The following is a 110,298-nucleotide window of genomic DNA, read 5'->3' as shown; positions in this document are numbered from 1 at the left end:
CCTTTCTTATGTTCAATTTAAATGTAAATATAACATGAAAAAGGAGAGTATGAGCAGCATAGAATATGAAGAAAATTGAAATGGAAGGGAATATAAGAGGAAAAAGGGTCTGGATGTGATAAATCATTGTACAATTTTATTTCCTTCTTTTTTCTTTTTATTATATCCATTGGATTGGTGATGTGGAGAATGAAAGAACAAGTAATTTTTATAGAAAGGCATCTTGTAGAGATGAAGAAGAAAGCATGATTAATTATATTTTATGAGAATCCTGGATTTCTACTCTGTAATGACAGAGCAATGAATAGTAACGAGAAATTATACCTAAAAAAAAGGGAGGAAATCTGATAGTTGTTTGCTATAATCCATTTAGTGATGAAAATTGGACTGCAAGCATGACAAAATAAAAATGAAGAGAAAGTTTCCTTCCTTCCTGTCCTTTCAATCTACCCATTTTCGCTCCATTAAGTTCTAAGAATAGGATGTTGTGCTTGTTGAACTTGAACTATTTTCTTTAAAATTTTGGGTGGCTGTGGCGCATTTAATGCTGTAAGTTAGGCTCAGAGACTTTACAAATTTGATTGAATTGAGCTTTTTTTTTTTCAAAGCTTAACTTTTTCAAATAGTTCCAAATTTTTGAAAAAGCTTAAATTTTTTGAAAAAAAAAAAAATGCATTGCATTTAACAATATTAAAGATGAATTCAAAAAGCTCAGAACTATTCAAAAAGCTCAAATTTTATTCAAATGTCATCAATTATTCAAAAAGCTCATATATGTCAGAAATTCTGAATTCATTCCAAAAACCTCAGAATTTTTCAAAAAGTTAAGAATCATTCAAAATGCTCGCATATGTTTAAAAACTTCAGCAATCTTTGAAAAGCTTGGATTTGTCAAAAATAATGTCTATGTTCAAAAAGCTCGAATTTTTCAAAAAACATAAATTTTTTTCAAATAGCTCAAATACGTTTGAAAATCTTAGCAATATTAAAAAGTTCAAAATTGCCAAAAAACAGGACTTTGTTCGAAAACCTCGGATTTTTTAGAATGCTCGAAAAATTTCAAAAAGCTCAAAATTTTTCAAAAAGTTAAAAATTATTTAAAAAGCTCAGATTTGATCAAAAAGCTCAAATTTATCAAAAATCTAGATCTTGTTAAAAAAAGCTCAAAATTCCAAATAAAGCTCTTGATCTTTTCAGACTCTAAATTTGAGTTCAAAAGCTAAGACAATTTTCACCTTTACATCCGCCCACTCAACCAAACTGTATACGAAAAATAAAAATTAATTTCCAAGAGACAAGTTAAATATAAAAGGTTCAAGTTTAATATAAGAAAACTTCCTCCCACACACCCATTTATCTCCTTAAGTCCTTTACTCTACGTAATGAGCAGAAATAAGATTGTTCCGCATTTTCCCGCTATTTGAAGAATATGTAAGGATCTCCATTACATTAAAAAGCTTTTTCCAAACACCTCAAAGAAGCATTTTTGATGCTGTGCTGTATAATTAATGAAAAGGGATTCCTTTACAGGCACAAGACATGAAATGATTCAAAAATATTTATGAATCCAGACATGATAATCATAAAAAGGAACATTTTCATCTAAATGTGATAATCAAAGGAAGCAGATTTTCTTTCCTATGAAATCTATACATTGTACAGCATCTGGAATGACTTTATCACATTCTGCTTTTTTTTTGTTTTCTAAGCTGTCACAGGAGAAGTCTTTTGAAAATGAGCTTTGACATTGAAGCCATTTGAATGGAAATATTTGCCAAAGGAACTTTGTTGTGAGATAAACAAATGAAAAGGATTGTTGGAATGATAAAGTCCTGGAAGTCCAATTAGGCAAATTGTTTTTATTGACATTGTGCCAGATGGGTTGAATGCCTTCAAATGGATTGTAAAAACAAGTCTTGGTGGCCTTACGCATGGCATCAATAGGCAAAACTCTATTTTGATAGCGACTAGGCATAGAAGAGCTGAATAATCCAGTCGGAGACTCACAAAGTGGTGGACAAGCAGTATACTATGGGACACTAAGGTGTACCATGGCCCAATAAAGGTTCTGTATCACTAGACTAACGTGACTCTGGACAAAGGACAGAACCATTGAAATTGGACTGGAATCAATGAACGCCAAGTTCAATAACGATGGACGGATCAACCTCTAGATTGAAATTGTGGGAATCGAACTCACTTCCACACAAAAGCTAGCATTTGACTTGCTACCTACCCACTCGGCCACAAAGGCCTTATCCTCGCAATGACAGATTCGTCTACAAATTGCTCAGTTCCTTAGATTCCACTCCACTTAGGAATGTGGTAGACCCTCAATGACTATATCATACCTCTCAATTTTGGAATTTCCCCAACAATAAAATTTCCTTCAGCACTTTGGGGCTTCCCATACAAATAAATTACTTACAATCTTTTATGCATGCAATTCAAAGATTTATATCCAAATAAGTAAGTAAATTCTTGTGAATGAATGAAATCAATTTATCAAAATCCAGTCTTACTGAGAAACAATTTATATCTAGCTATATCCAAGACTGAACGATTTCGTCTTCAGCATACTCAGATCTCCAATTCATCTTACAATGTAGACAACACGTTTCTTTAAAAAAATAATATATTTCTTTAGAATTTTTTGTACTTTCTTTTTTATTAATGAAGGTAGATGTAAGAGTATTGCAGAAGAAGTGATTACTATTGGATGTATTCAGGATGTTTATGAAGAAATTTCAGAAATTTTGAGTACGTTCATGATGAACAATTGAAGATTTTGATGAAATAGGCATGATTTGTGCCTTTATCAAAAGGATAATAGGTTGTAATGGTGGATGAATCTATGTCCGAGCAGTACTCTGAAGGAAATGACCATGAATAGCTGATATAGTGTTCCTAGGGGACTGTCAAGTTACTTTGATGTTTTGTCGTCAGTACAGCGAGGTAGCAGTGTATTAATGGCCATTTTGAGTGGTCATACTAAGTTATTGGACCAGAATCCCTCAATGCCCCTCCAATATCCCATCAAAGCAACTTCTTCCATAACCTTCTTCCCGCATCATCCCTGAACCTTAATAATACATAAATGTATGAGAAAGTAGCATCCAGAAGCGACACATGCAAGTATTACTTTCTATCTTATTATCCATCTGTCAGTACTCAAATGCAATCTGACTTATTGGCATAAAGGAAAATTATGTTTGTGAATTGCAACATTCTCTCGGTGTAGATGCACATAAAGTTTTATGTGAAATGTAAATTGTGTAAATTTATTTTTTTTTGCAAGAAATATACGTCTGTGAACTTGGCAATTCTCTAAGATTTCTAATTTTCTGCATGATATTACTTTCCTTTATATCTGTATTGCGTGCATGAATGGGAATCACGAAATAGTATAATCAGTAGGTATTAACGATTATTTCTTGAATCTAATTTTACTGACAACAAGGAAGGCTATTTTTTCTTAGAAATTAATTTTTGAAGCTATGTGGGATGTTTTTGATGAAAAGAGTAAAGATTATTGTAGACTTGAGTATTTGTTACTGACTAAAGAGAATTTCTAATGCAGAATTGAAGGAGAAGATAACGGTTTAATGTATTTTGAATTGTAACGGTCAAAAATTATTTGAAATTTTTTCGATTTGAGATGAGCTGATAGATTGAAGAATGGATGGAAGATAAGATGGATTAACTGATGGACTGACGGATTGTCGGAATAACGAGCTATCGGATTGGTGAAATAACAAATTGTCGGACTGATGAGTTGTCCGACTAACGATTGTCGGACTGACGAATTGCCGGACTGACGAATTGTCGGACTAACAAGTTGTCGGACTAACAAATTGTCGTACTGAAGAACTGTCGGACTAACGGGCTATCAAGCTGTCAAACTGACAAAATGTCGGACTAAGGAACTGTAAGATTGATGTATGAACGAAATGTCGGACAAATGGACGGTCATGCGAACAATATAGATGTTAAAAATACGAATTCCCTGGAAAAATGAGTAAAAAGAAATCCAATACACAACATCTTTAGAGAAATAATCAAGCATGAGTCCTGAAAGACCTAATAAGCGTCAAAATAGAATTGAATGAAATTCTCATCACATCTTCCATTGATGTTATTTTCTTCTCGCTTTTGAGTACATCCACTATACATTTCCTTTCTCTCTCTCTCGCTTTCTCTTAATACAATGGAAACTTGTAGAGCTTTCACACATGTGCATTAATACATTTCAATCTTTCTCTTTATTTTCGTTCCCTTCCATCAACCCTCATCTCGTTTCATATTTTTTTTCATTTCCTTTACACTTTCTTTCTCGTATCGCTCATGTGAATGACAGTACATTGGTGTATATTTTTTGAACAATATCAAGGAAGAGTTTTTTTTTTGCTTCCTTTGAACGAGAATGAAAATACGCTGTGAAAAGGGGAGCATTTGCTAATTTATAAAATGGGTTTTGAAGTATATAATCCCACAAGTTATAACACGAACGTACCGATATAAATGGATAATATTATTTTTTTGAGCTGCGAACATTTTCCCTACTTAATGCTTCTTTTGTATGTTAAAATGATTTTTCAATTTTTTTACTCCATCTCAATTTTTTTTTTGCGCTCCTTTACTTTTCATTATCTGCCCATGATTTTTCTTTCATCCTTTTCAAGTTTCCATTTCGATTTTTTTTTTCTTCTCTCGTGCTGGGTTAAGAAGTGTAATAAGTAATGATTGTTAGGAGTTGGTGGATATGGGGTGTCGAAACGCATTTTTTGGATGGAAACCTTGACTGACTGCTGATGGGTTAGTAGCTTACTAACTGCAACCTCCGCTGTTACCATGTTCCTATATTGAGTTTAGGTTACAACAAAATGCTTTCCATCTGACTCTGTTGTTGGTACTGTCACCTAGATTGTACAAATTCTCTATCTGCTAGTTAAGCTGTCATTCTATCATCATTGTTCTGAGTCAAGTAGCTTTTCGAGCTCCTGGATTTCTCATGAATATGCACACAGAATTGAGCATGCTCATAAAAACTAAGTGTTCTTATGAGTGTGCTCATTTAATAGAGCATACTCAAGCGCAGTGGTGTGCAACCTTTTATTTTTCACAGCACAACTTATCACCCAGCTTAGCACCAACTGTGTTGAAATCGTACTGGGCATACGGTTCCTAACATTGCCAAGAATTATTCGTCGCAGCACACAGGTTGGACAACACTCCTTTAGAGTCATATTCAGGGGTTTTAGACCAACTAACCTCGCGCTCTTTTAAATAACAAGCAACAGCCCTCGAAAGTACAATATCAAAGATAACTTCAGACAATATCAAAGTTAAGTTATAAATCAAAATTCATTTGAACGCTCTTAAATGTTTGCAATCAAGCTTATAAAACTCAGAGTGCATACGAGGAGCAGGTCCCATTGTTGCTAGTCATTACGTCATCGCCTTGTCAACAAAAAGCCATAATGACGTTGAGATGCTGTTATCTATGATGACTATAGTGGCTGTCATTGCAAATTTTGAATGACAAACATACCAATTGATACTGCCACTTGAAGACAATTACTGTAAATTTCAATAGAAGCTGCCTGCATGCCAAACTCACCATTGATCAAGCGAAATAAGTTACCATTTAGACAGCCCAACCCAACAAACTTTATTAAAAAAGGATTTTTTTTGTGGAGAATGTTCTGCAGATTCTCCACAAAAAAAATCCTTTTTTAATAAGCTAACAAAATTTGAATGCCAAAGCCTTCAGCAATTTACGTTATGCTGTTCTCAAACAGCAAAACCAAAAAGGTGGAGGAGCAAAAAACATTGGAAAATTTGAAGAGTACATAATGGAAAATCTCAATATGAGTTTGATGCTTGTGGCTGTGTATGTCAATACAAAGGGAACCATATTTTTGTTAAGCATCATTATTCAACATTGTTGGATGTTCTTCAACCAAAAAAAAAAAAAAAGTGAACGTGAAAAAGCATATGGTAAGGAACATATAAATAGAAATAGAAAAATAGCGAACAAAATAAGGTGGTGCGTTGGCTTCCATCCTACGAAATACCGTGAAAAGAAAATATCAATGTCAATTTCATGAAGCTTAATAGGATATTTAATCTAAAAAAAACGACATTCATGTCAATCTAAAGAGTCGGGATATAATTCAATTTAAAATTAATCAGTGTAATGTCTAAATTAAATCACTGTAAAAAGTTCAAGTTTAAGGATGGAAAATTTATTGCACCATTGCCTGACTATCTGTGAAGATTTTGAAATGCGTTAAGGCATTAAAATATTTTTATGAGTCATTAAATGTCGCTTTATTTTGCTGCCTTCATTGTCATGGAATGTGATAAAAATAGATTGTTAAATTTTTTATATTTTTTTCACTTCAATAAAGTTCCAAAAACAAGATGCACGAGATGAGGAATTCTGACAATTAAATTGGTAACCGGATGTCGGGATAAAGCTTCAGCATCTGATGGTATCTAAGGGTAGCTAAAGGTCAATGACTTATCATCGACAATCTTAGGTTATTTGAATTCAGTCTCAAAAAGAGTTTGGAAGGATAGCCAATCCCGAATGATCAAAAGACAGTTTAACTATGGTTCGTCCAAAACTATAGGCCTGCAGATTATGACAAACTAAAAGATACAGCTGAAAACTGCAGACCTGAGCTTCAAAAATGAGGTTCTTGGTCAAACTCTAGTTATTAGAGGTGAACTACTAGTTTATGCCATGCCACACAGCTTAACCCCAAAATTTCGCAGTTTATTTAAGATTATTCGAGACAAACTCAAGTGTTGAGTCACACAGATTGGTCCACTACCATCCTCTCTCCAGATTGGTGAGTCTTAAAGGCAAGCCAATGACAACAGTATTGCTTTCTACTTAGGAATGTATCAAATTTGACTAATTCACGAGAACCAGTCATTCATACTCTAAACATGTCAATCTCAATCACGCCTCGAAAAGCTTCATTACAAGATATTCTAATCTTGTTCGAATTCTATGCCAAACTAATGACTCTATTTATGCTTAATTCCAGGAACAGTCAAAAACCAAAATGAAATTGTTGATCTGACTGTAAAATCCGATAATCGGTATAGATTCCGATTTTCGTAAACCGAATGGGACTCGAACCCACGTCTTAAGATTCATGTTCGATTTCATTCTCTGATCGCATGCTTCTACGACTGAGCAATCGGGGGTACTCAACAATATGACAAAATGTGATATAAATACATAGAATAACGATGGAAAACACCGATCGGTAGCAACTTAACATCATGAAACACAAAACTCTCAAGCCGCACGACTTTTTAAAAATAAAATTCCATATTAAGATCATCTTGACTAGAAATAGAATTCCCAGGACCTAAATAGAATTCCCAGGATGAATTTTCATTTTAATCTCAGAAAAACCAGCAAAAATCAAGAATAATCTTCAGCATTTATTTAAATGTCATTTCCCAAGAAATCTCCATCGGCCTGTTTCACTAAAGTGGATTATCCTCGAATTCGGATTATCCACTTCAGTTTTTTGGAAATATCTTTAACATTTTTAGAGTTTTCAAAGATATCCTGTGCGATACTTGTAGAGTACAATTAAACCTATATTTTCGTATATTTGGAATTTTGGATTCTCAATTATTGACAAATTTATAGCAATTATTGCGGTAAATCTAGTAGATTTGACTGAAAAATTGAATAATTAATACATCTTAAGGACCAACAAAATTCAAAATATATAGAATTGTCACGGCTGGGTCGCATTATTATAAACTAAAATCAAAAATATTGCAACTCTTAAAATTCTTGAGATATTTACAAAAAACTTAAATGGATAATCCGAATTCGAGGATAATCCACTTTAGTGAAACAGGCCGCATAAATTTTCAATGAACTTCTTGTTAACATCTTTACGGTGATTCGCACAATAAAAGCTTAAATTTTCTAGAAAATTTCCTTTAATTCTTTACTTATTCCACCCACTGATGCTGCTTATTTGCTACAAAATTAATTCAATATCGATGTACACAGAACTGAATTGTCTTTCAAAGAATTGGAAATCACTCGTGAATTATTGCTTTCACAAAATTGATTTCATTATTTTGTTATCGAAGTTTAATGTTAATAAAGTCAGCACCTACATTAAGGAGAAAATGATGCAACCAGAGAGTACATCCTCTGAAAGACAATAAATAGAAGTTCTATTCTTTTATAAAAAATCTGACAATAAGGACATATTAAGAAAATTCGAGTAATTGAATCAAATTATGAATGACTCCCACGCATGTACGATGTAAAGATGTTTTTGTGTGTCAGAATTGAGGAGATGGGAAAAAAAAATGAATTCATCGGTGGGGATGGATCAGGTGTGATGTTTTTTGGTCTACATATGCAGTCATATGCAGTAATGTCTCGACTTTGATTGATTCTTGAGATCAAAACTGTATCGAGATCAAGATAAACTAGGTCCGAGTGGAACAACCTGAATTTAGTCAGCCGACCCTGGCGATACACCTTGCCGTATGCATGGGGAAGCCATGATGCACCCATGAAGGAGACTTAAGTATCTATGGCGGAGCCATTTTCATTTGTGTCGCTTTAGTATGTAATGGTTTATAACTTGACATACACCTTGGTGGTAAGTCTGGGTTGAAACCACACACGACCTACGGTTCATATCAATTCCAAACAATTTTGACGGCGCATATGTTGCCCATCACTGACCAAGAAGGAAAGTATCTTGCTGGACACCTAAACCCCCTCTCACTTCTGAATACGACTCTGTATGACATCATATGATGCATACTTTCTGCCTACGACCAACAATCAATCCGAAAATCCACATTCTCCCTCACGCAACTTACGCACAACCCCTTAATCCACAATAACAATGAAGGTTTATTCATTCTTTTTTTTTTCGGAGGCGTCCTTGTGAAAGGAAGTGATGAAAAGTACACAGGTGAATTTATTGATTCAACTTCGTCTTTTTCTCATCCTTTCATCACATAAATATTGAGGCAATAACTCTATCTCTCTTATATGACTTTCCCCTTTTTTTCATCGCCCACAGTGTGTCGTCTTTGAGACTGAAATGTAAACATATTTTGATAAGATATTTCCAGCAATTTCAATAGGCTGACGAAAAAGCGTGAAGTTGGGATATAAAAAAATAATATTAAATGCACCTTAGTGGAAGGAATGGAAGTTGCCAAGAATAAAAAATCAATTTTTTCGTCGAATTTGATAAAGAAAATATTTTTGTAAATATTTGTTATTCATTAGCTGGTTTTTTGAGGGAAATATAGAGTCGCGTGTTGTGGTTGACAATGAAGGAACTTCAGGGTGTTAGGTTAGCTAAATTGAATCGCTTAGACAATGGTTTTCTTGGAAATCGGCGATATTTGGACATGAATTGGGGTTTTCCATAAAAAATTCAAGTCCATGCTTATTAAGTAATGTGAAAAATCGACTTTTTGATCCCTTTAGTCGCGAGCTTTAAAGCTTTACGTAATAAGAGATCGACCCTTTTGGACAACATCAGTTTCATCAAGAAACATGAGATTTTGTTGAGGTTTTGGGATAATACAGCAGATCAATAGAGTAATATGGGTGTAGGTAGTGAAGGATAACCCTGGGGCTCCCTAATTTGGTGTTTTACCATATCTATAGCATAGCAAGAGTTAAAGTAGTAAAGCATTACCCCGGGGCACTCTGATTTGGCGTTTGAACAGACCTAGATCCAACTCTGCAACAGTTCATCGACCAAAGTGTCAATTTTGCTATATTACAATGATGGACAACCTTTTTTTGTGCCACCAGGGTACCGCGACACACAGGTTGCCCACCAGTGTATCGCGACATACAGGTTGTTCACCAGAGTACCGCAGCACACAGGTTTTGAACCACTGCTTTAATACAACTCTATAACCCATAATCAATTCTATCAATTTTCTTAGATTAATCTCGGATATTATAAAATTAGGCCAAATACAACCTTTACGTCCCATCATTTTCTTTATTAATCATCCACCCATGTCTAATTCCATCAAAGATGATAATTACAATTTTAAAAGAAATAATTGGCAATTTGTGTGGGCTTTGACCGTCCCCAATTCATAAACATTGCTAAATAGCTTCAATAAATAATTAAAATGTAAATCCTCAACACTTTATGAAGGCTTTTTAACCTACCTACGACAGGGCGTTTAGAATCAAAAGCGTGATTCAACCCGTTGGGTAAATGTTAACATTTCATATAAAGGTAGCATTTTTACGATAAAAGGATTAGATTGCGTAGGATGATTTACTCTAAATTTTCCAGCTCTGCAAGATCTCTTTTGAACTTTGATTTTTTTACATTTGCAATAATTCTAGGTATATCCATAATCAGGCTTTGGAGATTTTCAATGATAAATGTCTATCGCTGACCTTTCAACTACCTACATTCATTCATCATAACTTTCAGTAACAACCAGTCTTAGTAATGAAAAGAAAACAATTGTAAGATGATAAATAAATATGAAATAAGTCACTGGTGGATGTGTCGTTGGCAGTGATATTAATAATAAGAACAATTCTTCACAATTCTTCATCGTAAGGAATAATAAGAAGTTTTGTAAATAATTGTGCAGTTTATCATTTGTCGCACGCACGTGCTGTACATTGGGGATGTTCGTATGTTACGTGAATCGGGATGTAAATGAGTCTGAGGCTACTTTTAAGAGCTCGGAAAGAATTTGGACCAAATTTGGGGAATTATGATGGAGTGATGAGAGGATGGAGAGATGACAAGACCGAAGGATGAGAGCATGAGATCATGGAGGGATGAGATCATGGAGGGATGAGAGCATGGTGGGATGAGAGGATGGAGGGATGAGAGCATGGAGAGATGAGAGCATGGAGAGATGAGAGCATGGAGGCATGAGAGCATGGAGGCATGAGAGCATGGATGTATGTGAGCATGGAGGGATGAGAGCATGGAGGAGTGAGAGCATGGAGGAGTGAGAGCATGGAGAAATGAGAGCATCGAGGGATGAGAGCATGGAGGGATGAGAGGATCTAATGATGAGAGCATGGATCTTCGGATAAGTGCCATCATATCCAAACAACCCCCTAAAAACCATAAAGAAAATCTCTAAAGCTACACATGATGTGTTTTATTTAGAAATTCTAAAAATGAAGCACATCTGCATGATTTTTGGATACGCGTGTAAGATCTAAGCGAATGAGCAATTTTTATCAACCGACACTCATTAAATATTTAATTCCCAATTCACATAGTCGCATTAGTAACATCTTGAGAGAGAAATAAACATCAAGAGAATAATCATGCACGAGAATACAAGACATTCGAGCAGCTGCCTCGTGCATTGCCGACAATCTTTAAATGAATTTTTCATGATATTTGAAATTGATTCAATTGTGAATGGAAAAGTATTTCCCTGATTGATTTCATTAAGCTGAACATAAAGTCAATCTAATGAAGTTGAAATATTTAGAATTGGTTTTGTAATGGAAATGGGGCAATTAGATGTCATTAGCCGTTAAAAGCTATGGATCAATATTTCATATTTTAGTATTTCAATTAGTGATAATCAAACATTATGATATGGTTGGTGTAGGTCAATAAACTGATTATAGAGGACATAAATGAGATTGAAGATTAGAGGAAGTAATAGTAAGTATTGACTTTTTAGTGGAATTGATAGTTATTGACGTTTTGGTTTGATTTTTGTGGTATTGAATTTTTTGTTTACTACTAGCTTTCTATTAGCTTTACTGTCGTTTGAAAATGAAGGAGTTATGTGTCTCAGTGGAATAATGGGAAAGGTTCATGGTACAAAGTTGGTGTCATAACTCAAAAGTCGTGAGTTCAAATCCTGATATTTCCAAATTTGCTTGCTTTCAGAAATTTTGACACTAAACTGCTTAGAAATTGGCAAGTGATAGCCAGTGGTAGAGTCAGGGTAGGGCAGGGTTTTAGGGTACTTCTGAGGGCGGTCAGCAAAGATTAGTAAGTGATGTCTGAGCAGATGAGAATCTGAGGTACTTAGTTACTTACTTCGCTAACCGTACAGATCAAGTATAATCCATGGCATCCCTCAGATGGCGAATGAAGCTTGTTATGTGTGAGAATTTAAGATCCTAAGGAACATTGAGCCTTTATAGACGATTCTGTCAATCTGAGATTAAGGCCTCAGTGGTCGATTGATTAGACAACAGACCTGAGTCCAGATGGATGTATCACTCTTTTGTCAGTTTACTGGTTCGATTCCCACCGGCGACCGATTTTTAATTTCAATTCAAACCCCTAGCTTCGCTCCCTCAACCCAGAACAATCTAGCACCAAAATTCACATAATTCCAAAAATTGCCCATTAAAGATTCAACACACCCTCACCAAATTCCTTAAAAACTCACTTTAAAATAACAAAATTCCTTATAAAACTTTTAATTCCGCGTGAGAATTCCAATGAATTTTACATTCCACGATTTTAAAGTCACAAAAAAAAGTTTTCACAGAAATGGCTCTCATTACCATAAATATTTTACACAGTTTAATGTCACAAAAGTCGCATAACTTTTCCACTTTACTGCTTTTTAGTTATTGACGTGACAATGTCAAGTGTCAGAAAAAAAGTTTCGTACTTGTATCAATAAAAAGCGTGAAATGCTTTTCCAGCATTAGTTATCAAATTTATCAAATTTTATTTGAAAATTTTCGTTCCTTTATTTGTATGCTTTTATATTCGGTGCCATTAAAATGACAATAAACATTTTTGTGATCGATCTGAATTTATTGCGTTTTGTATTATTGAAATTCAAATGAAAATTGACGAGCCACAAGGGTGTTATTTGAATACGTGAAGGAAGGAGTGCTGGTTGTTTGTCGAAGTGCACTTTACTTCCAATATTGAGTTTCCCTCTTTTTTTCACATCATCATATTTATGTATTAAATATATATTCTTTTTGCATCCCCTTTGAGTAACTTTTCAAGCATCAAATGATTCTATGGAAATCATGTTGGAAATATTTTGTGGATGGATTGCTTAAGGATAAATATTATTTTTTATTCCTACTTTTTCTGTATGAATTGCTTTATGGGAAGCCTGCCTTATATATAGACTTTACTGATTTATTTATTGACGCTCCAAAGGAAATCTGTCGGAATGGAAAAAAACTTTGTTCCTTTATGCTTTAAATTTTATGATGATGATTTATGAAAAATAGGGACGGTTGGATTGATGCTGAATTTAGATTCTTGGAAAAATAAATTTGGGCAGACAATTGGAATAAATCGGGGACATTTTGGGACTGCTTGAGTATTAGGAAGCTGTTGATAGAGACAGTGTTGCATTTGGTATTGGAAATTGGGAAGAGATGACCCAATGATAGAGGCAGATTAAGGCACTATCTGAGCGGAGGTTTAGATCTTAATTGATATGCACAGTCAGCGAAGCTCAGATCTGAACAACACGCTGAAGGCAACATGGTGGCAGATTTCAGCCTATTTTTACGGCAAGAAATGAGATTCACCTCATTTTGATGCTCGGAATATAGCTCTGTTGTCAATTTTTCAATCAATTACAACGTATCCAGATCGGTTTCAGTAAAAGCCCTTATTTGATGTGTCTTTCAGCTCTCGTGTCTTTCTCATCTATCAACTACTTCATTCATGGTCTATTTCAACATGTTACACTGTTCAGTTCTTAGTTTTACAGCTTTAACTGCTGTATCAAAGAAGCTGAAGTGTCTAAACTTCTGTAAACACAACAGGCTGGTAGTGAAATTCAAACCCAGGAGTTCAAATTTGACATCAACTTTCCCAATCCACTCCTTGCACAACCAACCTTTTATGGCACTTTAGCTTCTATTTTAAACTTTGTCGGAACCAAGCTGTTCCGAAAAAAGGAACAGCTATGTCCTTGCAATTTCACGTTACGGAATAAGTAAACATCCTCTCAGTAATATTCACAAAAGCATTTCTTCGAATCAATTCCACTCAAGTAGCTATCCATTAATCACAATAAAGTTTATTAAAGCAGCCAAAATTGATTGAGCGTCCTAAGAGGTAAATAAACAAACAATATGTTAAACAACATCAAGACGAGGCTCATATTTATCTATTCCTTTATATTGTGCATTAAATAAATTAGATTGGATTTAATTATCGATAATTATTGCTGTCATGTTCAGTGGTAATACTCGCAAAAAAAACCAGCATAAAGATAAATGAGTATTTCCTTTTATTTATTACATTATTTATGTGAATTGATTGTCACATTTGGATTTTTTTTTGTGTATATGTCGCATATCCGAATACAGCCAGACACTCTTTTCCGTGTTATTTTATATGTCACACGCGCTCACATATAGATACACTCGTGGAAATAAACTCATGAATTTTTTAATACTTTTTTTTTTCGTATGCTGCTTATTTATTTTTATGAAAAGCAGTCTGACATGTACAAAAGAAAGGCAGCGAAACACAAAAATTAAGCATTACGGGGAAAGTTTTTCATTTTGCTCATATAATTTTAATGTTAAATTTCTCCCTTTTGTGTGCTTTACATTTTTTTCATTTTTTACCTTTGGGGGATGTTTGGGAATTACGGAGCGGTAGACAGGGTGGAAGTGATTTAGTCAAACAATATGTTAGGTTGGAAAGGTTTTTGATTTTATGATGAATTCTTGATTTTAAAGGATTTTTGGAGTTATAACCTCAAAAAAATGTAGAAAATTGACCATCAGGCTCTTTTACAAATCTTCCGTATGAGCCATAAAGTGGAAAGAATTCGATAACTGGTTTCAATTAAAGTATGGCTTGATTTAGATTAGAACTGGCGACTAAGTTAATCAAACAATGACCCCATGACCTATTTTTCACCTTCAAGATGCCTCGTCTACACTTGGGTCTACTGCAAATATCACAGAGAAACATGAATGAGGAACATCGTGACAGCACTTGGATGACAAAAACTAAAGGTACTGCAGTTTGCAGCTTCACGAAAATGACAAGCCGTTAAAATGACGAAAATTTGGTTGCCAGGCAGGCTTGACTCTGACTTAAGGTAGTCTTTGATGGCTTGACTAACTTCAAGCCAGACTCTTGTTGAGATATTATTGGATTTTTCTCGAATTCTATGCCAACTGTCTCCAGGATTCGATGAGCATCATAATTAGCAGTAAAGTCATTAAACCTCATCATTTCCGTGACGTCATACCCAACCAACCCCTATACTACATTCACCTTTCAAACCTTTATATAAATATATCACAAATTTACATTCTGATAAGATTAATGTGAACTTTTTTTTTGTGTCAAAAATAAAAGATTTCGTTCTTAACATTTGTTAATTTTAGAAATGGATAAAAATCACGGCATTTAGCATGAGAGTTCATCACAATTTGTCTTTTTTTAATGCATTTAGAATGACTCTTTGTGTGGGATGTTGTAAGCATAGTGAAGGTATTGCGGGACAGTTTCATGAATGTCACTTCATTAATAATCTGTCTAGACTCTCTGATTATGTCTTTGAAGTTGATGTATAATCTGTTGAGGAGTTGGATTTACTTCAGCCTAGAAATTACATCAGAATTTGGTTTTGGTGGGGATTTTTGGAGGAATTAGAATGTTGAACTGATCATTTTAGGCAAGGAATTATTATTGCAGTATTGACCAAACTGTTTTGAAGCACGGAACACCTTGGTGGTCCGCCATGACCAAAATCACACATGTCATGCGGTTCTTGGCATTCCCAGATAAACTAGCTGCCACATCAGTGTGTCACGGCACTCAGTTTGGACAGCAATGAGCAATTAAGCTATCCCGAGCAGCAGAACGTAGTCGTTAGGCCACTAATCTGTTGGGTGTAATCGGTAAAGTGTGAAGGTGTCCTGAATGTACCGCAACGGTGGTTTTGTGCTTAATTTCACATTAAAAAATGAATTTTTCCGACTCATACTTTTCAATGCTTGCTTAGACTTTAAAATTCATCTTAAAACATTTTGATCAACCAAGTCACGTTACTAAAATTATTTTATTTCCATCCACAACTCTAGCTTTATTCTACTAAACAGCATACACAAGGCTGTAATCATAAGGAGAAACCATTTTTCTCGATAATCCCAAAGTAGGAATGTCTCATTACTCATAAAACTTTCGTAATAATCATTAAAAAAATTTGTCATCACCCAAAACAAGTTCCATTAAGATTCAGTCCCATGGGAGAGTCGTTAATTACTCAAAAAAAAGGAAATTCCTCATCCATAATTACTTTCCATCCTCAATAAAACTTGCAAATTAATTTCACCGCAATTCATCCTTAATACATGCTTCCCATAATAATTTAATGCTAATATTACGTGAAAAATTTAATCAATTTTCCTTGTTGAGGCAAAGGAATCACTCAATGAAAAAAAATTCCCCAAACGATAAAATCCTCACCAAAAAATAAAAAGAAATGAGAATCTTCCATTTTTATCTACACAGCAACTTTTTTTATTTTATTTAAATTCATTCATTATTCAAGTGATGCCAAAAGGGGAAGAAACAATCTTCATGTGTGGTGGTCGGTTTGGAAATGATGTCCAATATTTCAAGGAGTAGATGATTGTGATGAAATGTAGTGGAGTATGTAGTTGGATGAGACTTGGACCATTAGGTATCTTTTAGTGCATTTGGCTGAGATTAGTCAGCTGGGCGTCAAGTTATAAAATTGAAATTTGTGTAACTTGGCATAGAAAACATGCCCACCGTTCTCAAACTGGTTAGGAATGGAGAAGAATCCAACGCCAGGCCGGTGTAACTCTGGTCTAAACCCAGATTCAGCAAAATCATGCCTAAGGTCTGATTCATGTCACAGATTGTTGAACAAAAGTACAATTTTAAGTTTGGTACAAAGTCCTTAATTCATGGGGACGTAAGATGATGTATGTAGGCTTTACTACTGAAATGAGTGTTTGTGGATGATTAAGGATCATAATTGATCTTGGCAGTCAGTAAAGTAAATGAATAAGTAAATTAATTGAATGTTATGACTTAATTGTGCATTTATGAATACTAAATGGTCTGTGGTGAAGAATACTTCATTTATGTCGGTCAGATAAGGAGTAAATGGCAAGGTACATGTCTTAAATTCGATGTGATAACTCGACAGTTGGTTCGAATCTTATCATTCCAAATTTGTGTATATTTTTAGAAATTTTGATATTCTGACTGATTAATGAACAATTTTAAGGCAGAAATGGAACTCTGGACAACATAATATTAAAGAACAAGTCGGGAACTAGAAGTACAGCATAATAGCAGCATCAGAAAAAATAGCAACGAGAGCTACAAGACAGCACATTTTAAAATCTCCGAAAATTTAAATACGTCATAGGCTCTAAATAAATCATTCATTAATTGACATCATTTCCTCACCAGCCTTCCCTCAAATTTGTAAGAATTATGTTCATGCATTTACTTGCAAGCATGAGGGATGGATGTGCTGTACATATTGTATGGAAATTATTTCTGTTACTGTTTTTTCCACAAGAATTATTAATTTTTAAATAAAAATCTATACAGCATAAAATAAAAAAAAAAGTTGCAGAATGTGAATAGACTTTTGCACACAAAAAATGTAAATGGAAGTACGTACACACACACACACACACAAAGCAGATACGATGAACGTGATATGAACGAAATGAATGTGAATTTTTTTCTCCCTTGACTTTTACATTCTCCATGGTAACGATTTTCATTAATTATTAAAGTAAGCAGCATAAGAGAGGAAAAAAAAAGCTGAATGTCGTGTAGTTTGTATTTTTAGAATGAACCTTTTTTTCTCGTTTCATGCTTACTATAAAAATCACGGTATTATGGTAATGGAGCTTCCAACGTCTCGTTTGTTCGCAATCAAGTAAACTTTAAAGTTTGTACTGTAATGAGTATTTATAGCAAAAATTGTATGAGTAACTGGCAGGATGTGGAAATTGCTTGCGAATGTAAAAGTTTTTTAATCGAAGTAAGTAAAAGCCCATGTGAATTTGGAGTTGGTGGTTTTGATATGGGTTTGGAAAATGTCAAAATTATCCAGAAGCTACATGTTCCTTTGTAAATGTTTTAGTGCTCGAGAAGTTATTGAAGTTATTTACCAAATGTTTATTTATCACTTGATGTATTAATTTACAATTTTCAAAGCTGGACAGAAGTGACAAACGATTCAGGCTGTACATTTACTTTATACTTTGTAAAATAGAATTCTGGAATGTGTTTTTGTGATGTTACAGCAGTGATGGACAACCTTTTGTTTGTCGTGGCCCACCTGGTGGTAAGTCTTGTTCGAAACCGGACACAGCATACAGTTTAATGCATTTCCAAAAGATTTTAGTGACACTTTACAATAGTTGCCCATCACTGTATGACAACATAAAGAAATATGAGGTATCAAGACATTTATAGGTGAATCTGCCAATGTAAGAGCAAGCCTTCTGTGGTCAAGTGGGCTTAAGTAACAGACCGAAAATTTGTAATCCGATCTTTTGTAGAGTATGTGGGTTCAATTCCCACAACAGACTGATCTGTGTCAATCTTTACATATTAAGTTGTGCCAATATTACAAGGATTCATAGACGTCTTAAAAGGTTAAGACATGGGTGATTTACGTCCAATACCAAAGTGAGCTGGATCTACAGATGATGCATTGTGGGATGTACGAGCCCACTTCATAGAATTTTCTGCTACCTATTGTCAAAAATTGGAAATTGTCAAGTAAAAGAGTGGTCAAATGTAATCAGATGCTGTGATTGGAAACTCAGAATGTTTAAGCATCTACATCTAGAAAGTGTTCTGATGTCGACACAATATGTTCGATACCAATCAAGTTTTTTGACTCAAAATTGTTCCATTTTTGCAGAACTTTCACACAAAAAATTGGAGATTGTAATGATTTTTTCAGAGTTGGCAAGACATTGGGATTCTTGTCATGACACTTCAAAGAAGAGTGAGCTGCGACACAGTTGTATGCCATGAATCACATGTTGTTGAGTGGTTTCAGTCGTATCTTCCCACCAAGATTCGCCATGGCATGAATATTTTTGACAACACTGATCTTAAGCCTCTCCAAAAAAGGGTCCATAGGAGCCCGGACTCCACATTTTTTGGAGACTAAGACAACTGCATTCCGAACTACACTGGAACGTCTAATTGCCGAAATTTTCCCAACTCTGGATGATTTCATTAACAATTTATTCCGGTCATAATTTTTAACTTTTTCAATTTTTATCACGTTTCGAACATTCTTTGGTTTACAGCACATGTTACATTTACAGCTGAACAAAAATAAAATTCCAACTTTTCATCCAGAATTTTAAATCCTCAATCCACAAAAAAAAATAAAAATCTGGTTCCAAAAATAACTTTACAGATTTTTATTCTTCGGTTCCAGTATGAAAAGTTTGTCGCACATCAATCATATTTCAATCAAGGTGGTATTAAAATCCTTCAGCATTTAAAAAAGGGAATTTAAAGTTCCAAAGCATGTCATAAAGTAGGAAGAAAAGGAAATGAAATCAAGGAGGAAAATCCCTCAGGAGAAAATGTTGAGATGCTCAAAATACTTAAAGATGGGATTTGAAATTGCATTTCTATGTTGTTTAAGGGGTTGTTGATGAATGATGTCGAATTGATGCAATTCTATCAATTTGCTTGTTATTTGAAAATTTATGCGATTTAATTGATTCAAATCTATCAAGGCTATCAAGATTTTCGATTAGTCATCAAATTTCAATAAAGTTGCAATTTTTGTATGAAAAAGTTGTTCAAATTTTCTAAATTTTTTATTCCAAAAGTTGAGAGTTGAACAATTTTGTGCTTGTTATCCATAATTTTAGAGTAGTATAATATTTCTAAGAAAACAAAAAAATAAATAACAAGATAAAGTTAACTCTATATCTCAATGTTATGAGTTTCTTAGTAAAGATGCAGCTGAAAGTAAAATTTTCAAAATTCAAATTTTGAAAACTCAATACAAAAAAAATTTTAAAATTTTAGTTCCAAACGAATGTAGAATTCAAATTTTGAATTGATTTTGAAAGCTGGAAATTTTCCTTTTTTGAGTGAATTCTAAATTTTGGCATTTTACAAATTAAATTAACTTTTTTAAAAATAAAAATTTCAACAAATTTCAAAAATTGGAATTCAAAACGAATTTAGACATTCAAATTTTAAAAACTGATTTTTTTTGAGGAATCAGGCTCCAGCGGGTAGGCCAAGCTTCCTTTTTTTGAAATTAATTTTAAAAATTTAACATTTCTAATAAATTTTCAATGAATAATGCACAGTATCCAAATTTGAAATTTAGAATTTTTTAAATTTGACGACCTTTCAAGAATTGCTGAAACCTTGAATTTTTCAGATGGAATTTTTCAAAAGTTGAGATATTCACACATGTTAAAATTTTAATTTTGACAAATTTTAAACATTTGAGATTTTCACAAATTTTAAATTTTTAAATTTTCACAAATTTTAAATTTTTAAATCTTCACAAATTTTAAATTTTTTAAATTATGACAAATTTTAAACATTTGAAATTTTGAAAAATTTAAAAACGAATTGAAATTTTGAAGAATTATTAAAAGCTAAATTTTGATGAATTTTGCAAATTCAAATTTTGACAAATTGAAACTATGTTTGAAATTACAAATTCCAATCAGAACTTAGTAAAATTCAAATAAAATCAATTTTTGTCCAACTTTGTCAGTACCAATATCATAAATTATTATTAAGAATTGCACTTGATTCAATAATGAGAATTTCACAATTTTTAAAAAATCAGTTCTTCCTTGGAATGGCACGGATCGATCTAGCTACTCCTATATGTGTTCATGGATATCATTTTTGAATTGTTTCAACCACATGACCTCTCATAATTGCCCGAAAATTCATAAATACTTAAAAAATTGTAAAAAACTCAAATTTTATACAAAAATTGCAATTCTTATCATATATAACCTCATTAATGAACGACCCCCACAAAAGTTGTATGAATTTCAAGATGTGACTGGGAATTCAAGCTTACCGTCTGTATGAATAATAATATTTGTGTGAGTGTAAAATTTTAAACACGAATTGGAATTTATTTTTATCACTTTCTCCCCTTTTTTTTTATAACTTCTGCTTGGAGGAGCTTATCAATATTTTATTATATTTATATATATTTTTTAAATGCTACAAACTTCTAAAGATAAACTTTTTTCTAAATGGCAAAAAAAGTCTACACCTGTTGAGAGAAACTGACTAAACACAAATGTATCTACAACTAGATTTTTTTTTATATTTAATTGATTTTTTTCTCTTCCTTTTTTCAGGTTCTTTTTTTTATTTCATGAAAAATAAATTACACATGCAACTTGTTGATTTTTTTTATTTTTTTTTATTTCACATTTTTATTAATCCACAAAAGTTGATTTTAAATCCACAAAAAATCACTCAAAAAAAATTAAAAAATTTAAAAAAATTTACCGATTTTTTTAAATTTAAAAATAATTAAAATAAATTAAATGTACTTTAATATGTGTCTTTAAGTCGCGATACGCGGTATGGCCTTTAATATTTTTTTTGTGCTTTGTGACTATACGAAAGCTACTCGAGAACAACCTGTGTTGGAAGAATTCCACACGATTTTATACATTATAACTAGTTGCTTTCTGGTCGTGTCTGATAAGGAAAATTTTATTCTCACAAAAATATCTCTCAATTCTCTCACACGATGACTGCGTTACTGATTAAAATCATGTGACTGTATTGGTGTGTGATGAAAAAAACTGGGGAAATTTTTGTGGAAAAATTTTCTCTCATTTTGTGGTGAAAATAACTAAATTTTTTTTTTATGTTTTGTGGTTGATCTGGAAGTATGTTGATGTCAAGGACTGCCATTGATGGATGGGAAGGTCAACATTCATCTCTAAGGTAAAAATCAATCATTAACATCAACAAGTGTCCATCATTAGTCATTTTGTTTTCATTTTTCATCATTGAGTTGCAGTCAAGCTGTCTCGAGGCATTTTCGAGAATCATCAGCAACAGTAAATTGCTGTGCAGTACTACAATCAAAACATACATAACCTATTTATTCTCTCTCTCTTACTCTCTCTCTCTCACTCACTCACTCAATCGTATTTCCCTTTACGCCCACTCATCCGGCACTCTGTATCTATTTTTAGCATCAAAACATATAACATTGACGGGCAGTTTTCTCCAATATTTTAATGTGCTGTACAGTTTTTGCATACATGAACAGCATGGCTGCTGTTGTTGCTGATGTACGTGAAATGAAGATTGTAAGGATGAAAAGATAAGGAAGAAGAAGAAAAAGTAAAACAAAAAGTTTTTCTCTTTATTTTTCGATTATATTTGTTCACGTTATTCAGATGATGAAATAGGAAGAAAAGGCAGGCAAGCAGGCAGGCACAGAGAAAAGAAAAATGAATTTTTTTTTGTTTTCTTTCTGCCATTTCGTGTTTGTTTTCAATTTTGTTGGTGAAATTATTAAGATAAATAAAAAAACAAGTGCATTTGAGTTTTGCTGGATGTAGAGATGTTGCGTCTAAAGTGATTTGGTTGGATTTTGATGAATTCAGTTTGGATTTGTGAATTTAAATTGAGATTTTTTTTTGAAATTTTGATTTTTTGAATTTTGAAAACTTTTCAAATTTGGTGAAATACAAGTTTGAATTTTTAAAATTTGTTACAAATTTAAATTTAAATTCAAATTTTCAGCAAAAATTCAAAATTGAATTTTCAAAATTCATCAGCAACTCAAATTTAAATTTTCAAAGATTGTTGAAATTTTGAACACTTTTGAAAATTCAAATTAAATTTTTTCAAATTGAAATCCAAGTTGAAAATTTTAAAAATTAATAAAATTGAAAATTTTAATTTTTTAAATTCCAAAAAAGACTTTAATTTAAGTTTTGAAAAGAAATTGAAAGTTTTAATTCAAATTATTGAAAGTACTCATAATTTAAACTTGAAATTTCTGAAATCCAATTTAAGCTCAAATTCATAATTTTAAAATTCGTTAGAAGTTAAATTTGAAATTTTTGAAATCTGTTAAAATTTAAAATTTAAATTTTTAAATTCATCAAATTCATTCAAATTTGAAATTTTCCATCAAAAACTCAAATTTGAAATTTAAAATTCAATTGAAAATTCAATCTTAATTTTCCATAAATTTAAAAATGCTCATTAATCACTTCCTCACTTAATCAAATCCCCTACCATTTCCTCTCTTTATTTATTATATTCCAGCATGAACAAAAAGATTGAAAAGAATAACAAAGACAATAAACAATAAAAAGAGAGAAAATTAAAAAGAAAAAGATGATAATAATGAAAACGATAATAATGAATATTTAAGGAAAATTTCTACATCCAAAATCAGAAACTTTTTCCGTTCTTTTTCTTACTGCTACATGGACACATTAATATGAAAATTCTGTACTTTAAACATTGCCTGTCTATGTATGCATAAGAAAAGATTATTCCTTTGAGTGTACATTTAGTCCTGTTTTCTATGCCATTAATTTGCTGTGGTTGGAGAGATTATTTTGATTATTGGATTTGGACGAATAACTGAAATAACTACAAGATTTTATAGGTTTATAGGATGTAGATGAGATATAGATTTTATAGGAGAATTGAGAATAATTACAAGATATGGTAATGAGATTGTAGGGATCAATTTCATCGATGAGACATAAATTCGATTGCGTAACATCTAGAGTGATTATTTTAGATCCATTTGAAGCAGAATTATAAGAGAAGTAGCAAAACAAACGGTAAAACTCTTGAACCTTGAGTAAAGGTCTTGGTGTTGACATCGAGAACCCAGAATGTGTGTCATCAACAAAATGGGAAATCTTTAGAAAGCAACTCTGTATTTTAAGAGTGAATCCTTGATTTTCTCTCGACGCTTGGAGATAACGCTACAATTTCCACTCACTAGCTATACCAGGTGTTGGTTTCTAGGTATACACTTACTCCTTCCCATACTCACTCAAACCTATCATAGGTGCATAAATTTGAATATATCTTAATGAAGGTATAGGCATATACCTTTTGGATAGGAATAAACCGGTTTTACCCTGGGGCGGATGCAGAGTAAGGGTGAATTAAGGCAAAGTAGCCATTTTGTGGTAAAAAAAGCCAGCATCAGAAGCTTATCCAGAATTTTTTTGAAGAGTTTTTTTGGGATTTTCCCTTAAATTTCTTAACAAATCTAAGAAGATCTCAATCGAATCCCCTTTGGCTACATGATCCGATGAGTTTATAATGGAAAAAATCTCAAAAAATGTAAAGCCGTAAAGATCAAGTGTGATTCATGGCCTTCCTCAGTTGACACCTGAAGCTGGATCAATTGCTGTCCACCACTTGCCAATTACCAATTTTTAGTGAGATACTATCTCTATCTGCAGCTTATTTCCATGAAAAATTGCGCATAATGCACAGTTTAGGATCATCTAACTTGTATCAACTACACACTATAGCCTTCTAAAGATATAAATTTCAAAAAATATACTCAAAATTCCTTTCATAAAAGTTAAAGTGAACCATTATTCGTGATACATTCCATAATGATACTACACAGCATAAAAACTCATCATAAAAAAATCCTGTCTTTTTATTTCCATATTTTTTATTATTATTGAAAGTTGGACAATATTGTTCATAGTGAATGCATTAAAAAATTTTATCAGTAAAACTTTTTCATTATTTTATTATGTTTTTCCACCCTTTTTGCTATTCAGCTATCGAACTGTGCATGATACAACAATAATTGAGCTATTTTAAAGTGCAAAAAAAAAGTTTATGAAATGAACAAACATTGGAAATTGTTAATTACCTTACCAGGATCCATGTAGAACAAATATTTACAGTTTGCGGGACGAGCTGCAATGATTGTGTTTGTAGATAATATTAACTGTTGATGAATAAATCATGATTTTGTTGGTGCTTCTTTTTTTTTTTTTGTTACTTCCTGTAAAAACAGTTGTTTGATTATTTATTAAATTATGTAAAGCATAACAAAAGGTATTAAGGTTGCATAAATTTTGTGAAGCTTTTTGATATTGGGAAAATGTTCTGATAGATGTGCTTGATTGGAAAATGTGCATAGGTATGTGATGGAGGATTTACATAACTTAATGAAATCAGTTTGTTGGAGATTATAGGTACAATGTGAATTTGTGAATTTGAAGTTTTAACGTATTTTTCAAATTCAAATCTTTTAAATTTTAACGGATTTTTCATATTCAAATTTTTTAAATTCAAACGGATTTTTTTCAAGTTTTTTAAATTTTAAAATATTTCAATCAACAAATTTTTTAAATTCAAAATTTTAACAAATATTTTAGATTTGGAATTTTAAGGAATTTTTAACTTTAAACTTTTTATAGAATTTCAAATAAATTTTAAAAATTGTTCAAAAATCAAAATTTTTAAAAGTTTGATTTAAATTTAAATTTAGAAAAATTTTTAAATTCAAGTTTTTAAACATATTTTTCAAATTTTAATGAATTTTTTCAAATTCTAAAAATATAACAAATTTTCCAGATTTGAAATTTCGACAAATTTTTCAAATTTAAATTTTAGTGATTTTTTGAATTTAAACGACTTTTTGGTTTTCTCAAATTTTTAAATTTTTTAATTTGTTTCAAATTTTGAATTTTTAACAAATTTTTCAAAGATTTTAAATTTTAAAAATTAAAATTCTAACGAACTTTTTGAATTTAAAGTTATTTAAAAAATTTCAAATTCAAAATTTTTTAAAGGATAAATTGTGATTATTTTCAATTCAAATCTTTTAAAGAATATTAAAATTTTAAATTTTTTTTCTAAAATTTTAAATTTTGTAACGAAATTTCAATCAATTTTTCAAATTCAAATTTAATTCCAATTCAAATTCCAATCGTATTCTTAAAGTGAGTCAAGGAACGAATTCTTAACTTTACACAACAAACTAAGTAGATCAAAGAAAATCACATTTCCTATCACAATTTCCCTCTTCACAAGGTATTATGAATGTTATGCAAAACTATTTTTAAGTTTCATATCACATCAGTTCCAACAATACGCCCGCATACTTGTCGAAGAAGCAGTTTCTGAAAAAATTTTCATAAAGATTACAAATTGCAATAGAGTTAGTGAAGAAAGCAATATGCTGCAACAAGAAAACTTTAACAATATTATAACATTTATTAGTTTAAAACCTTGTTTGATAATTTTATGGAAATTTCCTTTATTTTCTGTTCAATAAGTTCCAACTTGAATATTGAAGAATTTTTGAAGTTTTGTTTCAAGAACTTGCATATCTGTAGTTGTGTATTTGAATATTTAAGAGGTAACAGAAGTTATGCACTTTCCGGTATATTCAGATAATCCTTAAAAGCTCCATAGCGGATATAAACCAAATGACCTTGGTCTTGATTTTGATACTGTATAGACCCCACGTTGCTCGGGGTTTGCTTGAGTTAATAAATGACATCTTAATGATATTGAAAGATTTTGTGAAATTAAGTCTAAGTTTAAGATTTTGACGTCCATTACATTCTTAAACAAGTTCTCTTACGTTTCATCTGGCTGAATATGTTTGGAAGGAGGCTGTTGACTGAGATAGTGGAGCACTTTTTATTGGTAATTGGCAAAATGCAGTCATCAACAAAGTCAGTTTTAAGACGCCAACTGAGAGAGGCCATGAGCCAAATCTGATCTGTATGGCCAATGAAGTAAGGAAGTGAATGTTGCTAGAGTCCATAGAAGTAGTCCTAAACCAAATTGTTGAGGATTCTAGATTTATTGTAGCATATTGAAGAATTTCGTTCTGCCTATATAAAGGAAGAGGTTTGACACAAACTTTAAATCCTCCTAGACCCTCCTGGACCTCAAACCATCTCTGCATTCGCTCATGCTATCGCCAAACAATCAAATACTTTCGTTCTTTTAGCGATCTATTTAAAACTATTTATTCATAGCTCTTCACATTCTAAATTCAAAATAGATTATGACACGGAAGCTATTATCACATTGTATATACCACATTAATAATGACTGACTAAATGCCAAGACTATTTTTAAATTTTGTTTATTTACTTTTATTCTTAATTTTATTATAATCTAAAAATTGAATTTCACTTTCACACAGCAAATTTCTTGTTTTTCCTCTCATAAATCGCCAGCAAGTCACGATTATCACCAAAATCACTAAGATGTACAAGCTTAAACTCATCATTATCTTGAAAATCTAACGGTAATGGATCTGTATAACGTCCTGTATTTGCAGCCGGTCCAATTATAATGACATAGTTACCTTTGTAATATTTGATGTATTCATTAAATGCACGACGGAGATTGAAGTAACAGAATAGTAAGGCAAAGTCCCAATTCTTACTAAGGCATGTGTCAAGTAGTAAATCTGATGACAGTTCCTGACCATGCTCAACAAATTTAAGATTTATAAATGGCTTTTTACGACTCCAATATTTTGAATCTATTTCCAGTCCGCTCATTTTAACGCCAACACTTTCACGTACTATAAATTCCAACAATCCATGTCCACATCCAATACTTAAAATACTTGAGATATTTAAACTTTTTAGTGTGGCTTTCATCTGCTGTAGACAAAATTCCGATGGAAACACCCACAAAGCTATCGTACTTATAGCGAATCCATATTTCTTACTTATCTTTAGGATATTTTTCCAATCCTTTTTGGATGCACTCTCTTGAAGCTCATTAAGGAAATTTTCATTAGTCAGTGAAGCAACTTCGAGTACCATTTTGACTGTTGGACGTTATAGAGCAGACTAAACAGATGAGCGGAGGCGTGTGCCAAAAATTCTTTTTTTGAAGATTTTTTTTTCTCATGACCTTCGCAAAAACATTTTTTGTTTCTTCTGTAACGCGTGTTTCTCGGTTTAAAGGTAGATAGGAATGTGGATAGGATTCAGACTTGTTGTCGGATTCATTTTAAATCCTTAATCATCCTGCAACACCCATTTGCCGGTTTTAAGTATCGACAGCCGGCTTGAGTTGAAGTGGCTACGTGGTGGAATGATTTAGTATTTCGGTACATAATTATTGGCAACACCGATCCAGCGATCGTGAGTTCGAGACTCGGCATGGGAAATTTTTCAAATGTCCTTTTTCGAATCATATGAAGTGGAAACGCTGCTCCCAGCCCCTTGTCGACTAGAGACAATATACTGAGTCATAAAGAATGGTTCTGATCCTACTATAAACTAAAGGTCTATTGAGTATGAGGCTGGCGCATACCAAGCTAAGCTAATACACAATCATTAGCTGCGAATCAATAGAGCAGCTCTAGATCTATAAGGTCTGAATAGCTAAAGGGTTTTTTTAAACTTGAGCTATTGAGTGGCAGAGGCACACACAAAAGGAACGAGGATTTGCATTTTAGGTTATGCTTCTTGGGGTGTATTTACATGAGGAAGTTGTTTGGGAGTTCATCCTTATAAAATTAATGACTACGCAGCCCTTGGACGCTCTCCAATTCTTACCTACCCGCGAAAAAATTAAGGTCAATTCAATCAAATGCCATAAAAATCACATTAATTAACCCCATCATAATAAAACTTTTCATACTTTTCTCGCTAATCAAATGAAAATGTCTAGAGATCACTGGGGTCGTTCATAAATGACGTCAGTAACAAACTAGAATTTTCAGATTTCCCCTATAAGTTTCATGGATCGTCACACAGCTCTAGATCATCTGCTTCTCTTTAATCACTTGACATCATACCCAAATGACTCCCACTGTCCTCAGAACAATCTTCTCTCTTGTGCTGCTCAACCGAAAGAAGAAAATAATGTGAGCATCTCATTTGTACGGGGAAAAGCGTCTGTTTTAGTCTATAAATATCAATAGGCACGATCAGTGAGAAACAATGAACTTAAACTTGATTTTTCATATTTTATTTTTCGGTGCTGCATACTCTTCTTCCGCACGTGATGCCTAAAATATTTTTGATACTCACGACTGCACACAAACTGGGTCAACAAATATAATAATAAACATTAAGGATCATCACCTGTGACTTGCAGCAACTGAAAATAATTAAAATGTCAGGTCAATGATCGATCTTCAAATTATACAACTAGGCACAGCAGTAACACTTTACGTGCTATCCGAAAATAAAATCGAAAAATTAATGTCTTGACCAATTTGAATAATCAGTTACGTAATAGGATTTGAGTGAGGAATCTAAACTTTTTTTTGCATAAAAATGTCTTCTCACTTTCTTTACATTTCCCATCTTCTTCTGTGCTTCCCATTCGCATTTTGAATTTAAATCTTTGTTTATGTTTCTTTTCTTTGTCTCTTTTATCAAATGTACGCATTCAAATTGAGCATTCAAACCAGTTTTGAGTGGAGCTACTTATAAAATGGAGTGAATGCTTTGGTGCTTAGTTTGACTGACTGTCTTGGAGATTGTTAGGTGTTGTGATTTTCAGAATTGCTACTGACTTGCTGGTGGTACAGATCAATTGTAACTAATGATTATGACTCACTCAGATGACGCCAAAGGCTGGCTCTATTGCTGACTCCCGTCTGCATGTATGTATTGCAACTGAAAAGAGGAACAATGCGCTCAATGTGAGTATTAAGCTAATGGTAATACTCAATTTATAAGCATTAGACTTAGACCAGCTTAGAATCGAGTAGCAATAAAAAAAACCAGCTCTAATACCAAGAAATTATGATTCACAAGGCTTGGTAAAACTAGATACATTTGAATATTGATTGACAAGAACAGCAGGGAACCCTTATGCCTTGCTTCAACACAGCAACCTAGCATTATAGGCTGCAATGTGGGTCAATTAGACACCAGCTTGTTGGATTGGCCCTTACTTACTTGTATTGCTGATGTTACAATTCAAATGTGATCCACGATAGCTCATATATGTCATATAAAACTGTCTCTTACTTCTCCAATATCAAGTACAACACCATCTCCTTTGAAATCTTCTATCAGTATGTTCTACGTCCAACCACGAGATCGTCTGCAATTTATAATGACTCATTTCAAAACCTCATTTAGCGGAGCTTGTCTAGTCCATCGACGCATCTTCATCAGCTTCTAAATGCGCCTTATCTATCAATATTAATCTACCTTTCTATCTTTCCTTTATGCAGCTATTAAAATAGTCAATTTAGAGTCTATCAATGAGAGACTTTATTAATTAATAAATCTGTACATGCATACTCAGCTGTGTGTGAATCGTCTTATATTGCTTTTAAATCACCAATAATCCATTGTAAGCTCATCAATTTCTTAATTTTCATAACTAAACGGCCATTATAAGTTCTCTTTTGAATCACTTTGTGTGTTAAATCCTCACTAAAAGGTGTAAATAGATATTGTTCGAATGTTTATTGAATGATTGAGCCTGTCAGAGTTGCAATGCATACTTTGATGTGGTTTAGACATGACTTTGCATAATCATAGAAGATATATTGGAATCATAAGTGGTTACGTGAAGCATCTGGACTTTAAGCATAAGCATAAGTATCATGTTAAATGGACAACCCAAAATGTGGAGAGGAATGACTTCAAATACCACAAATACGTCAATCAATTATGGGTTTTGGTGATGATTGGTGATGTAACGAACTACTTGAGATGAATTTGGATGTTGATGTAATTAATATGGTGAGTATTGTTGATGATTCCTTCTGATTAAAGTGGATATGCTGATTTAAATATACTTAATTGAACATAGTGATACGATATGTTCAAGAAATTTCTGATATTAAGGAAGCATTCAGAGCTTTTTGACAAACTTTGAGCTTTTTTGAAACTAATTGAAGCTTTTTTTGAAATTGATACAAACTTTGAGCTTTTTTGAAAAATTGATAGATTTTTGACAAAATTCGAGCTTTTTTTGAACTGAAAGCTTTTTGTCAAAATTTAAGGAGCTTTTTGAACATTTCTCTAGAGTTTTGAATCAAAATTATAGCTTTTTTTGAAGAAATTCGCGCTTTTGAACAAAAAAGGAAGCTTTTGTGAAATTTATTCGGAATAAGCAATTGGCATCGCTTTGTTTGCACATTTTTTGATAAAGTTACAAAGCATAAATGTCAATAAAAACTAATTTTTCCATTTACCTAAGTTAAATCCACATGAATCTTTTTAAAAAACAATAAACCCATAAAAAAATGATAAACAAAAGAAATTCAAATTTATCGAATAATGACAAATGTTAATAACTGCTTAATACTAGCTAAATTATGTGGGCGCTTAGATATCTATGCACAATCGATGCTCATTCATCTCAAAACTGATGTAATTTAGGGAATAATATCCAAAAACAAATGTTATGAACTTTCCAGCATCGAATTTTTGGGGTTTTTTCTGTTAATCAAAACAACAACTTACCATACATATGATTATGTATTAAATGCTTTCTTGTTCGTCTGTCTATACCGCATTTAGCAACATTGTATGAGACACACTCGATATATAAAATAATTACGTTGTTGCTCGTCTGCAATCGACTTTGGTGTTTGAATTTTATCGAAGTCTGTAATACTCTGTATAGACGAGGTTACTGAACGACAAATACGCATTTAATTTTGAATGTTTACATCTGAGTACTTAAAGATATGCCGAGATATTTTGAAAAAATACCGGTTAATTTGAATTTTTGAACAAATAACGGTCAGATTGTTTTTGAATAAATAACGGTCAAATTATATTTAAATGAATAACGATCAAATTGGGTATTTTTGAAAATTCAACGGACAAACAGACAAATAACGACAAACAAAACCTTTTCCCCAAAAATAGACTTAAAAAGTCAAAAGAGAGTAAAATGTCATCTCCAAAAATTGTTTCTTCTTCCACCACTTCACACGATGCTCTCCAAAAATTTAGACCTCCTTAACATGCTGACTATAAAATGATATTAAGCTGTTGGTGGCGCTTTGATATTCGTTAGTTTAAATTTGCATTTTGTGGTAAACACATTGAATCTTAAAGAAATTAAACAAAATGTTGATTAGAAGTGCAGCAGTGATTTTAGCAATTTTTATTGCCAGTGCTAGTTCAACATGTGAAAGTGACAGAAATGTGCAGTTTCAGAATCCACTTTATTTACTCTTTGATAATGGATTCTTTTACATGTGAGAATTAAATTCGATAACTTTTTGATCAAACTAGCAACTTTGTGGATTTCGATTATGTGTTGGATGTCTATTTGAGATATGAACTTGATATATCTATTTGATTGAGTCTGGCATAGGCAGTAACATTGACTAAATTAGATTACAAAGTGTTGTGCTACATAATTGAACTACATAGCTGTCTTTGATCAAAGAGATCAATTTTCATAGATTCAAAACTAAAATTCAAAATTTCTATTTAAAGTCAAGGATTATCAAATGGAGAAGCAGTTGTAATGTACAAACATCCTGACGATGCTCGAGTATTTGGTCAATATACGTTTAAGGATGAAAGATGTTTCTACGAAACTGTGTATTATTATGTTCAAAATGGAAAATATGAATTTACAAGTAAGTAACCATCGAAGTAATCTGAGAATTCGTAAGTTTGATTTGAGTAGACTTACTGGAAGGAATGCTTCATATAGATTGGTTTACAACTAGATTTGAACGGTTATAGTTACTAGTGCAGTTGTCGGCAGGTACAGTATTGATTATATTCAATATGACTGTCTTATTGGCTTGCACTAGTTACTTCAAATCCACAACATCCATAAATATCGTCTACCTTTAACTAATAATCACAAATTGAGTTTAAAAACGACTATTTCGTCCCCAGTAGTAGCAATCCAATGATTATCACTGTAGGAGCATCAAATTCACCTGCAGAGTATCTTTAATATCCAACAGCAAGACAACATCTTCATAATGATAAAGAAAGCTTAATCGCAATTTAGTTCCGCTCCCTTTGTTACTGTTTATAATAAAATTTACATAATTAACTTCCAATTTCTTCTCATCTCATTTCAGACCCTTACATAAGCGATGAGACAAGCTTCAATGTAACTAATAAACTTAATTTTGTGACCAATGGAAATGGATATGAAATTGAATATAGCATAAGTTCAAATGGAGTTGGAATCTTCCATAATTTGGGACAAAATGCTGAGCGAAAGATTTTGCCGGAAGCTGTTTTTAAGAAATCTCCAGCACCATTCCGTCCAGTTCGTGAGATCTTCCCAAGCTTCGCAAATATTGGCAAGCAGAACTTGAAAGTGTAAGTTAGAGTTAGATTTTAACGGTTTTTGAGAATTTAAATTGAAGATCAAAATTTTAACGGTTTTTGAGAAGTCAAATTGAAGTTCAAAATTTTAACGGTTTTTAATAATTCAAACTCTTTTAATTCAATTAGGAGCTACTTAAAGAATGGAGAGAACTTCGTCCAATTCATCATTAACCGTAATCAATTTGCATCAATTGAAGGCTCATACACATTGAGAACATCAGACAGACGATACCACACAGTTGTGTATGAAATTCCCCTTAATGACTTTGATTACGTCGGCATGTCTGTAAGAGGTGCGAAAGATTATAATTACAGTATTAGTAGAGCTTAAATTAATTAACAAATTCGTTATTATCCACAGAGTATGAAGTCGCAACAGAGGAGAATTTCTTCCGTGCAGGTGTTGTCACTCTAAATGTCAATAATGCTCCCATGGACGTAAAATTCTTCGTAGATAAGAACGGATTCCATGTAAATGATCTCAGAAAGCCTGGAACTCCAGTACCAAACCAAAAACCACAACAAGGAGTTCAACGACCATTCGGTCAATTGCCATTAGATCCAAGAGTGATCAACAGACCACCAGTAAGTCAACAACCAGCTCAGCAGCTTCAAGCACCAATTCAAAATAATAAACAACAAGTTCCAAGTCCTACAGCTAAGAGAGTATAGGATAGAAATCATCTTCACATTTTTAACATTCCATTATTTTCATAATTTGGCATTTAATAAAGATAACATCTATATATGTAAATTAAGGAATTTTGTTTTAATTTTAAGATTTAAAAGTAAGCAATAAAAAGTTTTGTGTCTTATCCAAATCGATTGGTATATTTTTCTGATATTGCATAATTTAAGCCTTTCTCTACATTTCTATTCAATTTGACTTTCTTTCTTGTGATAAAAACACAAATAAGTTTCTCGAGCATCGATTCACTTGGCTAATTTGTCGCTCATCTACGGATGCTTGGCATGTTATGAAATAGGATTGATTAAATACAAAAAATTTAAATGCACATGTTCGTCATTAATATCATTAACTATTGTGTAAATGAAGAGGTCTGTTGAGGTTGATGACTGTAAGCTGATTCGATCAGTATGATATTTGGAATTAATGGCTGATTTAAGTAATTATCTACATTTACCGGTTTTTTGAAATTTAAATTGAAGCTCAAATTTTTGCCGGTTTTTTGAAATTCAAGTTAAAGTTCAAAATTTGAGCGACTTTTTGAAATTTGAATTAGACCGGTTCAAACCAATTTCTAATTTCAAATCAAAAATGTCCGTTGCAGATTTTTTAAAACCTTGACATCAAAGTGAATAAAACAGCTCAAGCCCTAATTTCTATCCTCAACCTTTTCAGCGCCTGAATAGAAAGTTCTGTGATGTCCTCTTTCTCCAATGATCTGGAAATACAGGCTCAGATGACTCTTCACTCTCTTTTGATGTACTTGAGGTATTTGTTTCCGAGAGACCCAAAATTTTTCTGTAGTGCTCAATAGGATTATATTTAGCAATTGCTTTCTTTTTTGGTGGCAGTGGTATTTCTGTATCGATTTTATCTGATTGATTGTGATTGCTTATGTCGTTTATTACATGGCTAGTAGTTGAAGTAGTCTTTTCAGTCTCATTGTTGTCTATTGATTTTTCAACATTACTCTTAGTAATGCTTTGAGGTGCTTGTTGATGTATTTGATTTTTATTTGGATTCCCAATGGATTGAATTACATTCACGCGGTTATTTATAACTGATTGTGGCTGAATATCAAGTATAACTTCTTGTTCCGGTTCCTCCTGTACAGATTCATCAATTATTAAGTCATTTGATACATCATCGTCTGTTATTTCGATCTCATCAATCTCTTGATTATCATTTACAGTCTCTTGAACTTTGTTACTGTCTTCTACAGTCACAACGTGATTGGATACTTCATTTCGTGGAATGTTAGTATGAAGATGACGAATGTGTCTCATTATATTGTCTTTTCGATTACTAACGACAGAGTTACAGATCTTACAGTTATACTTTATATTCTTGTGGATATTCATGTGTCTTTCGAGTGTCCTTTGATTGAAGAATCGCTTAAAGCAGTCTTTACATTGAACCATTGTCTTATTCTGTGTATGAATCATGTTGTGCGCTTGAAGTGATGTCAACCACTTGAACTTCTGATTGCATACTGTACATGGATATGGATATTCGTCTGCGAAAAAAAGATCCAGTCAGTAAATGAAAGATACAGATTAGAAATTAAGTATTTACCTTTATGTGTTATTTGATGTTTTCTTAGGTAATCAGCTGAAGTGAAAGTTTTTTCACATTCCTTACATTCGTACATTTTATCAATTTTCTTGTGCTTTGAGGCAATATGGATCTGGTATTTACATTTGTCAATAAATGTTTCCTTACAATCCTCACATAAATACTTGAATTTGCCTTTATGGATGTACATGTGCTTTCTTAAACTAGACTTTCTTTTAAATTTTTTATCGCAGTCTTGTTCCGTGCATTCAAAAAGGCTGTGCGACTTGACATGCTCCTCAAAATGAGATACCGGAAAACTTTTTTCACAAATTTGACATTTTCGGGACTTTGAATCTTCTGTTTTCTTACTCGTTGTCTTTTTGCTAATCACCTCTACCTTTATATCATTATTGTTGCTTGATTTCAGCGGTTCTTCATGGCTAGGCCTCAAAACAATTTGTTCAAGAATTTTTATTTTTCCACTTTTTGTGTTTTTCTCAATTTTTTCACTTTTTACATATTTTATCGTCGATTCTCCTTGTGTCTCACTTGTACATGATCTCGTCCATTCAGCCTTTATCTTGTGATGTATCATATGTGTATCCATTATCCATTTAATTTAAGTTTTTCTTAAAATTACTGTAAAAATAAAAATATTGATAAAAATTTGCGAAAATCGCGTTCAAAACAAACTGAGATGACTTAATTGTTCTTAATTCAAATATTTTATTTCCGTTAAAATAAAGTTCAATTTTTGTAGCTTAAAATTTAAGATGTATAAAACTTTCTAGCCATTCGCCTGCCTCCTTTCTGTTGTCCACCGCCACCTCCTTTCTTGCCTTTACCTCCACTTCTCTTCTTGCCCATGGCCTTCTCCTTTTTCTTTTCACCTCGCAAATCTTTCTTCAAACGTGGATCAACAACTTTGAAGCGACCTTTAACGCCAGCAGGTCTTTTTACTTTACGTCCACCAGCACTTGCCTTTTTGGCAACAACGTATGATATCTCTTCCTTCTTTTTCTCGGTCTTCTTGTACAATTTCTTAATTAATTTTATCTTTTCTTGACCTGTATGATCAGCATTCTCCAAAATGTTCTCGGACTTCTTCTTAATCTTTTCCATTTGCTTCTTAGCTTGTCGCTTCTTACGTGCCTTTGCTTCCATCACCTTCTTAAGTGATCTTGTGTTGAATTCTGTCAAATTCTTACGATAATTCATAACTAATTCCTCTGAAACTGGCATTGTCTTTCTCATTGCCTTCTTTTCATCCTCAACAAACCAATCGGGTAAATTATCATCATTAAACATGTATCGATTCCAAGCGCCATCAATAACATCACGTTTCGTTTTCTTGCTTGTTACCATCAATTGTCCCAAAGCCAATTCCTCTTCATTCAATTTGATTTTCTTTTGTTTGGGTTCCTTTTCTTTATCTTCGTCATCTGATTGTGGCACATGTATATCTTCTTCAATTTCAGAGTCTGAATCGTCTGATGATTCGTCCTTCTTTTTTGTTGCACCATCTTGCTCGTGTCGTGCACGTCGACGTGCCTTTTTACCCAATAATGTTAAATCTGGTTTTCTATTTTCATCCTCGCCAATGACTTTAACGCCCTTTTTCTTTAAATCCTTTACCAATTTATCGAAATCCATATCTTCATCTTGTTCTTCTGATGCCTTCATGTTTTTAAAGATATCCTTTTCAAACCAGAGATTTGCTTTTGCTACTTTCTTTGCATCCTTATCACGATAGTCCAAATCCGTCAAGAGGGGATTTTTCTTACCTCCTTTTTCGGAAGCGGTACCTGTTGATAAATAAATGATTTAATTAAGATTGAAAATTTAACGACTTTCAAAATTTTGAATATTGAAGTTCAAAAATTCCACAATTTTCAAAATTTTGAATTTAACGGTTTTTTGATCAGATTAATTTAAATCTTGAGATTAAAATAAATCCGTTGGATTAAAAGATACATACCCCGACCTTCGCTTCCTTGGGCTCCGTTTTTTGCTTTTGGATGATAATCCCAGTTGTTCTCGTCCTCTTCATCATCACTTCCTTCTTCCTCTAATCCCAATTCCTCCTCAATTTCATCCGAATCATCCTCATTATCGCTGGTTATTGTTGGAATATGGGCCTCATCATCAAGCAATTCATTCTCATCATATGCGACCATTTTTGATTTCTCTTTCTTCTTGCGGTCACGTTTTTTGGTCATGTCTGTACCATCCATAAATGATTCAAGAACTTTCTTATTCTTAATTTCATTTAAATCGAAAACTTCACCATCTCCTTCTTCTTGTGGACCGGAATCACCTTTGATGATCATTTTGAGGGCGAGTTTTTGATCTAATTTTGCTCGTTCCTTATTTGCCTTTTTCTTTTTACGTTTCTCGTCACGTAATTCCTCAAGCTTGAGCTCCTCAATATGTTTATCCATTTCAGCAAGTTCCATGTCTTCTTGATCCTCTTCTGTGATTTCTTTTGGTTCCTCATTTTCCGTTTTTGATTCGGCTGTTTCAACTGGATAGAATTCAGCCTTTAACAACTTCCACCATTTGATGATGTCCTTAAGATCCTTTCGATTTAGTACTTTGATGTCCTTAAAGCATTCCTTAATTTCTGTTGTTGTTGCTTTATGATTTTCTATTTTTGGATCATCAATATTAATTTCTGTTGCTATTTGCAGTACATCCAATGCACTGTCAGCTTGAAGGAAGTCTGATGCTTTAACAATCTTTCTTAAATCAATTGATTCATATCCAACAGCTTTTGCCTTCTTGTCGCCTTTTGGTTCCTTTAATAAATCAACTGGTTTTGCTGGTGTGATGTCTAATTCCTCAAAAACATACTTTGGATCCATAAAACGTGGATCAATTTTTGTTGGTGCTTTATATCCTTGACATACGATGAAAATTTCAGCAGATTCTTTACGTGATGCTGATGGTTTTGTGGCATAGACTTTCTTGAACAATTGCTTCAATACCCAAATGAAGGCATTGTAATCTTTACTTCTGAATACTTTCGTAACAAACCAACCATTTGGTCTAAGAAATTCTGTTGCTAGCTTAACGGCACTAAGTGACAAGCAGATCTGTTGATATGCATCAAAAAGCCAATTTCTACCAACATTTGGTGCACCATCATTAAGGAATACATCAACTTTCCATGTTTTGAGCTCTTTTGTAAGTGACTGCTTACACTTTTCTGTTGTAATGTCCTCTGTAAGACTTATACATCCAGGAACTGGTTTGATTGGAAACAAATCCACACCAATAACAATGCTTGATACTGGCATATTTTGTTTAGCTACTTGCATCCAACCACCAGGGGCTGCACATAAATCTACGCATACTTGTGATTGTTGTAAAAATCCAAATCGTCGATTAAGTTGAATTAACTTAAAAGCAGCACGAGATCTGTATCCTATAAAATTAACATTTTTTCATGAAATCTGTTGATATTTTGACATGATCTTATGGCTTACCTGTTTCTTTAGCTAATTTGTAGAACTTATCACGACGATCTTTTCCAATTTTGGTCTTTTTACCCATTTTTAAGCACTAATTAAATTTTTTGTGTTCACAATGTTTATGGATTATATTTTTGAAAGCATGTGTGTTTTATCATCTCGGTAAAAACCCGAGCAACGCATGAAAACTGACGTTTTGTCATCTCGGTAAATTTGTAAACAAACCAAAATTTGTCATCTCAGTAATTTCAGCGGTAAAATGAACAAAAAATAAAATTAATTAAAATTAAAAATGTTCGTTGTTATAGGCAGTAAATCAATAAAGTTTTTCATTAAAGTGCTGAAATTTCTCGCAAAGTATTCACCGGAATACTGTTTAGAGGCAAAGGACAATCAATTGAGCATAAAAAGTTGTAGTACAAGTCAGATTGCTGTAAGTTGAAATTTCATAATTTTGCCTTAATTAAACTAACTTGAATTATTTTGCAGCTGGCAATAGCAACATTTGATGAGTTATTTTTTGTAAAATATGAGGCATCGGATAATCAAGAAGAGAATACATGTAGAATATCAGCAAAAGTGCTACTTACTGTGTTACGGGCACCAAAGTCTATAGCAAGCTGTACGATCAAGTTCGATATTCCAAAGGACTGTATTTATGTCAATATCCACAAATATAATGATGTCGTTGTAAAGAACAAGGTTGCATTGCTGGAATACGATGAACTGGAAGATTTTACAATTCCGAATGAGCTAAGCGAGTAAGTAACAAGGTGCCGATGTAAAGGAACTGAATTAAATTCTATTATTCAATTTTAGGGTAGTCTGCCAGCCATCAGTATTTCGTAAAATCCTGCTATCATCTCGAGGAATCGATGAACTAGAATTTGACTTTAAGAATGATGCAGTGACCATTCAAAGCTACATAGACTTTCCAGATGAAGATTGTGAAGCTATTAGGCTTAGTTATACTATTGGAACATCCTCATTTACATCATATAATCTCAAAGCTGAGAAGTCACTGATTGCATCCTGTGACGATTTTATTCGGTTCCTTAATTTAGCACAGTCATTAAACGTGGAAGTTCAGATACAATTTTCATCTCCTGGGAGACCAATCATATCTAAAATAAGAAGCGACGGAACTTATTCATTGTCATTAATTCAAGCTACATTGCCGCCAAAGTCATTTGCAAAACGAAACATCAAAAATCAGTCATACAGTAAAGTTGTCATGAATTATGTTGGGAGACGTAAAACAAACGAGTTTGAGGACTCAAATGATGATTCTCTTACTGACAGTGATGCTGTTCGTGCTGGAAATCCAGAAATTGCATTTACAACATCAAATGTCGAAAATAATCCAAAAATCTTAAACGAAACACCGAAAAATAAGACATCAGATAGATCAGATCCAACATATATGTCAACTCCATCGGTTGTAGCTAGAGGAAACCAGAAACGAAAAAGTGGGGACGAGAGATTGATGGAAGATAATGATATGGATCTAACACAGGATAATTTACAGGAAAAACGACGAAAACTTACAGCAATCAGCACAGTTCTTGGAACTAATACATCAATAATGTTGTCACAGAAAGAAATCAATGAAGTCAATGACATTATGCTAGATATAGCAAGTATATGCGAAACACCAAATGAAGATGATGTAGATATGGAACTTCCAGTAAATCCAGCACCAAACCAAAATTCGGAAGAACAAGCAATAAATGAGGTGGAAATGATGGAAGCACTGGAATTTGAGAGAACGAATACAGAAAACTTATTTTCACACAATCGATGGTCAATGCACAATAGCTATTTTAAGGAAACTGAAAAACAGAAGTATTCTGAAGATCCAGTAGAAAGTGATCCAAAGCCAGAAGGTCCTTTAGAGAAACTTTTTGGACATATTTTTAAACCACGAAGTAAGGTTCAGTTCGGAAGAGTTCTTGTGCCTGGAAGTGATTCAGAATCAGATGATTGATTCTATGCCTTATTTGTTATTTAACAGAAACTTTTTTTAACGAAAATAAAAAATTCAAATAATTAAAATATGTCATCTTGGTATTTATTTACAAACTTTTGTCATTTAGGTATTGTTTACAGATTTCCGCTCACACAAAAATAATCAAAATGCCAAAGAAAAAGGAAGAATCACACGACAGTAAGTTAGTCAATTTAAACTAGAGTATTTTGATAATCACATTTAGTACAGCTTCACTTACAGATCAGGACACAAGTCCGAAAAAACAGAAAGTCAAGAAAAATAAAAAGAAGAAACAAAAACAACCGATTGAAGAACAGGAACTGCCTGAAGAACAACTAGAAATGGAAGAATCATTTGAATCGTCTATAGCAACAACACCGACTAAAGGATCGAAGGGCAAAAAGAACAAAAAAACAGCACAGCAACAAGACGACACAAGTTCAGAAGAAGAACGATGGCTGGAAGCGATCGAAAGTGGCAAACTAGAGGAAGTAGATGATGAGTTAAAGAAAATCAAACCTAAAGATCCAAAATTAATGACAGCTAGACAAAGGGCGATGTATGAGAAGAACATAAATGAAACAAATCCAACAAGTCCAACGAGTAAATCCAGAAAGTCATTACCTAGCACAACAATTGTGGATGGCGTTCAGGCAAACGTTAGTAGCAGTGGTCAATTATTGTTGGCACTGCCTAATTTTAAAATTAAGAAGGAGAAGGAGAAACAGCCATTAACAGCTGAGGATATTGAGAAGTCAAAGGAAAAGGCACAAAAACGGAAGCAACTTGCTGACGAGAAACGTGAAAAGGATAAGAAAAAGACTATGGAACGGCTGTTAAAGAAACAAGACTCAAAAACTGTAAAATCAACAAAGATAAGACCTAACAAGCATACAATTCCTGTTATATCCTACAAAAATTCACTGGACGGCATTTATTTAAGCTATCCGCCTAACTTCACCTTCCCATTAACACCTAAAACTGCTATTGAACCACCCAAAAAGGTTCTATGTGGAATAGCTGGATGTAAGAATCCCAAACGTTATAGCTGTAGTAAGACTAACATCCCATTGTGCTCACTGGAATGTTACAAGAAGAATGTCGAGTCTGTCAAGCAAATGATCTTTTAAACTTTATTTAATTCAATAAACTTTTACAATTTAGATATCATGAATAAGCTGGTTTAAGTAATATTCATAGGATATACGATTTGTGGACGAATCGACAGCACATCCGAACATTTCCTCTAATTCCTCAAGACTGAATGGTTCCCCCTCTTCCATCATAATTTTAGCCATAAAATCTTTAGTGACATATCCCTTACCTTCATAATCAAGGACCTGAAAAGCTTCTAACAACTTCTCAATCGGCGACGGTTCCATTCGACGTTCAAGAAGTAAATTTTTGACATATGGAAGGAATTTTGACAAATGAACAGTTCCACTTGCATCGCCTGCAAATTCAGTCTCTGCTATTGTTTCAGACACTTCTTGTTCTGTTGGAACCATTCCTAAATATCTTAAGATTGAACCAATTTCACGGACGTCGACTGTCTTTTGTCCATGATGATCAAAAATGAGGAACGCATCAGCTATTTTTCTCTCTAAGTCGTCATTTATTGTTACTGTGTTTTTGGAAGGATGTAGAGTATAAGATGGGTTTGATTAGTTACATTAAATAGCAAGCCATACCTGGAATATCAAAATATTCTTCCATAATTTCTGAATTTAGAGTTTCACTTAAAATTTTTATTGACCAAACAAAATTGTGTATCCATAGCAACTAGCGATGTATGGTCTTCCTTCCAGGTAGCTCAGCAAGTAAAAAGATCGATTCCCCTCCTTCTGATTTCATGACTATTTTGTCAACATAATCTTCATAATGGACACAGTAATCATTAATATCTACAGCAGCAACCAGCATCTCTTTCAATTCATTTTCGCTTAAAGGATCTCCAAAATCTGTCATTAATTTCACAAATTCAGCTTTAGGTATGAAGCCTCTATCTTTTGGATCAAGTATTTTGAAGGCATTAAGCAAGTCATCTTTTGATAGTGGTCTCATTTTGCCTTTTTGGAGATATGATCTTAAAAATGGAATCAATCGCCCGAGATGAATTTTCTTCCTCTGTTCTACAGCTGTAGTTATTTCCTGAAGATCTTGCTTATTTGGTGCACAACCCAAAAGTCCCAAAATTGCTTCGAGATTTTTGCTGCTTGTTAAATTGATTTTATGACGATCGTACAAGCTGAAAACTTCAGCAACCTTCTTGTCAAAGTTGTTCTCTAGTTCAACTGGAATGTTTGAGAATCTCTCGTTCATGATTTTGATGTTGATTGATAAGTTTTGGTGAAAATTAAAGATTGAATTTTGAATAATTTCAGGTTAATCTGATTTTAATCAATTTGAATCTGAGTTTGAGAAATTTCAATCGCAGTAGTCTTGATCAAAAATGTTATCGCAGTAAACAAGTTATCAAAAGTGAGGAAAGCCAGTTAACTATGAAGAGTCTCTTTTGAGAGTTGAGAGGTAAGATAGTGCTGGGCTCAATCCTGGATACAAACCTGATCAGATACTTTAGATTCGAAAAGCTCCTAAAGATTATTAAGATTAAGAATGTATGAGAATTGAAAGCAGATTTGGTTTTCTTAGTAGAAACTTAATGACATAGAGGCTATAAGACACATGAGTAACAAAACACATGAACAACCGGACACATGAGCAACCGGACACAAGAACCATAATAATTTAGTCACTTCAGTCGTACCCTGTAAGTTAAATTCAAAACATATAATTCAAATTTTATAGCAAATAAAACACAGCAAGCAATTACTTTTGATAACAAAACATTCTGCAGTATCTGCAAAATTTTATTATACTTTATTTAACACGAATTGACTTTCTTTTAAGTACATATGTTTCATGTTAAATCCTAATGACGTTGGAATATATAAAGGCATTTAAAAAATGGTACATCTTTTTTAACTAGCAAGCGAGACTTAATTGCCTTATATAAACCTAAATTAAGATGAAAATGATATAAGTTAAGAAGAAATCAAATTTAATTACAAATTACTCAGTCACATGCTGAGGCACATAATTTCAAATAAAATTTTTTTTTATATAAAGCAAAAGAGTAAGCATAAAACAGTATCGTAAAAAAAATGCTCATAATATGGAAATAATTTGACTCTAATAAAGCTGTATCTATCATAATATTCAGCCTAACATAAAGCTGATAATAAATCATATTTCATTTTTTTGATCATTAAAGCCCCTCGTGGCAGCCGTAATTATTTTCAAAAAAATACATAAAATATTTGTGCAAAAAAAATTAAATCTTTGTTTCTTTTAATGTATGGACGACCATAAAAAAATGACTATGAACAGGAAGATGAAAAAAAGTTATTTTTTAATAATCTACAATTGGCTAACTAAATATAATATATGACTAATGATATTTTATTGGCGGTAGATGATGTCCACACGTTGGGAAATTTGGCGGAACTGGAGGTAAATCGGATTGCGTACCAACATGTATGAGTAGATTCATTCCTATTGTTATATGGAATAAGAAATGGCAATGCATCATCCATACTCTGTAAATATACAAAAGAAGTCATTAGATTTCCGCCAAAAATATCAATCTTAGTCATCCAGAGTTGGCCGGACTCTTAACTTTGAGAGTCCAGATTCCAAAAGTTCACTATGGACTCTACTTTTGGACTATGAACTCTATTTCAGTCCTGCCAATTCTGAATCTCATCCTTACCCTGGATTATCAGCCTTGAATCTCAAAATAACATATCCATTATTTGGCACAGCAATTGTATCCTTCAATGGTGGTCCCTTAAATTGTCTATTCAATAATCCTTTTCTATCCAATTCAAGTGCATGCTTAAGGGTGATCTTCTTAATTGTTGTATCGGGTGAACGTCCCATACCAATAACATTATATGCATAACCGTGCAAATGGAATGGATGACTTAAATTGTCTTGTTGGACTTCGTCAATGAGAACAATTTCAACAATGGCATTAAGGGGAATATCGATTTTATGTGTGCACATGCAATTTGGTCCGCAATCTATGTTGAATGAAAATGAACAATAGGGAAAAATTATGTGATTAAAATGTTTGGCTGTCGATTGAGGTTAGGTTTGTGCTGATGGAGTGAATAGGTGGAGACATAATTGGTGGTGCATTGGAATTTAATGCAGGATTCAACTAATGGTGACTAGTTTCCACTTAAACACACACAGATCGATGTGCTAGGTAGTCTCAACTTTGGAAATATCAAGCATACAGGCGCTCTGTTTGACAGCCATCTTGTAAAGTGGCAGGTAACCTGTATGCTGTGGCATTCCTAAGTAAGATTAAGGATACTCAGATCAGTCACAAAATGGTTTGATCGTCACTTATTCAGCCTATTGGCACACCTCATCATACCACTGGGTCCATTGGCACACCTTATAGAACAACTAAGTCCATTGGCACACCCTCCCATAATATCTGTTTTAACTTACTTGGTGGACGATTGTCACCATTACAAAATTGTTGTGGATCAACATCATCATACTGTGATAGAAGTGGCGCTGGGGGTCCAACATATGAGATTTCATCAACAAGTGAAATGAGATGATCACCGCCAGGTGGTACAAGGAAAACATTGTATGTATTTGGTCTAAATAATTCCTCAAGTTGATAGAAATAGAAACGGAATGGTAAGAAAATTTTAATGTCTGGTCGCTCTTGTAGCACTTCCTCTTTAATTTTTCTAGCATTTTTTAAGTTGCTCACACAAATAGCATCGGAACGTTTCGTGTTACATACAGCATCGAGTGGATTGAGAACCTATTTGAAAATATTGCGAATAAGAAGAAGTAATGAAAGGTGATTATTATACATTATATATGCTTAATATAGTGTTGGCTATAATGATATGTATTACACATCAGGTAGGCAGGGATTGAAAGGTATCAGACTTACCAAAAGTGAGATATACACATATAATTATACTTTACATTATAATAGTTACAATTTAGGTGCATAAGAAGCTTTTTGGCTCTTAAATTACATCAATTTACATTGAATATAATAACAAGCATAAGATATAAAAGAAGGGCAGGAGGGTACAAGCAACAGGGAGATAAAGATATTAAAATAAAAGCATAATTATGTTTTTAACTTTAATAATTTAATTTAAAGAATTTTTTGGTATATGCCATGACAAGACATAAATTTTATGTACAAAACATATTTTTTTTTTATACAGCATAAACATATCTTGATTGTAAGCAAAGTTAAATGTCTTAATTTACAATAAAAATAATAAGTATATGTAGAAATAAGGTGAAAAGAGCTGAAAAGTAAAGCAATAAGTTTTTAAAAGACTAAGATTATAATTAAATCTATAAAGTAGCATGTTGCGTTCACAAGCACACACGTGATTGCGTATATTGCACAATTTTGTGGCTAGAATAAGAGTTTATGGATTTTTTAGCATCTATTGATTTATGTCTGATGATGTTAAGTAGCTTGGATATGTCTATAGCAGTGTTGCTCAACCTTTGTGCCTCGACACACTGGTGTGCCACATACCATGTCACATACTAGCATGCTGGGTGTGGTTTCGATCTTAGTTAACCACCAAGGCCTATCGCGTCACACTAGTGTTGGAACAATACTAATCCATAGACTACCTAAACATCATCAAACTTGAAAAAGCTTCACTTTAAATTACAGGATGTATTAATTGTGAAGCGGCGGTAAAAAGCTTCCACATTTTGGAAAACCTTCCGGCACTGGTGGAAAGTCAGCTGGTGTACCGACTTGGAAGAGTAAATTCATTCCAATTGGTATGTGGAAGAGTAAATGACAGTGGAACATCCATGGCCTAAATGAGGAAGAGAAGAAAAAGCGAAATTAGCAATGCTGCAATTAATATTCCATCCCAACAGACAAGGAACATGCTCTATGCATAATCAATTATCCTATCCGAAAATAATAATGAATGTACTCAATATAATGAGCATGCAATTTGTATGTTAGGGTAGAATGACATTCTAGGGATATTCTATCTACAGGAAGTAATTTTCTAACTGATACATCCCGATTACTATAAATCACCCCTTAGTGTCCAATAATTATCAAAACACATTCAATTTACCCAGGATTATCAGCCTTGAATCTAATAATAGAATATCCATTATTTGGCACCGCAACTGTGTCTCTCAATGAATGTACATCCAAATTTCTATGCAATAAACCACGACGATTAAGGTCGAGTGCATGTTTCAAGCTAATTTTCTGAATAGTTTTGTCGGGTGATCGTCCCATTCCGATAACATGAAATGAATAGCCATGTAAATGGAACGGATGACTAATATTTGGCTGCTGGACTTCATCAATCAAAACGACCTCGACAACAGCATTCAATGGAATGTCAACCTTATGAACACATTGACAGTACATATCACAATCAGCTGGACGCTTATCACCATTACAGAATGAATCCGGATCATTATCATAGTACTGCGATAAGAGTGGAAATGCTGGTGCTGCATATGAAATTTCATCAATCAATGACGTTAGATGATCACCATCGAATGCAACGAGATAATTGCGGTATGTATTAGCTTGAAATAAGTCATTTGGCTTATGTGTGACGAAACGGAATGGAAGGAAAATGCTTATGTCTGGATCTCTTGAAAGAACATCCGACTCAACAGGTTTTGGACTTCTTAAATTATTTATACAAACAGCATCGTCACGTGGTGTATCACACATTGCATCAAGTGGATTCATAACCTGGGTTTTTGAGGGGGAAATTTAGAGATTATTAGTTTGTGGACTTAATTGTGGAGCTGGAGATGCTGGTTTATTGGTGTATCTTTGCGGGGTGGTATAGAGTCATTCTAAGGTGTACATTAGGATTGATCCATGGGTATAATATGAGATTACATCAAAAGTAGGTAATGTTGAAGTAACCTTACAAGCTTTAGTGGAACAGGTTGCGAATAGTCGACCTTATGTCTTGTGCTAAGCTTGACATTTGTGTAAATTGTCAAGTTTATTACTAGACTTAAGGATCGACCAATTGTATCCTGTTCCGCATGTAATTCCTAAGATAAACCTAATGTATACCTAAGGAAGACTCTAACTGTAACTCCAAGTAACCAAACCCATTTGACTACTCAGCAACCATCCCTGCAGATACATCAACAAGCCAACCTCAGATGATGTGCTACTTAACATTAACAAATAACTTTAGTCATCACATTATTTATGACTTACCAAACAAATAATTCCAACAAATGAGATTTAATGATATCATCAGTGATTGTTGTTGCTTTATTCTTTTTTTTTGTGTGTATGTTTATCCAAATGAGTGCACAAATGAGTTCATTTTATACTTTTTTTTATATTTGAGCGAATTCCGTTGAGTATTTTCAAACACTTTCTTTATGTTTAAAAACAGAATGAAATTTAATATGAAAAAGTATAAAGGAATTAATGAGAAGTGAAGCGACTAATATGTCTTGTCTTGTTATAAAATGCTATTGTTGTTGTTGTTTTGTATGCTGGAAGAAATTTTCCTTTTTCTTTGTAAATATGCTAAAAATAATACCTTTCTATCTAAACAACCTGTAATCAGTATATGCTGTACATAGAGTCACGTGTAATAATATTATTTACAAACAATATATATTATTCTGTTTGTTGCTGTTGCTGCTATATGTTTATGGGATATAATAATGATGTACGGTATGTTGATAATGATAAGCGTGGATGCACGTAAATTTAAGTAATTTGTATCATTTTCTTCTGTTTTGTATTTTACTAGACTTAGGTTGTCTATGACTGGTAATTCATCATTGTCAATAATTTAATTCCATTTGATTCATTTATGCAGTTTCTGGGCGTAAAGGTTGAAATTGTGATGAATTGAGTTTGGTATTGGTTTTGTCAAGAAAACACAAATGAATTCTAGTTGGGTAAGCATTACTAAAGGACTAACTAGTTGGTATATGGGTAAAGATAAAGACTAGTCTTGATGAATACTTAAATAGTTATTCCAATTGAATCCTAAGCAATACATGAATTTCTACAGTATAAAGGACTATATTAGGAATATATACAATCATATCCAAAAACACAATTGAAAGATATCTGGTACTTAATTAGCTATAGATAGATGTAAAGCCGGAATCAGCGAGGAGAAAGCAAGTTATTGCTATTTTCAAAAATCAGACTCCTAGGAGGCATTACTTTGACTTTGATTCGATTTGAGTCTGGTATCATGCGAAAGTCACGTTGCCCAGGTCCCAAATTTTAGATCGATTAACCGAATCCATGTGCTTTTCGGAATCAGAAGTATGAAATTTAAAAAAGACGAAGCTGTTCCTATTTTATCTATTTTTAGTGCATGGGTATTAGACATTCCAGAAGAATAACATTCTAATTTTAATAGAAGGAATAGATTCTCTGTTATTGTTGTTACTATACCTTTTCTAAATATGTATAATATGATACAATTCCTTAAGATGTCATGCTCTATGTTTAAACATTATTTACACATACATATTAGGATCAGATTTCAATCTATATAGCAAATATCCCGTAGCAAATGATCATATCATGATCATACTAATCAGTTCTAAATAATACCATAAATTACAGGTAAGTTCCACTACGTCAAAAGAAAGAAAAATATATTTTACATACTCTTAAATTATTATTTAATAAAGGTTTAATCTTTATTGAAATTGTGAATTGTGTTGATTTTTTTTTCTTGTTGTTTCAAGCTGGCAACATAAAAACTAAAGTCTAAGCCAATTTACATATAATTTTCATTTTAAGTGGCACTAAGTGTCTCTTAATGTGCTCCACATGTTAAGGCTTATATATCTTTTTTTTTGTCTTATATACATAACATTTTCTATTTAATATATTTAAAAAAAATTCTTCTTAAATGTTTATTTCACTTTAATTTAAAAATTAAAATCTCATCATCAAATTATACGGCAGTGATAATTGTTATTATCGATTGGTAGCAGATAAAAAAAAATAAAATTAATGAATATTAATGGAAGAGAACGATTAAAAAAATAGTCGGGGAAATTGTGGACATGCACTAAAAAAAGTTTTTAAATTTTTTAATTGAGAATAATGATGACAATGATGATACGCGAAAAAAATTTGTTAATATTTAATATTAATGGATTTAGTTTTGGCACGGACAGAGGGTATGGAGAATACCAATTTTTTTTTTTTGAGCGATTTAATTGTTTGACGGCAGTGATTTTATGAATTTTTGCGGTTGAATATTGGATGGGATAATACTTTTGGGAAATGAGATGCTGAATGGAATATTTGATGAGGTATGGGCTTCTGTTGGAGGCTTAATTAACTTTGTAGATTCGGATTTTGGTTGGATGTTCTTGGAAAAGTTCATTAAGTTTGATCAAAAGTAGATTAGATTGCAGAACTTGAAGTTGACTTGAATTTTATTAGGAGAAAAGTCGAATCCAGTCGACTTTTCCATACTTAATTCAAGTAAACTTTGGGAAGTTATTATCACATATGACAGATAATATCCCTAACAGACAGCCAACATACTCATCCAAATGAGCGTACTCATGATCAATATAATTCTCTGTTCGAACATATAATTAGGCATTTAATAAGAATCCAGTTTCTGGCAAAGCAGCTCATTTAATTCATACACATGAATGAAGCTTATAAATTCATGATGCCGTAGCTATAGGGTTATATGCTATATGCTTTCTATAGTTAATTGAAGTTTAAGTCTGAAATTCGACCATGAATTTGATCTTCAAGATTTTAATCGGGATTTCAGTTTTATGAGTCATGGCACAAAGGAATTGTACTATAGACTTTGAGGAGTCTGTAGAGTCTTCAAGTTGAATTGTCTCAAGTTCATGAAAATTTGGTGTCTACATAGAGATTTTGGAGAATTGAGCATCTTGATTATGTTTTCTAAGTTATTAAAATGGATTGAAATCAGCATAGCTCGAAGACGACTCGTTTGAAAATTCGACTCAAGTCTACTAGACTCCATATAATATTGAAGCTCTGGAAATCATTCGTCATGTAGTCATCAGGGCACCTTCACAATTTTCCATCAATATCCTTAACAGGACAGTGATCAAACTCACCTAAATGAGCGAATTTAATCAATCTAATTGAGGATTCTCATTTTCTGTTTGGATATGGCGACGTAGTGACACCTAAACAACTACATTAAGCTGCTAGACCTAGTATATCGATGAAAACTTTAAAACCCGCTTTTCTTAAGCACATTATAGCATCACTACCATCAAAAACCAATCTCGCTAGGAAGAAAGTTGTCATCGAAAGTAGAAATTTTAATTAAATAATTTAGTAAATTAATAATTGAAAAAATTATTGATAGAGTTTTAAGTAAGAGAAGAAATTTTCGAAAATTGTAATGGAAGTAGTATGAATTTATGTTAATTTTTAAGTATGTGATGTGAATTACTTTAGTTATGAATATAAAGAAGAATTAAATGAATTGCCATAAAAAAATTTAAGTGAAGCATAAAGTGAGAAAAGGTATAGAGAGTATTATGTTGGCAAGATGAATATGATATAATATAATATAAAGATTTCAGCATTTATCACTTGTTACAGTTCATAGAAGCAAAGATAGTCAATCTTATTGCCTTTATTTTAAAAAATTTAATTTAGTGATAAAAGCTGCTACGCTTATGTAAAAAAATGTGAGTGAATAAAGCATTAAAGTGAGTGATAAATGATAATGATAAAATTTCTCTGCATATTTACAAATATTTACAGCTTGAGCTTTTTTTTCTTTTAAATAAAATAAAAATTTTTTAAACAAAAAAATACATAAAATTCCAATAAAAAAATTAATAAAAAATGTCCTAAAAGCACGGAGAAATTTTTCATGATAATAATAATAAAAAAAATTGCAACTTTTGCCTTAAAAATGCGAATTAATTAAGAAAGTAACTATATGGGCAATTATGGTGACAATATATTTAATATTAATTGACCATTGCTACTGCCTTTTTATCATACTACGCATTCAATTGCATGATAAACCATGGCAACAAGTAACAACGAATGATCAATTAATGAACGACATTAATTGTAATTTACCAGAGAAAAGAAAAAAATAAAAAATGATTTACGGTCAATTTTACCGTTCGGATATTCAATTGTCATTAATCATGCAATATCCAAATTAAATTCGTTGAAAAAATATTCGAAAAAATGTACGTCGTTTTTTTTTGTATAAATAAAATTACTGATTTTGTTTAACTTAATCAACTAGGGAAAGGAAGTGCCTAACATTTCTGTTTTTGATGCTTCATAGAATTAATTGTGCGCTATGGGTGGCATCACATCCGCCCTAAATTTGATGAAATGAAGAAAAAGAGAAAATTCAGATCAGGTCCATTAATAATAAAGCATCTTAATGCACTTACAGATGATCACCGCACGTTGGGAAGTTTGGTGGAACTGGAGGTAAATCCGCTTGTGTACCGACGTGTAGAATGAGATTCATACCGATTGTTATGTGGAACAAGAAATGACAATGGAACAACCAAGCACTGTAAAGATATTGTGAATTATTAAATCATGTTCTTATGATTATGGGATGTAGTCATGAGAATGTCAATCCTGAATTCCCATAAAAATCAAAACAATATCCTTACCCTGGATTATCAGCACGGAATCTGAATACAACATAACCATTGTTTGGCACAGCAATTGTATCCTTCATTGGTGGCAAATCAAACTGACGATGCAACAAACCACGACGATCCAAATCAAGTGCATGCTTCAAATTAATCTTCTTAATAGTTGTATCGGGTGATCGTCCAATACCAATAACATGATATGCATAACCGTGCAAATGGAATGGATGACTCAAATTTGGCTGTTGTACTTCATCAACCAAAACAACTTCAACAATGGCATTTAATGGAATATCAACTTTATGTGTGCACATGCAATTGGCACCACAGTTTGCTGGACGATTATCACCGTTACAGAATTGCTCAGGGTTAATGTCATCGTATTGTGAGAGAAGTGGCGTTGGTGGCGAAAGGTATGAAATTTCATCAATCAATGAGAGGACATGGTCTCCAGTTGGTGCGACTGTATAGATGGAAGAAATATTATGTTAATTGATATTTGAGGTTATGTTATGATTGATTATGTTACCTAAGAATCTATTGTATGTGTTTGGTTGGAAAAGTTCCTCTGGTTTATACAAGTAGAAACGGAATGGCAAGAAAATCTTAACATCTGGCTTTTCTTTCAATAATTCTGGATCAGCATCAATATGTTTGCCGGCATATTTCAATTGATTTACACAAATTGCATCTTGACGTGGTTGATCACATTGTGCATCCAATGGATTCATTACCTAATTAGATTTTTACATTTTCCACAAGATTTTTATATACACAAATTGGATTGTATTTTAAAGCAAATTTACAAAAGAAAGCAAGAGAAATTTAATTTTAGTTGATCGATATTATCATGATTAAAATATATATAAAAAAGAAGGAAAGGAAGAATAGACAGGACAGAGAAGAAGAAATGTAAAATTTAATTTGTCGGTTCAGAGAGATAAAAAAAGAGTTCCAGCATAAAGGAGAAAACTGAATAGAATTTGAATTAAAATTTAAAAGAAACGAGGGAAACTATGGAAATGGATAGACGACGGTTAAATATTCGCACGATGTCATCGAGCAATTAAAATTGGTAGGGAGACATTTAACGTCAATTTATTAAGACTCAATTGACGGCAATAAATCATAGTGTCGTGACTTTTTATTTCTGCTTCATTTTGCAGTAGCTTAATAGAAAACGGTTCAAAGAAGGATGTCTAGTGAATCAATTAAGTTTTTTGTAGGATTTAAATTGAATTTTAAATGAAGTTTTGAATGGTTTGACTAGATGTTGAGTTTTGGGGTATTTTGTGAGAAGTAGCTTGATACCCATTTATGTTATGACTAGTTTAGACATATTTAGGTGAAATTTAAGGTCTATAGCTTTTGAGAGTCTTTAATTGAAGCGAAATAGTTATGAATTGGAAGTAAACTCATCTACTGATAGCTACAGATAGACTGGCATTGTCATGTTGTCAGTCGGCTTTTTTTAGATTCTCAGAACTCGATCGACTCTCAAAACTCTGTCGACCCTCAAAACCCATGATTCACAGACATTACTCAAAAGCCATTTGCATTCCTGTCAGCAGAAACAAGTCAATCACTTCATTACGCAAATTTCTCAGTGAATCAAATTTCAACATTACGAAACTTTACGGATTAAAGCTCGAAATATCCGTTTAAATGCTCCAAATTTAAAAATCACTTTAGTGACACAACACAGCATAAAAAACTCCTTCAAGGCAGGAAAGTTTTGCATTACAAAATTACGGTTTTTCCTCATTTCATTGTCTCATTGCTAATCATCTATACGGAGACATACTTAGCATCTTGCAAACGTAATTAATAGACTTAAGACTTACCAATTCATTTAAATTGTAAAATGAATGCAAAACTCGTGTCTTTATATTATAGGAAAAAAAGCTTTTCATTGGACGTGGAAAAAAGAAATGAAAATTTTTTTAATTATTTTAATTAAGGAGAAATAATGCACATAATATAGTGAGAAGATATAAGCGAAGTGACAGCATATGCTATACAATTAATTCATTTTGTACACAGTTTTATAATTATTGTATCTTTTTGTATATGATAATAATATAAAGCATTTCTTTTTGTTTTGACTTGTATGTTTTTGCGTGTGATTGAAGCTATGGTATTTATAAAATGAAGGTGCAAGTCATGGATTGATAATAAATATATGGATATAAATAAATAATTCAATTTTCTCATTAACGTATAGGAATAACGTAAACAGATGGGATGATAAAGTGGTTTTGCAGTGCGTAGCTTTTTTATATCTGTACATAGCGAGAAGAAGTGCATTACAGTAAGTAAGTGCAAGAACATTTTTTTATACACAAAAAAACAATTTATACATTTCATCACATTGCGTGAACCAACGTGAATTAATTAAAAAAAATGAGGAAGATGGACCAAAAAAACAACTTAATTTCTTGTACTCACAATTCCTTGTGGAAGTCCAACATCGTATGATGGTGCTGCTGTTGTTGGTTGATATGGACCGCGTGCATAACGAAGAATGGCCAATTGTTGTACTCTCTTGATACCGCATTCACCCAAACCGCGCAATTGAATCCAATAAGCGCCAACTGGCTGATCAGCCGTAATTACGAAATCATAACGTTCACCTGTGAAGAAATTGAGAAATTTCATTAAATTGCTAATAAGAAGGCATGAGGTGTGAATAAGTGGAATTGATTGATGGAAGGAATTAGCTTCCGTTTGGGGTGATTTGATGTTGATTTAAGTGATGGTTCAGATTTAAGGGAAATTGGTCGATGGAACTGATTATAATGGATTGTTCTTTAAGATACATGCTTCTTGTACTCAAAAGTGGATGGAAAGCAATATCCTGGAATGGATAATCAGACAAACTAAGTAGCAATGTTCGAACAGCATCCTCAACGTTTCTAACCATTTAGGGTAGCTCTCTATTATGGTCAGATGACTCCAAAACAGTCAAAACCCAAGAATTCGTATAGACTCAAATGTGAATTCCAATTCCTAATTCAATGTCTGCATAACTTAATATTCATGGTACTCAATAATTGAATTTTGCATATTTTACAATCGACCTTCCCCTATCAGTCTAGTAATTAACCAACAGAGATTAGCACTGCAAACAAATCCACCTGACTTGTTAAAAACAGCCCGAGGCAGTGCGCACTGACCAATAATTGATATTTTTTTACACTTATTAATTTACTTCTCAATATCGTAACATGAGCATTTAGGCTTTTAAATATCGAAACACTTCAGAAAATCGTTTATATTAAAAAATGTTTGTTTTAATTGTCCTTGAGATTATTCAATGCTGAAAATAGTTATGAAAAAAATATAATTTATAGCTGCACTTTACGCTATTGCTAATCTAATAAAAATTTACTTCTTTTTCGTGTTTAGAATTCCAAAGGTGCTGCTTAATGGATAGATTGCGTTTTAAAGCAATCAATTGCTTTTTGCAAAATATTTTTCTGGATTTTAATTCAAAATTATATCCCAAGGAGGTCGTAAAACTTAAGAATTGGGTGTTGAACAAGCATAAAAATGGGAAAATTAGAAAAATGAAAATTACACGAGCTATAAAAAGTTATGAAGCTAGTAAGAATACAATTAAGCATCGTAAAATCTCGACTCATTGCAATGACTCGAAGCAATCGAGTCTCGACTCTTAAAATAGTAAAAGACTTTCTCGTGTCAGATAATAAAATATGAAATTAAATTCGCTATGGATAGATGAGACAATTAAGATTAATGACAGATTATGGATGAAAGATATTTTCAGTATAAAAATTAAGTTATTGTGTTCAATATTTACTGCTTGTGAATCATGAATTATTTGATATTGGGGAGATTTTTTGTGATGGGAATGCTGAAGGTAAGAGCATTCTTTATGACGTCTGGAGATTTTATTATACTTCATGGGAAATATATGAGTGAAACTTTGAGTTATGGGATGCTTTTTGGATGTTTTATTTTGGAAAGTGAGTATTTTATTAGTCTGGACTTTATTTTATTGAGCTGTGGAGATTCTAGAGGGAAATTTAATAGACAATGAGGTAGCTAGCATAGTACTGTGATTTTATGACGGGATTCTGATAGTCTTTTCGGGATTTGATACAATTTAGAGTTGTTAAATGATGACGTCGACTACTAAAAGGCTTTGACTCTTATCTACAACTTTAAATGACCTCATAGAACATCATCATCCTCATACAACATTCATGAGTGACCTGTATCATGAAATAGATGCAAAAATAGTGTTTTCATGCAAGCTTGACTCTGGCGTTTAGCTGAATTCAACAAAATTTGACTGGTGCACTCTTAGCATGATCCGATAGCACTTGGTGTTCGCTAGGATACCATTACGTCTCCATATTAATGGCAAAACGTAAAGTTATCCTGCCGGTACCATTACGTCTGATTTCGACACATTCGGACATTAGTCTCAATTTTTGCTGGATCTAACTCCATGCCAGAGTCACTGTTAGTTGCCCTCCTTATTTCATGCGCTTTTTGGGGTTATTTGCAGTCAAACTATAAATACAGAATTCACTTGACTGTCTAGACTCTAGAATAATCCCTAACTAACTTTATTGTACCTCAGAATCCATTAAATGCCTTATCCATAATGTAAATTCATCAAAAAATTGTAACCAATTCAACAAAAAACCCTTTAAACAAAATTCATGAATAATTAAATTTAATCCCAAAGTTTTTCAAACATCATCAAATTTAATTAGATTTTTGAAGAACAATTGAGTTTGACTAATTAAGTCTACAAATTTTATTTTCATCTACACATCTCAAAAGCTCTTTGCTAGAGCATCAATTAACTATGAAGTACCTCCATCCATAATTCCTGACAATTACAATTGATAATTAATTTTTAATGGATTTTTGATTTCTTTGTAATTCAGCGTTATCAAGTCAATAAGTTGAAAATTGAAAGTAAAATAAATTTATAATTTAAAAAAAAAAAATTACTCAATTAACGTAAGAAGAAGAGCATGGAAAGTGGTTCAGTGACTTTTATAACAAACTTATTCTATGTTGTATATTTTTATGACTTTTTTTTCTACAACTTTACTCGTTGGAATGACGCAATATGAATCAAAAAAAGTATCATAATTATTTAATTAAAAACTTATCCAATTAATTGATGAAATTGAGATTAATTGAAAAATAACTGAAAGGCATTATTGATTGCCTTGAAAGAAATGAAATATTTAGGTGCATGTCATACACATCTAATTTTTTTTTTAAAACTAGGAAAGAAATAACAAAATTAATTGGAAATTATATAGCTTTATACAATTTATTAAGCCTTTTGCAATCAAGAGCAACCAAACTATTTATTAATTAAATTCCATTACTCATTGAAAATTATCTATGTATATCACCTACATAAGTGAGTTTAATGCTAGAAAAAATGAGTTAATTTTGATGCGTGTTCTCATGTGTAAGACTTCATTAAAAAGCTCAAATCAAAATAAGATATTTCAAAACATTTTTAATTGATTGGGAAATTGGATTTGGGGGGCGTAAGCAAGTGACGTTTAATATGATAAGTGATGGAGTTGTCTCCACAGGCACACGACGTAAAAATGTTTAAAAATCCGGTTTCAGGCAAGAGTGACTATAGCGTCAGGTTAGATTCGATTGAATCCGACATTAAGCCATAGTCAAATTGGCTTGGAGCTGGATTTTCGGCAATTTCAACGTCATGTGCTATCCGTCTATGAATAAGCTTGAAAATCAATCTAGAAAATTCAGGATTTTGGGATCTAAGACTCAAAAACTCTATAAAATTGAAGAATATTGTCAAAAAACGGGCAATTAGACACCTTCTGAATATCCCTAAATTCCAAAGCACCATTAACATCATTTACCACCAACTCCACATTGATACCAACATAAATTTCCATTCAGTTGCTATCGTAAAGCACTGACGATGCAAAAAAAAATATTACGCTTTATTTTACGAGCCATCTACAGCTTCTGTACGAAGGTAGGCAGTCTTCGCACTGCGTAAATAAACAATATATCATCGTATGCATGCAAACAGTATGAAACACCTAAATCACTCACTGTAATTGCTCTTCGAGTAGAGTTTTTGATAAAATAATCTCTGCTCATTTGGACGGTTTAATATTATCAATAGGATGTGAAATTTATGAGAGGAGAAGCGAGTCTGCAGTGAGGATTTATGGATGCTGTTAATTTTTGGTGCATTTATGTGTTTCTGCCGCGTTTTCTTTAGTTTGATGATTATAATGCAATCCTAACACGATTAATAGCTAAAGCTACAAGCTCATCAAGATGTTTGCCTTACTGAGTCGCTTCTTTACGAATAGAAGATTGCCAAGTCATTTACGAACGCTACAATAAGAAATTCACTTTCTCCCTCGTCAACTATTCCCATGAACCATCATTAACAAAAGATAAACAACGTCTATAAATCACATTCACTTATGATCTCCCAAATGTATATTTAATAAATAAGATATAAGCAATAAAGACTCACCTGAGAACGAAATAATTGTGTTCACATTGACTGGATGAACTGGTTCTCCATCTGTTGCAATAACAGTCAAACCGTGACCTTCAATTGTAAGTTGAGCGGGACAGACAGTACAGAATGAATTGATCATACGGAATCGATATCGTTTGCCGGGTGTCATTGTGAATACTTCAAGTGGTGTGTTTGTCATAAAACCGGTATTTGGATCACGGAACTGTCCTTTACCGTTAATCAATAATGACTCGGGATCTTGACCAGTGTTGACGGCTAAACGTCCTGGGAATCTTTCAGCTGAATCTTCGTGCATCCAATCGTTTAAGAAAATTGTGTGTGTTGTTAAATCATAATCAAACAAGTGTGAATTTGGATCACGAGATGGTGGTTGACGTACAATAATTGCACCATTAATACCGTCAATCTTTTGTAAGCCAGTATGTGAATGCCAGAAATGTGTACCAGCATTTGCAACCCATTGATATCTATGAGAAAGAGTAAAAAATTAAAGTTAATGCATTTTTATAATTAACATACATAAATTAATGCTGTTTACTAAAAAAAAATATGCAATTAAGACAAGTCGGCGGCATTTGAGGCAATAATAAATAAAATCTTGACTAGTGCTTAATAGCTATGCACATTTTGTTACAGATATTAACCTCTTAACATGGTACTCGAGTTATCAAGACTGTTTTGCAGTGTTTTTTATTGATAGCTATTAATTTGGATTACTACACGTAGTCTAGTTCTGGCTCAGTGGTGGATAACCTGTGTGTCGCGGCACAATAGTGTGTATGGCCAATAATTGTATGCCATCAACTCAAAAATGCCATGCCAACGGTACGGCTTGTGTGATTTCATTTGAAGCTTACTATTAAGGTGTGTCACGAAATAATCGGTTATCCACCTCTGTTCCACCTTAAAGCTTGTGAGAAAGATAACAAAAATGGACAAGACAATAGCTTTGTGCATGATAAAATGGAATTTATTATGTCTACAAATAGTAATCTAATATAGCTCTTAAATGGAACAAATAATTTTTAATGAATTTGAGTCTAACAACAAGACATGACAAAAAACCCCTTGAATTTTGAATGTAAGAAGAAAGTCAAAACCAAAAACGAACAAAAATACTTCATTAATTCTTAATAGCAATCTCGTCTCACACAGCTCACCAAAATGAAAGTCACTCAAGAAGTGCCTCAAGAATTGCTAAAAATTTACATAGAAATCGCATGATGTCTTATTCATGAGGGTACAAAACGTTTAACAAATTAAATATAAAGTGATTCACGCAGCGACTTAAAACGCCTATTATTTAGAGATATATACCTAAAAATGAAAAATTCATCCAAAACAATTTAAATGCTTTGCTCAGCTTGACATTGGTCTATTACTTATGTTTTATTTAGTATTATACTGGTAATGAACTCATTCATTCAAGTGCTATCATGAGGCTACTTTTGTTCATCTCAAAAAAAAAGTGTATCCACAAATGGCACACGAAACTTTTTTTGTGTTCAAATATGAAATATTCTCACGATCAAAAGCTATTTTAATCAGATAGTTGTTTATGATACGATTAATCAGGTGATTACTGATTTGGAGTTATTAAGAGAGCAATTTATTAAATATAGATGAAGGTTGAGTTGAGGTTTAAGGAATTTTAATGAAAATTGAGTAAAGTAGAGATTAATTAAGGGTTTTGGATTTTATATAGTCATATCTGCCAATTCAGAATTCTAGATTTTTCTAGGCAAGTGATTAGGCTATAGACTGCGTATCTGTAACTCTCTTTTATGTGAAGTTGATTGTTTGATTCTCACAATAAGTGTATTGCAATATAGATGCAAAGGATTTGAAAGTAAATTAGATTTGAAAGACTTTATACTTAATCCTGCACTCCAAATGGAGTTTCCATAGGAACAAAATGAATATTGGCAATCCACATGACTTTACAATGTCTGTTAAACATAGGAAGATCGAAGAACTCATAGAGCATTTAATATCAGCAATTGGAAGACGAAAACCAGTGATAGAACTAGTTTCTGACGACAACTGAGTGAGTCCATGGATTACTGATGATATATGTATGACTAACGAAGTTAGGTTAATGTCGTTTGAGACATATAGTCAGCTTTCTTGTCAAATCTCATTAGATCGTTCAAAGAAACAATCAGAATTTTTGTGAATGAAAGTTGGTTCGATTCCTACTTGATACTGGCTATTCTGACTACTCTGACAATTCAGAGTTATTGTATGAATTATAAATCATGAAAATAGGATTCACAAACTATAAAACATATTTCAGGCTTTATTCATAAGCAAACAAAGTCTCTAACAAAACTTATAATTGCCATACAAGTTTGCTAATTAAGAAGTTTATTGCATTTTCACAATCTAGTGAATTTGAAATTCTAGAAAATGAAATATATCTGACAAGCAAATAACATGAAATAATTGGAACACCCATCATACATTGTGAACATCAATACCAAAACATGATTTTAATTGAGACATCAAAAATTGTTTTACAACCTGCGAACACAGATATTTTAATTAAATTTGTAGATTAATCTCTTTTACATACATTTTAATTAATCTTTTTTTTAGTTCCATTGAGAAACAATAAAAATTGGAAATTTTTGACAAAGATCATGCCTGAATTATGATTGATCAATGTTGCCTTGTAAAGCTTTTAATTAATCCGTTACTTTTAATTTCGTAATAATTTGTTTAACACATTTTTTCGTCAATTTGCAATGCATGTTAATAGCCATATTATGGTCATGTAAACAAGACTATAAAACATTTATTTTATTGAGACAAAAGGAACAAAAAAAAAGAGCTTGTCAAGCGTAAGGAAATCTTGATAATAAAAACAGAAATTTCGTCAATCATGAAATTGCTCTTTTATGGCTGAGCATCACAACTAGTCGCAAAAAACTAACTTTATGATTGTTGTCTAAATTGCACCATAATTAATTGCTTATTTCTCTTTTATGATCATTCAAGTTTGCATCACATATCACTTTGATGGAACATTAAATCATAGTCAGTAACAGCAGATGCATGTAATCGATGCCAATTTTGTCACCTTTGTCTTAATTGAATTAAAAATGATTTTCAACCAACCTGAATGTATTTCCTTGTTGAATTGGACATTGTGTTACGAATGGTACACCATCATAATATTGTGTTCCACGTTGCCAGATACCGTGCCAATGGATTGTTGTTTCCATACCTTCCATATGATTTTCAACATCAATAACGACACGATCTCCCTCACAAACTTGAATACTTGGCCCTGGAATCATACGATTTACGGTCAATATACCACGTTCGACACCATCAGCGAGAACACATTGACAGTGACTCCATACGGTATTTGTTGCATTTGGTGTACACACTTGACATGCTCTGTAAATGGGGATTAAAAATTGAAATTAATTCATGGAATTTTAATCGTTTTTTAATTGCTTAATATGATGATTCTGTCTATACATAATGATCGATGATCAGCACATGATTCGAGTATGGAATGTGTGAAGTTAATTTGTCACCATTTAGTGATTGATACTTACGCTCCTAATACGGTGTAATATTCTAATGTGAAATGATAATAGCAAATTCTAGGTGGTTCGCCTTCACGACATGCACGTGCACACTCATCAGGAGCTGATAAATTTGGATTACGACGTAATTCAGCTGTCGCACTTGATGTATAATCTAAATGACGGAATGGCGATTTTGGATTTGGATTAGCAAAAGCTGGGAAACCAGCACTAGCTGGTGCTCTAAGATTTGATGCACTTGGTGCTCTTGGTGTTGATGCTGTAAATCTATTGGATGCTGCTGATCCGCTGATTGATGGATGTGATTGAAGTACTGTATGGGTGCCACCTGTAAATGGTGCTTGCCACCATTGTGATGCTGATGCTGATTGATCTCTATTTGAATCTGTAAATGTCAAATGAGAATTTTTATGAGAATTGGGTCGATAATTAATCTATGATTATAATTTATTAACAGGATTGGCTATTCTTTATCACTTTTTTTATTGGCTACTGGGTATATACGTGTTCTTACTTTGTGTACGAGCCTTAATTTAATTGCTCATAAAATTTGACAAGAATCAAGTCAGTTGTAAACTTGCTACAAATATTTAGGTGTGGCGGAACTAGCTATATTTATAGACTATTAATAATTAATACGAGTTTCTGCTTCTAGAACCATGAACTCACAGTATGTAGTTACTAGATCTCTACATGTCTCATATCCCTCATTCTTCAAAGCCTATATCAATATGTAGCTTTTATTTTTAGAGCTGAAAATGATTTTTTCCCATAGATATAAATATTTTTGTGAAAGTAGAAGCTAATGCCATTACAGCTGTGTTTTATGTTTGTCAAGGTCCAAAGAATATGAAAAAAAAAAAAGATATACATTTAAATAAATGTGAATAATCAGAAGCAGAAAATAAAGTCTTTATTCAAAGAGTTTTTCCTCCTATTAAGCTAGAGAAATGAAATGAGATTTTCTCATGCTAGATACTTCATATGCAAAGTTTTTTTTTTTTGTAGAATAATTTGTCTTTGATGATGAAGAAATTTTCATGCAAACTTGAACATTTCCTTAATTATTATCCCAAGTGCTTGATGAAACTTCTTGAAATGAAATTCATTTTTATGAGATCCTTAATTGGTCAATTTTGTTTTTAAAAGAGTCATGCTTTAAGGTTGCTTTAACAGGTTTTAAAAATGTTTTTAAAGGTTTGATGGTTTTTGTTCACTTTTTGGTATCAAGCATTAACCTTTGTGAGATATTTGAAGACAAAATTGTAAGGAATAGAATTGAAGTAAATTAGCAGAAATGGCTGACTGGTAGAAGGTCGGGTTTCTGGATTAAGAGAACTTAGTTCGAATCCTAAGGAACTTATAGTCCGATTTTGGAAGCTTTTTCGTTGTACTCAGTTCGAATCCTAGATAAGAGTTACTGAACCCTTAGTAAAGATCTACCTGATATCCATGTATCGACATCCCTTCCTATTCATGTCTCAACAGGCAATATTCCCATTCAAATATTTTATATTGGCCCTTATATAGAATGCAGTGTCTTATTGCCCACAAAAGGCATATCTGGAACATTAGAACTTCATAAGAAACACGGAATTTTAATTCAAATTCCACCAACTACTGCGCATTATTAATGATGCATGTTAAATTCCCACAATATTCTACCTCATATAATTCATAAATATGTAGCTTAAAGTCTAAAATGATATTAAAATTTAGAATTATCTATAATGTCCTTCCAATCGCACATAACTTCTATTACAGTTCTATATAATTCCAATTCCAATCCCTTTTTCGATTACGATCTATTCATTTCCTCTCCCATACGCTATGAATAAACAAATAAACACCGTTCGTAAATCTTAATTTATGACTATATTACCGGCCTGTAATAGATGACTTTGTGGTCGGTAATGAAAAATTATTACACAATATAGTACATTTGCACATGACCTTTGGAGTTGAATATGGACTCTGTATGCTTCATGCCGTGATTATTTAGAAAATAAACTTCAAGAAAGTGAAATAAGATTGACGATGATGGAACTGGGTTAACTATCTTTCTTCAAGTGTATGCTTTTCAACCTGTCACCTCTATCATTTTACGATGATGTAATGGGGTAAAAAAAAGGTAGAGAACAATTTTACAGCTCACAAGTTTGAAGTGCTATTCACAAATGACTGTTGTAGGTTGGTAAGGCATAGACATTAAAATGGCGAGAAATACAGAATTGAATGAACATTATTTGCAAATAAAGTTGGCATTTTATCTTCATGCCTTTTTGTGCAATAGATCATATTTATAGCTCTCAAATGGGCTTATATTGTTTAGAATACAGCATTGAAGCCTAAATAGTTTCCAAAAACTGAAGGCCATTTAAGCTTGACCATAACTCTTATGCATTTATGTTGTCGTAATAATATCATGGCAGACATGTGCAGCATGACTCATATCTACATTTATCATCATTTCTCATTTCCTCCATTCCATGCTTTATTTGGTCGAGTCTGAATAACTTATGAGACAATTACAATTTCGCGCGAACCTTTATGCAGCTGTGAGCGAGTATTTAAATTGGTGCAAAAAATGGGAAACAAGAAGCAAAAAAAGGTAAGCAAAAGAACAGAAATCATGGGAAGCCAACTCATGCAAATCTCATGCCCTTTTTTTGATTGCCTGTGTGGGCTGTCTTGTGCAACAATACGATGTTATGGTCTGCTATGCCTAGCAGCGGCAGTGATCTCTTTTTTTAGTTCATAAACTATTTTATTGTTCAAGTACGACTTTATAGTCAAGATTATTTGTCTTATAAATCATTTGTTGCTGAAGAAAATCACAAGTCGAGTGGAAAAAGAGTTTCACTTTCATTAAGACTTACTATGACAGGCTGTTTTATATGAAAATTGGATTGTGTGCATTTTGAGCTTAAGGTATTTCTGTGCCGATCTAGATCACAATCTATAGTTCTGATTGAAAAACATAATTGATAACTTTAATAAAATATTGAAGGTTTTAGAAGGTTGTGTATGGCTCGATTGAAAGTTAATTGAATTCCTTACATTGTTATTTAATGGAAAATTCCAATTAAACCTTTATCGTGAAGTCAATTTTCAATTAATTTTCCAATTTTCTGTTGGGTACAAATCGATCCAATGTGACTTTCATTTAGATTGGATTCTGGAATGAATTTGAGCAATTATTGAAGTTTTATATTGAATTCTAGTTTTAAATGAAATTCTAGGTTATATGCTTTATTGGACGGACAATTCAGCATAACTGCGTCTATCTCACCTCATTCCAGCAAATCCCCAACTGCTTTTTTAATCGTCTACAAGCAATTTATTGACATTAACATCATTAAACGTCTGAATGGTCTTGAATCTTTGGGTCTGAACCAATTTCTATCTTCTTACTTTTCACGTTTTACTTTTTTTTGGTTCAAAGAAAATAAGAAACGGAAATAAAGAATCGCATTTAGCGCTTAATTAGTGCAGGTAAGTTTTTATAGATGAAACAAAACAATGAGCGTCGAGAAAAGAAAAGAGAGAATTTCTTCATAAAACAATTTAAAAATATTTCTTTTTCTTATTTTCATTAAAGTGGGATGGTTTGTGGATGACGTACAATATGCTTCTTGTTAGAAAAGAATGTCAGGTTAATGTGTGGATATAACGAATTTGCAAATAATTGAATGATAGAACCCAGAATAGCACAAAGTTGATTAATAGATCTAAAATCCAGTACTAGGCTTACATGACTCTGGCATGGTGTCGGATATAAATCGAATCCGTGACCAATTCAAAGTCACGCCGACATAAGGTAGGATTCTTGGTTGATTAACCGATGTGTGCTTTACGAGAACCAGAAACAGAGTCAGGTGAAAGGCCTTTTGTTGCATTCTAAGCTCCATATCAAAGCTTGGATACAGTATGTAAGTAAATCCAATATTTAAGAAGTCTAGACAATGTAACCAAGCTTGTAATCGACTTAAATCAAGAAGACTCGAAATTTGCATGCAATATTTAGTCAACTTCGTCAATCAAGTTTAAAACACTGGAGTGTGACACTCCATAAAATCAAAATTGCATTGACATTCCATATTTTAAGCTACTACAACTCGATAGTCTACAAATTGAAGTCTATTACGACCTCATAATCCAATTCTATGACATCCATAACTTGTAAACAACTCCAAAATTTATTAAAAATACAAAAAAATTTTAAAAGCATAAAAAGAAAGAATCGCGAAGCGTTGAAACGAAAAAAGACATAGCAGTGGCTGTAACATTTACTCCGATTCTTTTATGTTATGATCGAATAATGACGATTGTTACAAAATAACGAGCGTAATTTGCATTCTTTCAACCTCATCTCATTCTTTCATTTCTTTTCATGCGATAATTTGATTAAATCGACCTATTGTATATACTCCGTACTTTATTTTTTTTGGGTGAAAATTTACTGAACAAATTTTTAAATTTAATCACCATTTCACCGTGAGACATGACAATGTAAAAGCAATTCTTTTTATTGTTAATGACTTGTAAAATTGCATCAAGTCGAGTTTAAAAGAAAAAAAAATTTCCCGAGAAATTGTAACAAGCAACGGACATCTGTTGATACTTATTATTATTTTGATTCGGGTTGATGGTCATGAACTGAGTCATAATCAAGCTTTACAATTAATGATCGTGATTTACATCTTTATTCATTGCTGTTTTGTATCCTTTAAATTAAATTCATCGCAATTGTGCGAATGGGGAGGGAACGGGACATGATGAGGTCAGGCATGAAAAAAAGCAAGCAACAAAAGAAATGAGCGAAAAATTGTTAATGGCATTAAAATGAAAAGGCGCACTCCGGATGACACTTGAGAAATTGATTATTTATTCTTGTGTGCCTTATTTTTGGCCTTCGAGGGTTAATGCAGACAGAATTTTTAAATTATTATAATTATTCATGAAGGAATTGGGCGTTTTCTTTAAAGGCTCAGATCATTTGATGACTAAACTAAAGTGATGCTTGTTGTTTTTGGGTAGATTGCCCGATCGGTACATGTTTAAATGTTGTCAGGAAGGTGACGAGGCAGTGGTATAATTAGAATCAAGTAAGAGGCAGTTGGAAGAGTCTTCAGGCTGACAGGACTGTGGATTTTAGTTTTATTGAGTAAAATCCAGCAGCATGCTAGAGTTGCGTTGGGATGAAGACATTATTGTGTGACTTTTTCATGCTTTTGGCTTTTTGGTCCATAATTCGAATAGACTTCGATTTAAGGACGAAGACCTGAATTTACTCGACTTAGGGAACAAGACCTTGATACAGTTGAGTAGATTCTATCAATTTAAAATGTTTTAGAGCATTCCCAGAACAATCCAAACCCCCAAAACCTCCCCAAGCAATCCCCAACTAATCTATGCTTCATTTACATCCATAATAACTATGCATGCTACTTTCTGATAAAGATCAGCCCTTAATCATTTCCAACAATAACCCATAAGATTTCGTGACAATTTTTCGCATGACTAGGAGTTGACAGGTCACTTCCACGAACTCCTATTCCACGCATTTGCATTCAACAACTTTTAAGTCATAAAAAACTTTTTTTATGTCCAATGCAAAATTCATTGTTTCAATTTTAATAATAATAAAAAAATATGAACTCATGATCAGGATGGCGATTTAAAACAACAAAATGTAATTAAACTTTTTTAATGTGCTGTGTTGTGCCCACTTATAGCACATTTTATAGTCATTTATAGGGTACAGCACAACATACTTAAATAAGGAAAATTTGTATCAATTCATACAAAGTTATTTTTTCGTTGAGAAAATTAATATCATTAAATTTTGCAATAAAAGTTTTTTGTTGATTATAATGCATTGTAATTTATCATGCCTTATAAAGTCTCTGACTTTTATTATATTGAAGAAATAATTTTCACTCAGTGATTTCCTCATCCAGCAATTGGCCATTTTTATTTGCGCGAACATTAAATCGACAAAAAAAAATTTCACTCAAAATGTATAACAACTGCCAATATATCAACGGTCAGTGAAGCTGCTATGACATGATGCGTGATAAATATTGTAATTAAAAAGCGGTAATATGAACTCAATTTCCATATTAATTTCGGTACTATGAGAATTGTTAAACATGCAATAAAATGTTAATCACCTTGTTGTGTACTATTATTCAATTTTTTTTTTTCGTGTCTGTATAATAAAATGTAAAGCATCAATATACTTTCTTTTTGAATCGATTTATTTCGGCACATGATACATATTGCATGTAAATTAAATCAGTTCAGTATGAGGAAGTGTTGGAATCTTATTTTTCGGTAATTTTTTATGCGAATAAAATGGACAGCTTTTGTGTCTTTTATGGTCTGATATGGTTAGTGACTTTATCACTGGAAATTTTGAAGTTTAATTGAAAATTATGTGGAATTTACTGCTTAGTTTATGTCCAATGCAACGATAATTGCTGTGCAATGAGCAATGTATCGAGAAAATGGTTTAAATGAGCATTGTGTTACGGTCCATTGCAGTACTTGGTAGTTCAGTAGATAAGAGCACTTGATATGTGATCGAGAAAGCGTGGGTTTGAATCCCACTCGGATTATTGCTGTACTTTCTTCTCTGGAATCTTAGTAATAAATAAGGGTTGTCGATGTCATGATCAAGACTTCCTGATCTCGTTTTGAGATTTTTTCGAGGCTGAGACTTCGGGAAGTCCAAGTAGTAATAAGGTTACTGAATATGTTCTCTATAATATTGACAAAAGTTGATACTATGCTTCTAAATGAGGTTCTTGGGGAATATTGGTCAAATAATTTTGTCAGCTCAAACATACTCAATCATCTTGTAAATAATGGACATTTCTACACTGCAATTCAAGTGCAACTAACAACAAGCAGCATCTACCTTCAAATTACATCAAACAAGCCGGACCTTAACCAACTTGAACTTACTTTATCTACTCAACTGTATGTGTCTAGCTATAATATTGATAACTATTGAACATGCTGTGATATATAAACTTCTATGGCCGACTATTCGCAGGCTGTTCCAATCAAGCATGACAAAAATTCTCAATTGTTCAATTTTTCAAATACTTAATATCCACACTTAACTAGAAACTGCATTTTTTCCAACTAAAAAACTAATTGAAAACTAATTCCATTCCGCCTGCATGCGAAGAATTATTGGAAACTCAATAACATTTATGATAACTCAACAACCACATTTCATGGTTTTGCTATTAGAAAGCTCCTTAAGGTATTTTTTACTGATATAATTGCCGTGCACAAAACAAATAACATGTATAAATAATTGGGTACTTAATGCTGTAATTTCTTTACCTACTAGGAAATTAGAGGAATGTAATTTGCATATCGATTAATACTTGGTTAATTTGTTCCACTCACACAGATTTTTTTTTTAATATTTTTTTAATTTTTCCCAATCTTTTATGACCTAAACTCTTATCTTGCATAACCATTAACGAATGTATGTGATCACGTGTATTAAGTCATACGAATCATAATTTTTATTATATGAAAAATTATTACATTAAAAATGCTCTAAATACACAGTCCACACAAAAAAACTATTGCATGCACAAACCGCAGTGCAATGACTCGAAAAGCTTTTTTTATAATTAAAAATTTTTCAACTTTTAGGTATCCATAAAATATGAAAATCAGTGTCATATGAAGTGAGACATAAAAGTGCTGTAGAAGTGAATATTAAAAAAAATGAATTTTTTATGATGTCCGAGTTGCTGGGAATATGACTGCTAAATGGGATTTATAGACTATTAATGTCAGGTGTGTAGCTAAAGGGGCGTCATACCCGAGCTGCATGGTATAATAAATTTCAATTTTGTTGTCAAAATGGAGTAAAATCTTCGCAATGAAGCCATTTATTGTCATTTTGGCGTTTTGCCAACAATTCGACTATGTAGCGTTTCCTTAGCAACTAGGAATTAGTCGAGTCTCAGTTTTGACACATTCTGGGACTGAGATCTGGTCTGAAGATACAAGGTAGTTTCCTGAAGTACTAATCTCAATAAATCTCGACACCTAGACCAATAACTCTTAGTCTCAACATCATGAACCCTTCCTAGCAGCACATGATTGAGATCCAGACATTCCTAAGCTTTTATTAACAATTAAGACAAAGCCAGTTAGCCGTATAAGGTCATACAATCCCCTATAAACATGCATACTGCTCGGGATATCTCACTTGATACATGCACAAGGGAGTAAAATTTTAATTAAAATGTCAAGTAGCTTGAAAGTCTGCTTGAAATCACTCCACATGGGGAATTATTTACTCATACTATTTATTAAATAAAAAAAATATCTTAATTACGAAGAAAAGTTTGAAAATTATTTTTAATTGCTCGCTTTTTATGATAGATTGTATTTTTATGTATTGGCAAAGTAAGTGAAATAATTATTTGCAGTCTGTAAGATAACTTAACACCAAAATCTAACAGATTAAAAATAATTAACAATTTTTTACTTCTAATTTTCAATGCTAATCTCTAAACTAACTTTCTAAATGCGTACATGGAAGAAGAATTAATTTTGTAATTGGGCGAGTAAATCTTCTTTTGCTTCAGTTTTATGCATCAGCATTTATGTAGTTCACTAATGCTTGTGGTCAGTGTAAACAGAGCAATTGCTTTCCGGCTCATGAAGTGATAGTAAATTTCAAGTTTTTTTCATTTTTTGCTCTTAATCACTTCCAACTCAGACTCTAATTGAATTTTAATAGACTGACTTGTTTTTTGCCAAGGCCGAGGAACTGGATGATGGATTATCTGCAACATTGACTTTCTAGATTAAATATTAAGTTTGACACACCCACGTTTGACAAATGATTTTTTTATGGATTATTACTATAAGTTTGTAAATTTATTGACAGCAAATTTTATGGTTTTTGGTATGTCATGTGTGGTAGACATGAGCATAATTCTCTTTAGTAAGGTCTGACTTTGATAGAAGTGTCAGGTCACTCATGAGAAATTGACAGACTAATTTAAATATTTTAAATGTTTGATGGAGTAAAGGATATGGAATAGAAAGCTTGATATTGAAGTGTAGGATGTGGATTGGAATTTTTGCAATTTGATATTTGAAATTAAGACTAATAAATTTTATTGGGTAGTGAAATTTCAGTGAATTGAGTGTCTTTAGGTTGGGATTATGAGCTTCCTGGTTATGCAGAGTTGGAAAGCTACTGTCTATTGTCATTTTCTGTCCTTTATGACCTTCGTCCATCATCGTATTATCAACTCATATGTAAAATAGGTCTATGACTAGTTTTATGTCACTAGAGCATGGCAACTCTGCCGTATTAATGGTAAATCGTGAAGTTGCCCTGACAGCATCATGACAGTTGATTTTGACCTTTTTTTACAGCATTGTGCTGTTTTTGAATGGTACCGTGTTGTCATAAGTAGCTAAAGATACAGACAACATGAAGTTCCATACCGTAAATTACTTCATCGTTACTAATCATTTAACCACAAGTCAATTCCCATAATTTTCCTCACTTTCATCCATTAGCGTTGCCAATTTTAATTCGCACTTTTAAATTAACTTGGTAAACATCATAAACTGTACAAAATAATGTCGGAACCTGACAGCTATTTCACTTATTTTCCGAAATCTTACTCACTCAACAAATTATTGAGACTGTTATTAAACCATGCTTTGAATTGGCTACTCAATTGTCAGATTTTGGCAATAAAATTCGTTTTATAATCCTCAAAATTTGCTGAATTCTTTAACCATTAATTCCTTTGTGTTAAATTATTCTCACAATAAAATTGCACTTGATCGATTTTTAAAAGCCAAATAATTGTTTTGTGGATTGTGTAGCTTTATTTCCTAATTTTTATAACATTTTTTTTGCACCATAGGTCATTAAATCGTGAAATCTTTTGTTTATTTAATGGTCAAAATTTAAAAACATAAGATTTGCAATTTTATTGAACAATGGACATCAATTTGGAAATTTAAGGCTGGTTTGTATAATTTGTTTGAGATGCATTAGTGAATTTATATTATTTGACAAGTTTTGATGGAATTTTAAGGTTATGTTTCCAAATTTGAGAATTTGAGTAGAAACAATCATTGAAATGAGCTTTTTGTGATTATTTTGTACGATAATCTATCCCAAGTGACACATAATAGGAGGTGGAGTACATAAAGTGTCCAAATTGGCTACGAATTGAATGTGCCTATCAAATGACTCCCAAATGGAGTCTTGATTTGTACTGATATGCATATATGAGATTATAAAGTATGTATTGAGTCTTTATTGACTGGTTATCATGCAAAGAGCATAATTTCAAGAGCAGAGTCCGAGCAAGGAGTGAAGGCAAGCGAATTTACATCAAAAATCACCAAAACTTCACTTCCAAAGCTCCACAACCACAAGTTCAAGTTCATAATCTCATCCAAAATTCAAAGCATTTTAAATACCATCCATAAATCATCTGTGCATTTTGGAAAACTCCCCATTTAAGCAAGTAGATGAACACCTATCAAAATAAATTATATGATGTGTCTTAATGGAATGATGATGTTAATTTTCCACATTTAAACATCTCTGATCTGTTACTGCAATCTGAGATTATTAAGACATGTCTACATATTGTTGTTTGTCTTAAGTCCAATAACGATTACGGGTTATTTTAACGATGAGTAATTTTCTATCACTTATGTGAATAATTCACTAAAAGCTTTCTTCGTTTTTATTACGTTAATGCCTTTATGCTGTCCATTTTTTTTTTGCATTTTTTCATGCGTCGCTCTACTTCATGATGTAATCATTTAATTAGTTACATTATAATTTTCAATTTTGGGTGTTGAATTAAATTATCTTATAGCTGCGCACACAAGCTACACAATAAGAAAGGAGGGCAAATTAGTTGAGACAAAAAAAGAAATTGAGTCATGAAAAAAAAACTGGAATTGCCATTTCGATGATTATATTTATATACCTATTGAAATGACCATATATGAAGGTGCAATGGTCATTAATTCTTCATTAATCTTACTTCATGCATTGCTTTCGTCGCCTAATTTTCATTTTCACTTATTAAACGCATTTAAATGGCATAAACTGTTTAATGAGCGATTCTATTAGGTTTAGGCTTTTTGTCATATTTTGATTGTGTAGCTATTGGGGACAGTTGGTTGGTATGTCCAATAATTTGAATTATTGTCGGTTTGGAGCTTTAAATTGAGTGAATTTGGGTTTAAAGACTGAAATTTATGGCTATACAGTTCGATTGTGGTACATGGCTTCTCTTGGATGACCTCTGAAGCTGGCATTATCAATTGCTATATTAGCCAAGTCAGAGTGGAACAGGTAGTGATCAATTGACTCTAAGTAATAATATTGACATTTCAAGTTTAGTTCCACAAATGTCAAGTTTATAACTAGCCATAACCTCTATTAACTTACAATTAGAGGTTGTAGACATCATTTCCAAGACTAGGACTTGAACCTATGATCAATAAGTCAGAATTACAATTATTAAGAGCTGTGACACAACACAACATGATTAACCAGACATTTTACTTCCTAAACTGCTTAAAAAAGCTCAAAAAATCACAATTTCTCAAAAATGTCACTTATAATCGACCCGATGCGGATGCAGAGACATTTAGTACTTTTATTATTCAACAGCTTAATTCGACAATCATTTACTGATTGTTTCATGAGAAATTTAACTTTCAGCAACAATTGATATTTGACATAAAAAAAGAAACATGACAGCTGCTTAAATTTATTTAATTAATTTCAATTATCTCTATATGCTTTCGGTAAAATCGTATCATATGGTTGACACTTTCGATGGAATTCCGATTCGAAACTTTTTATTTATGGTCAATGGCATAAAATGAAAATTATTACAAATTTATATGAAGCATTTCTTTCGATAATTGAGTATGGAATTCATTTAATCAATTAAATGGACAATTTGCACGCTTAAGAAAGTGTCAATCTGTATAGTCATAATTTCATAATACATGTCATAATTGCTGTATTCCTTCGTATTCTTCTTGGGAATTAAATCACATAAATTTTCAATGCTGACAATTATCGCAAATGTAGAGCTGTACGCAACGGCATCTGTTCTCAGTCTTCCAAAATTTATTAATTCGGCAAAACTTTACAAACAGCACGATACCGCTATGCATGAGATGTTATGAATGGTACGCTTATAAATGCCCATGTAAATAAATTGTTCTTTTTAAGGTATAAGTGGCTCCCGTTAGGCATGATGAAATTTTTAGTATTTTTAATGAAATTTTTGTTGTGGACGGCACAGTTTTTGTTCTTATTTTTGGGCAGCTTTTAAAGCAATTTGTTTATAAGAATTCAGAAGAAAGTTTTGGGATTTTTTCATGTTAAATGCTGTAAGTGACAACTTGTGGCTAATATGTTGGGTAATTTTTAATTCTTTTGAAGGATCATTGGTTGATTCATCAATTTTCGGGGAATTTCAATTGCAGCATCAATATTCCAAGTCATTGGAACGACATTACACCAGTGAAAGTAAAATCCCTTTCCAAACAAATCTATGGATCATAAAGCCTCTTCAACAACAACCAATCCTACAAATTAATTCCAATAATTTCATGAAACCGACAAATCTAGACAACTATAAATGCACGAGCGACTCTCGACGATTGAAATGAAATTTTTCCTTTTAATCACAAACTCAGCACGTCTGTCTGTAAAACAGCAGAGAGAGAATTTGTCGTCGGCTTTAAAACTGAATGGATAACTTGACTGCATTGTGATAATCGCTACTTGTCAGCCAGTGTCTTAAAATTTATTTTCAATTTCATTTTCATTCTTATTTCGATCTCGTACATTAAGTTATTTTCACTTTTTTGTCTTTTTGGTCTCTGTGTATTGTCACAAATGCCTGTGAATTATATCTTGTAGATTACTTCGTATTTATGTAACTGCTCCTTAAGAATTAATGACTACAAATAAGAGAGACACAAATTTGTGTCGGCGACTGAAAACAGCTGCCGGTATATTGTCTCTGTTTAAACTATCCTTCCTTAATGATCGTGGTTGAGGGCGAGAAATTGTTAAATTTATTGTAAAACATTATGAAATCCATTAATTGACCTTATGTGATTTACATTGAAATTGTTTTAAAAGAGAGAATTTTGAGGTCGAATTCATTAAATTTTCAATACAGAACATGAGCTTTCGTTTCACTTTTTCTTGGAATTGTGCAAGTCATAATTGTGTCTGTTCCTATAAGGCAAGTGGTGGGCTATCTGTGTGCCGTGGGACACATTGATGTTAGCCTCGGCAAAAAGCGAACACGACATATGGTTCATGGTATTTCGACAATTTCGACAGCACTAGAAACCAGCCTAGAGTGCCCCGAGGCACACAGATTGCAAATCATTGATCCAAAGCTTTAGAGTATTTTGTTCAGGCTTGATGAGGGCTGATGCACAAACTGAAGAGTCAACTCAAAGTCTGGCACAAATATAGAAGAATTTGCAGCTATTTGACAGCACTAGATACCACTCTAGTGCGCCCCGGGGCACAAATGTTGCCAATCACTGCTCTAAAGATTTAGAGTACTTTGTTCAGGCTTGATGGACAAATTGAATACTATAATCTAAATACACAAGCATTTAAAGCTATTTAGAGCTCCTAAAGTGAAAATTCCCCTACCCACGTCACTGCATAGCCCAGATTTTCACTTCCATTACATAATGAATGGATACCAAGGAAAAATGTATGTAATTACATACGAAAAACATAAAAAATTACACATTTCAAGAACATTTCTGCCTTTTTTTCAATGAAAAAAACAAAAGTGAAAATGAGTTTCGTGACTTAATCGTAAGCCGTCAATTTTTCATGAGAAAATGTAACCAACAAAAACGACAGTCAGCTGCTGAAGAGGAAGAAACATTTTTTTCTCCTGTCATTATCTAGATTGTGATATTCACGATGCAAAAAGCATACAATGATGCTATTACGCTTCTTTCTGCCTTTTTTTATCATCCATCTGATTTATTGTAGCCGTAACACTTTTCATTTTCCTTGTTCTAAGCGACATTCATGCATAATTTCTCCATTGTTCACTTTTGTACGATGCGCAAAAGAGTCAGAATGGAAATGAAAATGGAAGAAAAGATGAACTTGTAATTTTTACCATCAACAGATTCAGTTTTTGCAATGAAGCGTAGATAGACAGCATGTCTGTGCAAGGCATCATTTTAAAAAAATGAATAATTTTATTTGAATAGAGGTAGTTGAGGGAAATGATAGAAGTAGCTATGGGTGAGAAGGGTATTAAAGTTGATCATCTGTGTGATGTGTTCTTGCTCATTAAATTTGTAGGATTTGTTGAGATTTTTTTATGGGACGGAGCTAAATTGTTAATGAAAAATTGGGCTATTTGCAAGTTTTTGTGTCTTAATCTTAAGAGGACTAGAGCTGTTCAAGGAATTTTAGGAATTGTCACTGATTGGTTATCAATCATGAATTTACTATGTGCTCTCTGAATATGTTGACAAATTGACACTAGGTCAGTGCTAAATCAGTGTAAAGCCTGTTAAAGTATGAAATTAATGCATTTCCATATTTTTTTCTAGTTCATCAAGCTAAATTCAAAAGTTTCTCTTTAATGCAACCTCATCATCTCCCGTTCACACTCAGCAAGATTAAGGATTAAAAATTTAATTCGAGGATATGATTAAATTCGTGAGAAAAAAAACTTTTAATATAATATAATTTGTGCATAATCATGCTTAACTTGAGCTTTTAAGGATAAATATTTTCAGCAAACTTGTGAAAAAAATGTTCAAAAGAAATAAGGAAAAGATGGAATTATGAGCTTAAAATGAAGAAATAAAGGAGAAAAAGATGATAAGTTTATCCTATAAAAAAACACGTTGCTTCCTTAAAGGTAATTTTCATATATTTTTCACTGGCATCGTTAAAATATTATTATTCGTGTGTATATGATAAGTTTGCTTCCCCCCCGAACAGAAGCTCATCATCCTGCATAAAAGCATGAATTTTCATTGCATCGTAAAAATAAAACTTTTTATCATGTTTCAACAAAAAAATATGAATTTTACGAGTTGAATGTGAAAATTTTTATTAAATACTATACATCCATGTATGCTCACGTGTTGCATGCTTCCGTAATATAAGTAATTTTCGCATTTAAAAATTCATACCAAATGGAATTCTACACTTTTTTTGACATTTGAACAGCATAAAAGATTTTTTAATTTAATAATAATACCCATTGTTGATGTGATGTAGGCACACAAGACCCAACGAGAACACATAATTGATTATTTTTTGATTATTAATTGCAGGGTGGAGATTCTTATTTTTCCGCATGGAAAATTAAATGTCGAAACCCATTTCAAGTTAAAAATGATTCATTGTACGGAACAATGAGAATTCAAGGACTTGTTGCTTGCTTTCCTTTTGCTGTTTCACGCATAGCATTGAGTACGCACCCATAAATTCACATTAAGTCGGTTTGAAGACATGAGGAGATGTTAAATCAATAACAATGTTCAGCTTCATGACGAAGCCCGGAATATGAGAAAATGAGAGAAAATTCATTGAGCAAGAAATAAGAAGCTACAGACACAACTTATAATTATCATCCGTATAAAAAAAGAGCATATTAATTAATTAAAATTATACATTTAAATGAGCAATGAGACATGTGATATGTGTGAATGAAAACATTATTTTACGCTACATGAAACTTCTGTGTACATTTAATTGTGACGATGACTAAACTTGAATATGAGTCAGAGCTGAGATAGTCTTGATATTAATTTGCATTTTGATGATCATCGCGTGATATTGGGAATTTTGTAAATGACGTTTATAGTTTATTTAAACTGGTTTCTTGGATATTGTTGAGCTTTATGCCTGGTTTGCATTAGTTGATGCTATGGTGGAGCTCTAAGTCGATACGAAGTTTGTATGAGAAGTTGACTCTGTACCCAGATCTTAAGAAAGATCATGGAGCTACTCATTTTATATGACAAAATGCTAATTATTGAGGTTCTGACTTAAATTAGGATTCAAACCTTTGAATATGTGAGTTTTATAAAGAGTGGCGTTGAGTCGCTTTTCTAATGCACATGATTAGGGAAAATTTCCCAAATTGAAGATACGATTGCTACGTCATCAGGATAACAAGCCCGAGTGACACAAATGAGGAAATCTCCACCACGGAGCTCCCTAATCTCCGTTTTGGACACATTTATTAACATCAAATGGAGGCCATTTCAGTACAGACTATGGCTCATCGATGCCATTGTCCCGGGACTTTGTGGATAGTCTTGGTCTAGGTTTCGGTAATTTGTTGAGACCAATACTTCTGGAATCCTTAGTACAGACCCGCGACGGAGACTTACGGCCTCTTTGGTTGAGCTTGCTTCAATTCTATCAATTGTAAAGTAAGCCTCCATCATTTATGAACAACTCCCATTTAGTGAGATGCAATAAAAAATGGAAAGTAAAATCCCACATGCAAATTTTTAATTACTGCATCATTAAAAGTAAATATAACAAATGCAGTAAATATTCATTACCGATCAATATTGAGAGTGAAAATTGAATAAAATGTTGAGCACATCTCACTTTCATTACAGAATGGGTTCGAGGGGGAAAACTTTTATGTGGGGGATTAGCTACTAATTTATAAAATGATGTCTACGTGATATTGTTGAGAAAATTGTAAGTATTAGGCTCTTATTTTATATGTGTGCTATTTTAGGAACTATAGAAAATTACTTAAGGGGTTGAAATTAAGGTAGATGAAAATAAATGGCTTTTTGTGGATTAGAATTGTCAAAAAAAATGGGATATCGTTTTATATTTTTATGATTATTATACTTTTGGTCATTTTTGCTTAAATTTTATGGACATATGTGACTGTATCCATGTCTTATGGAGAGTCTGTTTGGAAATGTGGTCTTTTAAGAATTGGATTTCTTGATTAGGTAAGCTAAATTGTATTTTGTGAAGTATCATGTGCTGATATGTGTAGATTTGGATGTTCTGGAAAGCACATGGGACTTGGTCGGTATAATTTTGGACATCACTTTAGATTGGATCAAATCCGGTTCAATTCTAAAGCAAATTAGAAAGGAATTAGGTAGTTCGGACTCCAAAAGTTTAAAAAGGCGTCTCTATTAGAGCTTGGACTTGATTAGAATTGTTAAATTGTAGTCCGGCCAAGTCTGTGGTATAGTCATGCTAGCCTTACACTATATTTTAGAATTTTTTACTTCTTGTGACTTCCAGGTGTCATAGGGATCGCTCTAAATGTTGAACTTTAAAATTAAATAGTCCTTAAATTGCCAAGCTTCATTTGCAGACCCTCAACACTAACTGAGAGTCTGCAAATGTAGCTTGACAATATAAGACGTCCCAAATGGACGACATCCTTAAAAATTAGTCATCAACATGACCTTGACTTGTTTTTAAGTAGTTATTAAAGCAACATATGCACTACAAGTTCCCAACTAAGGAGTCATCAACTTTAAAATGCGTTTGTACTTCCAACAAACCAAAACAACCAGCATTACTTACTCTCCATAAGTGAATACAAAACACAAAACAATTCAAATAAAACATGAATTAATATCTTAAATAGTAAAAGCAGGACGTGTGAATTGAAACAACAAGACAACATTTTTATTGTAACATTTAGATATGTATCTAATTAAAAATGCGTATTGCAATTAATTTTGCCAAACTACATACGTGATATCTCCCAGATGTTATTGCATTTTATATATTTGTTTTCAATAATTTGTGTTTTCATGCTTGCTCATGGAACGCATGGAGTTTCACTTCATGATAAAAGAAATACAATAAAGTATAATGAGAAAAAATTACATTTGTTTAATTGTATTTTCATCCTTCTGTTGTTGCTCTTTTCACTAAACAAACAACAACATAGTACAATGCATTGTTTACATTGTAGCATAGCTGAGATAGTAATGCAATAAATTCTGTGTGCAACAGCTCTAGACGATAAATTAAATCTGCATTAAATCTTTCTTCCATTTTTTTTTTTTGTCGATTCTCAGCTTTAGTTTTTCTTTGTATGTTCACATCCTATGGCGGTGAAAATTGCTTACAAAATGGAAACGAATGAGCACAGTTTCCCTATAGGTAGATGGGGAGAATGCTAGCTTGTAACATGCTTTACGTGTGCACTCAAAATGTTGAGAACAGAAAATTTGTTTTTAAGTTCGATATTCTCGATTCTGAACCACAACACCGACAAACCTGAAAAGTATGCATGTCATTTTTAATGTGGAAAATGTCATTCCATCTCAGTAATCAACATTGTTCGGAAACTCTGGTATGAAAAATGTATTTTTTTAGGAACATCCATTTGGGAAAGTTTTAAGCACTTTTAGAATATTTAATTTAGTTTTGTGGATGCACATAGAATGTTGCTGAATAGAAAGTAGCCTAAGAGTGAATTTAGGAATTTGGGAACTTGAGAAGCTTCTGAGCGATTTAAAAATGTGTTTAAGGGTAAATAACTCTAAAGAGGTTGTCGGTTAAGACAGTATAGACATTTGGAGCTAGAAATTGAGGAGCTTTACAGCTAATTATAAGCGACACTTCAGGGAAGTCGTGAGAATTTTGTATCACTCGGATCTAAATGGTATCAAATGGCATCTTGGGAGTAAATTAGACCTAAGATTTGAAGCCTGACGTTATAAGCTACATACACCAATCAATCAGACACTTCCAAGAACAGCGCATATCCAATTAAATCAACAACATTCAAAATAAACCGAAATTCTAATTAAAAAGCTACCCAACCTTGTCTAAACCAAACATCAAACCATTTATTGATACACACTGTGTGCATGCATACATGAATAAAATCGAGAACAGCTGGGTTGAACGTATCGAATACAATATATTACCAAACTACACATGTAAGCTAAGAGAAAATATGAATTACATAAAAAAGCATAAAAAATTCTTTTTTTATTATGAAATATCTCTTTTTGCCTTTATTGTACTTCCAACATGCGGTCTTGAACTGTGGGAAATCCAATAAGATTTATAAAAATGGCTCTTATTACTAGAGCAATAATCAAATTAACAAAATTTAACGAGCATGAAATTTTACAGCATACAATCTCGCAAATATTTGAGTTCCTACGGTTCTTTTGTTTTTATCTCAAGATATCTCATAAAGGGAATTTCCCTTAACGATTTTATATAATTATATTATGAGGAATTATGTAAAAAAAATTACATATATTTTCACTTCAGTGTAAAAAAAAATTCCGATTTTTTGTTTCTGATACGGAGCTAACAGCACGCCTCTCTTTACATTCGAAGTACAAAGAATCTCAGATGACAGTGCTTGCCGTGACATTATTCATTGTGGTGTGAGCAAAAACAACAAAAAATAATGTTTGTAAAGTTGAGAAGAATTTAAAAATGAAAGGATGGAAGAGTTTAATGTTGGCATGGAGTTCAAATGGTTGTTTCTTGGGACAATGCTGGTCATACCCGATATTTATGTGACCGAGATGACAACAAAGGTTCTCGATGCCGAGATCAAGACTTCTCAGTTTCAGTCTAGAAATTTGTCAAGCATGAGACTTCCGGAAACCCTTGTCGATATCCTAGGAACCATGAAAAATCACTAAAATATGACTACAATGTGTCTGTGATCTAATGGAATTGATGGGATCGGCTGGTCAACACTGCTGCTATATTGATGCTAAAATATCTATGTTACATAAGCATTTAACCTTGTTCAAGCAGCATAATTAAGGTAATGTCATTTATCTCCAAAAAAATGGGCCAAAGATTGCTGTCAAGGATCCATCAGGGCACTCAAAGCTCAGACAGTTATCAGAGTGCCCATTCAACTCAAAGACACTTAAATCCGCAACTTAATGGCAGCATAGTGACTATATTATGCTGATTGAGCTCGATTTGAGTAAGAATAAGAAGGAACTGCTACATAATATGGCTTCAAGCTGCTCTAAATTGTTAGACTATGAGTTGCACAATTTAATTCACTAAACTGCATTTAACACAGTTTATTAATGCTCCTACTTATTCAATGACATCCCATTTCCCCGCCGACATTCATCATTCAACTCAAAATCCCCGACCCAAAACCTGACATTTAGTAAAATGATAATTAATTCACTAAATCTTTTGTATGTTAATTAAAGAAATTTAATTCAATATTAAATTTTTTCCTGTTGGCTTCATTTCAACAATTGCGAATTTACACAGTAATCAAGGTCTAGGACAAACTGTTCCGTCATTCGAATCAGCTGTGAATCATCAGCTCGCACCTTTTATTCTTAATTTTTTTTTTTCGGAAGCTACCGACAAAAAGAGCTGTGATGTGTCAGAGAACAATCAACAAAGCGGAAAGACGGTAAAAAAATCAGCAATAAAGCATTTCACAATCTTTATGAGATATGCATTACAGCAGCAAAATAGCGAAAAACTTTTTTTTTTACTTTATGGTCGTATGCTGACTAAAATGGTTTGACTCTTTTTTTTTGCCATTGTGATTACAGTAAGAGGTAGGAACAAAAATAACAAAGAGATGTAAAATAAACCATTTTTCATGCCATGACTTCCATCCATTTTTCATCATAGACATTACCTACAAGTTGATTTATTGAAAACTTTATCTGTGATATTCCTGCCAACTCCACTTCACACTGCACTGCTTGTTTGTTTTTTTCATTTGATTCGGAAATATTTGCATGAGAAATTATATTACAGGCTTAGAATTTGGTATGGTGGATTGTTTGTACGGCATGTGTAAGAAGCTGAACGGTTTGCAATTGCAACATCGTTCCCGAGCGACACATAATGCAGAAGTGTCCTATAAAGGAGCTTTTAAGGCATCCACATGACATTGAAGCCACATCTACATGACATGGAAGCCACATCTACAAGACATGGAAGCCACATCTACAAGACATGGAAGCCACATCTACAAGACATGGAAGCCACATCTACAAGAAATGGAAGCCACTTCCATATGACATGGAAGCCACTTCCATATGACATGGAAGCCACTTCCATGTGACATGAAAACCACTTCTACATGGCATGGAAGCCACTCCCACAAGGTATCAGATGGCATAGAAACCGCCAAATGTAAACCACAAGGCAACCTATCAACCACCACACAGAAACAGCTGGTTTTGAAACAAGAAGTTTAGCGGAGCCTTTTAAACTCTATAGCAGAGCCTTAACAGCTCCATAACTGAGCCTTCTTTATTTGTGTCACTCGGCATTTAAGCAAACAAAGTGCATAAAAAGTGAGAGGAAAAGAACTAAGCAAATTGCCGTGAGAAATTGAAGAATTGAATTACACTAATGCTGAATTTTTTAAAAAGTAGCACTCCATGCTGCAAGTACATTGACATTTTGTTGACTGTGACTCATGATTATGTAAGCAGCAAGAACGAACAATATTTTGTTATGTTAATGATCATTGAATTGTGATAAAAATATTACATACAAGATTATTATACACGAAATTGTCTTGTTGCTGCTTATGAGCACAAATTAAATGCCTTTTGCTGTAATTAAAGGTTGTTGATATTTTAATTTTTTTGTATGGCAATACACTTGAAGCTTATTATCACTTACGGAGGTACTTGATGCAGTTTTTGGATGTTAATTATCCAATATTAAGTAGTCAAAATTATTATCATTGATGCTATTGCTTTTAAGCAATTTGTAGCAGAAATTAAGTTTTCAACTCTTAAAATGCTTTTAATGGAAAAAACTGGCAAGAATTGGAGATAATTCAGTTGGTAATTGACGAAACAGACAATTTTTAAGAAGAAATTTTGGAGATTCGATTGCCTTTTATGGAAATTGTCAAAAGTTCAACAAAATTGCTGTTTAAATGCTCAATCTATAGACTGCCTTATGTATCTGATTTGGCAGCATGTTCAACTGACAAAATTAAGACCTAAATGTGGTTAAATGTCAATTTCCAGGCAATCTATGCGACACATAACTCTGAATGAAATACATAACCTATTCAGTCAAGCAGCCATTCAACAACACTGAATAGAAGCAAAAAACAAAATATTTCTAAGCTGTTACACTTCAAAGGCAAGGCTTATTATTACCTTCCACACTGTGTGCATAATATTTTATGCATAAATAATGTAATGATGAGTGGCAACAGAGGAGACATCGGCATGAAGAAGTTGATAATTTTCTCATGAATTTACGTGTTGATTTTCAAATTCTTTATTTTTTTCTTCCTCAATTCCCGCCTTCTTGTTATGCATAAACGAGAGATTATGAAAATTATCATAATTGAAAAAAAATGAAAACGGAAATAAATTCTTGGGAATACTTAAAACTTTAGGAAAAAACGTAGCAAATTGGTTTTAGCAGTTGGGCAATTATTGAGCTTTATGTGCTGAGCTGTAGTTTTAAGATGATGAGGTTTGTGTCGGAGGTAGATCAGCTGACATTTGTTCCCTAAAATGCTTTACAGAGACATCATTTGATCTAAGTCAACCGCCTAAGTCAGGGTTTCAATTTTGGCGACACTTTAGTGTACCACGACACTAATCTGCGTCCCCAACACTGCATGTCCCAATGCAAATGATGCAATATAGTGCAACAGATAATTAATGCATCTCTTTTGTAAACATCAGCATGTGAAATTTTCCATCATCAATTACAAACAAGTGAGAGAGCTAGTAAAAAAAAAAGTGGCAGCTGATTGTTTTAAAAATGCTATGTTATGAGATGTTTGTGACGTTTCAAATGAAATGTGATGAAAAGTGAAAAACTTTCTACAATTCTGCAAAATTGCTATTCAAGAAAAATATAAATTGCGTGTTTATTTCCATCTGAATGTAATGTTATTGTGATTATTGGTATACAAGAAACAAGAAGAAGCTGTTTCTCCAAATTGGCTTAATTCATTTATTACAATAAATTGATATACAACTGATTACACTTTGTGCCAATAAAAGTGTCAATAAAGAAATTTGTTTGGTGATTATTTTATGAGATGTGATTTTGCATTGGGGAAATGCGAGAGGTTTGGAAAAGTTTTGTTGTCTCTATGGAGTTGATTGTTACTATATTCGTGGAATGAGTCATCAATAAAGTAATAATAAAGCAATAATAAAGCAAAATATGGAGATAAGATCTATTGAGGATTAATAGAAATTATTGAAAATTATTTTCTAATATTTCAGCCTTAAATTAGCCCGGTTAGGACAAGTCTGCTAGTCAATACAAGATCCGGTACTAAGTTAGCGTGACACTGGCATGGAGTAGGATATAAACGAAATCTGGCACTTGTCTGGCAATAACATAGAATCATTTCAGCTTGGCACTTGATTATTGATCGATTTGTGCTCTAGACCTCCAAATTCTTCTGTATGGATGTGACTAGTTGGCTCTATATAAAGTATAACTTGAATTCGAACTCTGCGATCAAGTTTTGATTACTGAGGGCAGCCTCAGAACGTAAATATTTCTTGATCTTTGTAGATTATGTATCCCATTTGGTACAATCCAACAATCTGCATATTTTGTCATAAAAGCAACTGTTGGTTTGATGTTTCCCTGATGGTACCGCGACAGCTGCTTTTATCGCAAAATACTGCTTTACCGGATTACCGATTTACCGGATTGTTCCATTTGGGGTGTAAAATCTACAATAAGCCATGACCCACATTTGGTTCTCTGCAAACTAGTCTTATTATGACTATTTAGCAATGCCCTAGCAAACACATGGTACTGCTAGGATACCCTACTAAAATCAGTCCCAATCCATCATTCCAAACCTCAAAAAAAAAAACAAACAATTCATTACAAAAATCCAATTGTAACTTCACATTACATGATAATAAGATTTTAACATTCATTGCCCATAAAATAAATTGTTTTATCTGACTTTAAATGAGATCTTAAATTACATAGTTTTTTTTGGCATAAAAAGCATATTATTTACTTTGCCTGAATAATGGAGAGTTTGTCCCCATGTCAAAGTCTTAAATTAAATATCTCTCAACAAGATAATTTAAAATAATAAATAACTACAACCGTAATTGAACTCATTTCTCTAAAAAAACTTTATTTTTCCTGTTCACCTTTCTTCCAAAAAAACAGTTTTTTTAGCCATGCAACACTTTCATTTTTCTTAATTCCTTTTCGTATTTGTTTTATGGTTTAATTACTAAAAAATGACTGCTTTTTATTTCATTGACTTATTTCAATTACATACTGATTTTTTTTGGTGAATGTCATTAAGAAGAAAACATCAGTTTGTAAGAGTTTGGAAATTCCGAAATTGATTTGAATGAGATCAGATTGATATGGAGTTAGATATGTGAGTTGTTGAGTGGACTGGGGAGGAATAGAAGGTTTAGTCAAGCTTAGGCTTTGTTATAGAGGCAAAGATAGGGTTGGGCAGGCAGTAAGCATGAAATAGACATTAAATCTGTTGACAGGCTGATGCAACTCTAGTTTCAGACCAATTTTCAAAGAATCTAGCCTCAGGACAGAGTCTCACAAGCCTGGCACCAGATTTTCCATCATTTCTAGGATTATTGGATGTAAATTGATGATCCATACATCCTCAAAACCCATAACTATCAACTCATACCCATCCAGACTCTCCAAAACCTCATCTAACTCTCAACAACTCAACATACAACTAATCCAACTAATCACTGAACCCTATAAACAGTAAATTAAGATTTATACATGCTCGATTCAATTCACTGACCAGCAATTAATACACAAACTCTCAAATACCTACATTTTAAACCAGATTAAATAGCGATAAAACTCAAAAAAGCCTAAAACATGCTGTTTTAATCTCTTACTGTAATATCTTCATTGACTATAAGTGCAGACTTCTCTCTTTCTCTCATTTTTCTGCTTTATTTTCTTCATTCAAGCTAAATTGGAATTTCAAAGAAGAAATAAAGTCGAGAACTTGATTCCGTGCCTCAATCGCGATGTGTTTTCGCGGTCATGCGTCAAACAATTTATTTCTTTTTTTTATTATAAATTGAAGACTAAGCGAAAGTAAAAGTTTTAATTTTTTTATTTCTTGCTTTTCTTCATGCCTTCTTGTATTTTTTATTGAATGAGATATTAAAATTAACTTTATGGATTGCATGAAAAAATCAAAATTTTTTCATTGGCTCCGGTTTCTTTTGGAGATAAAGAAAGACATATTACAAGAAATGTAAATAAATTAAATTCTTTTGTATTCATTATCGTTGTTGAGAGTACAACAGTGGACAGTGTTGTTTGTTGGAGTGGACCGAGGAGTGCATGACAAATTTTGAAATTGTCTGCTCTGCATGTCAATTTTGGATATTTAATTGCAATACTCAGCAATATGCATAAATGGACAAATATACGCTGGAACTGGACATCAAATAGTTATTAACTTGTCATTGACTAGTTCTAGCGTATTCTTGTCTATTCGGCTGTAATATAGATCAGAACTGATCATATGGTTAGATCAGACTCATTACATATGCATCTCGGGACACATGCAACATCCAACTCAATCGCCTTCCGTGAAGGATGCAAAAAAAATCCCTTATCAATTTTAACAAGTTAAAACTTTTAAACTGCCTTTATATGCGTAGGAATGACAAGAAAATTGAGGTTTTAATTTATAATTTGATCGCTTAAATTGATACAGCACAGAAATCTCATTTTAAACTCCCGTTGAATTGTAAAATTATTACTTATCAGATATTCAGCACTTGATTTATTGAAATCGGACTAAGTAATCGGGTATTCCATATTAAACAGCTTTAAGAGGATTTTCTTGAATTGTAATTTATGAATATACAAATTTAAACCTTTTTCGAATATTCACGATCGATGTTTTTTTTTTGTTCATTTAAATCAAGATAAGATTTTTTCTTACTTACGCAAAAAATGAGTTTCTTACGAAATGAAAGCATGTCTTGTTATAAAAATATCTCTATGTCAATAAAAGGACAAAGAGGGCCCCCGAAAAATTACGTTGTAGGTACACAAAGAACACGATATACTTTCACATAAGCCAATCGTTAATTTATGAGGAATGTCGTTTTGAGATTGTTGAAATTATTGTGGATTAACATCCTTACCTATAATGAAACATAGAAAAAAGAAAGAGAGAATTAGTAAAAAGTTAATTTATGCATGATATAAATGATTTGTGATGGATATTATGATTTGTCAGGTAGGGTTTGCTATTAAATGATGTCTATTGAAGAAGGTAAGACACTGCCATGTCGTGAGCAATGTGTAAATCCTAGTCATCACTTTATGTCGTAAGTGAGAGATCGGATTCTGATGGGAATCGAACCCACGTTCTCATATGAAGAATAACTGAGATATCCGGCCGGTTGCTTTGTCAATCGGCCATCGAGGATCAACTGTCGCACTGACAGATTCGCTTTCATATGTCACGATACCACAGATTCAACTTTGTTCAGACATCATCTTCTAAATTGAACTAATTGCAGTCCTATGCATGACGACAGAACTAGAATTTGACTAGGATTCTATGGAGTCAAGTCAACTATAGTCAACATTCCCATACAAAATCCAAATCACCTTCTACTTCTCCATTATAGACATCATTAACAAACATACCCTCCAAAAAAACCAATTTCAATCCACGTGGGATGATATTAGACGGAGGAAAGAAAGTGACATTTTTAGGTTACGACACAGCATGTCAATCCTAATATTTATTGTACAATTAATACCATTTGCATTCGAAATCGCCATAAAAAGAGCTACCAAAATCACGTCAATCGAGCATAAGTCTGTTAGGCAATTTATCATGTTGAGAAATCAAAGGAGGATAAACATTGAAGGAGGAATGCTTGCTTGCTTGCTTTTTTGCGGTTGCAAATTTTTTTTACAACCTTTATAACACTTTAAGCTATTCATATTACTGCCACGCGCTCTTATTGCTCTATACTTGAACTTTTTTTTTATGTTTACCACTTCGATATGTGCTACATATGGTTGGATGTAATGTTGGCCATTAACCTAAGAGTTGTCAGAAGTGACTCATTCAGATGTCAACTTCTATGCTTTGTTTGTGGCAGTTCCACGATGCTAATATTTGTTATTACAATTAATTTTATTACTGAATTTATAATTAGTTTGACAAACTTTATAGCATGAAGTTTCGTGGGAATTTTCGTATTTAATTATGTCAAATTTGTATGCAATTGCATTAACAAAATTCCCAGAATTAATGTCATTGAGTGTTAATTAGAATTCTTGTTAAAATTACCATAGAAATTGCCTAACACCTTCAGCTGCGGAAAGTCCAATAAAAATTGATTTTATTCATTAAAAAAATGATGCAAGACCTCGTTATGTGAAATATATATATAAAATATACTGCGTTATATTCCAACCTTAATTGTAATTATTGGTCTTGTGAAGGTGGCAAAGTTCCTTAATTCATTTTCAACCTCAATCATTTAGTTTTGCAATCAACATGAAATTAGCTATGGTTTAATGAATCACATATGCTGTGGGTATAATGAGCCCATTTATTTGGTGAGCTATTACTTCCTATTATTAAGAATATATTTTTTTTGGACTGTTTGACGTAAGTCATTTAAGTGGCTTAGCCTAAAATATCCGTATAAAATGATTTAAGTAGTTCTGAGTCTAATTAACTGTCAATAATCTTATAAACAACCAAAAAATACAGAAAATTAAGTGTAGACTGATTTATGCTATTAGCTTCTGAAAAGAGCATTTGATGTGGTTTTGAAAGATGAAAGCTTTTAAATTTTGCTAAATGAAGTCTTTAGGATTGGTGATTTTTTTTGTAAAGTCAGCATGCAGCTGCTAGTTTGAGATTGGTTTGGCTGAGTCTAACTAATTCAGATTTCTGGTCTTTAATGATATTTAGGACATGAAACTACATCTGATTTGGTAGAAAAGACATGAATCCTGGTGGGACTCGAACCCACGTCCAACGATTTCCAGACTCATGTTCCTACCAATGAGCTATCAGGGGATACTCGACTATACGACAAAGTGACATTCATAAATTAAACATTTTCTGTATCCTCCTTACTATTGCGCTCTCAATGACACTGTGGACCCTTAAAAGGCCAATCCAAGAATCCCATTCCAACAAGACTGTCCAAACTGTTAGAGCATTGAGAAAAATCATGAAAATTGCACATTTGCATCCAAAAACCCACAAATTAAATCATATCTTATAATCTACATCAGCCTCAGTAAACCATCAATTTACAATCCATTCTCCAACAATTGAGAAAGCATGCCTTAATTTACAAAAAAATTTCACAAAAACAATCAAATTTAAATCGCACAAGGAAATCCGTTTTAACTCAACACTTTAAAGGCAAATTCGTGACAATTTTGTGTACGCCCTATCATTAGCCATGCACCGCTCGGGTTAACTATCATCATTTGCATCGAAAGGTAAAGCTATTAAGTTGTAATTTCCAATGATCTGATTTACTGTACGAAAAAAAAAAATATCGAGCATGGAATTTTATCAACCATGACAATGGAATGCATGAATGGATATAATTTTATTAGTAATCGAACATAATATCCATGAAAAAAATTTTTATGGCTGGCTGTTAATACATAAATGTAGCAAAATTCATCCACGTGCTGTTCTATATAGATTGTATGTCTCATAAATGATTGATATTTGGTACCCGGCATATGATAATTTATAATAATAATTGCTAGTAGAATGATGATCTAATTGACAGGTGCTATTATTATGAATTAACTGAAATTAAGATTGATTTACAACAATCCGCAATTCTTTCCTGTTCCATATTAAGCACAAAGTCAGGTTAGTCATCATAAAGCTTCAATTCAGACAATGACATTTGATTTGATATGCACATAATAAAGTACTTGTGAACTAAATTTAACGCTTATAATAATGCAGTCGATGACAGAATCTTCAAAATTGAATTTCTTCCTGAATTATTGACCTGACAATGACGATGATGAAATGTTAAGCTTTCAATCAAACATTGTAATGAATGTCATTTTATCATAGTTGAGGTGGAGGTGCTTGTGACTAAATTTAGAACATATAAGGCTTGGTAAGGGCAACCTAAATACCAAAACGGTGCAACATAGTTGCAAAGGTATCGCTAAGGTGTGATTTTGGGTTTGTGTTGGATGCCAGCATAAGGTTGGCATGCGACTGAATTTTGAACGTGATTTGTATACTTGATAAGTTGCTGAATTGACGGCAAAACATCAAGATTACAAGTGAAGGTATCCAGCAACATTTTAAGAACTAAAAACATTTGCTGTGTATCTCTCGGAAGCCATGTCAAGTGTTGACCATTCTCTTAACTTTGTGAATTTTGAATCATAGAATTGTGGATGCATTCATAGCTGTTTAACGGTAGGTTCATAGGTCAAACCAAACTGCATATAGATAAAGTGTCTGATTGCATGTCCACTAAGCGAATCCCTCTTGTGGACTGAACAAAGAGCTCTTGGAAGGAAGCTGTCGATAGAGACTGTATTGCACTCGATATTGGTAATTGGCAGATGGAAGCCAGCAATAAAATTTAGTTTATGTGCCATCTTATGTGTCAAAACCAACTCTGCACTCTATTACCATTTTGAACTTCGTTAGCTGCTCATTATTCATTGCTCTAGCGCACTTAATTATTCATATGATGCAGAAGTTATTCAATACTTTGCTCCTATTTTATTTATTTTTTTATTCCATTCATTCATTCATAATGCTGAATTTTTATTGAACTGATTTTCTTGATGTCATATGAAGATTGCATAAAATGCAACAAGCAAAATGACATAGAGATGCATAGAAAGCAGTAAAGAAGAAACGCATATGGTATAATTTTAAAATAGATCTTGAGCAATTGCTGCCGCAAACAGCTATAAAATTCCATCCATTTCATTTTTTTGCGCGCTTTTTAATCATGCATGTGGTTATAAATTTACCATACTTACTAATTGAAATTGCATAAAAAAAAATCCGCAACAAGATCAAACATAAATTGACTGTACTTATTGCTCCAGTTTTGGGATCGTAAATTTTGACATCAATTTTTGCATTTTACAAAGTTTTTAATGTAAATATTTCAGAATTAGCATATGCAGGCATGCAACCAGCTGATGCTGGATAGAAATAATATATTTGACAAATAGATAACTGATGTGCATGATCATAATTTATTGGTAAAACTATAGGAAAAGTCTATTTTATTAGCAATGCATGCAAACAAAAGGCGAAGCTTAATATCCGTCTCATAAATACATTGTTAATGTTAGATTTGTATCCGTTGTGAGGGATTGATCATTAGTGATGTCTTTAGAATTGATAGGATCTGTTGGATGCTTGCTATAGCTTCTATATACTATGAGGAGCTTAGCTAATTGAACCGAAGTAGCTCGATGGCATAGTGGCTTCATTCATTTGGTTTCGAATGTTCTACGCCAACCCAGCGATCATGAGTTCGAGACTCGGCATGGACAATTTTCAATTTATCGTTTTTCGAGTCAATATGCTCTGGAAATGAAGCCTTGAGTCCCTTTTTGGGACTTCTCATGAGCATACTCCTAAAATTGAACATGTCCAATTATAATAATTGAGTATACTTAAGATAACGCTCATTCAGATGAATATCCTCATTACAATACATTGCCTGCTAGAAAATGCCATCTAAGGAGTGGTTCAAATCCCCTACACAAGCTCCAGGCGCTAACTCATTATATGCTTCCATCACAAGATGTTAACAGAGAGAGAACTTATCTCTTTAATCACATAGCTTCAAATCGCTTAAATGCCATGCCAGACGTTATAAGTGAATAACCTTCTATTCATATGCATTTTATCCAGTTTCTCAAGCTTAACAGCTATCCAGTTATATTACTATTAGAAATTCCATGACCAGCTTTCATCGTCAATTGACAATTGGCACATATCATCAAGCAATAATAAAAATTAGTGGAGTTTGAGAAAGTTTTTATTAAAAAATATTGTATTTATTGGCAGTGCTGTTTATTTGATTGAGGACTATTTGATCTGATTTTTATCATGCGAGATAACCGCAAACTGAATAATTCAGGAATTTCATTCATCCTGAACAAACAGCAAACACGAATTTAAATGAGAAAAGCAATTTAACATTTTTTCAATATTTTATTGCGAAAATTTCCGCTTTTTGTTGTTTTTCCTCACGTCTATACAAAAAAAAGTTTGAATAGCCATTGACGTATATTGAATTTTTTTTTCATTTCGACTACTTCTGTATAAGCTCAAAGATTCATTGGACTGATTTTTTTGTGGTTAAATAATTGAAAATTGATTTTAATTGTTTTTATAGAGAAAAAGTTTTTCATTGTAGAGACTTTTTTTTATGCAATAAAACTTTTATTGAAGTTTAATCATCAGGAAATACGGTCATATATTATATTAGAAATTAGGTTTTTGTTAGGAATAACAAAAAAAAGTTACTTAATCAAAGATGAGTGGACTTTTGATCAATTTTTGTAGCTTTTTCAGCTGTTTTGGGTAACTTTAACTGAATTATGACGTTGGAAGCAGATTCGGAACTAAGTCGGAATCATAACTATAGGTTGCCAAGCTCTAGGTCAACTCTAGATGTGTTATGGAAAGCAAATCACTTATGAAATGCAAATAATCAGTCTTAATGCTAGTGTGACATGTAAGTTTGGTCCGAGGCTGGATGTTATCAAATGTAGCCAAATGTCAGACTTATTCTAACTTGATTCTGATTTAATTTCATGGTAAAGGCAACTTGGAAAGCATATGGTGAAGAAATGACCGAAAATTCGGATTCAGTTCTTCTTGATTCTGATCTAAGTCTGGATTTTATCGAATCTGGCTAAAGTCACGCTAGTTTGGAGTTAAACATTCAGTCATTTCTTCACAGTGTGCCTTCCAGGCAAGTGAATTGTCCAGTTAAGTGTTGGGCATTCTTTTTTTATTCGAGGAACACTTTGGGATTAAGCCTCGACCGAAATTTCAAGTTTTGACTACAAACTAGTGAGCTGCGGTACACAAGTTGCCTACTATTGGTCTAGTTAATGACTAGTTCTACCGGTACTTGTTTTCTGTGTCTACTCTGCTGTGCCTTTCTGGAGAATACCAAATCTACTCTATAAATGCGAATCCAAACAAACCTAATCAACACCAGAAACACACCTGCAACTCCAATTGATCTCATTTTTCCCTCGGCACGTTTCCAACTCATCCACAACTAAATCAGTCTCATTTATCTTTCAAGTTAAACGGTATCAAATGTAAAGCAAACATTTATTTTAAGATATTGTACATTCGTGCCAGATATGTTTAAAGATACATCTTAAATACATAATTTTCATGCCAACACACGTGTACTTGTGAATTCATAAATGCAAGAAAGTAAGATGTTATTATTTTTGCGAAATTAATTAGTCGTATTATTTTCGAGAAATAAGAATCATCAAAGCATGACTATAAGTTATAGTTTGTTTTTAATAAATAAAACATTACTTGTTAAATCCTCCATAAAATCACTCTACAAATTTATTTGGTAAAATGAACGGTCTTAAATGAGATTTTTATCAGATTCCGCATCCAAATAAATCAATCAAGCTACATTTTTTTGCATTTCTCACGCTTTCCTATCTAACAAGCTGCAGAAAATTTTTTGCAAACAAATTTTCCAATCAGTTTAAGAAAAAAGAAAGCAATTTTCACACGACCGTAACTGACTTTTGACATAGAATGTAAAATACACGAGGAAATCCAAAAAAAAAAGTTGAAATTTCTTTTATGTAAGTGGTCATAAGTCCGTCATAAAATGTTAAATTGAGCATATAATAATGCGTTATTTTCATTGCATTATTTACACACCGTTAAGCAGGAAATTATTTTGATATTTTTTGCGTTTGACATGACCTTGCCGTTAATTGACGGGTTTATGAACTTAGCACCGTTCCTAAAAAATTGAGTACGGTGCCTTTTTTTATATTGATTTTAACATCCTGACGAATTAAATGTGTTAAATTTTTTGCTATGCGGAAGCGAGAACTAATGTAATGGATATTATGGACGCAATTAATATTGGGTTACAAATGATTTATTAGTTGGGAAGACTGGAAGGCTATACAACATGAAATTGAGGACAGCATGCAAGGACCAACAACAATTTACTCAAAACTAGCATTAAATTACAACTTAAAATTTAGGGCTTTTACCAGCATGCTTCTTATCCAGTTTGACACAAACTCACAGCTGTCTAGCCCTCCTTTCACATGTCATATCAAGCCCATAACTCAAAATATTTCGCAATTTCATTCATTCAACATTTATCAATCCAATAAGCCACAAAATAAGCAAAATTTCCTAACAATTTTACTTTCCATGCATTGACTACATTTGTAGATTATTAAGTGACGTTGAACAAATTTAAAGCGCAACTAAATTAAGACAAAAAACGATTGAATTAATATAATTAACTTTTTTTCATTCTCCTATTTTATTCCACATAACCTCCTTATTCGTGTCAAATGACATGACTAAATGCACTTTTTATTTTTTTATATGGAAAGCTTTAATGCGTGATTTTTAAGTCAGAATTCCATTTTGAGGTACTTTTGACTTATTAAATTGCTCATGAAGATAAATATTGATATCGAAATGGATTTGGAGACGTGATGAATTTATGGAGTTGAATTGTAAATGCTTATCATTAAGAAGTTGTGCATGGAAATTATTGCAGTCAGTATTAATTGTCAGTCATTATCATTTGGGGTCATTTGGATATTGCGAATTTACTGGATTAAGGTTTTTTGCTAATCTCAGCCGGGCTCAACCATTTCCGACTTACATTCGCATTTCGAGAGAAAGTTTGGATGGTTTAAAAGTACCTTTTTGGGAGTCTGATATGCTAGGATGAGAATTGATCGAATTCGTGTGAAATCGACAAGACTCTATGCAATCATTGATAGATCTTCTATTGGCACACATTGAAATATTGCCTAAAAGAATACAAGTGGCAGTTTTCTTAGAAGTAAGTTTGAACTAAGCAGAGTTCGGCCAAGCATCGCTGACCCACATTCTCTGCGTTTAAGATGCACTAGTCTGCAGTTTATGCCAATTGACAGCTACCTGATTCCTAGTATTCTACCGTCTCGGCACCGTGATTGCAACTTTTCATTGTGTGCCTATCAGAATCTGTTTCTTTTGGGAATCGAACTCATGTCCTCTCAAAAGAGATGATTAGAGAATTTTAGCTTGCTGTTTAACTACTCAGCCACCGAGGCCTTACTCTTGCAGATTCGCCTTCATTAATGCAAGTCTACAATAGACTTGATACCCCAGATACAACTAAAATTCGATCGACTTATAACACCCGCACGACCCCAATTTGCAAACGAATAGAAATCAACAGAAGTAAAACTCAATCAACCTTGAATATGATCTTGAAATTCATAAATCACATGGTTACCATGCAATAAATAGTGCATTACTGTAACATTTACCAATATTGGCGTGTCATAAAGCCACAAGTTTTTCTTGCTTGATTTTTATCTCGCTTACAACTTTTTTTTTTGCTCTTTCCTGACAGCATAAATTTTTTCTCTCCTTCTTGACATTAGTCAATTACCTATTGACTTAATAACTAGCAAAACTCAAGCCATCATGTGTTGAGTTGACATTTCTAACCTTTTATGGAATATTTAATTAACTAATTACACGTAAGTTTACCATTAACTACCCAAATTTGTACATGAAAATTCACATTTTGCGTGCGAGAATCGCTTTGCTTTTTTCGCACTCAACTTTTTTTTTCCTTCTTTCTTCGAAATTATGCCATATCAATGATCGGTATCGAATTATATTTAATTAAAGTGAGCATATAAGATTGAAATATCATGATAAGTCGATAGAAAATTCAACTTCGTCATGTAAAATTCTTGAGAAATCCAATAAAAATCCAATCATACATTTATTTCACGGTGGCATGCTTACGCCATCATAACAGCAATAAAAAAAGAAAATTTTTTAACTGTGCCTATATGCAGAGATCATAAAAAAGTTGTACCCGATCGGCACAAGTTGTTCATTGCATTTAAGTGGCTGCTATATGGCGTCCAAGTGGCAATTGTCATGTTAAATGCCATAACAATGTTGCTGCCACATGAATGCCATGTGACCATACATTGTATGTTATGCTGCCGTCACTTGAATGTCATGTTGCTGTCACTTGGATGACATGTGACTGCCACTTGAATGTCATGTTGCTGTCACTAAGATGACATATGGTCGCCACTTGGATGTCATGTTGCTGTCACCAGGATGTCATGTGGCTACCACTTGGATGACATGTGAATGCCACTTGAATTGTCATGTTTCTGTCTGTTGGACGACACTTGGATGTCATTTGATCACCAATTGGATGACATATGGCCGCAACATGTGAAATGTCATATAGCCACCATTTGAAACCATGTGACCGCGACATGAATGACATGTAGCAGTCACTTAGAAGTAATGTCGCAACCACTTAGTTGCTCGCTCCAATAAAAAGCTTGTGCCGATCGGACTACATTCAATGTCATGCCACTCATATTTCGGTGTCTTTTACGTTCCCATAATGATCTTATCATTAACCTAACAATGAACTTCGTCTAACTATGACAGAGGTACTGAGATCACTTAAAGGTGATAAATTACGGATTGAATAGTAAACTTTAGGGGTCATTTCATGTTTGTTACACAACAAATTACTCATGATTGATTATTGGACTAAACTTGAAAAATTGAAAAAAAAGCTGCGGCTACTGCATATTTTACTTACACAATAGAATAATGGATAAAAAATTAGCTATGTCCAACCTAAAGTCCATGGTTGATTGATTGTGTGCAAAAAATATTATTGCGTTAAATTTGTAAATAATTAATGCATATAATCGGATACTTGTACATTCAATATGCGAGTTTAATTGCGCATTTTTTTATACATATCTCTTAATTATGTGGATCAATGGTTTTGGAATTAAATTTAATATCGTTACCTTAAGTATCAACAAGAAAACCACATTACATATGCTTAATTATTTATTTATTTTTTTTTGCAAGCTGCACAAAAATTTCATCATTCATTAATTCATTAAATTGATCGTTAATTTTTGATATTAAGGCTGATGATTGATCCCCATGCGGATTGAGAAGTTAATGAGACATATGAAAAGTTTAAATTTATCTTAATGAAAGAATATTCTTTAATATTGAGATTAAATTGAGGTAGATATGACTCGTAAGAGGCTTAATTTGCTTTTTAATATTCAGCTGAATGTGCTTAATTTGCTGATGGTAATTGCAATGGAATTGGAAAAAAGTCAATAAGGTTCGAAAATGGAATAATTTTAGTTTGGAATTTACTGTGCGTTTTAATGAGTTTCTTGGGGTTTTCGGGTCTTTTTGACGTAATTCCGAACAACATACCGTGTTCACTAAGGTACAATTGCTCGCCGTATTAACGGGAAGACGCCAGTTGTGCTACTTGGGACTCGAGACATTGCGTAAATCTAAATTAGTTCAGATTCTGCTTTAAACTAAAGGTCTACGAGGGTATCCTGAAGGCATACGGCTTAGAAAAGGCACAAAATGTGACCTCAAGCTGGTGTTGGGTTAGATATCTCGAAATTCAGACTCCTAACCGACCGGGACTTAGTTATTAACTAGACTTCATGTCGAACAGTCCATTGAAGAAGTCAATCAACCCGGATGCAGCATCAGTCTGCGAAATCAGTCTCAGAATATGAGTATTAGGCAATTTTAAAGCAAATTCTAATCAGTTCTTATACTTCGTGAAATTTGCAATTCTAGTACAAAAGCAAATGCAACAGCTAGAAGCTCAACATGACCTAGATAACATCCCTACAATAAATTCTAAAATAATTCCTTAATTAACCACTCAAATGAAATATAATTCCAAATTTCCCATCCACATATATTCCTCGAAGAAATGCATATAAATTACATGATCCCCAACAAACTTCCATATCTTAATTGCAATTAAATACTTTACAAGAGTAATTGCACGTTAATGCAGTAATGAAAATACAGTCACATTTATCTATGAAATTTGAATTTTGATCTAAATTCAGTGATGCAACAATTTTCTTTCATTATTTTCTCGACTATTGTCATCATTAGCTTCATAAACCAACCTTTCATGGCATCTTAATGCATAATTTATTCACTGACAGCAGCTCTACTTACAATATAGTATGAGATCCTTTTGAACTGTATAATATTGCACAATATGCGGATGATGTCACCAACAACAAAAAAAAGTCGATTGACATCATGCAATTAAAATATACATTTAAGCCTTCCCGAAATAAATAAAATATGTGAAGCATAAATAAATAACGAATGTGAAGAGATGAAATATGAAAAAGGGAAACAAGAAGTAAGTCGTGATCTAGAAAGTTACCTGGTGTCACTCGATAGTCGAGCATTAAAAGATTTATTACGCAAATGGAGAGTGACTTTAATCGACAAGCAACGACAAGCAACAACAACATTTGTTTGCATGCCTGCTAGGTACGATATATGAGGACGGTGGGAGTCTCCCTTTTTTTTTTTTGGTCCAATTTAAACATTTTTTGCAGCATGTTAAAAATGTCTCGTGCAATAATTTGAACGAAAAAAATGAATTACATTTTATTACTTATATATTTCGAAAGTGAAAGCCAATAAAAGAAGAAGTAAGAAGAAAATATTCTTGTTCAGTTGTCTCATTTCACTGTCGGCAATTTCTTTCCTTCCTTACTTCATAACTCTCTTGACTCTTTTTTTGTTGTTTTCGAACATTTTATGTCCGTAATGAAAGAAATTATGAATGTTCAATCATAGTTGAGCACATAAGATGAGGAGAATTTTTTATGTTGCGATCTTGTCTTAGTGCTGCTTTGGGGGACATTTAGATGTGTCGTCTAATATTGTGTGGGAAGAGGAGTTGTAGAAAGGTTTGACATATTTATGCCATGGATGTTTGGGAGAAGAGTCGGACCAGAAGGATCTAGTTGAGGTTATCCAAAAAATTTGGAATCAGACCTCTCAGTTTTAGAGCTTTCTGGATTCTTATCGTCTGATTAATTCAGTTTCAAGCTTAATCATAATTAAGTCAACAGTTTAGTACACATTGGATCCCAAAAGTTGCACTTAACCCTTCAAATCCAACTGAACCTTCCAATTCTAAGTCTATTGTTCAAGACTAACTAAGTATACCCCTGAAATTGGACAAAGTTCCTCAAATCTAGCTGTATCTATCAAGTTTTAGTCAAATATGCAATAAAATTTTACTAATTTCCAGAAATTGTATGAAAAACCTCAAATCTACTTGAATCTTACAAGTTTAGGTCTCCTCTTAATGCCCTACTAGACCCTTAAAGTTGGACTAAGCTACTCAAATCTAGTTGACCCTAAAAAACAGAGAACATGCTTTCATGACACCGTAATAACATCATAGCCGACTATTTACCCTAACAGGGAAATAAACCGATTTTAGGTACAGCAGTGATCTTTCTGTGATATGAAAGCATACTCTGTACATGTTAGCGTTACCGACTTGTGACATTCAAGTAAGAATCCCCTAAAAGAAAGCCTTCAAAAAGCACCATTCCTCATGAATGACCCCATGATACATGTTGATAGTTGTCACAAAAAAAAATATGTTGTATTTATGTTTTTGATGTTGTACCAGAAATCAAGCAGACAGTTCATATTCATATAAAAATTTATATTGTAATTAAATAATAACATGCCTTAGTGGATTTATCTCTTAATACACATCTATTGATTTTTAGCGATATTTAATTTTCATTTTTTTTTTGTATTGATCTACTAAGCTACATAAATCATTTCGTTTGCTGTTTAAAGCATCGATGTAACTTAATAGTTTTATGTAATTTTTTTTTTCTATGCCTTAATTCTCTCTCCTCCAATACATCTTTTTTTTAACCATGTTTCCATTTACTTTCTTCATGTACATGCTCATATAATTCGTCTAATGAGCTTCGCGCTTTTTCGCACATTCCAATGAGGCCTATATACATTCAGAACATTGTTCGGTTATTATTTAACATGCTTTAGACTCTTGTGTTACTTAACGATTTATTAAATTTAATGTAATATTGAACAATAATTGCCTATTATTATTATTTTATGATTATTGAACAAGCCTTTGATTGATTCCAAAAAAAATAGAAAATCCATTGTACATGATTTTTACTTCCACATTCGATTTTTCATTGTAAACGCATCGCTAAATGATTTTTTTTCTTTATGTTTGCTTGATCAAGGGAGGAACAGTTTTGATTGAGGGAAATTAGTTTTTGAAAGTGGACAACAAATTGATGTGGGCTGAATGTAGAGGAAAAAGAAAGGTTTTTTTTGAGTCAAAATAGAAAATAAACTAGTCAATTAAGAGATGAGATTGATTTGGATGCTTTTTTGGGGAGGGAACTAGTGCTTTCTCGGATGTTTGTAGTGCAATTGATTTTGAAGGTATTAATGTCGATCACATGCATGCATGTATTTTTAGGTTATTGAATTTAATGATGCTTCAAAAGAGCAAGTGCTCTTAGAAATGAGGCAATAAAGTAGCTTTCTAAGGTTCAGGTGCCTTCACAATTAAATTCTAAGGTTCAAGTGCCTTCACACTTGAGCTATTAAGGTTCAGATGCCTCCACTCTAGATTTCTAAGGTTCAAGTGCAATAAAATTAGTTTTTTAATGTTTAGATGTCTTCACACCAGAGTTCTGAGATTCAGGTGTCTTCACATTTGAATTCTAAGATTCAGGTGCCCTCATACTTAAGTTCTGAGGTTCAAGTGACTTCACATTTGAATTCTAAGCTTCAGGTGGATTCAAACTTGAGTTCAACTATTCAGGTGCCTTCACACGAGAGTTCTATTCATTTTTGATGACTTCATGACACCTTCGCGTCTCACCATCAATATGTAGGAAGACATAGCAGTGCTATACCCAGCAAAAACATTGTGCTGTTCCGCAAAAGATCATTAACTCAATTTTCTTAACACCAAAATTATTCCATCATTTAAAACTTAAAGTTTTACAAACAATTTAAATATTTTTCACCTTAAGCTTCCCACCCCATGATACCGACAACATAAATATCTGTCAAGCTAACAAACTTTTTCCTCACTAAGTAAAGTTTTTACCTCATTTTAAATGCAAACAATGTTGCAAATGCAATAACTTTTATTACTTCATAAAAAAAAATCTCACTTTCATGCACGTTAATAAAGTCACAATTGGCAATGATGACAATTAGAAAATATTTTACATACGTGATGTCCATTCATCAATTTTTTGTGGCTTGTAGAAATTTAAAAAAAAAAAACTTTTCCTTTCAATCATCAAATTGCTACCAAAAAAATGCTTGCCAAAATTGATGTATTTAGTCGAGTGTGGATTTATAGGCATGACGTGTAGACCCATGTAGATGAATAAGAAGATACAAAACGAGAGCAAAATGAGCTCTTTCTTGATGTACTTAACTCATTTTTTTGATCAAAGAGTACGGAATGGGAAGCATAAAGAGAGAAGTACAAAGAGGTATAAAACTGCGGTCAAATTAGCATTAATTTGCAATTAAGCAAGTTTTCTCTTTTAAGCATCAAAAAAATAAAAAAATCTCTTTTAAATGATGTGCAAAAAATGCGCAATTTTATGTTCAGAGTCGAGAAAATGAATTAAATCGAGACTTAAATCAACATTCAATTAAATATTGGATAGTTTTCAATTAAATACGCAAATTTTAATATTGAAAGTCACTTAAATCTGATTTTGTTTTGCATTTTAAAAACATTTCTTCTTATTTCAATTAAAAAAATACTTTTTTTTGTGTCCAACGAACGGGTTTTTTTGCGATAAATTGGTGCCTTTTTTAAAAGAAGTGATATTGAAAGAGATTTAAGCAAATTATTCTTCTTATTTTGTTAAAAATAGTCCAATTATTCAGATAAAATATAATTTGATAATTAATTTAATATCGTGACACAAATTTGAAAATGGAATTGAATTGCAAATCATTAATCGAGTGAACGATTGAGAGTTACTTATAGATTAGACTCTAAAGACAGCTTGAATTAGGTACGAAACTGATTGATAGGAAATTAAAAAATTGCAGATAAATTATCAGACTAATTTGTTAAGATTCTAATTGAATTTGTGGGATAGGCAGTAGAGTAGCTTACCACAAATCTGATAACCGAGTCTTGCATGACTCTGGATTTAAACCGAATCCGGCACCAAGTCAGAGTCATGCCGGACTGACACTGGATTTTCGATTGATTAACCAACTTGTGATATTTAGGTTAAAGAGATTAATACAAAGGTATATAAGAACCAGACCGCCAGACTGCTGTTTAATTGAATTAAAAGTACTCAAATATTGTAAATTCACAAGCTTGAAAGAAAGTACGGCGTAAAAATAGCAATTAATCAGACTCTAGCTAACTTGACTCAGGACTGAGGCCAAATTTCATTAAGTCTTGCTTGAAGTTAGAGTCGCGTAAGTTTAGGACCAGATTTCCGGTCAATTCTGCACCATTTGTCATCTTGGAAACAACCCGGAAGGTACTTGGTGTAGAAATGACTGAAAATCCGGTTTTAAGGCGACTTGGCTATAACATGAGGCCAAATTTCATCGGTTCTGACCTAGGATTAGAGTCCAACCGTCCTGGGGCTGGATTTTAGAACTGCCCAATTCGGTATATCCACCAAACCTCCATACCTCTAACCCAATCATCAACATTCCTCCATCTACATCAATTAACTCAAATTCCCACAATTTCAACTTCAACCTATTCTGCTAAAACCCACAGCATCATAAACATCCAGCAGTGCTACATAAAGAGAAATACAAAAAAATCTCTTTAAACTTATACCGAAATCAATCGATCTCAATTTAATTAATATAATGACTGTAGATTCCAGCCTGCCATTCAATTATTGTATAATTAAATATGTAGCTGAGGTCAAGATTTATTTAATTTCGCGAAACTAGACAAGTTTAATGCTTAATTGAAGGACAAAAGTGCAGAAACAAAAAGCTAATTTAATATAAAAAATATTTTTTCAAATTCATTAAATTAATAAATTTTTTTTTATCATGAATGACAGTCAATGAATGGGCTTAGATCAGGGGTGGACAACCTGTGTGGCTGGGGGACATGGGGATGGGATGAAGTGTAGCTGCCAAGTGCGGTTTCGACTTACTACGAAGGTGTCTCGTGGTCCTCAGTTCGCCCATCACTGACTTAGATGGAATTGAATAATGGAAGTGCAGATGTAAAATATGAGAACTAAGACAGCCTCTTTTAATAGTCTAAGAAGTGTATCAAGGACGTGAAACATATTAATTGTTTTTAATAAATAAGGAAATACAAGAATGTTGATGACAAGACAATTGAGGCACAAAAAAATTCCGTGCAGAAAATTACAGCGCGCGAAAAAAAAAAACAACACAGAATTAACCAAGTTCGGTATGACATCAGAAAAATATTATTGAGTACGCGTGTGGATACATAACAATATGCACTTAAGAAGTCGCACGAATGTAATAGGAATTACAAAATATTCATCATTCATTGTGTGATGTGGACTTATTATTATGACAAAATAATTTTTCAAGATCTAAATTAAGCAGATAAGCCGACAAATTTTATTTTCGAGCGACATTAAATTCCATCGCAGCATGAAATACAATTGCAATGTCATTAAAATCATTAGTAAATATCAATAATATGCAGTTTTTTTTATATATAAATAAAAATTATTGGTAAATTAAATTGAAGGTGTTTTAGATCACGTTTTTTTGTTGTCTTTACAGCCCATGCAGTACACAAGACTCTTTGTACAGAAACTCAATATTGAACATGTGTATATAGTTTAAAGGTTTTCCTCTAACATGCTAGCATGTTGTGTTGTGTTTAATGCAAAAGAATATAGTTATACAGTCAATTGCAAAATGTCAGCGCCGCGCTTATTGAGAGCTGAATAAAAAGAGACTCAATACAACTGTTGTTGAAATAATCTATAATATGGTTAAATAAAAAGCCAAATAGCATTAATAGAGCAATAGAAGTAAAAATTTTTGATCTAATGAATGACTTTAGCTCCACATACCTACATGCACTATATTTTAATTATTATGCAAGTTTAAGAAGAAAAGAATGAGACAGAAAAGGTTGGCATTGAGATTTTTGTTGCCTTTTACTGGTTAGAAATACATCAGATTAAGCGAATGAGATATGTTTAGTTCCATTGCATCATTAAGTATTCACGTGATTGTTTGATTTAATTAAGGTTGTGAGTTTTCCGGAATAAAATGACTTGTAGAAGCAATTTGAGGCTCTAATGAGGGTTGAGGGTTCGAATCCCCTTCCTAGTGGACAGGGTGCTGCTTCACTAGCTGTCCAGGACAGCATGTGCTTGCTAGGGCACAGCTAGGTTAGCTGCAAAGTTGCCCTGATGGCATCAAGGTTCGAAATTGGTTTAATGAGGGTTGAAGATTCGAATCCTCCTCCGAGTGGACGGAATATTGCTTCACTAGTTGTCCTGGGCAGTATATACTCGTTAAGACACAGGTAAGCTGTGAGAAATCGACCTGACAGCATCAAAACGGCTGATTTTGACCCATTTTCATTAACAAACGACCTTAGTCATCCTAAGAGTCATCAATAGAACAACTCATGTCCTCTAAACCTCATCATCATGTCAATTACACACCCCATGACTTCTATATCCACAATAACTCAATCTACCTTACATCACGTTCTAATTAGAACGTGTGAACTACAAACTTATAGGAAGAATAACAAATTAGTCGACAAAATTTGCATTTCCTTTTTTTCTCATTTTTAGCACACAAAAAATTCACATATTTCATTCCAAACTACTTCCAGAATAGCCTTTTGTTACAATATAATAACTCATTCTCTTGCGAGCAAATGTAACATAATTTCTGACATTTCTTGGCTCCATAAATTAAATTTTAGCTTGGGTCAATTTGAATTTTTATTTTAGAAAAATTAAAATTATTTCTGTTTTATGGCTTAAAGTCATGAGAGTTTTACATTTAAAATGGAAATATGAGTAGCTATAAGCAGGTAAGTAAAAATGAACTAGAAGGAAAGTGATAAATTTATTTGATATCTGATTGGAGCTTAAGTGGTTTTAGGTTTGGCTGAATTGACATTATATAAATTATTTTAGTTTTGGCTGTAGTTGTGGCTGTATTTTTGGACTTTTTGAGGCTTTAAAGGTAATTTGTTGAGAAAAATTGGAAATTATTTCAATTTTCATGAATTTTTGAATCAAATTGATGAATTTTTGTAGTTTTTGAAGCTTAGCAGACGGATTGGTCAGCACAGCACACAATTATCGAGTTTCACAAAGATTAGTCAGCCAAAACCCTGAACTTTAAGTCACACTTCCTGAAAAATCCCTCAAAAACTCATTAACATATCTCAGACTTCCTCTACAACTCCCCAAATCCGGTACAAGCTAGTCCACCTGAACATATTCAATCGACATTTAATTTATAACTCAATAAACAGCAACAAGCCCATTTTACATATAAAGCACTATAAAATCAAGTCTTAATTTAAATTGAATTAAAATCCGCATGTTATATCTAGTCAGAACAATTACACGGTAACCGCAGAACCGACAGCTAATATCTATAATTGCTTTCCTATTGCTCCGGAAAAGCTGCACTTGATTAGCCATTAAAGCAAGCTGTAGATCAACTAATAGAGATTAATGCTTAATTTTTACCTTCAAAATATTTTTTTGTCAATTTCTCAGACATTCCAAAAAAAATTAAATTTCCGTGCATTGAGCAACATGTCAAATTGTAAGTCAATTGCATAATTAGTCAAAAAAAAATAAGTGTGATTGAGTACGAGAGACATAATATCCGGATTAATCTCGCAGTCCTCGCAAAACTAAAATTAGAACTACAAATGGAGCAGCATGCAAAAAAAAACAAGGTTGAACAACTTCTCAATATACTTTCTGTTGCTTAGACAGATACTAGAGTGTATATGGCATAGCTACAGATACTAGAGAGTGAGTGGGGCCCTTTGTTTGCATTGGGGTGTGAGTTAGGCTTCCTTAAATTGCAAATGAGTTTATAAATTGGGAAATGAGGAGGAAAAATGTCCGAAAATATGCTGCAATGAGGATTGAGCTTGCGGACTAGGAATTTAATAGAAATTGGGTGATTTGGCCAGCAGTAGGGTCAGATGGAGAGTCTTTTAGGAACATAGCTACAGTAAGTAAACTACTAAGTAATTATTAAGATAGTAGAAGCTACTGAATCAGCCACAATCATTACAACCAGCCACAGTCATTTCAATCTCAATCTAAATCAGCTCCAACCACAAAAATCAGCATCTAAATGCTCTATAATATCAATAATATTACTTTTACTCATTATCAATATCTATACTAGATATATGACACGAATGTAGGTACACTAAGGTACATTAAGTAATAAATTATTCGACAAAAAAAAACTGTTTATTTGTATTCTAAGCGCGAGTGCACATTCGATATGTTTTACATGCATTTTATAGTTGCAACACGTTCTTGAAAGGAATGTGTGCTTTAAAGGTTGTCTGTGCTGTGTGCTTTTTTATGATTTTTTATTTTTTACTTCACACATTTATGCTCAATGAATTTAATTTTGATTATTATTATTTTTTGTTGCGAAATTAGAACAATTAAGCTTGTAGCAAGCAATATATGTGAATTATGCGTGTATACATGACGTGCCATGTTAAAGATTTCTAAATCACTACAATTTCTTTGAATAACAAAAAAAAATTAGACCTGATTTCACACACATTTGGTATTAATTGCATTTTATCATTGTTCTAATTTTATTTCTCACATTATTACTTCATTTGTTCATTATGCTCTGCCTGATCATGTCTTCTGCAATATGTGGAAGAAATCAGGTTGGTAGAACTTTCCACTTGACATATCTAACATACTTATTTGATCTGGATTCTCAATTTTCATTTTCTATACGCGTGTCACTTTCTTTATGCTGTATAAACTGCTTAATATTTTAGACTCACCTCTTGTGACTTTTGCTTGTGGCTGAATTGGCTGCTGTTGAACGCGTACAGCATTGACAGTAATAATCAGACATAGCAATAATCCAAAGGACTTAATGTGCCAGTTATTGTTCGTTGTCATTTTTGCTTGACTTATTTTTATTTGATTATTTAAAATAATAATTTGTGTGAAGTAAGTTCCTTAACAACACACTGCACCGATGCACAACTTTATATTATTTTTTTGAATTTTTATTTTTCACTTTTTTTGAGAATTTTTTTAATTAAAAAATATTTTAATTTTCACGCACTATTTTTAAAATATTTTTGTAATTCCACTTTAAATCCGAATTATTATTTTTTTTATTAAGCACTTGTTTGCACACTGCTGGCTCAAAGTGCAATGAAAGGAGTTCTCTCAAGTGAACATGAATTCAAACTGTAAATTAAACAACCGAACCGCTTTTAATTCGCATAACCAATTTTTTTTTTTGAGCGGGAGTGATGGAAAGAAACAAAATCACTTTTTTTATTTTTTTTTTTTTATTTCGACATGAATGCCGTATTGACTGGCAAAGCAAAGCTTTAAGACTGGAATGGTTAATTGGAAATCGAGGTGCTTTTAAAAAAGTATTTTTTTTTTCTTCTCATTTCTCAGTGCTCGCTTTACGATCGAGACAGATCTGCACAAAAACGATCGTGCTGTTATGTAGCGGGGTGGGGAGGAACAAACATCGGCTTATGGGTAGGGGAAAGCAGCTGTGTACTTGCAATAGCTATGAGAAGAAAATTGACTGTAAGAAAGCGTGATTTCCCCTTTTTATTTTGTGTGTTGATGATGTCTAGTGTGCAGCATAGATGTATAGAGCGCGCGCGAAAATAAAACCTGACCAGATTCAACAATCATAACAGCATTAAGTAGCAATAGCAGCGGCATTTTCTCACAATTGAGATTATTGAGAAGAATTAACTGAGAGTGAAATAAAAATGAAGCAATTTTTGTGCCGTTACATCTTCTGCCGACTTCTACATTTTTTTTCTTCCTCTTCTGCTGCTTCTTTACCTTCTCAATTATTCACTATGTTAAAAGATATTCCATAATAGTAGCAGTAGTAATAATAATGATCATGATGAGACAATTGTAAAGTGAAATGAAAAACCTGTCTGGCGAGAATCTTTCTGTGTCAGT

The 110,298-nt window shown here is 32.8% G+C and overlaps 11 protein-coding genes across 12 annotated transcripts; 3 read left to right on the top strand and 8 right to left on the bottom strand.

Moving 5' to 3' along the window:
• Nucleotides 1–27,208: 27,208 nt before the first annotated feature.
• On the bottom strand, nt 27,209–27,850 carry LOC139095460 (uncharacterized). The gene has a single exon (XM_070646813.1). The coding sequence runs from the start codon at nt 27,848–27,850 to the stop codon at nt 27,209–27,211; it is 642 nt and encodes a 213-aa protein (XP_070502914.1).
• Nucleotides 27,851–32,036: 4,186 nt separating this feature from the next.
• LOC139095291 (uncharacterized) lies at nt 32,037–34,133 on the top strand. Its single transcript, XM_070646595.1, has 5 exons — nt 32,037–32,217; nt 32,462–32,607; nt 33,067–33,313; nt 33,449–33,615; nt 33,684–34,133. Exons 1-5 carry the CDS (start codon nt 32,087–32,089, stop codon nt 33,992–33,994), a joined length of 1,002 nt encoding a protein of 333 aa, XP_070502696.1. The 5' UTR covers nt 32,037–32,086; the 3' UTR covers nt 33,995–34,133.
• Nucleotides 34,134–34,267: 134 nt separating this feature from the next.
• Nucleotides 34,268–36,227, bottom strand: LOC139095290 (PR domain zinc finger protein 5-like). Its single transcript, XM_070646593.1, has 2 exons — nt 35,586–36,227; nt 34,268–35,526 (listed from the first exon to the last, which is right to left on the bottom strand). Exons 1-2 carry the CDS (start codon nt 36,172–36,174, stop codon nt 34,682–34,684), a joined length of 1,434 nt encoding a protein of 477 aa, XP_070502694.1. The 5' UTR covers nt 36,175–36,227; the 3' UTR covers nt 34,268–34,681.
• Nucleotides 36,228–36,269: 42 nt separating this feature from the next.
• LOC139095414 (pre-rRNA 2'-O-ribose RNA methyltransferase FTSJ3) lies at nt 36,270–39,197 on the bottom strand. Its single transcript, XM_070646758.1, has 3 exons — nt 39,056–39,197; nt 37,546–38,994; nt 36,270–37,372 (listed from the first exon to the last, which is right to left on the bottom strand). The coding sequence occupies exons 1-3, from the start codon at nt 39,120–39,122 to the stop codon at nt 36,336–36,338; spliced, it is 2,553 nt and encodes an 850-aa protein (XP_070502859.1). The 5' UTR covers nt 39,123–39,197; the 3' UTR covers nt 36,270–36,335.
• Nucleotides 39,198–39,284: 87 nt separating this feature from the next.
• Nucleotides 39,285–41,097, top strand: LOC139095416 (cell cycle checkpoint protein hpr-9-like). Its single transcript, XM_070646762.1, has 3 exons — nt 39,285–39,473; nt 39,530–39,801; nt 39,860–41,097. Exons 1-3 carry the CDS (start codon nt 39,333–39,335, stop codon nt 41,025–41,027), a joined length of 1,581 nt encoding a protein of 526 aa, XP_070502863.1. The 5' UTR covers nt 39,285–39,332; the 3' UTR covers nt 41,028–41,097.
• An 11-nt stretch (nt 41,098–41,108) lies between these two features.
• Nucleotides 41,109–42,207, top strand: LOC139095415 (INO80 complex subunit B). Of its 2 annotated transcripts, none has more exons than XM_070646760.1 (2): nt 41,109–41,207; nt 41,271–42,207. In XM_070646760.1, exons 1-2 carry the CDS (start codon nt 41,177–41,179, stop codon nt 42,158–42,160), a joined length of 921 nt encoding a protein of 306 aa, XP_070502861.1. In that variant the 5' UTR covers nt 41,109–41,176; the 3' UTR covers nt 42,161–42,207. The 2 variants fall into 2 exon arrangements, with proteins under 2 accessions (XP_070502861.1, XP_070502860.1); XM_070646759.1 differs by having other exon boundaries at nt 41,134–41,207; nt 41,259–42,207.
• On the bottom strand, nt 42,191–42,746 carry LOC139095459 (dynein regulatory complex protein 8-like). The gene is made up of 2 exons (XM_070646812.1): nt 42,722–42,746; nt 42,191–42,654 (listed from the first exon to the last, which is right to left on the bottom strand). Exons 1-2 carry the CDS (start codon nt 42,744–42,746, stop codon nt 42,191–42,193), a joined length of 489 nt encoding a protein of 162 aa, XP_070502913.1.
• Nucleotides 42,747–42,812: 66 nt separating this feature from the next.
• Nucleotides 42,813–43,352, bottom strand: LOC139095458 (dynein regulatory complex protein 8-like). Its single transcript, XM_070646811.1, has one exon. The coding sequence runs from the start codon at nt 43,350–43,352 to the stop codon at nt 42,813–42,815; it is 540 nt and encodes a 179-aa protein (XP_070502912.1).
• A 912-nt stretch (nt 43,353–44,264) lies between these two features.
• Nucleotides 44,265–46,647, bottom strand: LOC139095457 (uncharacterized). The gene is made up of 4 exons (XM_070646810.1): nt 46,630–46,647; nt 45,555–45,882; nt 44,803–45,115; nt 44,265–44,629 (listed from the first exon to the last, which is right to left on the bottom strand). The coding sequence occupies exons 1-4, from the start codon at nt 46,645–46,647 to the stop codon at nt 44,482–44,484; spliced, it is 807 nt and encodes a 268-aa protein (XP_070502911.1). The 3' UTR covers nt 44,265–44,481.
• LOC139095305 (uncharacterized) lies at nt 46,321–47,835 on the bottom strand. Its single transcript, XM_070646627.1, has 2 exons — nt 47,198–47,835; nt 46,321–46,924 (listed from the first exon to the last, which is right to left on the bottom strand). The coding sequence occupies exons 1-2, from the start codon at nt 47,833–47,835 to the stop codon at nt 46,780–46,782; spliced, it is 783 nt and encodes a 260-aa protein (XP_070502728.1). The 3' UTR covers nt 46,321–46,779.
• A 1,927-nt stretch (nt 47,836–49,762) lies between these two features.
• Nucleotides 49,763–109,686, bottom strand: stw (straw). The gene is made up of 9 exons (XM_070646626.1): nt 109,131–109,686; nt 62,850–63,225; nt 62,401–62,685; nt 59,272–59,747; nt 55,188–55,372; nt 53,269–53,473; nt 52,758–53,202; nt 52,527–52,652; nt 49,763–52,450 (listed from the first exon to the last, which is right to left on the bottom strand). Exons 1-9 carry the CDS (start codon nt 109,249–109,251, stop codon nt 52,417–52,419), a joined length of 2,253 nt encoding a protein of 750 aa, XP_070502727.1. The 5' UTR covers nt 109,252–109,686; the 3' UTR covers nt 49,763–52,416.
• Nucleotides 109,687–110,298: the final 612 nt, after the last annotated feature.

Source organism: Chironomus tepperi, unplaced genomic scaffold (assembly GCF_022539635.2).
Source record: "Chironomus tepperi strain 1889 unplaced genomic scaffold, CSIRO-AGI_Ctep_v1 contig_364, whole genome shotgun sequence".
Classification (NCBI taxonomy): domain Eukaryota; kingdom Metazoa; phylum Arthropoda; class Insecta; order Diptera; family Chironomidae; genus Chironomus; species Chironomus tepperi.
Note: the sequence above shows the minus strand (reverse complement) of the source record. Positions and strands in the feature narration are given on the sequence as shown.

Coding starts and splice junctions, on each gene's coding strand:
- LOC139095460 (XM_070646813.1), bottom strand. CDS start 27,850: ATGGTACTCGAAGTTGCTTCACTGACTAATGAAAATTTCCTTAATGAG.
- LOC139095291 (XM_070646595.1), top strand. CDS start 32,087: ATGTTGATTAGAAGTGCAGCAGTGATTTTAGCAATTTTTATTGCCAGT. Junction 32,218..32,461: donor GATAATGGATTCTTTTACAT/GTGAGAATTAAA, acceptor TTCTATTTAAAG/TCAAGGATTATCAAATGGAG. Junction 32,608..33,066: donor TGGAAAATATGAATTTACAA/GTAAGTAACCAT, acceptor ATCTCATTTCAG/ACCCTTACATAAGCGATGAG.
- LOC139095290 (XM_070646593.1), bottom strand. CDS start 36,174: ATGGATACACATATGATACATCACAAGATAAAGGCTGAATGGACGAGA. Junction 35,527..35,585: donor ACATCAAATAACACATAAAG/GTAAATACTTAA, acceptor TTTTTTTCGCAG/ACGAATATCCATATCCATGT.
- LOC139095414 (XM_070646758.1), bottom strand. CDS start 39,122: ATGGGTAAAAAGACCAAAATTGGAAAAGATCGTCGTGATAAGTTCTAC. Junction 38,995..39,055: donor CAAATTAGCTAAAGAAACAG/GTAAGCCATAAG, acceptor TTAATTTTATAG/GATACAGATCTCGTGCTGCT. Junction 37,373..37,545: donor CCAAGGAAGCGAAGGTCGGG/GTATGTATCTTT, acceptor ATTTATCAACAG/GTACCGCTTCCGAAAAAGGA.
- LOC139095416 (XM_070646762.1), top strand. CDS start 39,333: ATGTTCGTTGTTATAGGCAGTAAATCAATAAAGTTTTTCATTAAAGTG. Junction 39,474..39,529: donor GTAGTACAAGTCAGATTGCT/GTAAGTTGAAAT, acceptor ATTATTTTGCAG/CTGGCAATAGCAACATTTGA. Junction 39,802..39,859: donor ATTCCGAATGAGCTAAGCGA/GTAAGTAACAAG, acceptor ATTCAATTTTAG/GGTAGTCTGCCAGCCATCAG.
- LOC139095415 (XM_070646759.1), top strand. CDS start 41,177: ATGCCAAAGAAAAAGGAAGAATCACACGACA. Junction 41,208..41,258: donor AAAGGAAGAATCACACGACA/GTAAGTTAGTCA, acceptor CATTTAGTACAG/CTTCACTTACAGATCAGGAC.
- LOC139095459 (XM_070646812.1), bottom strand. CDS start 42,746: ATGGAAGAATATTTTGATATTCCAG. Junction 42,655..42,721: donor AGAATATTTTGATATTCCAG/GTATGGCTTGCT, acceptor CCAAAAACACAG/TAACAATAAATGACGACTTA.
- LOC139095458 (XM_070646811.1), bottom strand. CDS start 43,352: ATGAACGAGAGATTCTCAAACATTCCAGTTGAACTAGAGAACAACTTT.
- LOC139095457 (XM_070646810.1), bottom strand. Junction 45,116..45,554: donor TGGTGACAATCGTCCACCAA/GTAAGTTAAAAC, acceptor CATTCAACATAG/ATTGCGGACCAAATTGCATG. Junction 44,630..44,802: donor TTCAAGGCTGATAATCCAGG/GTAAGGATGAGA, acceptor GTATATTTACAG/AGTATGGATGATGCATTGCC.
- LOC139095305 (XM_070646627.1), bottom strand. CDS start 47,835: ATGAATCCACTTGATGCAATGTGTGATACACCACGTGACGATGCTGTT. Junction 46,925..47,197: donor TTCAAGGCTGATAATCCTGG/GTAAATTGAATG, acceptor TTCCTCATTTAG/GCCATGGATGTTCCACTGTC.
- stw (XM_070646626.1), bottom strand. CDS start 109,251: ATGACAACGAACAATAACTGGCACATTAAGTCCTTTGGATTATTGCTA. Junction 62,686..62,849: donor TATTACACCGTATTAGGAGC/GTAAGTATCAAT, acceptor CCCCATTTACAG/AGCATGTCAAGTGTGTACAC. Junction 52,451..52,526: donor CCAACGTGCGGTGATCATCT/GTAAGTGCATTA, acceptor CATCAAATTTAG/GGCGGATGTGATGCCACCCA.